We start from the raw sequence: 144179 nt of genomic DNA, 5'->3' as shown, positions 1-144179 counted from the left end.
GGGCTGGGAGAAAAAAATCTAAAACAGAATACAACAAAAAACAATCCTCACTTTTTCAAATGAATAATATAACCATGCTAAAGGAAAACAAAGAGAACTAACCAAAGCAATTTTGGAACACAGTATTTTGATTTTATGCCCTGATTTACTCATAAGGCAAATATGAGCTGCAAAAAAAGACTGAACTATACTTAACAGTATCTTCTTCCTTCCCGCCTTCATTCCTTCCTTTCCTCTCTTTCTTATCCTTTCTTTCTCTTTCCTTCCTTCTTTCTTTAATCCTCAGTCTTTTATTCTCATTCTTCTTTCCTTCCTTTCATCCATTCTTGCTTCATTCCTTTCTTCCTATTTCTTTCTTTCATTTGAGGAAATCTAACACTACTCTTGCCTAGAAAATCCAATGGATGGAGGAGCCTGGTAGGCTGCAGTCCGTGGGGTCGCTAAGGGTCGGACACGACTGAGCGACTTCACTTTCACTTTTCGCTTTCACACATTGGAGAAGGAAATGGCAACCCACTCCAGTGTTCTTGCCTGCAGAATCCCAGGGACCGGGGAGCCTGGTGGGCTTCCGTCTATGGGGTCACACAGAGTCGGATACGACTGAAGTGACTTAGCAGCAGCAGCAGCAGCAGCAGCAGCAACACTCATCCTTGATAAAAAAAAATTCTCAGTAAATTAGGAATAGATAGAAATGTCTCCAGCTTGATAAAGATGATCTAGAAAAAACCTAGCGCTATTAGAGCATTGTACTTCATGGTGAAATACTCAAAGTGTTTCCACCAATATTGGGTACAAGGCAAAGATATCCTCTCTCACCACTCCTTATCAGCATGTACTGGAAATTCCAGCTAATGCAATAAAATAATAAAGAGAAATAAAAGGTATACAGGTTGGGAAGGAAAAAATGAAACTACTTTTGTTTGCAGTTGAGATGATCATCTAAGTAGGAAATCAGAAGTATGAAAAACCCCTGAAACTAATAAGCTATAGCAAGGTAACAAGATACAAAGTTAAGATGCAAAAGTCAATTGCTTTCTTATACATCAGTAATAAGCATGCAGAATTTGAAATTTAAAACAACACTATTTACATTAGCATCCAAAAAATGAAATACTTGATTATAAATATAACAAGTGCAAGATCAATATGAGGAAAACTATAAAACTCCAGTAAACGAAAATGAAGAAGAGCTAAATATATGTAACAATAGTCCATGTTTATGGATAAAAAGGCTCTATTCAAAATGACAGTTCTTTCCAACTTGATCTATAGATTCAGTGCAATCCCAATATCTCAGCATGTCATGTTGTTGATAATGGCAAACTAATTCTAAAGTTTATATGAAGAGCTAAAAGACTCAGAATAGCCATCACAATATTGACAGGGAAGAACAAAAAGAACTGACACTACTTGATATCAACTTACTATTAATCTAAAAGTGTAGTAACTAAGACAGTGCAGTATTCACACAAAAAATAAATAGATAAATGGAACAGAATAAAGAGCCCATGAATAGACCCACATACATATGGTCAATTGATCTTCAACAAAAAAACAAAGGCAATACAGTGGAGCACAGACAATCTTTTCAACAAGCAGCGTTGGAACAACTGGACATCCACACGCCAAAAAAAGAGAAAAGCAATGAATTTAGACACATACCTTACACCATTCACAAACTTTCACTCAATATGGACCATAGACCTAAATGTAACAGTAGAACCATACAACTCTTAGAAGACAACATAGGGAGAAAAAAAAACACAGATGATCTTGGGAATGGCAAGGACTTTTTAGATAAAATACCAAAGGCAAAATTCATGAAATAACTTTGTGACCCCATGGACTGCAGCTTTCTAGGTGCCTCTGTGCATGAAATTTTCCAGGTAGGAATACTGGAGTGGGTTGCCATTCCCTTCTCCAGGGGATCTTCCCTACCCAGAGATCAAACTTGGGTTTCCTGCATTGCAGGCAGATTTTTTACCTTCTGAGACACCAGAGAAGAATCAACTGATGTTCAGTCAGTTCAGTTCAGTCGCTCAGTCGTGTCCGACTCTTCGCGACCCCATGAATCACAGCATGCCAGGCCTCCCTGTCCATCACCAACTCCCGGAGTACACTCAAACTCATGTCCACAGAGTCGGTGATGCCATCCAGCCATCTCATTCTCTGTCGTCCCCTTCTCCTCCCGCCCCCAACCTTTCCCAGCATCAGAGTCTTTTCCAGTGAGTCAACTCGTCGCATGAGGTGGCCAAAGTATTGCAGTTTCAGCTTTAGCATCAGTCCCTCCAATGAACGTCCAGGATTGATCTCCTTTAGAATGGACTGGTTGGATCTCCTTGCAGTTGATGTTAGACTTCATTAATACACAAAATTTCTGTTTTGCAGAAGACAAACCACAGACTGGGAGAAAATATTTGCAAAACATGTATCTGATAAACGATTGGTGTTCAAAGCATAAAATGAATGCCTAATACTCAAAAAGTAGGAGAAATGCAGTTTAGAACTGGACCAAAGATTTTAACATATACCCCACCAAAGAAGATATACATGTGTCAAATCATGATATTCTATTGGTAGCTGGTCCCTGAGTCAAGTGTAGAATAAGGTCTTGAAAGATTTTAGTATGCTGAAATGAAGGATTTAATATCCTTGGTTTAAATTAGAGTTCCCTGTCTGCAACAGGACACAAGTAAGAAAACAGACCCAGTTGCCATTGGCTACTATCTCATAACCCAAAAGAGAAGAGCCCTATGGAAGAAGGCCCTAAGATCAACACAATAGAGAAGTAAATAACCTGAGTCCTTGGTCATGACTGACAAGTCTCTCCTTGCGATGCCTAGGTAAATGAGATAATTTCCTTATAATTTACACCAGTTTGAGACAAGATTTTTTTTTTTTTATAGTCCAAAGCTTCCTGACTAATATATCTTCCTAAAATACTGCTAATATGTACATATTTCCAGGAACAGGCTCATGCTGCATATGATAGAGCCTAATGTTTCATATCACCTTAGGAATATTAGCAATTAATAAGTAATTTCTCCATTTAGGGAAATTTCACTCAGTATATAAGAAAATATTACCTTTTCCAATGATTTAGCACCCTAACTTCATTCAATATAGAAAGTAAGTAGTAAAACATCTAATTTCTTTAAGTTATGTAGCTTTAATAACTATTTCTATGTTGTTGTTCATTTGCTAAGTCGAGTTCAAGTCTTTGTGACCTCATGGACTGCAGCACACCAGGATTCCCTGTCCTTCATCACCTCCCAGAGTTTGCTCAAACTCATGTCTATTGAGTTGGTGATGCCATCCAACCATCTCACCCTCTGTCATCCCCTTCTCCTCCTGCCTTCAATCTTTCCCAGCATCAGGATCTTTTCCAATGAGTTGGCTCTTCCCATCAAGTGGCTGAAGTATCAGAGCTTCAGCATCAGTCCTTCCAATGAATATTCAGGGTTGATCTCCTTTAGAATGGACTGGTTGGATCTCCTTGTTGTCCAAGGGACTCTCAAGAGTCTTCTCCAACACCAGAGTTCTAAAGCATCAATTCTTCAGTGCTCAGGCTTCTTTATGGTCCAGTTCTCACATCCGTACATGACTACTGGCAAAACCGTAACTTTGACTAGACAGACTTTTGTTGGCAAAGAAATGTTTCTGCTTTTTAATACACTGTCTAGGTTTGTCATCACTTTTTTTTTCTTTTTTTTAGGAGCAAGCGTCTTTTAATTTCATGGCTGCAGCTCATTTCACACACTTGCAAGGTAATGCTCAAAATCCTCCAAGCTGGGCTTCACCAGTACGTGAACCAAGAACTTCCAGATGTACAAGTTGGATTTAGAAAAGACAAAGGAATAAGAGATCAAATCGCCAACATCCACTGGATCATAGAAAAAAAACAAGAGAGTTCCAGAAAAATACCTACTCTGCTTCATGGACTACGCTAAAGCCGTTGACTGTATGGATCACAACAAACTGGAAAATTCTTACAGATGGGAATACCAGACCACCTTACCTGCCTCCTGAGAAACCTGTATGCAGGTCAGGAAGCAACAGTCAGAACTATTTCTATAATTTATATTTATTTATTTGAATATTTTCATTTTTGGTTAAAAGACCATTTTATTTTATAGTCTTTTACAAAGCCCTTAGGTTTTCTCTATTCTCTTTTCGGAGAAAACTTATTTCTAGTGTCACCACACAAAGTGAGATGCAAATGTCACATACTAGCATAAAGAGAATTTCCATTTCACCAGGAACAAAACTTTCATGCAAAGTAGATAGCACTTTCATGGTAAAAATAAATCTCAGGCATCAGAAAACTACTTTGGAAGGGAAAATTTTTAAGTAACTATTGAAAAGTATTCCAGAGAGTCCTGATCTGTGCAGAAACTTGGAAATCACCTAAAAAGCTTTTAAGAAGAACCATTGTCAATATATTGTTATTTAAATTTTAACTTTTACATGCTTTGTAGAAATACAAGCAATATGTTGTTCAGTAATATTTTCCCCACTAAGAAACAGCTATCACTTATCACATTAATAATACTATTCTCTATCATGTTTATCTTAGAGAGTCAATTATTTTTATTGTAATTCTCTAGTAATTCTTCTTCTCTTGAAGTTTAAGCTATTCCCAGTTGTTCACTACAGGGCTTCTCAACCTCAAACATGACATTTTGATCTGGAGAGTTCTCTGCTGTAGGAGACTGTCCTGGAATTGTAGGATCCCTAGCATCATCCCTGGCCTCTAGCCACAGAGGCTGGCATCATCTCCCCAGAAACCAGATTTTTCCCAATGGCCCTACTTCAGTTCAGTCACTCAGTTGTGTCCGACTCTGCAACTCCAGGAACTGCAGTGCACCAGGCCTCCCTGTCCATCACCAACTCCCGGAGTACACCCAAACCCATATCCACTGTGTCACTAATGCCATCCAACCATCTCATCCTCCGTCATCCCCTTCTCCTTCTGCCCTCAATCTTTCCCAGCATCAGGGTCTTTTCCAATGAGTCAGCTCTTCGCATCAGGTGGCCAAATATTGGAGTTTCAGCTTCAACATCAGTCCTTCCAATGAATACCCAAGACTGATCTCCTTTAGGATGGACTGGTTGGATCTCTTTGCAGTTCAAGGGACTCTCAAGATCTTCTCCAACACCACAGTTCAAAAGCATCAATTCTTTGGCGTTCAGCTTTCTTCACAGTCCAACTCTCACATCCATACATGACCACTGGAAAAACCATAGCCTTGACTAGATGGATCTTTGTTGGCAAAGTTAATGTCTCTGCTTTTTAATATGCTATCTAGGTTGGTCATAACTTTCCTTCCAAGGAGTAAGTGTCTTTTAACTTCCTGGCTGCAATCAGCATCTGCAGTGACTTTGGAGCCCAGAAAAATAAAGTCAGCCACTGTTTCCACTGTTTTCCCATCTATTTGCCATGAAGTGATGGGACCAGATGCCATGATCTTAGTTTACTGAATGTTGAGCTTTAAGTCAACTTTTTCTCTCTCCTCTTTCACTTTCATCAAGCCCTAGAGAGTGGTCAAAAATCACATTTGTAGAACACTAATACACTATTTTAACTGCTGTGTTGATAAACAATTGTGTGTAAGTGCATTTACAAATACCTGTGTTGCTTCCCTTACATCAAAGCATGCTCAGAATAGGTTAAAAACCATGACCTTAAAATGTTGGCAGTTGATCAAAAACTAGGCATACCTCAAGCAAATTTAACCCCCCTCGGTTCGGTTCGGTTCGGTTCAGTCGCTCAGTTGTGTCCAACTCTTTGCGACCCCATGAATCACAGCACGCCAGGCCTCCCTGTCCATCACCAACTCCCGGAGTTCACCCAACTCATGTCCATCGAGCCGGTGATGCCATCCAGCCAATATAGTCCTGCTTTCATATCGGGGACCTGCCTCAATATGGCCCAGGGTGTCCTCAGGATGAACGGCGTTGGCGTCAGTGAGAGAGAGAGAGAGAGAAACAGGGGCTGATGATTCCTTGGTTTACTCAGGAAACCAATAAAACCCCAGCACAAGGTTTGCTCTGTTTACGTAGGCCGCAGGCGCCCTCTCGAATCACTGGAGGCACCCCACCAGGGCACCCCCTCGAGTGGGTCTCAGAAGCCCAGGCAGATAAGTAAATGCAGAGGGCCCAGCGCTCCAAGGATCTCAACCAGAATAAAGAGAATAGAGAAAAGGATAGAAAAAGAGAAAGAACAACACGGGGAGACCAAGCTTCAGTGAGCAAGGCCCAAAACTTTATTTTCCAGCGCTGCTTTTATACCCTAAGTTGTGCACATAAAAAATAGAGAAAGGGAGGTATAGAGTCATGCCAAAATCATGCGGGGTCAGCAGTCTTGACCCTTATCGGATCAGGGCTTATTTTTGTATGTCTCATGATATACAAAAGTTTTAGGTGGTTTACATCATCTTCTGGCCAGGAGGCCTGCTAACAGTTTATGGCCCTCTCTCCTAACAAAGGTTAGTTAGCTAGAAAAAGGCTTATATTCTTTCAAGGTGATTTTCCTAAAATCAGGCACTATTCTCCAAAGACACATGACAAGGTTACATTCGTATAAGGCAAGGGTGTAGTGAGCTACAAGAAAAGAATTTATTAACTTAAGATCTGATGTGGTTAAATCAAAGGATACTACTTATTTTCTCTATATGTGATTAATATATTTCCAAGGATACAATAGATAGAGGAAACTTTGCAGCAAGCATTGATTCAACAATGAAATCTTTTTTAGTACTATTCTAATGATTTTAACTTCTTCAACAAATTCCTGTATTTTAGAATATTAGGCTTTCTGTCCTTGCATGGCTGGGAGGCTGTAAACAGTCACATTCGTAGTTGTAAGAGCCTGGACAAACTTGTCATGCAAGTTAGAAAGCTATCAGAGGGGCTTGGATTGAAACACTCCTATTAAGCCGAGGAGAACTTTTAAACTACAGCTCTGAATTAATGTTTTCAGAGAAAGGTGGTTGGGGGGAAGCCCCCGTAAGTATTAGAGGAGTTGGTAAGAGGCGTAAGATAGTAAGGCAGTCAGACTCTGGTTTTCTTTGGGTAGATGCTCAGGTAAGTCCAGGGGGTTCCTCGAGTCCTGATTAGCCTATGACCGTTAGGCGTCTTCCCCAATTGACCTTTGCCACGGGTAGGATTTCCCTCGCTGGCTCCCGGCACTTTAAAAAATGAGAGAATAATTCTGGTACAAGTGGAATAGAAACTAAAGTCGAATGAACATTAGATCACAAAAGAGTCCTGATATTTTTGGAAAGATCCACATGCAGAACATATTCATGCTGCTGAGCAACATGTAATTACATAAGTGAAAAAAATCATTAGCAAAATTCTGACAAATCATATAAAAATAAAATACAACAATTTTTTCTTTATAAATGTGCAAACAAGAGTGAATAATACAGAAAAATATATGCAGATAATTATCCGAGAAATGATTTACTTCAATCAAAAAGACTTAACAGTGTGATAACTAAGTTTTGAATACAAGGACAGAAATGTTTCTTAATCAGAAAACAAAAATTTATTAAAAATGTAAATACATTCTCAAGAATTTCTAGATTTTGTATATTTTCAAAGTGTCTTGAAAGAATTCTAAGTAGAGGTTAAGAAAAGATAGTAGCATTTATTCAACAAAATTTTAATCAATAAAGGTTTTAATCCAGTATTTATTGAAATATTAAATGTGTGCCTATTAAAATATATATGCAAGTGCTCATATGCATATTTTATTTAAGTTCTATAATGTTACTGTCAAAATACATATTTTAAACATTTCTAGGTTTGGGGGGAGGGTGAAAGCTAAGCATTAGGTTTGTTTTATAAGATGGTAACTAATCAATATGTTTTAGTTCTTTTGGATTAAAAAAAAGATCTAGACAGATTCTATGATGCTTAATTGCAGCCCCATGTATAAAAATTCTTTATTAATCTTAGATCAAGTTTCTAGATGACTTTGTTTTCAGAAACTTGAGCTATAATATTAACAATTATATACATAATATATGTGTTTTAAAAATTCTGTTGTCATGTATAATTTCATGAATGTTCTATTTATTCACATCTTTGCTTTTTTTCTCTACGCTGCTGCTGCTGCTAAGTCACTTCAGTCGTGCCACACCAGGTTCTTCTGTCCATGGGATTTTCCAGGCAAGAATACTGTGGAAAAGTTGGTTTAAACTCAACATTCAGCAAACTAAGATCATGGCATCTGGTCCCATCACTTAATGGCAAAAAATGGGGAAATAATGGAAACAGTGACAGACTATTTTTGGGGACTCCAAAATCACTGCAGAAAGTGACTGCAGCCATGAAATTAAAAGACACTTATTCCTTGGAAGAAAAGCTATGACCAACCTAGACAGCATGTTAAAAAGCAGAGACATTACTTTGCCAACCAAGTTCTGACTAGTCAAAGCTATGAGTTTTCCAGTAGTCATGTATGGATGTGAGAGCTGGACTATAAAGAAATCTGAGCACCAAAGAATTGATGCTTTTTGAACTGTGGTGTTGGAGAAGACTCTTGAGAGTCTCTTGGACTGCAAGGAGATCCAACCAGTCCATCCTAAAGGAAATCAGTCCTGAATATCCATTGGAAGGACTGATGCTGAAGCTGCAACTCCAATACTTTGGCCACCTGATGTGAAGAGCTGACTCATTTGAAAAGACCCTGATGCTGGGAAAGACTGAAGGTGGGAGGAGAAGGGGACGACACAGGATGAGGTGGTTGTATGGCATCACCAACACGGTGGACATGAGTTTGAGTAAGCTCGAGAGTTGGTGATAGACAACAACAAGCCTGGCGTGTTACCGTCCATGGTATCACAAAGAGTCGGACACGACTGAGTGACTGATCTGAACTGATTCATCTTATATTTTATCTCTACTTTCATAAAATATTTTTTATTGAATTTGATGGAGAATATTCAGTATTCAATATCAATCCTTGTTTCCTACAGTCACTCATTTTTAAAACTGTTTTCCATTCTTGTGGGTACTAGAGAATGGAAATACTATATATTGTTTTGCTGTTGTTTCAAGCTTTTTTTAAAGTTTTTTACTTTGCTTACTCAATGTTAAACAGTAAGCCTTCAAACAAGTCCTGCAATTTTCCCCTGTAACTGCTAATACATTTTAATTATCTTTTCACTTTACATGAATTTAAGTAATCCCTGTGTTATCAAGGAAGACAGACTGTAACCAACTTGCTGACCAAGCAAACCAGAAGAGCAGGGCAAGTTGGTTCTCTTGGCAATTCCAGTAGGGGAACTTCTTTTTCCATGTTTTCATATCTCTCTGCTTTTCAAGAGCTTCTCAGATATGCATGACAGGAGACAGACTAAATACAATTCAGTTCTCTGGAAATAGTTTTGAGATGCCTTACATCAGTTATTTACACATCAATATAGAGCATTAATTTAGAATAATGCTCCTTTGGGATAACATTTCTTCATCCCATTAAGAATCAACTCTAGTACATTCAAATGATGAGGAACTAAAAAGTTGTGAAAAAGAATGAGAAATAATTTCATGAATGGGTGCAGTGATTTCCTACATGTTGTAAAATGAAAAAAAGAAAAGTGTAAATTATTTTTTATATAAGAAATAGGAAAAATTATATATACATAGTTTATTTTTTTAAATAAAAATAGGAGGAAGAAAGCAGAAATGAATGACACTGATGATCTATAGGGAGTAGGTTAAAGTGAGATGGAAGTTATGGAGGGTGGGGATGATAATATTCTCAGTATGGCTTTTGTATAATTTTGACTCGAAATAATTTTAATGTTTTATATAAAAATAAAATAAAGGCTAGGGGATAAACATAAAACAGAACAAAATAAGAAAAATCCTTACTTTTTCAAATGAAATGTAACTCACCTAGAGCCAGACATCTTGGATCCAAAGTCAAGCGGGTCTTAGGAAGAATCACTATGAACAAAGCTAGTGGAGGTGATGAAATTCCATTTGAGATATTTCAAATTCTAAACGATGATACTGTGAAAGTGCTGCACTCAATATGCCAGCAAATTTGGAAAACTCAGCAGTGGCCACAGGACTGGAAAAGGTCAGTTTTCACTTCATTCCCAAAAAAAGTCAATGCCAAGAACGTTCAAGCTACCACACAATTGCACTCATCTCACACACTAGCAAAGTAATGCTCAAATTTCTCCAAGCCAGGCTTCAACAGTACATGAACCGTGAAGTTCCAGATGTTCAAGCTGGATTTAAAAAAGGCAGAGGAACCAGAGATCAAATTGCCAACTTCCGTTGGATCATCAAAAAAGCAAGAGAGTTCCAGAAAAACATCTACTTCTGCTTTATTGACTACATCAAAGCCTTTGACTGTATGGATCATGGCAAACTGTGGGAAATTTTTCAAGACATGGGAATACCAGACCACCTGACCTGCCTCCTGAGAAATCTGTATGTGGGTCAAGAAGCACCAGTTAGAACTGGACATGGAAAAGCTGACTCATTCCAAATCAGAAAAGGAGTAAACCAAGGCTGTATAATGCCACCCTGCTTATTTAACTTATATGCTGAATCAGTTCAGTTCAGTTCAATTGCTCAGTCGTGTCCGACTCTTTGCAACCCCATAAATTGCAGCACGCCAGGCCTCCCTGTCCATCACCAACTCCCGGAGTTCACTCAAACTCATGTCCGTCGAGTCGGTGATGCCATCCAGCCATCTCATCCTCTGTTGTCCCCTTCTGTTCCTGCCCCCAATCCCTCCCAACATCAGGGTCTTTTCCAGTGAGTCAACTCTTCGCATGAGGTGGCCAAAGTATTGGAGTTTCAGCTTTAGCATCAGTCCTTCCAATGAATACCCAGGACTGATCTCCTTTAGGATGTACTGGTTGGATCTCCTTGCAGTCCAAGGGACTCTCAAGAGTCTTCTCCAACACCACAGTTCAAAAGCATCAATTCTTCGGCGCTCAGTTTCTTTATAGTCCAACTTTCACATCCATACATGACCACTGGAAAAACCATAGCCTTGACTAGATGGACCTTTGTTGGGAAAGTAATGTCTCTGCTTTTTAATACGTTGTCTGCTGCTGCTGCTGCTAAGTTGCTTCAGTCGTGTCCGACTCTGTGCGACCCCATAGATGGCAGCCCATCAGGCTCCCCTGTCCCTAGGATTCTCTAGACAAGAACACTGGAGTGGGTTGCCATTTCCTTCTCCAAAATATGCTGTCTAGGTAGGTCATAACTTTCCTTCCAAGGAGTAAGTGTCTTTTAATTTCATGGCTGCAATCACCATCTGCAGTGATTTTGGAGTCCCCCAAAATAAAGTCAGCCACTGTTTCCCATCTATTTCCCATGAAGTGATGGGACCAGAATACATCATGAGAAATGCTGGGCTGGATGAAGCACAAGCTGGAATCAAGATTGCCGGGAGAAATATCAATAATCTCAGATATGCAGATGACACCACCCTCATGGCAGAAAGTGAAGAGGAACTCAAAGGCCTCTTGATGAAAGTGAAAGAGGAGAGTGAAAAAGTTGGCTTAAAGCTCAACATTCAGAAAACTAAGATCATGGCATCTGGTCCCATCACTTCTTGACAAATAGATGGGGAAACAATGGAAACAGTGAGAGACTTTAGTTTCTTAGGCTCCAAAATCACTGCAGATCACTGCAGACTGCAGACATGAAATTAAAAGATGCTTGCTCCTTGGAAGAAAGCTATGACCAACCTGGAGGACATATTAAAAAGCAGAGACATTACTTTGCTAATAATTACTTTGCTTTGACATTTGGTCAAAGCTATGGTTTTTCCAGTATTCATGTATAGATGAGAGTTGGACTTAAAGAAAGCTGAGAGCCTAAGAATTGATGCTTTGAACTGTGGTGTTGGAGAAGAATCCTGAGAGTCCCTTGGACTGCAAGGAGATCCAACCAGTCCATCCTAAAGGAAATCTGTCCTGAATCGTCATTGGAAGGACTGATGCTGAAGCTGAAATTCCAATACTTTGGCCACCTGATGGGAAGACCTGACTCATTAAAAAATACCCTGATGCTGGGAAATATTGATGGCGGGAGGAGAAGGGAACGACTGAGGGTGAGATGGTTGGATGTCATCACCAACTTGATGGACATGAGTTTGAGTAAACTCCAGGAGTTGGTAAAACAAGGAGGCCTCGCATGCTGCAGTCCACGGGGTCACAAAGAGTCAGACACGACTGAGCAACTGAACTGACTAATTGAAAGGGAAAGAAAAATCACCAAAGTAACTTTTGCACACATTATTTTGATTTTATACCCTATATAGATATAGGAGCTGTAAAGAAAGTACTAAACTGTAGTTAATAGTATTTTCTTTCTCATTTCCTGCCTTCCTTTCCTGCCTCCCTTCTTTCTTTTTCTTTCTCTGTTTCTCTTTGTTTCTTTCTTTCTCATTCTTTCATTTTTTTCTTCTTTCTAGAAGTGATAGGAATTAACAAATCTGAAACTACTCTCAGTATATCTCAAGGCTGAATAGATGAGTAAAAACACTGGGAAAAAATGAGAGCCATGTTTTTCACTCTTTCAGACAATATTTGCAACATGAGAAGAAGGTAGCATGTAGCTTTGAACTGGAATTAGAGAAACAAGCATAGACACATCATATTATACATACAGAGAGAGGATGAGAAAAAGAACTAAGCAGATGTGTGGTTGTGTGTCTGCTGTTGCTTCAGTTGTATCCAACTCTTTGTGACCTCATGGACTGTAGTCTGTCAGGCTCTTCTGTCCATGGGATTCTCCAGGCAAGAATATTGGAATGGATTGCCATGCCCTCCTCCAGGGGATCTTCCCAACCCAGGGGTCTAATCCATGTCTCTTATATCTCTTGCATTGGCAAGCAGATTCTTTACCACTAGCATCACCTGGGAAGTTCATATGGATGTGTTTATACAACCATACCTTGGTTTTCAAATACCCTTGTACACTAAAAGAAATGAGGACTCCTTGGAGAATAGTGAATTCAGGGCTAGAAGAGGAAAAGTACAAAATGAGCCTGAAACATTTGTTGTGCAAAAATGTAAGGAAACATGAAAAGAATTATATGTCCATGCTCAGTCGCTCAGTCATGTCTGACTCTTTGGGACCCCACGGACTATAGCTTACCAGGCTCTTCTGTCCATGGGATTATCCCAACAGGAATTGTGGAGTGGGTTGGCATTTCCTCCTCCAGGGGATCTTTCTGATCCAGAGCTAGAACCCTCATCTCCCGGGCTCTAGGCAGATTCTTTACCACTGAGTCACCTTGGAAGCCCAAAAAGAATCATGGGTTCATGTCAAAAGAACATAGGGTAAAAAAGGACAAAGGAGCCAAGATGAAGTGGCTCTTACTTGACACATCTAGAGGAATATAGGCAACAAAATAAATAAGAATAGTAATATATAATAGCCCATTGATTAAAATGTGAATCTGTAATCCTTATTTACTGATATAAATAAAAAAATGAATAAATGAATGTGTGATTTCCAGTAAGGTTTTTCTTCTTTAATTTTTATTTTATATTGGAATACTGTTGTTTAAGAATGTGATATTAGTTTCAGGTATACAGCAAAATGATTCAGCTATACATATATATGTATCAGTTCTTTTTAATATTCTTTTCCCATTTAAGTTATTATAGAATATTGAGCAGAGTTTCCTGTGCTACACAGTAGGTCCTTGTTATCTAAATATTTTAAATATAGTAGTGTGTAAATGTCAATCTCTCCCCCCAATCTGTCCCTCCCCACCAACCCTAACCTCCTGGTAACCTTAAATTCATTCTCTGAGCTTGTGAAACTGTTTCTGATTGCAAATAAATCCATCTGTACCATTTTTTAGATTCCACATATAAGTGATATCATCTGATATTTGTCTTTCTCTGTCTGACTTACTTCATTTAATATGATAATCTCCAGTCCCATCTATGTTGCTGCAAATAGCATTATTTCATTCTTTTTAATGTCTTAGTAATATTTCATTGTACATATGTACCACACCTCACACCAATCTGAATGGCCATTATCAAAAAATCTAGAAGAATGTTACCAATGAACCTATTTTCAGGGCAAGAATAGAGATGCAGACATAGAGAACAGACTTATGAACATAGTAGGAGAAGGAGGGAGCGAGATGAATTGAGAGAGCAACATTGAAACATTTACAGTACTATATGTAAAATAGAAAGCGAGTGGGAAGTTGCTGTATAACACAGGGAGCTAAACCTGCTGTTCTCTGACAACCTAGAGAGGTGGGATGGGGTGTGGGTTAGAAGGAAGTTTCAAGAGGCAGGGGACATAACATGTAACTTACGTCTGATTAACATTTTGTATGGCAGAAACCAACACAACATTGTAAAGCAATTATCTGCCAACTAAAAATAAATTTCAAAAAAATCTACAAAAAATAAATGCTAAAGAGGGTGTGGAGACAAGGCAACTCTCCTACACTGCTGGTAGAAATGTAAATTGGTACAGCCACTATAGAGAACAATTTGAAAGTGAAATTTGCACAGTCACGTCCACTCTTTGCGACCCCATGGACTATACAATCCATGGGATTCTCTAGGCCAGAATACTGGAGTAGGTAAGTCTTTCCCTTCTCCAGGGGATCTTCCCAACCCAGGTATTGAACCCAGGTCTTGCACATTGCAGGCAGATTCTTTACCAGCTGAGCCACAGGGGAAGCCCAAGAATACTTAAGTGGGAAGCCTATCCCTTCTCCAGTGGATCTTCCTGATCCAGGAATCAAACCGGGGTCTTCTGCATTGCAGGCAGATTCTTTACCAACTGAGCTATCAGGGAAGACCAGAGAACAATTTGGAGGTTCCTTAAAACCAGAATATAAAGCTACCATATGATTTTTCAGTCCCACTTCTGGGCCTGTATCTGGAGAAAAACCTCACTTGAAAGTACCCGTGCACCCCAGTGTTAATTGCAGTGCTCTTTACAATAACCGAGAGGTGGAAGCAACCTAAGTGTTCAGCAGATGAATAGGTGAAGATGTGGTACAAAATGAACTTACTTACAAAATAGAAGTAGAGTTATGAATGCAAAAAAGCAAATTTATGGTCACCAGGGATAAATTGGGAGATTGGCATGGACATATACACACTCCTATACACATTAATAAATAGATAACTAATAAGAACCTGCTGTGTAGCAGAGAGAACTCTACTCAGTGCTTTTAACACCCTATATGGGAAAACAACCTTAAAAAAGAGTGATATAAGTATAACTGATTCACTCTTTGTACACCTGAATCTAACACAACATTGTAAATTAACTATGCCCCAATAATTTTTTTAAGTAAAAAAATGTGGTACATATATACAATGGAAAATTACCTAGGAAGTATTCTTTGTTGGGCGAAGGAGTGCTCTTTTTAACTGAGCATGTGTCGAGAGACTTTCAAATCTAGTAAGTCTCCCTTATACTTATTAATAGTCATTAATATGAAAAACTGACTTAGGAAGTTTTCCACAGTATATTTAAGAGATTTTCCTGTTAAACAGTCTGATTCTGATATATTTTAAGAAACAGTCTCCTCTTACTTTACTGCTGTGCTCTCTCTCTCTTTTTTCTATTTCAAAATCTATCAGCTTTATACATGCAGCCTTGTTTCCCTTCTAATGGAAAGCCTTTATTTTCCAGAGACACATGGTGCATCCTGGAGAGTAAAATCTTCAACAGTGGAAATTCCTACCAAGTGCTACCTTCTGGACTCAGCTTTATATCTCATCTGAAACTAATCAGAGAGTTCACCCCCTTTCCTACAATGTAATTTCTTGGGAGAACAGCATAAGAAAGTGGGAAAGTCTGTGTATAATGCAGTGTATAGTGTTGTCTGTATTAGCAAAGTCGTTCTGATTTTCATTGGAGAATTCCCTCTTAAGAGGAAACTATCAGAGGTTGGGGATTGTGAATATATAGATTTTATACAAACAGTCTAAAGACATTTTCATACTTTTAGCTTCACAGGAATAATTTATAAAAGAAACATTTCCAAGAAATCAATTGCTTTATTGAATGTTTCTTATATTTTTTCTCTTTCATATATAAATTTCATGCCTGCAAAAACCCCAAGAACTAAACAAAAAACTTTTCACTGGTTTTTATTTAATTTTCACTATGAAAAATATTAAACAAAGATAGAGAAAACAGCACAATAAATTTGATGTATCCATCACACACTTTCAGCATTATCAATGTATGTTAGAAATGTAAATTATTACAGCCACTATACCTTAGCCATCCGACTCCCTGATGGATTATTTTGACGTACATTCCAGATATGATAGTGCCATATGCCTTAGATTGCACAATATGCTATTAGTATAATCAAATTTCCAGCAGTAGTAACTAGCTGTTATGAAAATATTTGAACAGCTTCAGTGAATTCCAGACTATTTGATTTCTGCAGTCACATCAGCAGCAAAAATGCTCACAATTTACCATAAAATTTCACCAGAATATGAATTGAATGACTAAATCTGTATTATCACAGGGATAGGTGGTTATTTAGAGGAACTAAATACAAATTTGATGACTTTTAATTTCTAATAACCTCCCTTTTCTGCAGATCTGTGTGAGTGGTATGACTATTCACAGTCTTTTTCTTTTTTAGCAGATATACAAAAGTTCTAACATCTCTAAGAGGCAATACTTCTTCTCTACACTTTTTTCCTCTGGCTATTAGATTAGACATATGAGCCTGGCAATCTACAGTCCACTGGGGTCACAAAGAGTTGGACACGACTGAGTGCACACACACATACATACATACTAGACTAGAGGTCTATCCAGGCCTTGGGAGAACTGCAGTGATACTCATGACACAGTATATATGCAAAAGGAAGAATTCCATGAAGCAAGGCAGATTCCACAAAGACTTGTAGATGACTTTTGTCCCAGGCCTACCGATGCAGCCAACAGTGCCTTCCTTTCAGGCCACACTTCAGGTGCCTAAGAATCACCTAGAAGAATTTCCTCATTTGGCTGTTTCCAAAAATTAAAACATATGAGTGACTTGAAGGATACAGCATTCCTAACATGTAACCAAACATCACAACCAGCTTGTTCTGTAGGAAAAAGTGCCCCCCAAATGTCACTAAAACGCCAAATTGGTACAGGACAAACAGCATGAGAAAGAAAAACACAGTTTTCACGGCTCTGAAATGGGCCTCCACATGGGCGTCTCTGGAATCCCTGACAGTGTGTGCAATGTTCTTCTTGTGTTTCCACAAAGAATGGAGCAACACGAGAAAGGAAATCAGGGAAAGGAAGAAGCGGGGGAGGGACTCCGTAGTGAAGATAATCATAAAATTTAAATTTCAATATTCATTCACATTGCAGAACTCAGTCATATTTCTCTCATGCATCTTTTGGACATGACACCAGAAGACATCAACATTATATGGCCAAGGAAAACATTACTAGGAAGGGCACAGATACAAGTGGAAGCATGAAAACAACCTTGTTACTTCTCCATTTTAGCCAAAGGAAAGGAGGATGGGAGAAATTGGCGATCTTCAGGAAATAAAAGACAGCAAGGCAAGTAGCAAGCCAAATGCTTGAGTGACTGGCCAGTATCCAGATACAAAAAAAAAAAGATATATTTTCTTCCCACAGTACCAAATCCTGCCTGATAGAACATCATTGAAAAAAACATGACAGTGGTTATCCATAATTGACTGATTCTGGCAAAGGCCAAACTAGCAAGAATGAAGTCAACCAAGCTTAACTTCTGGTTTCTAATCCAGGCAATGCAAGCTGTGAGTTCAATAAATCCATTCCCTGAAATTCCTATTATAAATTCCCCACCAGTCACAACCATGAAAACCTTCTCCAATATATTTAACATGACTGCAAAGAGAAAACTCTGATCCATAGTTTGTTGACTAACTTCCAGATGATTTACTAGATAATGATACAGGCTTTATGCTTGTTTGTGCAATAGTTGTTCTTCTTTTTTATATTGTGGCTCTTCTTTTTAGCTAGGAAGCCCAGAAATCTGTAACAAAAGTGTGGAATCACTTTCTGTAACACTCATTGGACATTTCCATACAGCTCTTCCAAGGATTTCCAATCTTGGTCCCGATGGCAGCTACAATAATATTCTATGTACAGAGATGATTGAAAGGCCAAATTTTCATTTGCTACCATGTAAATTAAGGCCTGGATTAATTTTCACTCTTTTGAATAAAAATGTGTTCTCCTCTCCCAAAGAATTATATCATTTGATTTACAAATTTGAATTGTGAAATAGGAACTTCCAACACCAATTTTCACATTAAAATTCTTTATCATGTAGAGGTAACCAGAAAACACTATTCTGTTGATTAATTATGAAGCATTCACAGTAGAGGACACTGCATTACAGGATAAGATACAGAGTCTGAAGCTTTTAGGAAACTTGGCAGGCAACATATGAATCTAATCTCAGTATCATAATTCCCCTCCATTGTGAAAGACAACTTATTGAGCATTGTACCTCTTAACCACTAAAAAGGGTACAATATTTGATAGGCCTTTTGGATTTCAGTTAATAAAAATCTGAGTGTGCTAATTTTACTGTTTGTTTGCCGAATATCATAATGGTGCTAATTGTGAGCAGGGCCTGAACAAGCTAAAGCTATTCAGAAAATCTAGGCTCTTCTACGTGAATTGAGAAAATTCAATGATCTATAAACTATGGATTAAAAGAGACCAGATAATGCAATTGGAATTGACATTAAAGTGGTCTGCATCATCTGATCATGTAATTTACTTGTGATTTTCAGGCCTGTTCATAGAACCATTCAACTTCAGCTTCTTCAGCATTACTGGTCAGGGCATAGACTAAGATTACTGTGATATTGAATGGTTTGCCTTGGAAATGAACAGAAATGATTCTGCTGTCTTTGAGACTGCATCCAAGTACTGCATTTCAGACTCTTTTGTTAACTGTGAGGGCTACTCCATTTCTTCTAAGGGATTCTTGCCCACAGTAGTAGATATAATGGTCATCTGAGTTAAATTCACCCATTCTAGTCCACTTTAGTTCACAGATTCCTAAAATGTCAAGGTTCACTCTTGCCATCTCCTGTTTGACCATTTCCAATTTGCCTTGATTCATGGACCTAACATTCCAGGTTCCTATACAATATTACTCTTTACAGCATCGGACTTTACTTCCATCACCTGTCACATCCACAACTGGGTGTTGTTTTTGCTTTGGCTGCATCTCTTCAGTCTTTCTGGAGTTATTTCTCCACTCTTCTCCAGTATTATATTGGGTGCCTACCGACCTGGGGAGTTCATCTTTCAGTGTCGTACCTTTTTGCCTATTCATACTGCTTATGGGATTCTCAGGCAAGAATACTGAAGTGGTTTGCTGTTTCCTTCTCCAGTGGACCATATTTTGTCAGAATTCTCTGCCATGACCCGTCCACCTTGGGTGGCCCTGCCCAGCGTGGCTCAGGGTTTCACTGAGCTAGACAAGGCTGTGGTCCATGTGATCAGTTTGGTTAGTTTTCTGTGATTGTGGTTTTCATTCTGTCTGCCCTCTGATGGATAAGGGTAAGAAGCTTGTGGAAACTTCCTAATGGGAGAGACTGACTGAGGGGGAAACTGGGTCTTGTTCTGATGGGCAGGGCCATGTTCAGTAAATCTTTCATCCAATTTTCTGTCAATGGGTGGGACGGTGTTCCCTCTCTGTTGCTTGACCTGAGGCCAAACTATGGTGGAGGTAATGAAGATAATGGTGACCTCCTTCAAAAGATCCCATGCCCACACTCCTGCACTCAGTGCCCCCAACCCTGCAGCAGGCCGCTGGCGACTCATGCCTCCGCCGGAGATTCCTGGACACTCATGGGCATGTCTGGGTCAGTTTCTTGTGGGGTCACTTTTCTCCTGTATCCTGGTGCATACAAGGTTTTGTTTGTGCCTTCCAAGAGTCTGTTTCCCCAGTCCTGTGTAAGTTCTGGTGGTTCTATGGTGGGGTTAATGGTGACCTCCTCCAAGAGGGCTTATGCCATACCCAGGTCTGCTGTACCCACAGCCTCTGCAGCAGGCCACTGATGACCCATATCTCCACAGGAAACAGTTCTGGCTCAGTCTCTGTGGATTGGGCATACATTTTGTATGCCCAGATCTTAGCAGCTCAGGCAACCAGGTGCTTGGTGAGTGCACTGTCCCAGGTGGGCTGTGCACCTTAATCACCTCCCCTGTTTCAACTGCTTGGTTTTCTGGGTGCACCACGAGAGCACTGTCTCATATATGCCGTATGTCTCTTCTGGAGAGCTGATCTCAGGCTGCAACCCTTCTGGCGGAAGATGCCATCTCTGGGGCTGAGATTGTAGCAGCCCCTTGCCTTCGGGCTCAGGCTGTCTCAAGCCTGCCTCTCTGCCCCAGGGTGGAGAGGGGCCTGTACACAGCTGGCTAGCTCTCCTCTGGTATTCACTCAATCCTCTGTTTTGTGAGTGGGCCAGGATGCCGGTTAGGTTGTTAGGTTAGAGCCTTTCGTGGGAAAGTTATCTTTTCTGCAGTTGCAGTTAAGCGTGTATTCTGTGGATTTTTTTTCTTCTTTTTTTTCTCCTGGTTATGTTGCCTTCTGAGATTCCAAAATTCCCCACATACCTACCTATGAGAGGGTTTCCTACCATGTGGAAACTTCTCATCCTTCACAACTGTCTCCCAGGAAGGTCTCCACCCTGACTACAGTCAAGAAATTTAAAGATGCTTGTTCTTTGGAGGAAAAGCTATGACCAACCTAAACAGCATATTAAAAAGCAGAGACATTATCTTACCAAGAAAGGTCCGTCCAGTAATCATGTATGGATGTGAGAGTTGGACTATAAAGAAAACTGAGCACCAAAGAATTGATGCTTTTGAAGTGTGGTGTTGGAGAAGACTCATGAGAGTCCCTTGGGCTGCAAAGAGATCCAACCAGTCAATCCTAAAGGAAATCAGTCCTGAATATTCATTGGAAGGACTGATGCTGAAGTTGCAACTCCAATACTTTGGCCACCTGATGTGAAGACCCGACTCATTGGAAAAGACCCTGATGCTGGGAAAGATTGAAGGTGGGAGGAGAAGGGGACGACAGAGGATGAGATGGTTGGATGGCATGTCCAATGTGATGGACATGAGTAGACTCTCGGAGTTGGTGATGGACAGGGAAGCCTGGTGTGCTGCAGTCCATGGGGCCACAAAGAGTCAGACACAACTGAGCAACTGAACTGAACTGAACTTCAGACCTGTTCAAGATGTCTCTATTCTACATAATTTCTACTTAATTATAGATTGCAACTATCCAAGCCCAGATTTGTGGCTTAGTGGCTCATATAACATCCAGTTCATGATGATCACATGAGTAATTAACATCAGTGGCTCAGACGGTGAAAGAATCTGCCTGCAATGCAGGAGACCTGGATTCCATCTCTGAGTTGAGAAGATCCCCTGGAGAAGGGAACAGCTGTCCATCCCAGTATTCTGGCCTGGAGAATTCCGTGGACAGAGGAGGCTGGCAGGATACAGTCCATGGGGTCTCAAAGAGTTGGACATGACTGAGGGACTTTCACACACTTAAATAAAGTCTATATGAAGACATAGTGGCATGATGGTTCTGCATGATATACTGTAGCCTTGTAGATCCACTTGGGCTTTCCCAGGTGGTGCTAGTGGTAAAGAACCCTCCTGCCAATGCAGGAGACATAAGAGAAGCAATTTCAATCCCTGGGTCAGGAAGATCCCTGGGGGCAGGCATGGCAACCACTCCTGTATTCTTGCCTATCAAGGAGGGGCTCTATGTTAGACTCTTCCAATAAAGGATGGTAGAAGGAGACTGTAAGGCCAATGAAGGAAAATGGGGTTTGTTATCTCCAGTTTATTTCTGGCTGGATTCCTACATGGTCCCTGTCTACTCGTTGTTTCTGTGAGCACCACTCCAGCAGTGTTTCTTCATCCTGCCAGCATTTCCTTCCCCTCGGAGCAGCTGAATCCAGTTTTCAGCTTTCCTGGTGCTGTACTGAACCCTCCCTCGGTACACCAGCCTGCTCCCCCTCTTCTGAGTATAATCCCAGCACAACCTCTCCCTCATGCTCAGGCCACTCCCATAGGCTTAGTCACAGTGCCAGTTGAGCGATGTATCTTCCTTAAGGTCTGAAATTCAGTGCCACGGGTTCCTTTTTCTAGGTTTCTAGGTTTCAATCATTTTAACCTCTCCTTTGTTCCTTAACCCTAGGAATGAGAGCTACTTCCTGTGGTTGCTGTCTTCATCACCCTGTAGGGTTCTTTTTCTACTCTTTCAGTTATTTTATTAACAACTCTATACCCAGTTGGAGAAGGCACTGGCGACCCACTCCAGTACTCTTGCCTGGAAAATCCCATGGACGGAGGAGCCTGGTAGGCTGCAGCCCATTGGGTCACATAGAGTCGGACACGACTGACACGACTTAGCAGCAGCAGCAGCTATACCCAGCTGACAAATCTTTATATTAAAATATTCTTTTCAAATTGATATGGTAATTTCTTTCTTCTTTTTTTTTTGTAATTAATTTATTTTTTATTGGTGGCAAATTATTTTACAATATTATATTGGTTGATTTTGCCATACATTGACATGAATTCGCCCCGGGTTCACACAAGCTCCCCCTCCCGAACCTCCCTCCCACTTCCCTCCTCCCTCCATCCTCCCTCTGGGTCATCCCCGCATGCCAGCCCCGAGCATCCTATAACATGCATTGACCCTGAACTAGTGATTCATTTCACATATGACAACATATGTGTTTCAATGACATTCTCCCAAATCATCCCACCCTCACCCTCTCCCACAGAGTCCCAAAGACTGATCTATACATCTGTGTCTCTTTTCCTGTCTCGTATACAGGGTTATCATTTGCATCTTTCTAAATTCCATATATATGCGTTAGTATGCTGTATTGGTGTTTTTCTTTCTGGCTTACTTCACTCTGTATAATAGGCTCCAGTTTCATCCACCTCATTAGAACTGATTCAAATTGAATCAGTTCTAATTTCTTTCTTCTGACCTACTCTGGTTGATACATCCATCCATTTAAATCTTAATTTTAAATAGTATTATTTTAGTTCTCAGATGTCCGTTTGTGATCCTTTCATAGATTCTATTCCCAGGCAGCAGAGTCGTAGGCTAATTGTTAGGATAAAACTTTTTAATTGATTTGCTTCCACTTAATGACTTTTAATACATTTAGTTCCTCTAGAGTTTAGGTTCGGAGAAGCAATGGCACCCTACTCTGGCACTCTTGCCTGGAAAATCCCATGATGGAGGAGCCTGGTAGGCTGCAGTCCATGGGGTCGCTAAGAGTTGGACACGACTGAGCGACTTCACTTTCATGGATTGGAGAAAGAAATGGCAACCCACTCCAGTGTTCTCGCCTGGAGAATCCCAGGGACTGGGGAGCCTGGTGGGCTGCCCTCTATGGGGTCGCACAGAGTCGGACACGACTGAAGTGACTTAGCAGCAGCAGAGTTTAGGTTGGCAAATTATGGTCCACAGGCTGCTGCCTATTTTTGTAAGTAAAGTTGTTGAAATACAACTATGTCCATTCATTTATGTATTGGCAATTGCTGCTTTTGAGCTACAATGGCGGAACTCGGTAGTCACAGCACCACATGACTTGGAAAACCTAAAATATTTACTCTCTGACTCTTTACAGAAAAATGTTCACTAACTTCTATGTTGGAGTCATGCCATCAGGCTAGCACAAGGCCTTGGCTCCCTCTAGTTTCACTTTTGTGCACCGAGGTGTAAGTTCTGCTACAGGATAAAGGGGAGTTTCCCTCGGTGTTTTGGCAGAAACTTTGGAGACTTAATGAAGTGTCCCAGAAAGTCTGTACTAAAGATGATGATACCAGTTTTGTGGTTCTGTTTCCCTTAGCATGTCACCATATGATTAATATGGAGATTTAAGAGAAGAGGCTAAAAGTGATCATTTCTTTGAAGAGAATAATCAGTTTATCTCACCATCTAAATGAAAGGAGAAGCATGTATAGAAATTGACATATATCTCCTAGAGACTCAGGAACAACCAACTGGGATTATAGCTGAAAAAGTCTATAAGACAAAACATGGCTATAGAATGGTTACAGCAGAGAGGACTGCTTGAGAATGGCTGCCCTTACAGAGTTCACTGGGGCAAGTTTCCTGTTTCTCGTGGGCCAGACATGATCTTTATAAGGGAGCTTGACATGGGTCACTTGAAAGAGAACTCCTAAAAATCATCTCATAAAAGAGAAAAGCAATTCAGGCAGATATCGTCCAGGTAAAGTTCAACATCAGAAACCAGGAGCATAATCATTTCTTATGATTCAGTACCTTTAAGGAATCAGCACAGGAACCTCAGATAGGACAGCCCATGCGAAAAGATTCCAATAAAACCCACAAAGATGCTGATGGTAAAGGGTCAATGCTGTTAACTTAGGGTGTTTCAACCCTGCATATTCCAAAGAAAGATTTGACACCTGATTGGCTTCTAGAGAAGAACCTCTAAGTGCTTGGAATATCCTGCCTAGCAAGAGTGTCTCTGTATACCTGGGGTCTTGAGTCACACCAGATAGTTTAGTTTGTGCTAACAAATTCATCTATAGTGAGTTGTTTTTTGTTTGCTTGAGGTTCAGAGCTACACTGTTTCAATTTGAGCTAGAGACCAGGTAGTTATAATCAATCACATGGGTGCTCTATATTTATGTCACTATTCCCTAATAAAACCCCTGGACACCAAAGCTCCAGTGAGTTTTTCTCATTGGCAATACTTTACATGTGTGGTCATACATTCATCATTACTGGGTGAACCATGTACTGTTCATATAACTCCACCAGGAAAGGACAATTTGAAAGTTGTGTCTGTTTTCTCCTGGGCTCCACTCTATGTACCTTTGGCCTTTGCTGATTTTCATCAATATCTTTTTATTTTAATAAAGTATAACAGTGACTGTACTGAGCTCTCTGGGAGTCATTTCTTGGGAGTCATCAAACCTCAGAGTGTCTTGACAGAATGAATCTTCATCAAAATATTCAGGATGACTGATAGCTTTTGACAGCCCAAAAGAGAACTGTAGATAATGCTAGCTATAGATGGAACCATAAAGGAACCAAAGGCAGCACACATGATGGGGAGATGAATAGCAATCTGCAACAAAATCCTCTCCTATGTTAGATTTCCAGGCTTGAATGGGGTCTGAAATTGCTGAGTGGGAGAACTTTTATACTGAATGACAAATTTAAACTTTATCGAAAGAGAAGAATAACTCAGTAAAATAGAATTGAAGGGGCAGTGGCAAGAAAAAATAAATTTGCTTACTGGTTTTTCGGTGCTTGAAAACAAGTTGCTTTTACATCATATGTAGACAAAGTCTTTTTATACTCTACTCTCTAAAAATGCAGGCATCCCATATCTACATTAAATTACCCTAGGAAGGGATCAAAAGCAAAAACCTCTATCAAAACATGGGATTCCTGAGAACAGCAGTGTTAATAAGTACCACTCAGTACACAAATTAACACTCTATCTGGGAAATGAGAAGAATGAAAGACTACTCTGCATTTTAAAGTATTCAATAGTTTCTGTATTTTCTTTCTTCACAATAAACTCTACTATGCCCTATGCTCTGGGCCGTCTATTTTCTAAGTCCTGTGCTTTCACTCTTATACATTTATTTATTTGAGACCACCCATGGTACATGAAATAATCTGGTTCTGATGAGTGTTGCAACTGCACCTCTAGGCATCTGTTAAGGTTGTGTAATAAAAATTTAACATGCCAGTTCATTCTATGCTCGTTATTTCCCCAGCACACTTTTAGGTCATGTTGTTGTTGTTTTTGTTGTTCGGTTGCTAAGTTGTGTCTGATCCCTAGGACCCCATGGACTGCAGAACTCCAGGTTTCTCTGTCCTTCACTATCTCCCTGAGTTTGATCCAACTTCATGTCTATTAAGTTGGTGATGCCATCCAACTATTTCATTCTCTGTTGACCCCTTCTCATCTGCCCTCAATCTTTCCCATCATCAGAACCTTTTCCCATGATTTGGCTCATCCCATCAGGTGGCCAAAGTATTGCAGCTTCCACTTCAGCATCAGTCTTTCCAATGAATATCCAGGATTGATTTCCTTTGGAATAACTGGCTTGATCTCCTTGCTGTCCAAGGGACTCTCAAGAGTCTTCTCCAGGACCACAGTTCAAAAACATCAATTCTTTGGCACTCAGCCTTCTTTATGGTACAACTCTCACAGCTGTACATGACTACTGGAAAAATCATACCTTTGACAATATGGACCTTTGCCAGCAAAGTGATGTCTCTGCTTTTCATTATTTTGCCTAGGTTTGTCATAGCTTTTCTTCCAAGGAGCAAGCGTCTTTTAATTTTGTGGCTGCAGTCACTGTCCACAGTGATTTTGGAGTCTGAGAAAAGAAAATCTGCCACTGTTTCCACTTTTTCCACATCTATTTGCCATGAAGTGATGGGGCTGGATGCCATGATCTTAGTTTTTTTAATATTGAGTTTTAAGCCCGCTTTTTCACTTTCTTCTTTAATCTTCATCAAAAGACTCTTTAGTTCCGCTTCCTTTTCTGTCATTAAAGTGGTATCATCTGCATACCTGACGTTGTTGATATTTCTTGTGGCAGTCTTGATTCCAGCTTGTTCATCATCCAGCCTGGCATTTTGCATGATTACTCTGCATATAAGTTAAATAAGAAGGGTAACAAAATGAAGTCTTGATATACTCCTTTCCCAATTTTGAACAGGTCATGTCCATGTCCATGTCCAGCTCCTTTCCCAATTTTGAACAGGTCATGTCCATGTCCATGTCCATGCTTTTTGACCTGCATACAGATTTTTCAAGAGACAGGAAAGGTGGTGTTTTGGTATTCCTACTTCTTGAAGAATTTTCCATAGTTTGCTATGATTGACACAGTCAAAGGCTTTAGTGTGGTCAATGAAGCAGACTGTTTTTTTTAATGATCCAGCAGATTGTTTTTTAATGATCTTGCTTTTTCTATGATCCAGGAGATGTTGACAATTTGATCTCTGATTCCTCTGCTTTTTCTAAATCCAGTTTGTGCATCTGGACATTCTCAGTTCACATACTGCTGAAACCTTAGTTTGAAGGATTTTGAGCATAATCTTGCTAGCATGTGAAATGAGTTAATTTTTATGGTAATTGGAATATTCTTTGTTACTGCATTTCTTTGAGATTGGAATGAAAACTGACCTTTCCCAGTCCTGTGACCACTGCTGAGTTTTCCAAATTTGCTGGCACGTTGAATGCAGTATTTTCACAGAACCATCTTTTAAGATTTTAAATAACTCAGTTGGAAATCCATCACCTCCACTAGCTTTGTTGGTAGTAATGTTTTCTAAGGCCCACTTGACTTTACATTCTAGGATATTTGACTCTAAGTGAGTTGAACCATGAACCATCATGGTTATCCTGGTCATTAAGACCTTTTCTGTATATGCTTGCCACCTCTTCTGCTTCTGTAAGGTCCTTGCATTTCTGTTCTCTATTGTGCCCATCTTTGAGTGGAATGTTCCCTCGGTATCTCCAATATTCTTGAAGAGATTTCTAGTCTTTCCCATTTATTGTTTTCCTCTATTTATTTGCATTGTTCACTTAAGAAAGTTTTCTGATCTTTCCTTAGTATTCTCAGAAATTCTGTATTCAGTTGAGTAAATCTTTCCCTTTTTCCTTTGCCTTTAGCTTATCTTCTTTTCTCAGCTATTTGTAAGACCTCCTCATACAACCACTTTGCCTTCTTGTATTTCTTTTTCTGGGGGATGGTTTTGGTCACCAGCTCCTGTACAATGTTACAAACCTCTGTCCATAGTTCTTCAGGCACTCTGCCTACCAGATCTAATCTCTTGAGTCTATTTGTCACCTCCACTGTTAATACATTAGCCACAGTAATGAGTTGTTATAATTTCCAAATAGTCATTGCATTGTCTTGGGGTTTTTTATGTCTCTGAGACTTGCTATCAGAGCTTTTATAGTTGTAATCTAGCCACAAATAAATACCTTTCTTTCCAAGCACTGTGGTTCTTATATCTCATCAAAATTCCCAATGTCTTAGTGATATTTGGAACATAGTTTGAATCTGTTCATCTACCCATCCAAAAAATACTTGCTAAATACGAAGAAGGTGAGAAAGATAGTCTTTCTTGGTAAGCAAGTCTGCTTTTTAAGTGTTATGCTCTTGGTTTAAAATCATGCTGGGCAATTGGTGACAGTATCAAAATGATGAGGCATCAGAATATCCTACATTATGAGAGAGAGAGAAGGAAGAGAGGATCACAGAACCAATAAGTAATTGAAGAAAATATTGAAAATTAAGTCTGAGTGCATCAGAAAAACAGAAATAGTTTGGGGTCTACAGAGTCTAGATATTTTTTCTCTATTTTAGTTTTTATTTTACCAATTTGAGTTTTTATATTTTTGCTTTAAAAAGTGTATTGGAATAGTGTTGAAGATTTATCAAGTGATTCTTCAGTATTAATCATTGAAACATTTTCCTGTTTACATGCACTATCCTCCTGCTTGAGAACTTATCCCAGTTGTTTGCAAAGTCAGCTTGATATCCAACGGTTCTCTGGGATGATGCTGTTTTGTCATTTTTCTTTTGCCATGTATTAATTTCTCCCTGATCCTCGGTTGTATTTTTGTTTTTAGTGCACTCATTCTTTACTAAATATAAATCTTTAATCTATATGTGTGTGTGCTCAGTTGCTCGGTCATATCTGGCTATCTGCGACCCCATGGACCATAGCTCACCAGGCTCCTTGGTCCATGGGATTTTCTAGGCAAGAATACTAGAGTGGATTGCCATTTCCTACTCCAGGTGATCTTGCTAATCTAGGGATCAAACCCATATCTCCTGTGTCTCCTGCATTGGTCAGCAGATTTGTTACCACTGAGCCACCTGTGGTCACCTATAATTTTTTTTAGCACTGAGGAATTTGTTTCCTTGTTAACAGATTTTCACGAAATGTAATTTGGAATATTGCCATCCCCTGGATAACCTTGCATTTTCTGACATATATCATTCCTTTTATCTTCTATAGCCTTAGATGATCTCACTAATCATTATATATCATTAATCAAATGATATACATTCCAAATTCGAAGTCTACTAGTTGATCCACTTTTGTATTGTTGAAACACTTAATTGTTCCTTGATGCATTTTATTTGAAATATTAACAAGTCATGGCTTGTATCAAGAAGTAGTCACTAATGACCTGAGGCTTTAAAACAACTTTATTTTTGTGTTCAGATATTCAGCTTTTATTTTTAATTAAAATTTCAACATATTCCTGAACATATTTACTCTCCTTATTTTGGTGTTCCTTTCTATTTTTAAATGAAAACTTAAAATAATTACCTTTCTTTAGGAATTAAATCTCTATATATCTTTACAAGTGCAAATATATCTACATTAATACATATCTATGGCTATTCTTTATATATACATATGTTTTTATGAAATCAATAAAGTGCAAATTAAGTGAGATTAAACTAATATTTTGCCTAACATACAATGCATAATTTTACTATTAGTTATATCATCACCATCTTGATGGAAACAGCAAAATCCTTTTCTTTTGGCATTTTCCAGAAAGATTTTTTTTCCTGTCATTTTTTGTTGTTCAGTCACTCCGTCGTGTCCAACTCTTTGCAACCCCATGGACTGCAGCAGACCAGGCTTCCAGTCACGCTGTGCAGCTTTCAGGATCCAACCCGGGACTGGATCCAGGCCACAGCAGTCAAAGGACAGAATACTAACCACTAAGCTACCAAGGGAACTCCCAAGAAGATATTTTCAATAAGGCTCAATCACCTATCACAGAATAGAATTTAAACAGTCAGGATAAAATACAAACATATATATGAATCCTGTTTGTCGTCTTCATTCTTGAGAAGGTCATCACCGCTTCAGGCTTATTTTTGGAAGAGTAGGTTTTCTTAGATTCATGTAAGCCTTCAGCTTCCTTAGGACACAGAGTGAAGCCTGCTTCAATTTGCTGTTCCATAAAATCAGAAGAAAAGGGTGGCCAGAAGGATAGAAAAATAACAGCATGTTCACAAAAATCTTTGCTACGAAACTACCTAGAATGTGATTGGCCCACACTGTCATAATATTGCTCAAATAGTATATAACGAAGAGGAGTAGGAATGAAATCATAGACTTCAGGGCTCTCACGTGGGCCTCCATGCTACAGTCCGCACCCTTCATACGCCTGAGATGACCACATAAGGAGAGGATTAAAAGGAGAAAGGAGACCAGGGACACTGCAAAGGGGATGAGGAACATTATGGTAAGGAACAAATTGTATTTTATCATTAGTAAGTCTGACGTCACATTTTTCCCCCTGTCTACCTGGTTTTGGAGCAGGATTTCAACTACCATATCCTTCTGAAGAAGGCACAAACAGAAAGAGAAGACAGCCCCCAGTGCAATAAAGAGAAGCACCTTGTGAATTCGCCGTTTCATCCAGAGGAAAAGGACATTAGAAAAGCTGGCTATTCTGAGGAGATAGAAGACACTGATGCAGGTGGTGCAGGCTGTGGAGAAATAATTGGATCCTGTCCAGAGGAACACCAAATTTATCAGGAGATTCTTGTTGCACTGGATTTCCTCAGAGATTACATATAAACCTGTAATTGAAATCATTATGCACAGCACAAATATTCTGGAAGTAGCCAAGCAGGTGAAAATAAAGTCAATCAGGGAGAACTTCCTGCTCCTGATCCAATCAATACAGTTAACCAGAACAATGAATCCATTTCCCAAAATACCCAGTAAGAATTCTCCAGCAGAAATGACCATAAGTATATTGTTCAATGTTCTTTCCATGCCTGCTGATAGGAAATCTCTGCCTTCAGTACTTCACTGACTTATAAATGAGGAGTAACAGATTTATGCATCCAAAGTTCTGATGTTCAAAAAGTTCTTTCCCCTGCACTTTAATATTCACTGGCAAAAAAAGAAAAGCCTTCAAGATGCTCCCAAAGTCTTAGTTATCTTTGAGAAGCCACCTTTATTCCTCTTAAGATCTTAGCTAGAGATTTTCAAGGCAAATATGTATGTGTTGCCACTGCTGTAACACTGCCTATAATTTCCGTGTAAAGCTATGCATTAGAATTTGAATCCTGGTTTGCTAACACACAAGATAGAGATCAATTTTTAAATGTTTTTTTCCTTAGGATTTAGACATTTTTTTGATTCATTCAGTGCAGTAATAAGCCAGAAACACTAAACTCCAATCTAGAAAATGTCTTATCTCGGTCTGGTTGCTCCGAGAGACAGGGCATTACTGAGGAAAGTGCCTGGACAGTAGAAGGTGACTGGAGAACTGTTATACTAGCATGTAAGTGTGACTCTTGGGGAGGGAATGAAAAAAGAAAAGTCTTAGGAAACAATTCTAACAAGTTCTAAGAAAGTTCTAAGAAAGCCAGAGGGCAATGTCAAGGCAATGGTACACATCAGAGGGGTCCTGAGCCTCCTGGGAGCAGGACTGCCATTGAATCTCTGCTCTGTTCAGTCACTGATTGGGAGCAGCTTGTAGGAGGGAGTGGGATTGCAGGGCATGGGACAAAGGCTTATCAACTGCTGGGGAAATATAATTAAAAGCAAAATCTCCTCCCAGCCTGTAAAATCTCTCCCCAAGGTAGTAGAGAAAGAAGACAACTTTGTTATTGAGTAGCAAACTATAAAAATAAAAAAGCTATAACAAACCTAGACAGTGTATTAAAAAGCAGAGATATCACTTTGCCAACAAAGGTCTGTCTGATCAAAGCTATGTTTTTTCCAATATTCATGTATGGATGTGAGAGGCTGGACCATAAAGAAGGCTGAGCACCGAAGAATTGATGTTTTCAAACTGTGGCCCTTGAGAAGACTCTTGAAAGTCCCTTGGACTGCAAGGAAATCAAACCAGTAAATTCCAAAGGAAATCAATCCTGAATATTCACTGGAAGGACTGATGCTGAAGTGGAAGCTGCAATATTTTGGTCACCTGATGAGAAGAGCCAACTCATTGGAAAAGACCCTGTGGTTGGCAAGGACTGAGGGCAAGAGGATTAGAAGGCAACAGAGGATGAGACAGTTTGATAGTATCACTGATTCAATGGACATGAATTTGAGCAAACTCTGGGAGATAGTGAAGGACATGGAAGCATGGCATGCTGCAGCCCACTGGGTCACAAAGAGTCAGGCACAACTTAGTGACTGAATAGCACTGTCATTGTGACTTTTCTTAAACCTATAAAATATTTTTTAATGTATGTTTAAATTTCCATTTACATGGAATTTTTAAACTTTTCATTATTAATTTCTATCAAAATTGAATTAAAATAGAATATTATACTTCATAGGTTGGTAAGTCATGACATCTGTTACAATTTGTTTCACAACATGTAGATGGCCACTTTCAGTAAATGTTTTGTTTTTCCTTAAAATAATGTGTATGTATAGTTTTGGGTAAACTGTTTCATGCATCCATTGAATTGATTTGTTAATCATGTTGTTTAAATCTTATTTATCCTTTTTGAATTTTGTCTTCTTGTTCCATCATTTATTGAGATTTAAAGTTAAATTATTCTACTCTGGGTATGGATTTTTCCATTTCTGTTTGAAATATTGTTAATTATTTCTTTACATATTTGATGTTAAGCTATTTAGTGGTAGAACTGTAGTATCTGCACAGTAAATTTAACCTCTTGCTGTATGAACTGACAAGTGTCTGCTCTAGTGGTTTCTTTTTTTTTTAAGTTTTAAAGTTTACTTTGATATTAAAATAATTATATTAGCTTATTATCACTTGTATTTCATGGCATAATCTTCTAAATTTTGCTTTTAATTTGTTCTATATCATCAGCATTTAGATATATATCTTGTAAGTAGCATAGAGACAGTGAAATAGGAATTAAGGCTCTACTTTTAACCTTACATTTCTTATAGGATTCCAAGAAATGTAATTCTTGTAGGGTTCCCCTCTGCCTTTGATGTTGTATATTGTCATGTGAACTTCTTGACCAATAAAGTATTGTGGAAATGAAGTGTTGTTTCTGAATGAGAGCACTGACTCACCAGTTCAAGACTATGCAGCGGTCCTATGGTATTTTGGGTCAAGAAAGAACTTCTGTTAGCCTGTGACAACTTTGTCACTACTCTGAGCACTGGATATAGAGCAGAATCTAAAAACAAAAGCAAATAAAACTTTTCATGAGGTCTCTGAGATTTGAGAGTTCTGTTATTGCAACATAGCCTAAACTACCTTCACTAGATACCTTAGAATTGGTCTCTTCAGATGGGGTCTGCCAAAACTAAATACCTAAAATAGGTAATATTGGTTTAATATTTGATTAGTTGGAATGAGTGGCAAGAAAACCATGACTGGTTCCTGGAAAACATGCTAAGAAGTGGCAAAATATTTCACAAACCATTCCATGTGAATACTTAGAAAAAGGATTACATATTTGAGGATTTTGTAACTCTAGGCTGAGAGGATTATAAGTGAATCACAGTAGTGGTACATTTGACAACACATTTTAAAAAACTGAGCTCAGACATAGTTATCTTCTTTGAAAGCAGAAACAAAAAGTATTAGAATCTAGGAAATATGGGATCTTACAGAGCCGGAAAAGGTCATAGCTTCTCAATACTGGATAGTACTGGTTAAGAACTGCCTTCAGGCTAAGATGATCTCAAGGGTATAGCTGTCTTATCCATGTTAAAACTTCTAACTGAATTAAATTTACAGGTAAAAATCCAACTAATAGTGATTATATCCAATGCATCCCTTCATTTTGACAAGGTAACTAAAGGCAGAAACACCAGAGATCTGATTTTCCTACTGAAGCTTCATAAACTGAAAATATTTGTTATAAGTTCGAGAAAATAGGCACAGGGTTGAAAAAGCAATCAAGTACAGTAAGAGAAACGCTCAGCTGGTTGAAGCACAAGCTGGAGTCAAGATTGCCGGGAGAAATATCAATAACCTCAGATATGCAGATGACACCACCCTTATGGCAGAAAGTGAAGAACTAAAAAGCCTCTTGATGAAAGTGAAAGAGAGTGAAAAAGTTGGCTTAAAGCTCAACATTCAGAAAACTAAGATCGTGGCAGCCAGTCCCATCACTTCATGGCAAATAAATGAGGAAACAGTGGCTGACTTTATTTTTCTGGGCTCAAAAATCACTGCAGATGGTGATTGCAGCCATGAAATTGAAAGACACTTACTCCTTGGAAGGAAAGTTATGACCAACCTAGATAGCATATTAAAAAGCAGAGACACTACTTTGTCAACAAAAGTCCATTTAGTTAAGGCTATGGTTTTTCCAGTGGTCATGTATGGATGTGAGAGGCGGACGATAAAGAAAGCTGAGTGCTGAAGAAGTGATGCTTTTGAACTGTGGTGTTGGAGAAGATCTTAAGAGTCCCTTGGACTGCAAGGAGATTCAACAAGTCCATCCTAAAGGAGATCGTCCTGGGTGTTCATTGGAAGGACTGATGCTAAAACCGAAACTCCAATACTTTGGCCACCTGATGCAAAGAGCTGACTCAGTGGAAAAGACCCTGATGCTGGGAAAGATTGAGGGCAGGAGGAGAAGGGGACGACAGAGGATGAGATGGTTGGATGGCATCACCGACTCAATGGACATGGGTTTGGGTGGATTCCGGGAGTTGGTGATGGACAGGGAGGCCTGGCGTGCTATGGTTCATGGGGTCACAAAGAGTTGGACACAGTTGAGCGATTGAACTGAACTGAACAGTAAGTATAAGGAGGACAACTAGGAGAAAACTGTGAGTTTGTCTGGTAGCACATAAAGCTGACTGGAATCAAATAGGTAAAGCACTACCTTTTTAAAAGAGCTATGATTCTTTAAAAGAACTGCCAGCCAAGACTAGGCCACATGCTGAGATAAAATTCCTAATCCAGAGTTAAATTTTAACACAGTATAAAGACAAATGGGTGTATATAGAAGATAGGAGCAAATCTCATAACTATTATATTTTGTCTTTTTCTACTTCTGAAAGTGGGCTTTCCTGATGCTTCAGTGGTAAAGAATCTGCCTACCAGTGCAGCAGACTCAGGTCAGGAAAATTCACTGGAGATCCCTGGGTCAGGAAGATCCCCTGGAGAAGGAAATGGCAACCCACTCCAGTGTTCTTGCTGGGAAATATCATGGACAGAGAAGTTTGGCAGGCTACAGTCCATGGGGTGTCAAAAAGTCAGATAAAACTGAGCAAATGAGCATGCACACACTTCTGAAAGTACATCTGTATTTATAAGAAATTTATGTTCTTCTTTCCTTTCAAGACAACTTCAACTATCAACTTCAACTTGTCCTTAACAGAGAACAGTCACAGCCAGAAAATCCTAGAAATGCAACAATAACACCCAGCTTATTTAACTTATATGCAGAATACATTGTGTGAAATGCTGGGCTGGATGAAGCACAATATGGCATCAAGATTGCCAGGAGAAATATCAATAATCTTAGGTATGCAGATGACACCACCCTTATGGCAGAAACTGAAGAGGAACTGAAGAGCCTTTTGATGAAAGTGAAAGAGGAGAGTGAAAAAGTTGACTTAAAACTCAATGTAAAAAAAACTAAAATCATGGCAACTGGTCCCATCACTTCATGGCAAATAGATGGGGAAACAATGAAAACAGTGAGAGACTTTATTTCTTGGGCTCTAAAATCACTGCAGATGGTGACTGCAGCCATGAAATTAAAAGACGCTTGCTCCTTGGAAGAAAAGCTGTGACCAACCTAGACAGCATAATAAAAAGCAGACATTACTTTGCTAACAAAGGTCTGTCTAGTCAAAGCTGTGGCTTTTCCAGTAGTCATATATGAATGCAAAAGTTGGACCATAAAGAAAGCTGAGCGCTGAAGAATTGATGCTTTTGAATTGTGGTGTTGAAGAAGACTCTTGAGAGTCCCTTAGACTGCAAGGAGATCCAACTAGTCAATCCTGAAGGAAATCAACCTGGAATATTAATCAGAAGGAGTGATGCTGAAGCTGAAGTTCCAGTACTCTGGTCACCTGATGCAAAGAACAAACTCATTGGAAAAAGACCCTGATGATAGGAAAGATTGAAGGCAGGAGGAGAATGGGATGTCAGAGGATGAGGTGGTTGGATGGCATCACCAACTCAACAGATATGAGTTTGAGCAAGCTCTGGGAGTTGGTGATGGACAGGGAAGCCTGGCATGCTGCAGTCCATGGGGTATCAAAGAGTCGGACATGACTGAGTGACTGAAATGAAAAAACATATAAATCCTTATGTTAGCTAAGGGAGAGTTTAGTGGAAGGAAGGAGATATCACTGAAAAAAAAAGAAAGCTGAAGCAGGTGAGAAACCTAACAGTTATATACAGGAATCAGTCAGTAATCCAAGCAACCTAGTCATTGAATTAGCTCACCATTCTTTCTCTAATGAGATCATCATGAATTCTACAGTTAATACCACCATGAAGATGCCTTTCTCTAGAGAAAGAAAACCCAAGATTTTTTAGTAGTGTCTCATGAATTAAGGGATTGATAGTCAATATTTGTTGTTTTTGTAGTTCTCTGTTACTATTTCATTTGATCCATAAAAAAGAAAAATCTGTTCTACTGTCGGATAGGGCCACATCCATGTTTATGAAATCATAACACTCATTTTCCAAATGACTCAGCTAGCAATTTGATTCTAGCAAGTAGATCTTCTATTTTCTTTGATGAATCATGGGTTATATTTTTCCATATTCAAAAGAGTATCCAAAAAATTAAGTGCAGTGTTCTCAGATGCAAATATGGGCCCAGATTTCCTTTCACTGTTTTCACCCTCAAATGAACTTATGAACATTTTATAATCCCCAACTAGGTCAGAGACAAATAGCAGATTGAATAAGAGAATTAACAGATTTCTGAATTTAGAGATGGCAATTTGGCATCCCCATCACTACCAGCATCATTATTTGTTCATTCTTGAAGTGCTTAGGGAAAGAGGTAAACTAGCAATGAGGAGTTTGGATTCAAAATCAGGTGTGACATTCCATTAGTTATAAACATCATTGTAAAAATCAAATTTTAAATATTAAAAGAAATACTGGAAAAGGTCAGTTTTCATTCCAATCACAAAGAAGGGCAATGCCAAAGAACATTCAACTATCACACGATTTCACACATTTCACATGTTAGCAAGGTAATATTCAAATTCCTCCAAGGTAGGCTTCAAAAGTACATGAATAGAAAAATTCCAGATGTACAAGCTGGATTTAGAAAAGGCAGGGGAACCAGAGATCAAATTGTCAACATCTGTTGAATCATAGAAAAAGCAAGAGAACTCCAGAAAAACTTCTGCTTCATCGACTACACTAAAGCCTCAGATTGTGTGAATCACACAAATTGTGGAAAATTCTTAAAAAGATGGGAATATCAGACCACCTGCCTCCTGAGAAATCTGTATGCAGGTCAAGAAGCAACAGTTAGAACTGGACATAGAACAACGGACTGATTGAGAGTTGGGAAAGGAATACGTTAAGGCTGTATAATGTTCAGTTCAGTTCAGTCGCTCAGTCATGTCCAACTCTTTGCGACTCCATGAATCACAGCACGCCAGGCCTTCCTGTCTATCACCAACTCCCGGAGTTCACTCAAACTCATGTCCATCGAGTCAGTGATGCCATCCAGCCATCTCATCCTCTGTCGTCCCCTTCTCCTCTTGCCCCCAATCCCTCCCAGCATCAGAATCTTTTCCAGTGAGTCAATTCTTTGCATGAGGTGGCCAAAGTATTGGAGTTTCAGCTTTAGCATCAGTCCTTCCAATGAACACCCAGGTCTGATCTCCTTTAGAATGGACTGGTTGGATCTCCTTGCAGTCCAAGGGATTCTCAGGAGTCTTCTCCAACTCCACAGTTCAAAAGCATCTACTCTGCTTATTTAACTTCTATGCAGAGTACATCATGCGAAATTCTGGGCTGGATGAAGCACAAGCTGGAATCAAGATTGCCAGGAGATATATTACTAACCTCAGATATTCAGATGACACTACCCTTATGGCAGAAACCAAAGAGGAACTAAAGAGCCTCTTGATGAAGGTGAAAAAGGAGAGTGAACTAGCTGGCTTAAAACTCAACATTCAAAAACAAAGATCATGGCATCCAGTCCAATCACTTCATGGCAAATAGAAGGGAAACAATGGAAACAATGAGACTATTTTCTTGCGCTCCAAAATCACTGATGATGGTGACTGCAGCCATGAAATTAAAAGGCGCTTGCTCCTTGAAAGAAAAGCTGTGACCAACCTAGATAGCATATTAAAAAGCAGAAACATCACTTTGCCAACAAAGGTCTGTATAATCAAAGCTATGGTTTTCCAGTAGTCATGTACAGATGTGAGATTTGGACCATAAAGAAGGCTGGGTGCTGAAGAATTGATGCTTTTGAATTGTGATGCTAGAGAAGAGTCTTGAGAGTCCCTTAGACTGCAAGGAGATCAAATCAGTCAATCCCAAAGGAAATCAATCCTGAATATTCATTGGAAGGACTGATGCTGAAGCTGAAGCTCCAACACTTTGGTCACCTGATGCGAAGAGCCAACTCACTGGAAGAAAAGACCATGAGGCTGGGAAAATTTGAAGGCAAAAGGATAAGTGGGCAACAGAGGATGAGATGGCTAGGTAACATCATTGACTTAGTGGACATGAATCTGATCAAACTCTAGGAGACAGTGGAAGACAGGGGAGCCTGGCATGCTGCAGTCCATGGGGTCACAAAGAGTCAGACACAACTTAGCAACTGAACATCAAACTTCTTTACAATTTCATTTCTCATTTTCTCAGTTCTTGAGTTGACTCCAAAGTTCATTATTTTGGCAAATATCTTTTTTCTAATATGTGAAATAGTGGATGTGAATTTTTAGCTTTAGTATATCTTGAGTTTGATTATACAGAGCATTTTTTGTTTTGTTGAGTTCTAAATGCTTATCTCTTACTTACAAACTTAAAAGAGAGAGTTTAATTTCTGAATTTATTTTTAAATTTCTTTGGCATTGTGTTTACATTATAATCTATGTAATATCTCTCCTATAGCATCTGCTGAGACATTTATTGTTAGAGTATCACACATGGTTCATTATTCATAAGTTAACATTACTCCCTGACAACGTTTATCCTTTATTTCTCTTTTGAACTTGATTTTAAGTTGTTGTTCATTTGATAAGTTGTGACCAACACTTCGTGACCCAATGAACTGTAGAATGCCAGACTTCCCTGTCCATCACCATCTCCCAGAGTTTGCTCAAACTCATGTCCATTGGCTTGGTGATGCCTTCCAACCATCTCATCCTCTGTCCCCCAACTCTCTTCCTTCCTTCAGTGTTTCCCAGCAACAAGTCTTTTCCAATGGGTCAGCTCTTCTCATCAGGTAGCCAAAGTATTAGAGCTTCAGCTTCAGCATCAGTCCTTCCAATGAATATTCTGGGTTGATTTCCTTTAGGATTGACTAGTTTGATTGCAAGTAAATTTTGATGTATTACATTAAGTCTAATCTTCTTCACACAATTAAATCAGTCCTAGAAAAGTCCATGGGGTCTCCAAGAGTCGGACATGACTGAGCGACTTCACTTTCACTTTTCACTTTCACGCATCGGAGAAGGAAATGGCAACCCACTCTAGTACTCTTGCCTGGAGAATCCCAGGGACGGGGGAGCCTGGTGGGCTGCCGTCTATGGGGTTGCACAGAGTTGGACACGACTGAAGTGACTTAGCAGCAGCAGCAGCAGAAAAGTCACATCTTAATGTCCTGTTTTCCACTCACCAGTAACCCAGAAGTTCATGATCAGGTAAAATATACATTTAAAAAACAAAACAAGGAATTAAGATTTCAAGCTCAATGACAACTATAAGTGAAAACATTGGAAATTTATGCATCATAGCCTAAATTGTGTATGTATTTAAAGATTACAGTGGGACATATAAATCAATTAATTCCTAAGAAAATTTGCAATTTCCTGATAATTTATAAATATACATTTCATGAATCATTGAATGAAAGGTACTAAAGTGAACAAGTAAGTGAAATACAAGTTGCTCCATGATTCTGAGGAAAATTGAACAAATATTTGTAAATTAATTCTTGTAATTGGAAAACCAATATGCATGAAAATATAACTTTCACATTTTAGTAAATATATGTCTATCATGTATATTTTTGACATTTTAATTGAAACTTCCAAAGAAGTAAAGACTGAAATACTATTTATACCATCTGTTGCTGACAAAATTTCTTATAGATAGTCCATTTAACTTTACACTTGTATGTTAAATACATATATATATATATATACATGTAACTAACATTTAATAAGCATGGAAAAGAGCCTGTTGCAGATAAACATTTAAAAATTTTCACTAACATGCATTACAGAAGAACCTTGAAGAATGGTAAAAAAATATTCTTCAACTTTTTCCTCTTAGAATATATGTTATGCTCTCCAGAATGGTTTATGAATCTGAAGGTTTCCTAGCTTTCAGCCACATCTCAACTGCCACAGCACCAAAAGTGAAGCTTTTCTTAGCTTATCATTTCCCAGAATCAGGGCAAATGAGTGGACTGAAGGATAAATAGTTCCAAGAGCTTCAGCAAGCATAAAGGCCAGTTCACTCTGCATCACATTGTGATGAGAAGTTGTCATGAGATGAGATAGGAAGTGAATGGCCAGTAGTATGAGAAAAGATATCACCATGATCATCGCGTTGACGTGGGCTTTGCCTCTGGGATCTCTGAACCCTGTTGCATGGCTCCTCATCTTCTTGACACGTTTCAGTAAGGAGAACATTAACAGGAGAAAACAACTCAGGGATACAGTAAAGGGTAAGAAAGATCCCACGGTTAATATAATCAATTTGGAAAAGGATTCAGTGTCACTCCTTTTAGAATTCAAAGTCATATTTCTTTCATACGGATGTATCTTGATATTAATATAGATGCTCACCAGAGTAAGACTTAAAGGCAGCAATACTAATGTACACAGAAGCATTACCATAAATACCATTCCAATTCTAAACTTCAGGTGAAGAAAAACAGCATTTGAAAAATTGGCTATCTTGAGGAAATAAAAGAGGCTGAGGCCTGTGGCAAGCCAGACACTAAAATGATTGGCCAAGAGCCCAGCAATACTAAAAAGTATGACTATTTCTCTTTATGTCTAAAGATGAAGATGGATAAGACTCCTTTGTAAATGAACTCACCATTGTTACCAAAATCCAACCAATTCTCGAAATTGCCAAAGCAGTGAGGATTCGATCAGCCAAGGAGATCATTTGCATCTTGATCCAGTCAATGCAGTTCACCAGTGTTATGAATCCATTCCCCAGAATACCAAATATGAATTCTGAATTTATTAAAACGATAAAGATGTTTTCCAAGGAATCTACCATGTCTGCAAAAAGAGATCGTCAGTCTCTAATTGCAATATTGATCATTTCTTGATTTACTATGTTTAAATGGTATATGTATACCCTTATTTATGAAATACGCAGTTAGTTTCTTTCTTTAAAAAATTGTAGGCTAAAGACCAAATCAGAAAGCACCTAAGAGGTATTGATGAATGAGCATATAGCTCTCTTTGTAAGAATTGTTTTCTCCTAGACAGATAGCTGCACTCTGAGTCAGGTACTGTGTGTTCTCAACACAAACTCAAATTCCTTATACTTGATGGTGAAAGAAAAACTGAACTCTCATTTACTAACATGCAAATAAATGTATATTCTGTTCATTTTGCAGTGCTTGCTTTATTTAATCTCCACCCACTTGTTCACCAATTTGAGTTATGACCAATAACTTTAAAAAATGTATATTACTATATGTGAAATAGATGACCAGTCCAAGTTCAACGCATGAAACAGGGCACTCAAAGCCAGTGCACTGGGACAACCCTGAGGGATGGGATGGGAGGGAGGTGGGAGGGGGGTTCAGGATGGGGGACTCATGTACACCCATGGCAGATTCATATCAGTGTATGGCAAAAACCACTACAATTTGTAAAGTAATTAGCCTCCAATTAAAATAAATTAATTATTTTTAAAATGCAATGCAGAGAGCTTCATTTGGATTTAAAACTTACTTTTTTCTCTAATACCTCAGATTTTAATCCCTCGTTAATACTTATGAAGATTTTCTTGATGTTAAAAATCATATTAGATAGCAAAATACTTTAAAACATTATTAATCTTTGTATTATTTAATACTTAAAACCATTTACAGGGCTTTTGAGAAGTGATAGAACTATCTTTATCCCACAACATTCTCTCAGTTAAAGCCAGATATGCACAATAATGAAAAGAGAAGAAACTCATATATGCTCAACAGAGCATATATTGTCCTCACTTTGTGTCTCTTCACCACTCAGCAATCGCACTCACTAACAGTCGTCAGCAAGGTCATACAAGTGAATAAGAAAACAGTGCCCTGCACACAAAGGGTAAGAAGAGTACCTGTCTCTACCGGTAAGATTACATGCTACAGACTGATAGTTGTAGCCTCTTCAAATTTATCGGTTAACTCCTAACTCCCAATGTGGTGGTATTTGGGGTGGGGCCATTGGATGATGAGTTTATGATTGGAGTCTTCATAAATGGAAGTTCAGTTCAGTTCAGTCACTCAGTCGTGTCCAACTCTTTGTGACCCCATGAATCACAGCACGCCAGGCCTCCCTATCCATCACCAACTCCCAGAGTTCACTCAAACTCATGTCCACAGAGTAGGTGATGCCATCCAGCCATCTCATTCTCGATCGTCCCCTTCTCCTCCCGCCCCCAACCTTTCCCAGCATCAGAGTCTTTTCCAGTGAGTCAGCTCGTCGCATGAGGTGGCCAAAGTATTGCAGTTTCAGCTCTAGCATCAGTCCTTCCAATGAACACCCAGGATCGATCTCCCTTAGAATGGACTGGTTGGATCTCCTTGCGGTACAAGGGACTCTCAAGAGTCTTCTCCAACACCACAGTTCAAAATCATCAACAAAGATCATGGCATCTGGTCCCATCACTTCATGGGAAATAGATGGGGAAACAGTGGAAATAGTGTCAGACTTTATTTTTTGGGGCTCCAAAATCACTGCAGATGATGATTGCAGCCATGAAATTAAAAGACGCTTACTCCTTGGAAGGAAAGTTATGACCAACCTTGATAATATATTAAAAAGCAGAAACATTACTTTGCCAACAAAGGTCCGTCTAGTCAAGGCTATGGTTTTTCCCGTGGTCATGTATGGATGTGAGAGTTGGACTGTGAAGAAAGCTGATCACCGAAGAATTGATAAATGGAAGTAGGATCCTTATAAATGAAAAGCTACTCAGTCATAATAAAGAATGAAATTTTGTCACCTGAAACAATGTGAATGGACAAGGAGGGTATTATGCTTAGTGAAAGAAGTCAGATAGACAAGTACTGTATGATATCACTCATAGGTGAAATCTAAAAAACACCACAAACTAGTGAATATAACATAAAAGAAACAGACTCACAGAAATAGAGAACAAAATAAATAAGTTTCAAGGATATATTGTACAGCACAGGGAACTTAGCCAATATTTTATAATGTTAAATAGAGTACATCTATAAAAATTTAGTATCTCTATATTGCACAGCTGAAACTAATAATACTGTAAGTCAAATGTACATCAATTAAGAAAAGCCTCTTCAGAGGGGTCCTTTGCCCCTTCTTCCATGTAAAGATGCAGGAGATGGACATCTGTAAACCAAGAAGTGGGATCTCATCAGATAGCAAAACTGCCAGCTCCTTGAGCTTGAACTTACAGCCTCTATGACTATGAGAAATAGATTTCTGTTATTTATAAACCACCCAGTCTTTGGGTATTTTTGTTATAGCAGGCGAAATGGAATAAGACTCTGGAAAAAAGCACATTTCACTGGGCATTGGATTGAATGACCAGAAAAGTGTTTCCTCAATGGTGGAAAACAATTAGTTTCTTTTAACACTGCTCTTGGCCCTGTCTAACAAATCTTAAAAGCATAACCCAAAAGGATTAATCCCCAGTAATTTAACCGCATCTCAGAACAAAGTTTATGAATAACTACAGTAATATAAAAATGTCCAGCATTTTACTCAACAGGGTCAAATTCATAATTCCTGATATCAAGTTATAGATTATCAGGTCTGCAAAAGCAGTAAAATATGACCCAAAATAAGAAAAATCAAACAAAGGACAATTTGATACTGAAGGCTGATCGCCAATTTGATACTAAAGGCTGATGCTTTTGAACTGTGGTGTTGGAGAAGATCTTGAGTGCCCCTTGAACTGCAAGGAGATCCAACCAGTCCATTCTAAAGGAGATCAATCCTGGGTGTTCATTGGAAGGACTGATGCTAAAGCTGAAACTGCAATACTTTGGCCACCTCATGCGATGAGTTGACTCACTGAAAAAAGACTCTGATGCTGGGAAAGGTTGGGGGCGGGAGGAGAAGGGGACGACAGAGAATGAGATGGCTGGATGGCATCACCGACTCTGTGGACATGAGTTTGGGTGAACTCCGGGAGTTGGTGATGGACAGGGAGGCCTGGCGTGCTGTGATTCATGGGGTTGCACAGAGTCGGACATGACTGAGTGACTGAACTGAACTGAACAGATATTAGAGTTAGCAGAGGAGAACATTACATTGAAACAGTTATTATAACTATATTCCAGGTGTCCAAAAAGTTAAGATACAAAGAGGATATTAAAAGAAAAAACTCAAATTGAGTTTCTAGAGATTAAAACTACAATATCTGAGATGAAAAAGGCACTAAAGGGATTAACAGATTTGACACTATAGGAAAAAAAGTCAGTGAATGTGAAGACATAACAGTAGAAATATCCAAAATCAAACATAAGAAGTAATCGAATTTTGAAAAAAAAAAAAAGAGGCGTCATTGATCTTTGGAGAAGTTCAAGATGTTTGATGGATGTGTGGATGTGTAGCTAGAGTGGCCTAAAATGTGGGGCTGGGGAGAAGAAATAATGACCAAAATTTTTATAAATATGATGAGAACTATAAACCCATAGACCCAAGAATCTCAATACACCCCAAGCACAAGACACAAAACAAAAATACACCAAGACACATCATAATCAAATTTATCAAAAGTAGTTTTAAAGGGAAAATATTAACAGTAGCTAGATAAAAAGATGCTATGTTCAGAGGAACAAATAAGGATAGATTTCCCTTCAAAAATAGTATAACCAAGAATTTGCTGTAGCAACATCTTTAAAATACTTTTAAAAATCTCTCAACCTAGAATACCCAGACAAATATTTTTCAAAACTGAAGGAGAAATATAGACTTCTTCAGACAAAAAACAAAAAGAGCACACAACCAGCAGATCCACACTATAAAGACCTCTTCAAGGCAGAATGAAAATAATGCCTAATGGAAATAAGAATCAATAAAAAGGTTAAATAGCATTATATATGGTAACTATATGGGTAAGTACATAAGATTCTCCTTTTTTAAAACAAAGTTTTTTTAAAGATAGCATTCAAAAACAGTAACAACGGATGGTGGGATTTTTAATATTCAGTCCAGTTCAGTTGCTCAGTCATGTCCGACTCTTTGCGACCCCATGGACTATAGCCCACCAGGCTCCTCTATCCATGCGATCCTCCAGGCAAGAATACTGGAGTGGGTTGCCATTTCCTTCTCCAATCACTCACATGGTGGTATGTAATTATAGCTTATTTTTGTTGTTGAATAGTATTCAACTGAATGAATTTGCCACTTTTTATTGATCCATTCTATTGTCAATGGATTATACTCATAATAATGCTGGTGAACATATTAGCATCACTTTTTAATCTTCATTAAAAGTATTTCATAATTTTATGATTATTTAGGATAAATTTAGGATATCTATTCTTTATGATTCTCCATGAAAATCCAGTGTGCCAGTTTAATCAAGTTATTAAGTAAAATTATTCCCAAACTGAAGGTTAGCATCTGATTTACTTTATTAAAGATGAGCATTATCAATAAGTTATCTCAATATACATGAGAGTATTAACAGATTATAAGGTATATACAATGCTTGTTAAAGAAAAATAATAAATTTTCTGCTTAGTAACTAAATCTTACATAAATGTGTATATATTCATATTTCACACTTTTTTATTTTAATATTTCTGAATAAATGAATCTGAATGGAAGTAAGGCTGGAAAAGCAAATTAAATCACATAAAAAGGTCTACCAATGGAGGTAGTAAGACTCATTTCTTGGATAGTTCCTTGCTGTTATGTGATATTAATGTAAAATTTAATTGAATTCTTGAAGAACACCCTAAGTTTGTTTCTGAAGCTTATCTCACTGATCTATCTTTGGATGAAGATCAGATGCCTCGTGACCTGCAACCAGGACTTAAAAAAAGAAAAAAGGACATAATTTAAAGGACTGTCTCCAACCTGGATGGAAGGACTTTTTTCAGAAGAAACTACACTACACCAGGATGAGAAGACCACGACATCAGAGGTAGACAGCTTGCCCAAGATGCTGGACCTGATTCGTATGATCATTTATAATGTTTTCTTGACTTCTTAGCCCTCTGCATATAAATCAAATGCTTTTCTACCCTAGGCCTGATCCTATGCTAGTTTTAGAAATTAATCCAATTGTCGGGTTTGTAGACATGTAAAAGCTCATTCTGCTTATACAAAAACTCTGTTAGACTTGTGCCATCCTAATGTCCTTAAAACATGGCAACAGTCTTCTTCTAAATTGGAAAATTAAAAACAATAGCTGGAAATCAGAGTCAGGGCTATGGGAAATCCAAGATGGCTGCTTGGCTTTTCCCAGCTCCTTGACAAACCTCATTTTTTATTTAATGGGTTAAAGCCTCCCTGGCTACAGGGCCTCCATAATGAAAAATCACAGAATATTAAGTTTTGTAAATTGTTAAATTAAGTTTCTAGTTTTGTTAATGTCTAGTGTTTACTAAGACTCACTGCTGAGACAGTTCCTTGTTACGTGATACTGCTAAAAGATTTAATTAAGTTATTAAAAAGGACACTCTAGGTTAGTTTCTAAGGCTTATCTCAGTAACCAATCTTCAGATAAAGGTCGGATGCTCCATAATGTACAACCAGGAGATTAACACCAGACTATAATCATCTAACGAATGAAGTCAGGTGACTTGGGGGTATACCAGGCTTTATCTAATGAAAGTACTTGACTTATAATTCTTATTTTACTAACAACTGCTAGCTATGGCTATATTATTTTCTATGTCACTTGTTTCACTGAGCCTGTGATATAATGCTGAACTGACAGTTCCATATGAGATCAATAATTGTAATAATGTGACTCTGGGTATGGGAAAAAGCAACAAGAGGAAATATTTTCCTGGACCAAGAGGCTAGCAAGACAGTGGTCCAGAGACTTTTGCTACTTGCAAGGCCTGGTCCAATTTAGCACACTGAGTGGCCCATTACTTCCCTAGACCTGGGAATGAGCCTTCCCAACACTGCAGGACACAATGGCCATGAAATGGTGTCACATGGTCAGATATGTGGCTATGAAGGGACCCTGCTGACTGGAAGTTGGTCCTTGCCAGCTGCCTCTACAAAGATTACATCATGACCATTGCAAGCTGCTGACCTTCAACACCCCCTGAAAGAAGTTCAGGGTGAAAATCAGGAATGAGGCACTCTGTGCTCTGAAAAAAAAAACAAAACAAAACTGGCAGAACAGGCCTTCAGATAGTCAGATCTTTTCAGAAAAAGGTTTTATGAGTTCCAATTCTTGCATCTTCTCATACCTAGAAAAACACTGACGTCATTAATGGTGAAATTTGCTTTGGCTATTAAAAAAAATTTTTTTTTTTTTAAATTAAAAGTCAAAATAGAGTAGCTATGGTTCAGACATCCTGGGAAATAACTATTTCCCAGATATCCTGAAAAATGATATTATGGGTGTGATTTCAGATTAGACGCTGTGACCTAATGTAGAACTTAATGCTCCTGTAATGCATTTTTGCTTCTGTACTTTGCTTGCTGCTCGTAAAACCAAAGTTACTCCATTTTAAGATAAGTTTGTTTTTAAGTAAAGATTCCTAAAATTGTTTTTGAAAAAAAAAAGCAAAAAAAATAATAAATAAATCACATAAGAAAAAAGCATTTGAGTCATAGAAATTTCTCTATGAAGACTTAGTGAAGTCAAAAGACTCTTCACTTCTGACTGTATATATATTTACCTAATAAGAATCCTAATACAGAAATGTGTAACATCATTAACCCCAGGTCTTGGCTATAGATTTTCTCCTTCATGTTATTTTTCTTCATCCTTTTCTGTATCCTTTCATACAACTTGAATTTAAGTGTTTTACCTACCTGTAGTAAATTTAGTCTTCCTTATTTGTACCAAGTCATTATTAATTATAGTCACACACATACAAAGTTTATAAAGATCATAGTCTGTTTTCTGCTAGAAGACACATTATGCCTACCTATTTCCTTTCTTTTAGCCATCAATTCAGCTGCCACAGAAATGACAGGAAGGATTGTCTTAGCATCCACTTTCCCCCATCAGGATAAGTGAAAGACATATGATTCCAAAAGCCTGGCATGCCATGATAACTAAGTTGTTCCACTTCCTACTAGAACTCCAAGCAGAAAATTAGAGCCAGGAAGTATATGGCAAATAGAAAACTGACAAATAGAAATCCATCTGAATAGAACATCCATCTGCTTTTATATGGACCTTGGTGCTGGGATCTTGGGGTCCATTACCACTGAGCTGCATCTTCCTGAGATGTTTCCATGAGGGAAAGATGAACAGCAGAAAAGATGTCAGGGACATAGCAAAGGGTGTGAAGTTTACTAGCATGAACAGAGTCATATTTCAAAGGTTTAAAAGATCCCTCAGCTGGGTCTTCTGAGTGATGTTTCCTTCATAGTCATTTGTCTGGATAGTCTTATTTATGTTTACACTATGAATTAATAAAACCAAGCAGGACAAAGTGAATAAGAAGAACATTTTTAATTCTCCATTTTAGGTAAAGAAAAATAATGTTGGAGAATTGGCTATCTTGAGCAAATAAAATATGCTGAGGATAGCAGCAAGCCAGATGCCAAAATAGTTGCTTATTATCCAAGCAATAATAATAATTCTTGCTTTTAAATTGTCTAAAGCTGGGATTAAACACATTTACATATCAATTTATTAATGTTACCCAGAGCAAACCAATTCTGGAGACTGCCAGAGCAGTGAGAATCCCATCTGCTGAGGAGATTTTTTGTCTCTTGACCAGTCAATGCAGTTCACCAGTGACATGAAACCACTGGCAAAATTTCTTAGAATAAATTCTATTACTAGGATGGAAAAAATGTAGTAAAGTTATCATCTGTAGAAAAGCAGGTAAGTCCAACACCACTGGTTAAGATTTCTTTAATATTCTGACCACAGACTCTATGTGAGCTAATTTTTCTTGATATACGGTAAAGTCCTTATTTCTTTTAAATTCTGTGACCAGTGTCAGGCAGGAAAGCTTGAGGTACGCTAATGGAAGAGCTCAATGTTGACATGATGAAAATCACTGTTATTCCCTGGTAGCTCAAATTAACTTCTATTTACACACTTTATGACCTTACTGTAACCTGAAATATTCATATTCGTGTTGAAGTTAAAGTTGAATTCTCATTTGCTAACACGCAAATAAAACCATATCCTCTTTCACTGCTTTGCGATTTGTTTCTTGTTTCACATCTCCATAATCTGTGTTCATCAGCTTTGCTTGTCATATAGTAAAATTTTAAAACTGACTACATAGAATATACAGTGACTTTTTTGTTAGATGGAGCTTAGTAATAACTAAGATCTTCACCATTATGAATTTCTTTAATGTCAGAATTATGTAGAAAGAATTCAATCTTTTTCTATCAAAATATGAAAGCTTTTTGGGAATGCTTATAAGTTAAATACTCTTTAAAGGCTAGTTGTTGATAAATAGCATTTATGTATAGTTTATTGTTTACAAGCTCATAAGTGTACACACAGACATACACACCCATATTTCATGGATACAAGTTATTATTGTCCTATAACTTCCAAAATAGAAGATAAGTCTCAGAGAGGCCATCTGCCTTTAAAAAAATCTTTTCTCTCATTCAGGCTTTTCATCCCATTATTAATAGTTATCATATATCTCATGGTTAGGCTTTTGATAAAATTTCTCTCCTGAGTCTATTTACATTTAAGTATCAATTATTTAATTTAAAATGTTCAAGAATTCTATAAATATTTCTCAGAAACTTAAAAAGTACATTTAATTCCCACTGTAAAGTCTAGGCTTCTCTCTGCATAAGTGTTCAGTTTTATTTTCCCTGTTTAGTTATTAGACTATTAAATATTTTAAAGGTTAATAGATGTTAAGATGATCTTCTTCCCTTGGATTTTATTCAGTTCCAGTTTTTATACTATAATTTGTGTGTAGCAGAGAATCTTGGAGCCAGATTGCTAGAAAGGAAAACCCAGATTCTTTACATCACATGATTCCAATCTTGGACTGAATTTTAAAACAACACTTTGCCTCATTACAATCCTCAGTTCAGTTTAGTTCAGTTGTTCAGTCGTGTCCGACTCTTTGTGACCCCATGAATCACAGCACACCAGGCCTCCCTGTCCATCACCAACTCATGTCCATCGAGTCGGTGATGCCATCCAGCCATCTCATTCTCTGTCGTCCCCTTCTCCTCCCACCCCCAATCCTTCCTAGCATCAGAGTCTTTTCCAGTGAGTCAACTCTTCGCATGAGGTGGCCGAAGTATTGAAGTTTCAGCTTTAGCATCAGTCCTTCCAATGAACACCCAGGATTGATCTCCTTTAGAATGGACTGGTTGGATCTCCTTGCAGTCCAAGGGACTCTCAAGAGTCTTCTCCAACACCACAGTTTAAAAGCATCAATTCTTCGGCGATCAGCTTTCTTCACAGTCCAACTCTCATATCCAAGCATGACCACTGGAAAAACCATAGCCTTGACTAGACGGACCTTTGTTGGCAAAGTAATGTCTCTGCTTTTTAATATGCTGTCTAGGTTGGTCATAACTTTCCTTCCAAGGAGTAAGCATCTTTTAATTTCATTGATGTAATCACCATCCACAGTGATTTTGGAGCCTAAAAAAATAAAGTCTGACACTGTTTCCACTGTTTCTCCATCTATTTCCCATGAAGTGATGGGACCAGATGCCATGATCTTAGTTTTCTGAATGTTGAGCTTCAAGCCAACTTTTTCACTCTCCTCTTTCACTTTCATCAAGTTTAGCATTGTTATTTTCCACATTGATGTAAAGAAATCTTTGACACATTGTACTTTTATATTTTGAGAAGACTTGTGTTTTTTACTTTTTTGAAAATTATACTTTGACTCTTTTCACGGTCAGAATATACCCATATGCCCAAGTGGACACATGTGGCACACGTCACACTTGTTAGAGTCAACCAACTAAACTATGTGGCCCCAGAAAAGCCTGTTGTGAGCTATGCAAGCCCAAGCATATCTCTTCCAGGCTCTGAGTATGTCCTGAGTAGCAGCAGAATTTGATTTTCACCAACTCTGTGTTTCTCTTTTCTTCCTGAATCTGTGCTTTTATTTTCAATTCTGAATGTTGGCCAAGTTTGGTTCTGGGTCTAATTTGTGCACAGCCAATATATTATACAAATATCATATGATATTACTTACATGTGAAATCCAAAAGAAGAGATACAAATGAACTTATTTACAAAACAAATATATCCACATGCATAGAACACAAAATTAAGGTTACTGAAGGGAAAAGGGGTTGGAGGGAGGGATAAGTAAGCAGGTTGGGAGTACACATAGAAGCTACTATATATAAAATAGATAACCCACCTGAAACTATCATAACATTATTAATAAGGTATATTTCAATGCAAAATAAAATGATTAAAAAAATAAAAATATTTATTATATGTTGAAATGATAATATGTTGGATAAAATAAATTACATTTAAAATAAATTTTAATGTTGTATGAAAAAAAGATAACCAACAAGGACCTACAGTATGGCACAGGAAATTATATTCAATATTTTATAATAAGTTACAAGAGGAAAGAAATGAAAAAATATGTATATTCAGCAATGTATATTCAATGATATATATATTCAGGGATATATATATCTTCAGTGATACATACATATATATCTTCAGTGATACATATATATATCATTGAATCGCTATGCTGTACATCAGATACTAATACAACATTGTAAATCAACTTCATTTCACTAACATATAAATGAATAAATAATTTTTAAGAAGAGCCAGTGGGCACTTCCGCTGCATTCTCCTTCTGACTTGCTTCAATAATAAGTTCAAATCACCAGCTTCTCCCTGGAAGGAACTTGTCTACACATTTTGTGCACCAACTTTTACAGCTGAGGGATAGCATCTAAAGGATAAGACCTGAAATCAACTAGCTCAGATATCCAATGGGGTTCAGCATTCAGGAGTCTCAGAGGACTGAAGCAAACAAAGAAGCAAAACTTAAATGGGTGTGCAAGCATTTCTTACAGCTATGCTGTCAACCTTGGCACAGAGGGAAAAGGCAAAATGCCAAGGAGTTTGCATACTGGGGACAGCTGCTGCCTGAGGGTCTGGCTTTTTTTTGATCAGACTACAACTAGGTACTCACTGAAATCATCCTGGAGACCAAAAGAGCTGGTGGGCACTTTCCCAGCATTCTCCCCCAGCTCAGGCAATAATACCAAGTTGCCAGCTTTTTCCTGGAAGGAGTTTGTCCACACATCTAGCACCCCAACTTCTGCAACTGCTACCCAAGAAACTAGTCCTTCAAATCACCTAGTTCTTATAACCAAAAGGGCTCAACACTCATGACTCACATAGGATTACATTAAATTAAAAAAAAAAATACACAATTTTCAAACAGCGCTCAAGCACTTTCCACAGAAATCTATCCCCCAAGTTTGGTGAGGAGGGAGTAGGCAAATATATCCACCTTCCAGTTTTTCCTGGAAGGAATTAGAATGCATACTTTTCCAGCTGCTGCCTGTGATTCCAGATTAAAATCAGTCTGTATGGGGGTGGGGGCGGGAAGCTGACTGCAATCCTCCGGAGAGTCTGAAGAGCAGGAGCCAGATCACTCCAATAGAAAAGCCAAACCTCCAGCTTCTCCCTGGAAGAGGCATGTCCACACATCTAGCACCAGAACCACTGCAGCTGCTACCCAAGGGTTTGACTCTCAAATGATATAGCTCTGAGAGCTAAGAGCGCTCAGCATTCAAGACCACACAAAACAAGCAGGCAGTTATACTTGGGCCACAGGCACTGCCAGGGACAGTTCCTTCTGGCTCAGCACAGTGTGAGTGAGCAAAAACACCCAGCTCACAGTTTCTCCCTGATATGGGCTAGACTGTTTAATGTTCTCACTTTCTCAGTTCAGTTCAGTTCAGTCGCTCAGTTGTGTCCGACTCACTTTCTCAGCTGCACCTAAAGGCTGGGTTTCCAATTAGCCTGCATCGGGAGCTGAAGGGGAAGACAGTTAGTACTTACCTGGGAGCCTGACCAGGTAAGTGGGCATTTCCCAAGCCTTTGGGAGGACATTGATAGGACTTGACACACCTTCGTGTACTAGTAGTAATGGAGAACAAAGACAGCAGCTTGGATGATCACAAAACCTTAAGCAGCAACTAGGTTCTCAGTGCAGGAAATGGCAACCCACTCCAGTGTTCTTGCCTGGAGAATCCCAGGGATGGGGGAGCCTGGTGGGCTGCTGTCTATGGGGTCACACAGAGTCGGACACGACTGAAGTGACTTAGCAGCAGCAGCAGCAGGTTCTCAGTGCAGGCTGACTGATAAGGTTCATCTCCTACATGAGACAAGTCAGTCAACACTAGGAGAGGGCTGTTTTGTCTAATGTGTAAAGACCAAAACAGTCAAGGAAAACGAAATAGGGGAGTGTGTTTCAAACAAAAGAACAAGATAAATCACTAGAAACCAATCATAATGAAAGGGAGATAAGTGATTTATTTACTAGATAGGGAGTTCAAAATAAAGGTCATAAAGATGCTCACTGAGGTCTGGAGAGCAGTGTATGAACAAAATAAGAATTTCAGCAAAGAGACAGAAAATATTAAAAGGTACCAAACAGGGAATTCCCCTGCAGCCTAATGGTTAGGACTCCATGCTTCCACTGCTGAGGGCCTAGGTTCAATCCCTGGTCAGGGTATTAAGATCCCACAAGTCTCATGGTGTGAGGAGGGAGGGATGAGAGAAAAAGGGTATGGAGATAAATGTATTATTAAAAATAGAAAAATAACAAAGAGTACCAAACAGAAATCATAGACCTGAAAAATATAATAACTGATCTAAAACAAGTTTAATAGAAAAGTTCAACAGACAAGTCAAGAGGAAAAAAGTCTCCCTGAACTCAAAGACAAAGCAGTAGCATCCAATCAGAGGGCTGAAAAGAAAGGAGAATGAAAGGAGTGAAGATTGTTAAGAGACCTGGGGGTCATGACAAAATCAGATTACAGATCTTTGTCAGGTAGATAACTTGTCTTTTTAGTTTCTTGATTACCAGATGAAGAGAAGACATAGCTAAACAAGATATAGATCATAAGATCCTGGAATTCAAGAATAACGCTTTAACTGAATGAGACTTTGGATATGCTCAGATAGAAATGAGCATGTTTTGTATATAAGAGAAGTGTGAAAAAATCAAGAGGATATACTGAGATAGAGTGCCTCATTTTCATAAAATTCTTTAATCCTCACTGTCCCTATACCTTTGGAAAATAATTTGTTGTATCCTTCACCATGGGTTTCCCAAGTGGCACAGTGGCACAGTAGTAAATACCCCTCCCAATGAAGGAGACGCAGGTTCAATCCCTGGGTTGTGAAGATGCCCCAGAGAAGGAAATGGCTAGGCACTCCAGTATTTTTGCATGGAAATTCCCATGGACAGAGGACCCTGGTGGACTACAGTTCATGGGGTCACAAGGAGTGGGACACGACTGAGCATGCATACACACACATGCACATCCTCCACTACAGGAACATCATATAGGTTTTAAATGGTTTCCACACTGGGGCTGCCCCTGGCTTGCTCATCTTTAATCACCATGAGAACATGCCCAGGAAAGTACACTGCTCCCAAAAGGAGAAAAATGAATCACTGAATCAAGTTTTTCCAGAAAGATTTAACCTAAACTGAAAGTCAGGGTCTTCCCAGGTGATTCAGTGGTAAAGAATTTGCCTGTCAATGCAGGAGCCACAGGAGACATGAGTTTGATCCTGGTCAGGAAGACTACCTGGAGAAGAAAATGGCAACCAGTATTCTTGCTGGGATAATCTGATGGACACAGGAGCTTGGTAGGCTACAGCCCTTGGAGTCACAGAGAGTCAGACACTACTGAATAACTGAGCATGCATGCAAACTGACTATCAGCCAAACTGTAACTTGCTCCCAGATACATACCAATCTTATTTAAAAATAATTTGAACAGCTGTTTCTTTTAATATAATCTATTCTTTCTCTGAGAGTTGGACTGTGAAGAAAGCTGATCGCCGAAGAATTGATGCTTTTGAACTGTGGTGCTGGAGAGGACTCTTGAGAGTCCCTTGGACTGCAAGGAGATCCAACCAGTCCATTCTAAAGGAGATCAATCCTGGGTGTTCATTGGAAGGACTGATGCTAAGGCTGAAACTCCAATACTTTGGCCACCTCATGCGACAAGTTGACTCACTGGAAAAGAGTCTGATGCTAGGAGGGGTTGGGGGTGGGAGAAGAAGGGGACGACAGAGAATGAGATGGCTGGATGGCATCACCGACTTGATGGACATGAGTTTAAGTGAACTCCGGAAGTTGGTGATGGGCAGGGAGGCCTGGCGTGCTGTGGTTCATGGGGTCGCAAAGAGTCGGACATGACTGAGCAACTGAACTGAACTGAACTGATTCTTTCTCTCTGGTTACTTGAGAGATTTTCTCCTGGTTTCTGGTGGTATCGATAAGTTAAATTGTCCCCATTATCTTGTCTGAGATTCAATAATTTTTTTTTTAATTAATGCCTTGAACATTTTGGAAAAATCTCAGCAACGTTGGTTCCACTTCGATTTTTTCTCTCCCACTTCTCAGAAATACAGAAGTATGTTAGAGTTTCTGTCTATAACCTTCATATCCCCTCCCCTCTAGCCTGTATTGTCCATCTCTGTCTCATTATGCCTCATTCCAGGTATTAATCATCTAATTCACTAATTTGTTCTTCAACAATGTCCAATTGGTTATTAAATATGTCTGTTGAGCTCTTAACTTTGAGTATTCATTTTATCAGTCCTATTGTTTCAATGATAAGAACAGTCTCTTGCTGCTGCTGTCTCTTACTCTTCTATAAATCATCTTTGGTGGGGAAACTGAAAAAAACAAAAAAACACAGGATACCAACATCTTAAAGAAAGCCTTTTAATTTTAGTAGTGCTGAGGAAAAACAGGAAGCATTCCCTTCTGTTTCCAAAATTTAGTCACAGAGTAGGTAAAATCATGATCTAGTCATTCTTCACCAAGTCGGATGGCAGCTTGTCTACTGCTCGGTTGTTACCACAGGCTCTCACTCAGGAAAGTCAAGGAGCAGAACTTCATCTCCAAATGCCATTCAAATAAGCAAAATATAACACATCATCACAGAGACACCGTTCTATTCCATGGCTTTTATTTTTCAGTGGTCTTTATTCACTAGAAAGGTTTGGGGCCTTAACTCTGTAATTTTAAGATTACCTATCAGTAATTAGCTCAAGTAACACACAAACGAAAGACTACTCAGTTTCTAATGTATTCAACTTGAGTTGAACTTTACTCTTTTCACTAAGGTTATTATCTACAGTGATCTTTAGAAAATTATTTAGACGTTTTTTAACTTATTATGAAATATTTCAAATATAAATCATTAAATATAATGATGACAGCAACTAAATGGGAGAACTCTAACCGATAGACATGTATTCATCCAGTTTCCTAAGTGTCAGAGAACACTGCCAATCTTCGCTATGGTCTTAGGATACTTACATCATTCTCAGCACCAGGGCTGATTTGAAAGAATACTTTCACTTATGACTTCATCAAGAACATTAAAACTAACATACTTAAAATGATTTACTTGTTATTTTTTCTCTGCTTATTCTAAATTTATGACAAACAAAACAACACTTTTATTGCATTTTCATATGGATATGTCTATATACTCTACTTGATAATACAGTCTGTATACTTCTTTCAAATTTAATAGCACCATTAGCAAGCAAAATTCTCCCATCTGCTTATTTTTGTTCTGCTTATGAATGAATCTGGATTATTTTACTACAGTAGTAAAAGCAGCAATATATAAACACAAATATATTCAAATATTACACAAAATATGTACTACCTTTACAAATTTGCTTCTTTACATCTATGTCTTTTCTTCTCTAACAAAGAACTAAACAATGTTATGGATCTAATTTGTTCCTTTTCATTATTGAATCAGTTGCCACAGTATATTTGTATCAGTATGCCACAATATACTTATTCATTTTATCACTGATGGACTGTTATGAAACTTCTCAATTTCAGCTAAGAAAAAGAGTAATATGTACATTTTTGCATATATATCTTGGTACATATATATCAAAGATTTCCTTGTGTATAAAAATAAGAGTGAAATTACTGTCTTAGGTTTAGCATGTTCACCCTAACTACTTAAAGTCACACTGTTGCATAAAGTTGTTTTACAAATGTGTAACTCTATCAATGGTATATGAAAACTTCAATTGTTTCAGATCCTTTCCAAAATTAGTAACATCAGACTAATACTCATACTTTTATATTTATAATAAGCATTTATTATACTTATTATACTCTAATCTTACAAAACATTTTATTATTCTAATTTCAAATCCCGTGGTCATGTACGGATGTGAGAGTTGGACTGTGAAGAAAGCTGATCACCAAAGAATCGATGCTTTTGAACTGTGGTGCTGGAGAAGACTCTTGAGAGTCCCTTATACTGCAAGGAGATCCAACCAGTCCATTCTAAAGGAGATCAATCCTGGATGTTCATTGGAGGGACTGATGCTGAAGCTGAAACTGCAATACTTTGGCCACCTCATGCGACGAGTTGACTCACTGGAAAAGACTCTGATGCTGGGAAAGGTTGGGGGTGGGAGGAGAAGGGGACGACGGAGAATGAGATGGCTGGATGGCATCACCGACTCTGTGGACATGAGTTTGAGTGTACTCCGGGAGTTGGTGATGGACAGGGAGGCCTGGCGTGCTGTGATTCATGGGGTCGCGGAGAGTCGGACACGACTGAGCAACTGAACTGACTGACTGACTGACTGAATTTCAAATTTACCTTTAGTTTGAAAATTGCATTACTCTTTTCTCTTTCTATGACTGTGATTTCATATACATTTATTCATATATAATTGTGTTGAACATATATGTTTATTAATATTTCATTGTACAGTTTTATAAGCTTTCTTCTTTAGGTTCCAAATAATCCTTTGTTAAGAGCAAATGTTACAGCATAGGCATTTTCCTCAACTGAACATTATGTCAGATGACTTTGAGAAAATATGATTAGGTAACAGCATGTTGTAATGGAAACCAGTGCAATTTAATAACACTTAAAAGGATTAATGAAAGAAAAACTAGGAATTAAAAACGAACATACAAATTCTTCTATTAAGGTATTTCCGCATAGAATACAGAAAGTTTTTTTAATGTCTACTAAGCTAAAGGTTTTGATTAGTTTTTAGAGAATTTAAGACCCCACAGTAGTCTGAAGGCAATCTGCCTTAGCTTGCTGTTTCCCAAAATTATAACAAACGAGTGGCCCGAAGGAAAGAGAGTTGGAATCACCATGACAAACATCATCATCTCATACCACTGTAGCTTAAGGAAGATCCAATTTCCAATTAGAGTGGAAAAAAAGTAAACGATGAAGAGGAGGAGAAATGTTGTCACCATTCTCATGGCCCTTTTATGGGCCTCTGTGCTGAAGTCTCTCGAGTGGTTCAGGTTGACTTGGAAATTCTTGGTATGTCTCACCAGGGAAAGAAATAAAAGCAGCAAAGAGGCCAAAGAGAGAAGAAAAGGGACAACATATGTCAAGCTGAGAAGAATAAGGCTTTTAAGATAGAAAATTTTACTTGCCACTAAATGCAAAGTTATGTTCCTTTCAGGCTCTCTAAAGGTGTTCATCCACATCTCGCCAAGAGCATCCTGTGTTAAGAGGTCAAAAGATAAGAAGAAGAAAGAGGCCAGGAAAAGCACAAGAAGCACCCGGTTCATTCTCCACTTCAGCCACATGAAAAAGAAGTGAGAGAAACTGGCTATCTTAAGGAAGTAGAATATGCTTAGGCAAGTGGCAAACCAGGTAGTTAAGTGATTCATTAGTGCCCAAAGAAGAATAACTACTTTTACAAGTTTACCAGTGGCATACAGATGTGGCGCTAATCCTACTATAAATGAATCCAAAAGCGTTACCCACAGCTGAATGATTCTGGCCACAGCCAAGCAGGTAAGGATGAGATCAGCTGATGAGAACTTTCCATTCTTGACCCACTCGAGGCAGTTTACCAGTCCAATGAACCCATTTCCCAGTACTCCTAAGATGAATTCTCCTGTTGACACTGCTAGAAAGAAGACCCTTATTCCAACTGACATTTGTATAAGCATATTTCTAACGTTATGTGTCACTGAAAACTTTATAAACAGTTGTAGACTGACATCCACTTATGTTTTCTTTAATGTTTTCGTCATTATTCCAGGAAGTAAAGCCAAAATTCTGCTATGTGATTTAGATGCACAGATCTTCACGAAACAGTAGTTTATTCATTTTATATTGTAATTCCAGTGCTACACCAAACAGTTCTGTCAACAGGTAACAAAGCTTCATGAATACCGTTCTTATGACTTACAGTCAGTTGCTATATAATTTTCAGAATAAACACTAACAGTGTCCGCTTATCCTTGACACCAGCTGCAGTTTCTCATTTCTGCTAATGACTAAAAGAATAAGGTCAGGTATGTGAACATGCAAATATGAGAGAGACTGGTTTCCACTAATTTGTATTTTCACCTTCCCCAAGTCATATATTTGAATGCAAATACGTTAAATTTTGAATAGGAAGTTCTAGAAAAAATATGTAATTCTGTTTATATTTCTTACTCATCAATAAGATCCTTCTAACTCTCAAGAATTTTGTTGAATCAATATGATTTATAGGAATAAGAAAATTATTTATATTTCAAATTGGGCACACAGGTATAAGGACAAATATATTAGTACATATATATAGTATGTAGTACTAATTATATTAGTACAGGATACTGTAGAAGTTAAGTCAGAAATTATAACCAAAAATAGACTGGCAAAATACATGAGGATGGTACAAGTGCTACAGTGCAGAATCAATTATGATTTTATGAAGAAATGAACTTGAAGTGTAAACTTGACTGCTTTGAAATTTAGGAAGAAATAAAGAAAAACAAAAAGAACTCAAGCCTGATGTAAAGACATGTTAGTATTATCAAAACGATATGAACAAGCTAAACTATGCTCTGAACAGAGACACTTGTTTCCTTTTACAGTAACTTGCTATTTTCCTTGGAATGTGACTAAGTGCTGTCCTACTTCCAAGTCTTCAATTCCGTGTTCTCTTATTTCTGGGCTAGAGGTAACCACATTCCCAACTTTCATTACAGATGGTTGTGGCAATGTGATCAAAATCTGAGCAATGTCATGTAAGTGAAAATTATGAGAACAATTTTAGGCCCATCCCCTCTAAATATACCCATGCACAGTCTTCCCTATGCATTTTTCTTCCAGTTTTCTTGAAAGGGAGATAACTCTAAGCATTCTTGGAAGCAGCATGTTAAGGATGGCAAACTTCTGATTAGCCTGATTCATGGATAACTGCCTAGAGAAGGCTGCTCTGACATATCACTACTCTTAAAAGAGCAATATTAATTGTGCATTGTGTTGGAGTCACGTGATGCTTGGGAGCTTATTTGGGGCAGTTTGTCTACCCAATCTAATGCAGAAATTGGAATAGAGACTGTGTAGACTTGTGTAGAAGCAATTGAATGGTGAGGAAACAAAATTAGGAAAGTTCGTGCAGAGTATGTGATGAGTTTCATTTCCATTGGTTTCCAGCCCTCATAGTTTATTCATCCATTTAATGACTAGAATATCATTTGGAGGAACTCTTCTATAGACTGACTTTTACATCCAGGAATGGAGCAGGACGCAGGATAAACATGACCCACCCATTGTAGGGTTTACATTGTCCTGGGACAGAGAGATAATTAAAAGCAATAAATAAGTCAGATGTGGAAATTATTTACCTTAAGGTAAATAATGATGTTACAATTTCATAACTAAGAATTAATATAGACATGTAAATAAAGTTGTAGAACAAGGTTATATGTTTCTTTCCTGTAGTGAAAATTGCTATCAATACTATGTCAACACACTTTCTATTTCATCATTTTCCCCAAGATTGTCATAAAACAGGTTTTGAAGACATTTCTTATAATTATTATATAGACATCATAGATACCACTTTAATACACGCAGAAAATCCACTGATTCATGTAGCATAATGTTTTACTATTCTTATATTGAATGTGTTTTTAAGATAGGGAAGATCTGAGTCTTCTCGCCTCAAGATTAAAAGGAAATTTTAGGCAGCAAAATGGAGGAGATGCTTAGCATTTCAGAGGAAGCCTCAAGATGGTTTAGGGGAAAAATGAATAATTTGACATCAGATGTCAACTTCAACACATATCTTCTTAGTTAAAAAGTCTAAAAAGTTATTTTCATAACTTCATGTGGAAATATAGCAGCACTGAAAACAAGTCATGATTAATATTTTATTTTTCATCCATAGAACAGAACTTGATTTTTTTCTAAGTTTTTGTAAAAGTGATAGTTGCTTGTCATTTCTAACTCTTTGCAACTCTATGGACCATAGCCCATCAGGCCGCTGTCCATGGAATTCTCCAAGCAAGAATACTAGGGTAGGTTGCCATTCCCTTCTCCAGGGGATCTTCCCTACCAGGAATTGAATCTGGGTCTCCCATGTTGCAAGCAAATTCTTTACTGTCTGAGACACAAGGGAAGTTCATAAATCTAACATTCCTCCGTAGGAGAAATTTACATTGTACACATATGTAAAATTTATCTGAATATGATTGCTATTCTTAAATTTTATTGTGAGCATATTTGCCTAAGAATATTGCTAATTATTCTCCGATAATCATGAAGTAAGTGATCATGATGGATAAAATCTATCTCAAATATACATCCTCATGTTGATTCAGAATTGAAAGTCATTACATTCCAAATCATTGGAGCCTCAAACAGTAAAATGTAAACACATTGTGGTACCAATTAGAGTGAAAAATAGCCATAATTTCCTGAGATAAGTTGTCAGTTCTATAAAATTCATAAATATACATAATTTTTTCAGCAGAAAAGTGGTAGTATAGACTATGTAAGTGAAATACGCGTCGCTACATAATCCTGAGGCATTTCACATAATATTTGTAAAATTAGATTGCTTATCTGAAATATATTGGTTAATGGTATGGTAAACTTAGATCTGTCTTACATCTTTCATAAACACATGCATACACACTTTTTAAAAAAGATTAGGTAAAGGACTTTTCTAAGTAAACCTTTAGACATTACTCACTTATATACATACTTAAAACAGCAATAGAAGGTATAAAACATTATAGACTTCATCCCTTAATTTTATGCTAAAAGACATACGTTTCCACCTATTTCTTCTTCAGCCAGCATCTTGGGTGCCACAGAAATGACAGAAAGGCTTGGGTTAATTTTCTGTTTCCCCAGATCAAGATATATGAATGGATTGAAGGACACATGATTAAAAGAACATCATAAAACATTTGGACCAATTCTTTCTGCAGCTCATTAGAATTCCAAACTGATAAAATTAGAGCCAGAATGTAAATAGCAAACAGGAAAAGAAAGGAGATGACAGTTTGCATGGCTTTTATGTGGACCTTGGTGCTGGGATCTTGGGATCCTTTACCGTTGAGCTGCATCTTCCTGAGATGTTTCCACAGGGAAAAGATTAGCAGCAGAAAAGATGTCAGAGACATAGTGAAGGGTATGAAGTTTGTTAGTGTGAACAGAGTCACATTTGAAAGGTGTAAAATGTCCCTTAGTTTGGTCTTCTGAGTGATATTTCCTTCATATTCATTTGTCTGAAAAGCCTCATGTATGCTTAACACTGCAACTTGAAAAAACAAGAATAATGAAGTCCCCAACATCATCATGAGAACTACACTTTTAACTCTCCACTTCAGGTGAAGAAAAATTAGGCTGGAGAAATTGGCTATCTTCAACAAATAAAATATACTGAGGCTAGTAGCAAGCCAGTTACTAAAATGGTTGCTTACTATCCAGGCAACATGAATAAAAAGTTTTACTTTTGAATTATATAGAGTTGAATTATACAAAAGTACATACCAATGTATTAACATTGCCCAGAGCATAACAATTCTGCAGAATGCCAGAGCAGTGAGAATCCCATCAGCTAAGGAGATCTTCAGTCTCTTGATCCAGTCATTGCAGTTCACCAGTGCTATGAGGCCACTGGCAAAATTTCCCAGAACAAATTCTGTCATTAATAGAATGGAAACAATGTTTGATATAAACATTATCATATCTTAAAAAAATCCAAGTCTAATGTCACTTTTGTGATTCCTTCAATATTCTGACCTTAAATTCTTTGTGCAGCTGGTTTGGATGTGCAGTGAAGTTCCTGTTTCTTATAAATTCTTTGATGAATATCAAGCAGGAAAGTATCAGGAAATAATATTGGAAGAGCTCATTGCTGTCTGGATGAAAAACATTGCTATTTCCTAATATTTCAAATTGACTCTATTCATACTCTCTGTGGCCTTGCAATGGGATGGATTACTTCTTAACTGATGTTGAAGTAAAATATGAATTCTGATTTGCTAGCATGCAAATAAGGACTTATCATTGTGCAAATTTCTCCTGTCTAACCTCTCCATAATTTGTATTCATCAACTTTGGTTGTTAGTGAGGAAAATTTTAAAACCCAGTATGTAGTATATTCAATGAAAGCCTAAACCATTAGATGAAGCTCGGTCATAACTACATTCAACATCACTAGGATCTTGAGGTTATGTGTAATGCAAAACAGACACCTAATATAGTGAAAGAAACTGTCTTTTCCTAGATGGAATCAGGTACGTTTTGTAAATTTTAAATGGGGAGTTAAGGGTGAACATGGGAAGCTGAATAAGTGGGCAATATTGGACAACTGCTATTACTTTCAGTCACCCGGGGACTGAATCCTATTCCTGAAGCCATGCACTATGAGATCTATCTCTCATTTTAGGAAACTAAACTGAAATACTTGCCCAGTATGCCTGGAAATTACAAAAGCCGCCACTTCAAACAAAGAAAAATAGGATGGGAAAAGTAGCTATCTTCAAGAAACAGAAGATGTTGAGGCAGATTTCAAACCAGACACTCAAGTGGTTGACCACAATGCAAAACAAAATTTTAAGTTTTCCAGCTTGACCAAAGTTATATAGATCTGAACACTATAGAAATTAATCCATCAGTACTATGAGAGTCCCTTGGACTGCAAGGAGATCCAACCAGTCCATTCTAAAGGAGATCAGTCCTGGGTGTTCATTGGAAGGACTGATGTTGAAGCTGAAACTCCAATACTTTGGCCACCTCATGCGACGAATTGACTCACTGGAAAATACTCTGACGCTCGGAGAGATTGGGGGCGGTAGGAGACGGGGATGACAGAGAATGAGATGGCTGGGTGGCATCACCGACTCGATGAACATGAGTTTGAGTGAACTCCAGGAGATGGACAGGGAGGCCTGGCGTGCTGTGATTCATGGGGTCACAAAGAGTTGGACACGACTGAGTGACTGAACTGAACACATTTTAAACTAAAATAAATTTAATTGATAAATATGCTCATTTTGACTTAAATTTTTCTTTTGATTAGGCTAAGACAATGTTAATCTTTAGGAAATTACTTAGATATTGTCCAAAATACATTTATCAGTTCAGTTCAGTCTCTCAGTCGTGTCCGTACCTTGTGACCCCATGAATCGCAGCATGCTAGTGTCCATCACCAAATCCTGGAATTCACTCAAACTCATGTCCATCGAGTCGGTGATGCCATCCAACCATCTCATCCTCTGTCATCCCCTTCTCCTCCTGTCCCCAATCCCTCCCAGCATCAGGGTCTTTTCCAGTGAGTCAACTCTTCGCATCAGGTGGCCAAAGTATTGGAGTTTTAGTTTTAGCATCAGTCCTTCCAATGAACACCCAGGACTGATCTCTTTTAGGATGGACTGGTTGGATCTCCTTGCAGTCCAAGGGACTCTCAAGAGTCTTCTCCAGCACCACAGTTCAAAAGCATCAATTCTTCGGTGATCAGCTTTCTTCACAGTCCAACTCTCACATCCATACATTACCATTGGAAAAACCATAGCCTTAACTAGATGGAACTTTGATGGCAAAATAATATCTCTGTTTTTAACATGCTATCTAGGTTGGTGATAACTTTCCTTCCAAGGAGTAAGCGTCTTTTAATTTCATGGCTGCAGTCAGCATCCACAGTGATTTTGGAGCCCCTCAAAATAAAGTCTTATAAGCATCACTAAATGACATAGTTCATGATGATGAGGATGACAGCAGTGAAATGAAAGTACTCTGATAGATGTGATATCCAGTTTTCAAAGTGGCAAAACTCACTGTCACAGATGAACACTAGCCAATCTTCCCTATTAGGTACTTAAATCATTCTCAGCATCAGAGCTAGCATGAAAGAGCATCTTTACCCACTACGTCATCAAGAACAATGTCAAACTGACATTCTCTAATGATTTACTTGCTGTTTTTTTCCTTTACTTACATTCTGACTATTATGGCTAAATTACCTCAAACAGTACTTTGCTTTTATTGAATTTTCATATGGAAATGAAGATACATATACAATAATACACTATATAATCGTCTTTCATATTTTAATACCATCATTAGCAAGCTAAGTTCTCTCACCTGCTTATTTATATTTTTAGCTACTGTGATTAAATCTAGGCAATTTATTAAGCAGTCAAAGTACAACAACATATTCACAAACATTTTCAAACATTCCACTGAATGTGTATTGAGTTTTAACAAACTTACCTTCCTATGTATTTTTTCTCTAACAAGGAACTAAAAACTTTGTAACAACAAAATTGTTATTTAATTTTAAGATAAACTATCATATTTTTTATATCTAGTTTTAGTTCATAGGATATTCACTAGTTGTGCTATCAAAATGTGTGTGTGTGTCTGTGTGTGTTCAGTCATGTCCAACGTTTTGCAACACATAGGCTGTAGCCCATCAGGCTCCTCTGTCCATGGGATTTTCCAGGCAAGAATATGGGAGTGGGTTGCCATTCCTTACTCCAGGGGATCTTCCCAACCCAGGGATTGAACCCATGTCTCTTGTGTCTCCTTCATTGGCAGGCAGATTCTTTACCACTAGCACCATCTGGGAGTGAGTGGATATTTGAAAATAAAAGTGTTGAGGAAAACTAAGATATTTTGAATTTGAGATTTTAGTGGGAGGTGGAAGGAAGTTTCAAGAAGGAGAGAACACATATATACCTATGGCTGATTCATGCTGATGCATGGCAGAAACCAACACAATATTGTAGAGCAATTATGCTTCAATTAAAAATAAATAATTTTTTTAAAAAGCACAAATGATGTGGATTTATAATTCTTGTATCGTGTCTTCTTTTTTTCTATTAATTAAAATTATTTTTAAATTTTAACTCGGGCTTCATACTACCATAACCCTGTATTTCTCTTTATTCAACATGAACTCTAATTACAGTGGTATCTATGAGCATGTGTGGTTTCAGGTTAATATTATTTTTAATAATTTCTTTTTCTGCTTTCTACACATATTCATTATTGTAAAACATAATACCTATAGAAATGAAAAGAAAACACAAATGCATAGGAATCAAAAAATTATAGTGTTAATACCCCTTTTACATTTGACTCATAATACAGAATTTTGCCAGATATCTAGAACCTCCCCCATACATTCCTTTCTATCGATACCATTTCTCTTCTCGCTCACTCCATCCTCCCTACCCTCCCAATTGTTACAATAATCACTAATTTGTTTTACTTCAGAGTTTTGGCACTAATGTAATGCTCCAAAAACTATACAGTCGATTTATCTTTTAATTTTGTATGTCTGGAATTCCAGCGAATTTTTTAATCTTGATATTTCTCCTCAATTTCTAATCTATATAACACTAATTTGTTGATTTTTTGTTATATAAATTCTATTAACATCATGTAGCTCTACTTTTTATTTCATTGCTGTATAGCATTCTTTTATACCAGTATTCTATTATATCCATCTTACCAATGATGGACATCCAGGTGACATCTTAATTCTAGTTACTCAGAGCAATAGTGACAGGGACATGCCTATATATGTATCCTGATACACAGTACAAACATTCTCTAAGGTACAAAATTTCTATTATATATTACATGTATTAATATTTCATTATATAGTTTTTTCCTAACTGAGTATAGTAACGCTACAGCATTAAAAACAAGTCATGATTATTTTTTTCTTCTTCACCCCTATCATGGAAGTGTTAGTCACTCAGTCGTATCTGACTCTTTGTGACCCCATGGGTCACATGGCGACTGGGGCCACCAGGCTTCTCTGTCCATGGAATTCTCCAGCCAAGAATACTGGAGTGGGTTGCCATTTCCTTCTCCAGGTGATTTTCTGGACCCAGGAATCAAACGTGGGTCTCTCTGCATTGCAGATAGATTCTTTACTGTCTGAGTTACCAGGGAAGCTCACCCCTATCACAGCACTTTATTTTCCCCTAAGGTTTTAGCTTACTTATAAAAATCTAATATTCTTCAGTGAAATTTATTACACACATATGTAATATACAAAAAATCTGTTTATTACTTTTGAATTTAAGGTGGTTCTCCTTTCCTAACAACATTTCTAATTATTCTCTATTGACTATGAAGTAAAAATTCATGATGAAATAATATCTATCCCAAACATACATCAGTTCAGTTCACTTCAATCGCTCAGTCGTGTCCGACTCTTTGTGACTCCAAGGACTGCAGCACACCAGGCTTCCCTGTTTGTCACCAACTCCCAGAGCTTACTCAGACTTATATCCATTGAGTTGGTGATGCCATTCAACCATCTCATCCTCTGTCATCCCCTTCTCCTCCTGCCTTCAATCTTTCCCAACATCAGGGTCTTTTCAAATGAGTCAGCTCTTCCCATTAGGTGACCAAACTATTAGTTTCAGCTTCAGCATCAGTCCTTCCAGTGAATATTCAGGACTTATTTTCTTTAGGATGGACTGGTTGGATATCCTTGAAGTCCAAGGGACTCTCAAGAGTCTTCAACACCACAGTTCAAAAACATCAATTCTTCAGTGCTCAGCTTTCTTCACAGTCCAACTCTCACATCCATACATTCTCAGTGTGTAATTTAAAATTCAGAGTTATCACCATCCAAACAACGGATATATGTGAAAAACACAATGCTTCATCATCCTGATAAATTGCACAATATTTTATAAAATTATATTGCTTACCTGAAAAATCTTAGTTAATGGTAAAGTAATCACCATTTTCTTAAACACACACACATATACACTTTTTGTGATAAGCTTAGGTGAAAAACTTTTCTAGGTAAACCTGTGGGCATTACTCAGTGACATACAGAATTAAGAAATGAGTAGAAAGTATAAAAACGTTACAGACTCCATCCATTCATTTTTTGCTAGAAGACACATGATGCCCACCTATTTCCTATCTTTCAGCCAGCATCCCAGCTGCCACAGAAACAACAGAAAGGCCTGTGTTAACTTTCTGTTTCCCCAAATCAGGATAAATGAGTGGACTGAAGGATAGATGACTTCAACTGTTGGGAAAAGCAAAATAAATGGTTCCTCATGTAACTTTTTAGGACTCCAGATTGATATGATAAGAACCAGGAAGTAAAAGGCAAATAGCAAGAGAAAGGAGACGACAGCATGCATGGCTTTTATATGGACCTTGCTACTGGGATCTTGGAATCCTTTGCCGTTGAGCTGCATCTTCCTGACATGTTTCTGCAGGGAAAAGATTAGTAGCAGAAAAGATGTCAAGGACATAGTAAAGGGTATAAGGTTTCCTAGAATGAACAGAGTCACATGTGTAAGCCATAAAATATCCCTCAGTTTGGTCTTCTGTGTGAAGTTTCCTTCATATTCACTTCTCTGTATAGTCCCACTTATGCTTATAACTGCAACTTGTGAAACCAAAATGAGTGAAGTTCCCAGAAGCATCATGAGAACTACACTTTTGACTCTCAACTTCAGGTGAAGAAAAGTTAGGCTGGAGAAATTGGCTATCTTCAACAAATAAAATATACTGAGGCTAGTAGCAAGCCAGGTGCTATAATGATTGCTTATTGTCCAGGCAACTTGAACAATAGTTCTTACTTTCAAACTATATAAAGCTGGATTAAACAAAATTAAATACCAATGTATTAACATTACACAGAGCAAAACAATTCTAGAGACTGCCATAGCAGTGACAATCCCATCAGTTGAGGAGATCTTTTGTCTCTTGACCCAGTCAATGCAGTTCACCAGTGCTATGAAGCCATTGGCAAAATTTCCCAGAACAAATTGTATTATTCCTAGGATGGAAAAAATGGTCGATAGTAGAGTTATCATGTCTAGGGAAAAAAAGCCAAGTCTAATATCACTGTACTGATTCCTTCAATATTCTGACCTTAAATTCTTTGTGCAGCTGATTTCGGGATGTGCAGTGAAGTTCTTGGTTCTTTTAACTTCGGTGACCAATGTCAAGCAGGAAAGTACCAGCATTGGTAAATGAAAGAGCTCAGTGCTGTCTTGATGTAATAATTGCTATTACGAACTGAACTGAACTGAACAGCTCATATTGACTCCTCTTCATGCACTCTGTATCCTTGCACTCACATTTGTGGGATGGGTTATCTCTTACCTGATGTTGAAATGAAATAAGAATTCTCATTTGCCAGCATGCAAATAAGGACATATTGCATTGCAACTTTTCCCTGTTTAACCTCCCCATAATTTGTGTTCAACAAATTTAGTTCTTGGTGAGTAAAAGTTTAAAATCCAATACACATGCCAGATTTACAAAGAAAGACTTCATGATTTCCTTATCAAAAACATCTAAGATTTTCTTGCGGACCCCAGGAAAACCAATACACCATAAAAATTGATTGCTGATAACCAATGCAAAAACAAGACCAGGAGCTGCCTGTGGCTCAGATAATGAACTACTTATTGCCAAATTCAGACTTAAATTGAAGAAAGTAGGGAAAACCACTAGACCATTCAGGTATGACCTAAATCAAATCCCTACCAGTTATACAGCGAAAGTGAGAATAGATTCAAGGGATTAGATCAGGTAGACAGTGCCTGAAGAACTAAGGACGGAGGTTCATGCCATTGTACAAGAGGTAGTGATCAAGAAAAGAAAAAGAAATGCAAAAAGGCAAAATGGTTGTCTGAGAAGGCCTTACAAATAACTGAGAAAAGAAAGGACACAAAAGACAAAAGAGAAAAGGAAAGATATACCCATTTGAATGCAGAATTCCAAGGAATAGCAAGGAGAAATAAAAAAGCCTTCATCAGTGATCAATACAAAGAATTAGAGGAAAACAATAGAATGGGAAGGACTAGAGATCTCTTCAAGAAAATAAGAGATACCAGGGAAAAATTTCATGCAAAGATGGGCTCAATAAAGGATAGAAATGGTGTGGACCTAACAGAAGCAGAAGATACTAAAAAGAGGTGGCAACAATACACAGGAGAACTATACAAAAAAGATCTTCATGACCCAGATAATCACGATGGTGTGACCACTCACCTGGAGCCAGACATCCTGGAAAGTGAAGTCAAGTGGGCCTCAGGAAGTATTACTATGAACAAAGCTAGTGGAGGTGATGGAATTTTAGTTGAGCTATTTCAAATCCTGAAAGATGATGCTGTGAAAGTGCTACACTCAATATGACAGCAAATTTGGAAAACTCAGCAGTGGCCACAGGACTGGAAAAAGTCAGTTTTCATTTCATTCCCAAAGAAAGGCAATGCCAAAGAATGCTCAAACTACTTCACAATTGCACTCATCTCACACGCTAGCAAAATGATGCTCAAGATTCTCCAAGCCAGGCTTCAACAGTAAGTGAACCGTGAACTTCCAGATGTTCAAACTAGATTTAGAAAAGGCAGAGGAACCACAGATCAAATTGTCAACATCCACTGGATCATCAAAAAAGTGAAAGTGTTCTAGAAAAACATCTATTTCTGCTTTATTGACTATGCCATAGCCTTTGAATATATGGATCACAACAAACTGTGGAAAATTCTTCAAGAGATTGGAATACCAGATAACCTGACCTGCCTCCTGAGAAATCTGTATGGAGGTCAGGAAGCAACAGTTAGAACTGGACATGGAACAACAGACTGATTCCAAATTGGGAAAGCAGTACGTCAAGGTTGTATATCGTCACCCTGCTTATTTAACTTATATGCAGAGCATATCATGAGAAATGCTAGGCTGGATGAAGCACAAGCTGGAATCAAGATTGCCAGGAGAAATATCAATAACCTCGGATATGCAGATGACACCACCATTATGGCAGAAAGCGAAGAAGAACTAAAGAGCCTCTTGATGAAAGTGTAAGAGAAGAGTGAAAAAGTTGGCTTAAGCTCAACATTCAGAAAGCTAAGATCAGCTCTTGGTCTTGTTTTTGCTGACCATATACAGCTTCTCCATCTTTGGCTGCAAGGAATATAATCAATCTGATTTTGATGTTGAGTATCTGGTGATCTCCACGTGTAGAGTCGTCTCTTGTGTTGTTGGAAGAGGGTGTTTGCTATGACCAATGGGTTCTCTTTGTAAAACTCTGTTAGCCTTTGCCCTGCTTCATTTTGTACTCTGAGTCCAAACTTGCCCATTACTCCAGGTATCTCTTAGCTTCCTACTTTTGCATTCTAGTCCCCTATGATGCAAAGGATATTTTTTTTTTTTTATGTGTTAATTCTAGAAGGTCTTGTAGGTCTTCATAGAACCGTTCAACTTCAGCTTCTTTGGCATTAATGGTTGGGGCATAGATTTGGATTACTCTGCTATTGAATGGTTTGCCTTGGAAACAAAGAGATCATTTTCTTGCTTTTGAGATTGCACCCAAGTACTGCATTTCAGACTCTTCTGTTGACTATGAAGGATACTTAATTTTTCCTAAGGAATTCTTATCCATATTAATATATATAATTGTCATCTGAATTAAATTCACCAGATCTGGTCCATTTTTGTTCATTGATTTCTAAAATGTCGATGATCACTCTTGCCACCTCCTGTTTAACCACTTGCAATTTACCTTGATTTATGGACCTAACATTCCAGGTTCCTATATAATCTTGTTCTTTACAGCATTGGACTTTAGTTTCATCACCAGACATATCCACAACTGGGTATTGTTTTTGCTTTTCTCAGCCTCTTCATTCCTTCTGGAGCTATTTCTCCACTCTGGTAGCACACAGATGTGGAAAAATCTCCACAGTAAATTACCCACAGTTGAATGAATCTGGCCACAGCCAAGCAGAAAAGGATGAAATCCACTGATGAGACACTCCCATTCTTGACCCACCTGATACAGTTTACAGTTTACCAGCCCAGTGAGCCCATTTCTCAGCACTCCTAAGACAAATTGCCATTGCCAGAAAGATCCTTAATTCCAATTGACTTTTTGATGAAATTGTGATATTGTGCTTCACTGAAAACTTTATGATCAAACAACTGCAGACTGAAATCCATTTGTGATGCCTTCTTTAAAGTGTTCATCATAATTCCAGAAAGTACAGCCAAAATTCTGCTTTGATATAGTTTCAGATCTTCACTAAAACAGTAGCTTATTCTACTTATATTGAAATTTCAGTGTTAAACCAAATAATTCTGTTAACAGATATAAAGCTTCATGAATATCTTTCTTATGACTTACACTCAGTTACGATATAATTTCCAGAGTAAACATTAATGATATCCACTTATCCTTGACACCAGTGCAGTTTTCCATATCTGAAAATGACTAAAAAAATGAAGTCAGTATGTAAACATGCAAAAATAAGACAAACTGGTTTCCACTAATTTGTATTTTTGTCTCCTCTGAGCCATATGGGCTGTGTGCGTGCTAAGTCACCTCAGTTGTGTCCAACTCTTTGCAAACTAATGGACTGTGGACCACCAGGTTCCTCTGTTCATGGGATTCTCCAGGCAAGAATACTGGAGTGGGATGCCATCTCCTCCTCCAGGGGATTTTTCTGACTCAGGGATTGAACCCGCATCTCTTATGTCTCCTGCATTGGCAGATGGATTCTTTACCACTAGCACCACCTGGGAAGCCCTGTGAATGGCATATTTGAATGCAAATATTTTAGATTTTGAATAATAATTGCTAGAAAAAATTATATAACTCAGTCTTTATTTGTCACTCATCAGTAAGATCCTTCTACCTAAAAAGTATTTTGTTGATTTAAGTTCATTTACAGAAATAATGTGGTGGTTCAAACAGTAAAGAAACCACCTGCAATGTGGGAGACCTGGATTCAGTTCCTGGGTCAGGAAGATTCCCTGGAGAAGGAAATGGCAACCTACTCCAATATTCTTGCCTGGGAAGTCCCACTGACAGAGGAGGCTGGTGAGCTACAGTCCATGGGGTCACAAAGAGTCAGACACAACTGAGTGATAACATACACACACACACACATAGAAATAATGTAAGGAAGTTATTTATAGTTCAAATTTCACACCCAAGTGCCAGGAAATATAGCTAGAAATATTAGTACAGAATATCATAGTAGTTAACTCAAAAACTGTAAGCAAGTTAGGCTGGAAATATACATTAGGAGGCTACAAGTACTATAGTGCAGAGTCAATTATGACTTTATGAAGATATAAATATGAAGTGTGAACTTGAATCCTTTGGAATTTATGAAGAAATAGAAAAAACTCAAGATTGATGTAAGGGTGTGTGCATGTTATCAAAATGATATGAAGAAGATACATCATGTTTCTAAAGGGAGGAACTTCTTTTACAAGCAATTTGTTGCTATTTCAAGGGAAATGTGACTAAAATGCTCTCCCTCTTCCATGTCCTCAATTCCATGTTCTCTTATTTGTGGGGCTAGAGAGTGAGCACATTTCTCAGCCTCCCTTACATTTGGTTGTGGCAAGGTGATCAAAACCTGAACAATGTTATTTAAGTGAAAATTGTGCAATATTTTAGGCCCATCCCCAATACTCTCCTCAGGGACGGTCCTCCCTATGTCTTTTTCTCCCAGTTTTCTTGAATGGAGAAAACTCCAAGCAATCATCCAAATCCACATGTTAAAGATGACCAACTTCTGGTCAGCCTGATTCCTTGTATAACTACCTAGAGAAGTGTGCTCAGACATATCAGTACCCTTAAAGAACAATATTAAATGTACACTGAATTTGAGTCACTTTATGCTTTGGAACCTATTTGTCTACTCTGTCTAATGCAGAAACTGGAATTGAGATTGTGTAGATTTGTGTATAAGGAAATGAATGTTGAGGAAACAGAACTAGGAAATCCATGTGACCTGCAGAGTTTGTGAAGAGTTTCATTTTCACTGGTTTCCAGATTTCATGTAGTTTTTTTCATCCAATTAATCATTAGAATATCTTTCATATAAACTCTCCTGTAGATTGATTTTTATGTCCTGGAAAGTTAGCATAGAACAGGATAAGCATGATCCTCACATGATGAGGCTTATGTTCCACGAAGCAGAGAGATGATTAAAAATAGTGAGTAATTCAGATGTGGAAATGATTTATCTTAACATTTAGATAATGTTGTTACAATATCATAATACCAAGAATTAATAGAGTCATAGAAATTCGTTGTTGAAGAAGGTTATACATTTATTTCCTATAGTGAAACTTGCTGTCAATCCTACTATATGTCAACACACTTTCTATTTCATCATTTTCCACAATATTATAATAAAACAGATCTTCAAGACATTTCCTATAATTATGACACAGACATCACAGATACCATTCTTATACATGCAGAAATATCATTAAATTAAGCACCCTAATTTTTTTTTACTATTCTTAGATTGAATGTATTTTTAAGATTGGGAAGACCTAAGTCTTTTGTCTGAAGTTTAAAATGAATTTTTAGGTAGCAAAATGGAGGAGAAGATTGACAATTCAGAGGCCCAATTTTGGTTTAGGGGAGAACTGAGCAATTTTTAAAAAATATTTATTTGGCTGCACCAGGTGTTCGTTGCAGCATACGGGATCTTCAGATCTTCCTTGAGCCATGTGAAATCTTTAGCTGTGGCTTGAGTGCTCTTAGTTGTGACAGGCTAGATGCAGTTCACTGACCAGGGATGGAACCCAGGCCCTCTGCTTCGGGATCACAGAGTCCTAGCCACTGGACCACTAGGGAAGTCCTGAAAACTGAGTAATTTGACACCAGATCTCAACTTGAAAAGAGGTCTTTTTAATTTGAAACCTCTAAGAAATAATTTTCCTAACTGCGTGTGAAATACAGCAGCTATGAAGACATCACGATTAATTTTTTCTTCTTCATCCTTACTGTAGTATTTTATTTTTTCTAAGTTATTTGACTACTAGTAAAAATCACATATTCTTCAGTACAGTTAATTATACACATATATAAAATTTAATCTAAAAATATTTGTTACATTTGAATTTTATTGCGGGTATCTTTGCTAAGCACATTGTGGTACTAATTTCAGTGGAAAATAGCAATAATGTCCTGAGATAAGCTCAATTCTTAAAAAGACATAAATAAAGGCTATAAATACTTCATTTGAAGATAATAGCGTAGAATATACTTGTGAAATACACATTGCTTCATAACTCTGAAATTATACATCATTTTGTAAAATTAGATTGTTTATCTGAAAAATATTGGTTAGTGGTATCATAATCATCAGTTTTATAGCATTCATAAACACACATATACTTTCCATCATAAGACTGAGTAAAAGATTTTGCATGTTAACCTTCGGAAATTACTCTGTTATATTCACATTAGAAAAAGCAGCAGAAAGTATAAAATTTTACAAACACCATCAGCTATATTTTGCTGGAAGACACATGATGTCCACCTATTTCTTTTCTCTCAGTCAGTACCTCAGTACCTGAGTCAGCTGCCACAGAAATGACAGAAATGCTTTTGTTAACTTCCAGTTTCCCCAAATCAAGATACATGAGCGGTTTGAAGGATAGAGGAATCCAAGAGCCTCAAAGAACAAAAAGACAGGTTCCTTCTGCTGCCTTTTAAAGCTCCAAATGGATCCCATTAGAGCCAGGAAATGAATGGCAAACAGCAAGAGAAAGGATATCACAGTTTGCATGGCTTTTATATGGACTTTGGTGCTAGGATCTGGGGATCCTTTACCACTGAGCTGCATCTTCTTGAGATATTTCCACAGGGAAACAATTAATAGCAGAAAACATGTCAGGGACATAGTAAAGGATATGAGGTTTCCTAGCATAAGCAGAGTCACACATGGAAGTCATAAACTGCCCCTCAGTATGGTCTTCTGAGGAGTGTTTCCTTGGTATTCATTTGTCTGGATAGCCTCATCGTCGCATATCACTGCAACATGAAAAACCAAGAAGAATGAAGTTCCCAGAAGTATTATGTGCACTACACTTTTAACTCTCCACTTCAAGTGAAGAAAAATTAGGCTGGTGAAGAAAAGTGGCTATCTTAGTATATACCGAGACTAGCAGCAAGCTAGGTGCTATAATGGTTGCTTACTATCCAGGCAATATGAACAATAATTCTTACTTTCTAAACTATATAGAACCAGATTCAACAGAACTAAATACCAATTCATTAACATTACCCAGAGCAAATCAGTTCTGCAGACTGCCAGAGCAGTGAGAATCCCATCAGCTGAGGAGATCTTTTGTCTCTTGACCCAGTCAATGCAGTTCACCAGTGCTATGAGGCCACTGGCAAAATTTCCCAGGACAAATTCTGTTAATACTGGGATGGCAAAAATGGTCAAGAGTAAAGTTATCATGTCTATAAAAAAAAACCCTAGTCTAATATCACGGCTGTTATTCCTTCAGTAATCTGACCTTAAATTCTTTAATTTAAATTCTTAAATCCAGCTGATTTCTGGATGGGCAGTGAAGTGCTTCTTTCTTTTAACTTCTGTGACCAATGTCAAGCAAGAAAGTACTAGCATATGCTAATGGAAGAGCTCGCTGCTATCTTGATGAAATAACTGCTGTTCCCTAACAGCCCAAACTGACTCCACTTTACGCACTCTGTGTTCTTGCCATGGGATAGATTACTTCATAATTTTCTTTAACAGAGAGGTGAAATGTCATTTGCCAGTATGCAAATAAGGACATATTGTGTTGCAACTTTTCCCTGTTTAACCTCTCCATAATCTGTACTTTACAAATTTAGTTGTTAGTGAGTAAAATTTTTAAAACCAACACATAGAATGTACAGAGAAAGCCTAAACTATTAGATGGAGCTCGATCATAACTAGAATCATCATCACAATGGATTTTTTTTCTAATACTGGATTTATGTAGAAAGAATTCAAGCTTTTCTTATCAAAACTATTCAAGAGTTTCTTGGGAACCCAAAGAAGACCAAAACACCCTATAGCTGGTTGCTGATAACTAGCACTTATATATAACTTTATTGCTTATAAGCCTATGAACACATTAACTCAACTAAACACACATCCATCTCACTGATGAAATTATTTTCCTATAATTTCCAAAACTGAAGTGAGTCGTGGGGAGGTCATCTGATTGTAATCCTTTTTCCCAGTAGGCTTTTCCTCCCACCATTTAAAGCTATTAAAAACAACTCTCATGCTTAGGTCTTTAATAAAGTTAATATATTAACTATTTAATATAGCTAATAAATAAACAATAAAAATATTTTATTTTTAATAAAATATTAATTTTGTCAATATTTCTTGGGCACTTCAAAAGAACGTGTGTTTTCCATTGAACATTCCAAACTTTTCCATATATGAATAATCAGTATCATTTTTCTCATTTAATTCATTTTTGACTGCTGAAATTTTTTAAAGAACAGATGTTGAAATCAGTTGTACTTTTGGATTCTCTTGTTTCAGTTTTATAGTAGAAGTTTTTAAGGAGAGGATCCTGGAGTCGGACAGACAGGATGGAAAATCCAGATTCCCTGCTACCAGTCTCTGATCTTTTACTCTGTTTTAAAACTACTGTCTGCTTCAGTATGCTGCTGCTGCTGCTAAGTCACTTCAGTCGTGTCCAACTCTGTGTGACCCCATAGATGGAAGGCCACCAGGCTTCCCCTTCCCTGGGATTCTCCAGGCAAGAACACTGGAGTGGGTTGCCATTTCCTTCTCCAATGTGTGAAAGTGAAAAGGGAAAGTGAAGTCGCTCAGTCGTGTCTGACCCTTAGCGACCCCACGGACTGCAGCCTACCAGGCTCCTCCATCCATGGGATTTTCTAGGCAAGAGTACTGGAGTATACTCATCAGCAAAACGCAGAAAATAATGATATCCTCTTCTAGAGATATTACTTATTCATTTGATCCTGTGTCATTTGATACTTCACACTTAACTTGTTAGAATTTCCCCTTATGAGTTGAAGATAGCAAGTGCAAAAAGGCACGATTCTCTCCTATGATGATCAGAATAAGGGGAATAAATTGCCAAATTACATTTTAAATTGATAAGAGAGCTGTGCAAGGAAAGAGGACAACTGAACTAAAATCTGGAGTGAGGAGACTTTCCAGGTAAAGAGATTATCTATATATTCAGGACAACCTCTATCAAATCCCACAAATCCTTGCAGAAAGCTGAAAAACTATTCTTAAAATGTATATGGAAATATAAAGCTCCCAGAAGAGACAAAGCAATTTTTTTTAAAAAAAGGAACATAATTAGACGATTGCAGTTCCTGATATCAAAGCTAACCACTAAAGGAAATCAATGAATATAATAGAGTGGTACTTTCATGAAAACAGACATATATAATAGTGAAGCACAATTGAGAATCCATCTTAACAATTACATTCACGGGCAATTGATTTCAAAAAAGGTGTCAAGGCAATCAAGGGAGAAATAGCCTTTATTTTTCCAATAAATGAAGCTAGGATTTCATTAGATACTCACATTCATAAAGATGCATTCATACCATTATTTCTTACCACATAAAGATTAAGCCTAAATTGATCTTAGACCTAACTACAAATGCTAAAACTACAAACTTTAGCAAAAAAAAAAAAAAAAAAATAGCAGAGAACTTTTGTAAACTTGAGTTAGACCTTTAGATATAACACCAAGAACATGATTCAGAAGATTCTAACCGATCAATTAGAATGCAACGAACTTGAAAACATACTCCCCATGTTTACTGCTTCCTGATTGTCATACCCTATATAATTCCCTCCACCTCTTACCATCAGTGTGGTGGCTCAGATGGTAAAGAATCTGCCTGCAGTGTGGGAGACCTGGGTTCAATCCCTGGGTTGGGAAGATCCCTTGGAGAAAGAACTGGCAACCCATTCCAGTATTCTTGAATGGAGAATCCCATGACAGAGGAGCCTGGCAGGATTGAGTTCATGGGATCACACTTAGTGACAAAACACACACACACACAATGTGAAACAGACCTGAGTCTTATAATTCTCTCCCCTTCAGTGTGACAAACACCTTCTAACCTGCAGTATTTGGCAAGCATGAAGGGATGTTGCACTTAACTTCAGCCGCTCGGTGGTGCCCGACTCTTTGCCACCACATAGACTGCAGCACGCCAGCCCTCCCTGCCCATCACCAACTCCCAGAGTTTGAGTCAGTGATGCCATGCAACCATCTCATCCTCTGTCAGCCCTTCTCCTCCTGCCCTTCAATCTTTCCCAGCATCAGGGTCTTTTCCAATGAGTCAGCTCTTCACATCAGGTGGTCAAAGTATTGGAGCTTCAGCTTCAACACCAGTACTTCCAATGAATAATCAGGACTGATTTTCTTTAGGATGGACTGGTTGGACCTCCTGGCAGTCAAAGAAACTCTCAAGAGTCTTTTCCAATCAGTTCAGTTCAGTTCAGTCGCTCAGTCGTGTCCGACTCTCCGCGACCCCATGAATCACAGCACGCCAGGCCTCCCTGTCCATCACCAACTCCCGGAGTTCACTCAAACTCATGTCCACAGAGTCGGTGATGCCATCCAGCCATCTCATTCTCGGTCTTCCCCTTCTCAACCCTTCCCAGCATCAGAGTCTTTTCCAGTGAGTCAACTCGTCGCATGAGGTGGCCAAAGTATTGCAGTTTCAGCTTTAGCATCAGTCCCTCCAATGAACATCCAGGATTGATCTCCTTTAGAATGGACTGGTTGGATCTCCTTGCAGTATAAGGGACTCTCAAGAGTCTTCTCCAACACCACAGTTCAAAAGCATCGATTCTTCGGCAATCAGCCTTCTTCACAGTCCAACTCTCACATCCATACATGACCACAGGAAAAACCATTGCCTTGACTAGACAGACCTTGGTTGGCAAAGTAATGTCTCTGCTTTTTAATATACTATCAAGGTTGGTCATAACTTTCCTTCCAAGGAGCAAGCGTCTTTTAATTTCATGTCTGCAATCAGCATCTGCAGTGATTTTGGAGCCCCAAAAAATAAAGTCTGACACTGTTTCCACTGTTTTTCCATCTGTTTCCCATACCACCGTTCAAAAGCATCAGTTCTTTGGTGCTCAGTTTTCTTTATAGTCCAACTCTCACATCCATGCATCACTAGTGGAAAAACCATAGTCTTGACTAGCTGGACCTTTGTTGACAAAGTAATGTCTCTGCTTTTTATTATGCTGTCTAGGTTGCTTATAACTTTTATTCCAAGAAGTAAGTGTCACTGCAGTCACCATCTGCAGTGATTTTGGAGCCCAAAAAAATAAATTCTGACACTGTTTCCACAATTTCTCCATCTATTTGCCATGAAGTGATGGGACCAGATGTCATGATCTTAGCTTTCTGAATGTTGAGCTTTAAGCCAACTTTTTTACTCTCCTCTTTCATTTTCATCAGAGACTCTTTAGTTCTTCTTCACTTTGTGCCATACGAGTGTTGTCATCTGCATATATGAGGTTATTGATATTTCTCCCGGCAATCTTGATTCCAGCTTGTGCTTCATCCAGCCCAGCATTTCTCATGATGTACTGTGCATATAAGTTAAATAAGCAAGGTGACAATATGCAGCCTTGATGTACTCCTTTTCCTATTTGGAAGCAGTCTGTTGTTCCATGTCCAGTTCTAACTGTTGCTTCCTGACCTGCATACAGGTTTCTCAAGAGGCAGGTCAGTTGGTCTGGTATTCCCACCTCTTTCAGAATTTTCCACAGTTTATTGTGATCCACACAGTCAAAGGCTTTGGCATAGTCAATGAAGCATAAATAGATGTTTTTCTGGAACTCTCTGGCTTTCTCCATGATCCAGCGGATGTTGGCAATTTGATCTCTCGTTCCTCTGCCTATCTAAAACCAGCTTGAACATCTGGAAGCTCACGGTTCACATATTGCTGAAGCCTGGCTTGGAGAATTTTGAACATTACTTTACTAGTGTGTGAGATGAGTACATTTGTGTGGTAGTTTGAGCATTCTTTGCCATTGCCTTTTTGGGATTAGAATGAAAACTGACCTTTTCCAGTCCTGTGGCCACTGCTGAGTTTTCCAAATTTGTTGACATATTGAATGCAGCACTTTCACAGCATCATCTTTCAAGATTTGAAATAGCTCAACTGGAATTCCATCACCTCCACTAGCTTTGTTCATAGTGATGCTTCCTAAGGCCCACTTGACTTCACATTCCAGGATGTCTGGCTCTAGGTTTGTGATCACACCGTTGTGATTATCTGGGTTGTGATCTTTTTTGTACAGTTCTGTGTATTCTTGCCACCTCTTCTTAATATCTTCTGCTTCTGTTAGGTCCATACCATTTCTGTCCTTTTTTGAGCCCATCTTTGCATGAAATGTTCCCTTAGTACCTCTTTCTTGAAGCGATCTCTAGTCTTTCCCATTCTGTTGTTTTCCTCTATTCCTTTGCATTGATCATTGAGGAAGGCTTTCTTATCTCTCCTTGCTAGTCTTTGGAACTCTGCATTCAAATGGGCATATCTTTCCTTTTCTCCTTTGCTTTTCACTTCTGTTCTTTCCACAGCTATTTGTAAGGCCTCCTCAGACAGACATTTTGCTTTTTTTTTCATTTCCTTTTCTTGGGGATGGTCTTGGTCCCTGTCTCCTGTACAATGTCATGAACCTCCGTCAATAGCTCATCAGGCACTCTATCTATCAGATCTAGTCCCTTAAATCTATTTCTCACTTCCACTGTATAATCATAAGGGATTTGATTGAGGTAATACCTGAATGGTCTGGTGGTTTTCCCCACTTTCTTCAATTAAGTCCTTTTATTGGCAATAAGGAGTTCATGATCTGAGCCACAGTCAGCTCCTGGTCTTGTTTTTGCTAACTGTATACAGCTTCTTCATCTTTGGCTGCAAAGTATATAATCAGTCTGATTTTGGTGTTGGCCATCTGGTGATATCCATGTGTAAAGTCTTCTCTTGTGTTGTTTGAAGAGGGTGTTTGTGCTGACCAGTGCATTCTGGTCAACTGCTATAATCAGTTGGCAAAACTCTATTAGCCTTTGCCCTGCTTCATTCTGTACTCCAAGGCCAAATTTGCCTGTTACTCCAGGTGTTTCTTGATTTCCTACTTTTGCATTAAAGTCCCCTATAAAGAAAAGGACATCTTTTTGGGTGTTCTAAAAGGTCTTGTAGGTCTTCATAGAACCATTCAACTTCAGCTTCTTCAGCATTACTGGTCGGGGCATAGCCTTGGATTATGGTGATGTTGAATGGTTTGCCTTGGAAAGGAACAAAGATCATTCTGTCATTTTTGAGATTGCATCCAAGTACTGCATTTCAGACTCTTTTGTTGACTACGGTAGCTAATCCATTTCTCCTAAGGGATTCCTGCCCACAGTAGTAGATATAATGGTCATCTGAGTTAAATTCACCCATTCCAGTCCATTTTAGTTCACTGATTCCTAGAATATAGACATTCACTCTTGCCATCTCCTATTTGACCACTTCCAATTTGCCTTGATTCATGGACCTAATATTTCAGGTTCTTAGGCAATATTGGTCTTTACAGCATTGGGCCTTGCTTCTATCACCAGTCACATCCACAACCAGGTGTTGTTTTTGCTTTGGTTCCATCCCTTCATTCTTTCTGAAGTTGTTTCTCCACTGATCTCCAGTAGCATATTGGGCACCCACTGACCTGAGGAGGTCATCTTTCAGTGTCCTATCTTTTTGCCTTTTCACACCACCCTTATGGCAGAAAGTGAAGAAGAACTAAAGAGTCTCTTGATGAAAGTGAAAAAGGAGAGTGAAAAAGTTGGCTTAAAGCTCAACATTCAGAAAACTAAGATCATGGCATCCAGTCCCATCACTTCATGGCAAATAGATGGGGAAACAGTTGCTTATTTTTTCTGGGCTCCAAAATCACTGCAGATGGTGATTGCAGCCATAAAATTAAAAGACATTTACTCCTTGGAAGGAAATTTATGACCAACCTAGACAGCATATTAAAAAGCAGAGACATTACTTTGCCAACAAATATCTGTCTAGTCAAAGTTACGGTTTTTCCAGTGGTCACATAGTTATGGTTTTCCAGTGAATGAGAGAGTTGGACTTTGAAGAAAGCTGAGCACTGAAGAATTGATGCTTTTGAACCGTGGTGTTCGAGAAGACTCTTGAGAGTCCCTTGGACTGCAAGGAGATCCAACCAGTCCATCCTAAAGGAGATCAGGCCTGGGTGTTCATTGGAAGGACTGATGTTGAAGCTGAAACTCCAATACTTTGGCCACCTGATGCGAAGAACTGACTCATCTGAAAAGACCCTGATGCTGGGAAAGATTGAGGGCAGGAGGAGAAGGGAACGACAGAGGATGAGATGGTTGGATGGCATCAACGACTCGATGGACGTGGGTTTGGGTGGACTCTGGGAGTTGGTGATGGACAGGGAGGCCTGGCATGCTGTGGTTCATGGGGTCACAAAGAGTTGGACACGACTGAGCAACTGAACTGAACTGAAGTGAATTGACTGTTCATGGTTTACTCAACATAGTGTAGAAAGTCCTAGCCGTAGCAATTAGGCAAGATAAATATAAAAAGTGCCCAAATATAAAAGGAAGTGGCAAAACTGTCTTTATTTGCAAATGGTATATGTTAAAAAAAAATCTAAAAACTCCACATACAAAGCCAAAACTGCTAGAACCAATAAATTCAGAAAACTTACAAGATACAAAATCAATATCCAAAATTCAGTTGCATTTCTATACAACAACAATGAAATATCAGAAAGAAAGATTAGAAAAACAATCTCATTTATAACTGCATCAAAAATAATAAAACACCTCAGAATAAATTTAACTAATCAGGTGAAAGATCTGTACACTGAAACCTGCAAGACATACAAAGAAACTGAAGAAGGTAAGAAAATAATAAGTAGAAAGCTATTCCATACTCATGGATTGGAAGAATTAATATTGTTAAAATATCCACACCACCCCAAGAGAGCTATAGATTGAATGTAAGCTCCATAAATATTATAATAGTTTAATTAAAATATTAACTACTGGTATAGAAATATTATTATAAATTCATAATTTAAAAATTATAAAATAATTCTTATGTATTTTTCACATAATAGAAAAACCACCAAAGACCGTGAACAGCTAAAGTAATCCTGAGAAAGAACAAAGCTGGGACCATCACACATCCTGGTTTCAAACTATAGTTCAAGCTTTAATAATCAGAACAGATGGTATTGACATAAAAATCAGACACATAGTTCAATGGAACAAAACAGACAGCCCCCAAAAAAACATAATTTGATGTTGCAGCTAATGATTTCCTTCTGTATGACATATATTTGATGCTTGAATGTACAGGCTTGATTCAGAAATTGCAGTTTTACTATGGGATCTAATCATTGGTATCAGCTATTACAATTGTTTTTCTTTTAACAAGTTTACTACCTACATAACAGTTTCTACTAAACTTCATTTCCTGATGTGATGCCTGCAGAAAGACTAAACTCAATTTGTTAGCCTGCAAACGTGAGACTTTCATCGAGTTGTAATTTTTCTCTCGTGTTTAGGTTTCGATCATTTGGATTCAATCCTTGCATACTAAATGTATTTCTTACATAATAGAACACTTACACGAGCAAATTCTTTAAAAAGGGAGTTGAGAATTTTCCAATGTGGTAATTTTCAGACCCGTTACAGCTTACCTTTAAACTTTCAAAGCAGCATGAAACTTAACAAGCCATTAAAAAGTAGAAAGTTGGCAATTTTAGGGTCAACAATAGGAATATAAGATTTAGAAAGGAAGGCCAAGTTAAAGGGTCAATGAAATATTGTCTTCAGAAATGGATTAATACATGTTCTTGTTGATAACTTACTTTTATGTGCTTACTTGGCAACAAGTGTGGATCAATCATTCAAGTCTAAGTATCAAGGGACAGAATAAAAACCACAATCACGTAAAATATTGATCCTATCGCACTCTCCACTGTCACTTTCATGTGACAGAAATCTTTCATCAGTTCTACAGTAATAAGGATAAGAGTTGGAGCTTAGTCACTACTCTTTTTTGCCTGTGTGTGCTTAATTGCTCAGTCCTGACTGCGACTCCATGGACTGTAGCCTGCCAGGCTCCTCCGTCCATGGGGATTCTCCAGACAAGAATACTGGAGTGGATTGCCATGCCCTTCTCCTGGGGATTTTCCCAACCCAGGGACTGAAACCAGTTCTCCCACATTGCAGATTCTTTACCATCTGAGCCACCAGGGAATCCCTATTCCTTTCCAGGACATCTGTTACTTATAATAGCCATTATAAGTAAATGGCTGTTATTTTCCTGGGGGTTTCAAATGGAAGACCTGGTTTATGGAATTAATCAAAGCTAGGGGTGAAGGGAATCACCACATCCTGGAATGTGAAGTCAAGTGGGCCTTAGAAAGCATCACTATGAACAAAGCTAGTGGAGGTGATGGAATTCCAGTTAAGCTATTTCAAATCCTGAAAGATGATGCTGTGATAGTGCTGCACTCAATATGCCAGCAAATTTGGAAAACTCAGCAGTGGCCACAGGACTGGAAAAGGTCAGTTTTCATTCCAATCCCAGAGAAAGGCAATGCCGAAGAATGCTCAAACTACTGCACAATTGCACTCATCTCACACGCTAATAAAGTAATGTTCAAAATTCTCCAAGCCAGGCTTCAGCAACATGTCAACCGTGAACTTCCAGATGTTCAAGTTGGTTTTAGAAAAGGCAGAGGAACCAGAGATCAAATTGTCAACATCCGCTGGATCATAAAAAAAGCAACAGAATTCCAGACAAACATCTATTTCTGCTTTATTGACTATGCAAAAGCCTTTGACTTTGTGGATCACAATAAACTGTGGAAAATTCTGAAAGAGATGGGAATACCAGACCACCTGACCTGCCTCCTGAGAAACCTGTATGCAGGTCAGGAAGCAACAGTTAGAACTGGACATGGAACAACAGACTGGTTCCAAATAGGAGAAGGAGTATGTCAAGGCTGTATATTGTCACCCTGCTTATTTAACTTATATGCAGAGTACATCATGAGAAACGCTGGGCTGGAGGAAGCACAAGCTGGAATCAAGATTGCCAGGAGAAATATCAATAGCCTCAAGGATGCAGATGGCACGACCCTTATGGCAGAAAGTGAAGAGGAACTAAAAAAACCTCTTGATGAAAGTGAAAGAGGAGAGTGAAAAAGTTGGCTTAAAGCTCAACATTCAGAAAACTAAGATCATGGCATCTGGTCCCATCACTTCATGGGAAATAGATGGGGAAACAGTGGAAACAGTGTCAGACTTTATTTTTTTGGGCTCCAAAATCACTGCAGATGGTGATTGCAGCCATGAAATTAAAAGATGCTTTCTCCTTGGAAGGAAAGTTATGAGCAACCTAGACAGCATATTAAAAAGCAGAGAAGTTACTTTGCCAACAAAGGTTCGTCTAGTCAAGGCTCTGGTTTTTCCAGTGGTCATGTAAGGATGTGAGAGTTGGACTGTGAAGAAAGCTGAGTGCCGAAGAATTGATGCTTTTAAACTGTGGTGTTGGAGAAGACTCTTGAGAGTCCCTTAGACTGCAAGGAAGTCCAACTAGTCCATCCTAAAGGAGTTCAGTCCTGGGTGTTCACTGGAAGGACTGATGCTGAAATACTTTGGCCACCTGATGCAAAGAGTTGACTCATTGGAAAAGACCCTGATGCTGGGAGGGACTGGGGGCTGGAGGAGAAGGGGACAACAGAGAATGAGATGGCTGGATGGCATCACCGACTCGATAAACATAAGTTTGAGTGAACTCCGGGAGTTGGTGATGGACAGAGAGGCCTGGCGTGCTGCGATTCATGGGGTCTCAAAGACTTGGCCACAACTGAGCGACTGAACTGAACTGATACCATAAATTTACATCTTCTCTTGGTTCTGAATTGTCATTTTTTTACACTTCTCTTCAGTCTCCAAATCAGTATTTTATAAGTTGACCTAAGTGAGCAGTAATCAGTTCCTTTAGGTGCTGTCTAGTTGATGGGTTGGTACTGGTCTAGCAAAGTAGAAAAAGAAACTAGTTGGGGGATACAGAATTCAGCTTTACAAATTGCACAGTGGCATGTTATTTGTACCAATCTTATCGTCAGTAGGCTGTACAAAAAAAACAGAGGTCCTTCAGGATACTTAAATTGTGCTTTGAACAGTTGCTACAATTATTCAGCGCAGGGCGAATTCTGAGACATTGAAAGAACGCTTTTCAGAACTAGACCATAACCTGAGTTATAATCAGTCACATGTCTGAATAACTCACGAATGTAGAGGTTGTCTATGAGGAAAAATACAGTGCTTACTAGTTAAAATAGATTACAGAAATTAATGAAATGGGCATCACTTAAACACCAGACGAATACAGACGATCCGTTAAGATGTTAAGGGTATTCGGGGCGTGGAAGTAAATGTTAGTAATATTCCAAGCCTTCCCCGCCTAATCACGTATTTCACAGATGCCCATGAAGAAATGATAGAAGCCTTCATACCTAATCAGAACGTTTCATGGGTTTACATGAGGGAGAATTTGATATTTCCATATAGTATGTACCTCCAAAAACAATAAATAATCTGTGTTTGCTTTACGTTTGTTAATTTCCGGCACTTGCAATTGAAATAGTCCTAATACATAGGAAATTCATTGCCTGAGATTGTGACCCTTTAAGTTTTAGTAGTATGTTGTGAATACAGAGACTCTGTGCCCTAACTGGTTTATTTCAAGAGATCAATGTTATGAAATCGGACAGGAACAGTCCAGAGCAGACTAATCCGAGTTTTAACGCGAGCTTTGGACGGGGCTCTAGGGCAAATTAGAGAATTTCACTTAGTTTCCTTTCTTCATTTTAAAGTGAAACGAGTATCTGGAAGGCTGTTTGTAATTGCTATATAAAATAACTGTGTGGCATATATGTAAATAAGTAACCCATTCCGGACCTACCAAGAGTTAAACTCGAAACGCTCAATGTCAGTTTAAGCAGCAGACAGGAAGGGGCGGAGCGCCAGCCGCAGACCCAGAAAGAAGCGGCGGCTGCGTGAGGCGGGAGTGTGAGCCCGGCGGCCGCTAAGTCCCCGGCTCCTCCAGGTCATCGCCATCAGCTGGGGGTCCGGGGGCTCTTCTGTCACCCTCGGTTCCAGGCACCGCACCGGGCGAGCGGCAACATCGCGTCCATGGCCACCACGGCGGCTCCGTCATCTTTGGCCCTCAGGGCCTCGAGCCCGGCCGCGACCCCCAGCTCGTACGGGATCTTCTGCAAGGGGCTTTCCCGCACCCTGCTCGCCTTCTTCGAGCTGGCCTGGCAGCTGCGCATGAACTTCCCGTATTTCTACATCGCGGGCTCCGTCGTTCTCAACATCCGCTTGCAGGTACATTTTTAGAGCCCCGCGGATGCCGCCGGCGTTCCGGGCCTGCATTATGGCCGACTCCCAGGAGGCGCCGCGCCGTCGTGGAGCTCGGGGCGAGGAGTCACGCTGTCTCGCGAGAGTGCTTCATCTCCCTTCTCCGCTGCGCCCTCGCCTCTCCGCCGTCTGCTCTCCTCCGAGCCCCTGAATTGGCACCGAGACCTCCCGAGTTTAGGAAGAGGAAATACGCGATTCCGGGAACCGAGAACTTCAGTTAAGACCCACGACAATGTTTCAGAAGCTGTGTGTCCTTAAAAACGGGACGAACAGGATGTATTATAACAAGGGAAGGCTGTCAAAACTTTCAGGACAGAAATATACAAGCTCATGGTCCGTGTTCATAAATAGTAAATTTCGGGAAGTTGAGACTCGGTTATAAACAGGATGAGACAGAAGCTGAAGATTTTAAGGATATGCAGTGGAAGGCAAATATCTCTTCATTCCACAAGAGAAAACTATGACGATCAGAAACTTTTTAAGTGGGAAAAAAAAAAAAAAACTTTGTAAGAGAGACACATCCTTCAGATAACCAAACAGTGTAAAATACTTCTGGGTTTTAACAGAGGGTTGGAGTGTAAGAAGGTGGACTCGATTTCAGTGTCGCTATAATTAGCATGTGGTTCAGAATCTTGGAGCCAAAGAAAAGGAAATCCAATCATACCACAAAGCTTGGTGGTTTATTGAATAACATTTAAATAATCATAATGTAAATGCTGTTTATGGTTTTCATCTTTTTAAGAGAATGCTTAATTACGGTTACAGAGTTGAGTGCCAATATTATCAGCCTTGATGGCGTAAAAGTGCAATTTACACGGTAGGATGGCGGGGCAGGTGCCTGGAAAAGTAATGGTGTCTTTTAAAGTGGGAGGTTGACAGGTAGAATCTATTGTCAGTGGGGGAAGAGGTCATTTTATTTTAAGAGTGATGATAAAGTTGCTAAAATATAGCCATATGAAAGAAGGGAAAATAGCATGAGGTCAACAAGAAATGCCTAAAGATGATAGTTCAGGTGGAATGTCTCAGAAAGAAAAACGGATACATTATCATGTGTTTGTAAATATAGGGTCAAGAGGTTTTGACGTTTCAGAGAGTCTGGAGACGAATTAGTGGTCTGCATATTTTTTCTAATCAAAATTGAGGCAATTATGAACTGCAGGAAAAAGTTCAGAAATTACACTGCATTAACTCACCTATGATTAATGTTAGTCATCATATAAAGTCAGTCATATTTATGTAAACACTAAATACAAATAATAAATTATTAGGTAACCCTAGGAGAATTGGAAATGAGTGTATATGTAATGGAGAATACATCAAGATCTGATACAGAAATGTCGGTTTTAAAAAAAGCAGTATAACTTGTCACTTAGAAAGAAGTACAGTAACAAATAGCTAGAGTTAAAATTGGTAGTCTCCGGTGAACGAAAATCAGGGGTGGGCAGAGAAAAAGTGAATTGCTGTTTTTTACTACTGGTCTAACAGTAACGGTGTTTTTTCCTAGCCCTGTGTGTATGTGTATATCAGACAAACCTCTGTTAAAATACAAACTAATTTTGTGGTCCAGGTGAACCCAACAGTCTGCCTGATCCCTGTTTTCTCAAACCTATTAAATGAGAGTAAACATACCCAATGGATAGATCATTCTGAGAGTTAAAATAAGCCTGCCTTAGTGCTTGATATATACACAATAAAAGTATTTGTTTTTATAGAATATCTCATTACTTGTGAATAAACCTTAAAACTCTGGAGTGCTTGCTTTACCAGTGGAAGGTTTTAGTGCTGAAAGATGTTTGTAGATTACTGACAGTAAGGGTAGAGGGAAGCCCTTCCAGAAAGATATTAGGTGAGACATTTGAGTGGAAAGGGACAGTCATTCATCAAGATAAAGATTGAAACTGTGATGTTCTGTATTCCACATTTCACTAGTTGTATCCAACAAACAAGTGTACTCCAGAGTTTCCGTTCAGCAGCATGTCTGGCTTTGAGTAATTGTTCTTAACACCCTTCCATTCTTGTCTCCAGCTGAGCTGGAGCAGGAGCCCAGCTTCCTCTTTCTTCTTACACTTTCTTTGCCTTCTGTACCTGTTTGGTTTTTTTTTTTTTTGGTCTATGGTTACTGTGTGTTTCAAGGTCAAACTTTGACATCACTTTTTCCACTAAGTTCTTCCCAGATGCTCTTGATCAAATTAGAGTTCATTTCTTTTAGTCCATCTAAAAGGCTATGTTAATATCAACCTATGCCAGTATCTTAGGCTTCTTTATTCATTCTTAATCGTGCATTAATTAGTGTATGTAGTTTTTGTTTTTGTTTTTAAATATTCAAGAAGACAGGCTTTCTATACTATAGTCTCTTCCCTTGGTAATTATATCTTGGTGTGAAAGTCAGGGACTAAAACATAAATTAGTCTAAACTATCAGAAATGTAATTAGATCAATGAAATAATTCAGTAATGCCAATGGGCTGGCAAATGGTGGCATCACTATTTCATGGAGGCACTATTATCCCAGTTTGTAACATAAAAGAATGTGGCTGCCATTAGCCCTGGAATGGTGACATACGGGAATACTCCATTTGGGTGGCTCATGAACATATGCTTTCCTCAGCCTTTTCTGTTAGTCTTTTGCTACAGTGAAGAAGGACTTCCCAGGTGGTTCAGTGGTAAAGAATCCGCCTGGCAATGGAGACACAAGTTCAATCCCTGGGACTGTCCCCTGAAAGAGGAAATGGCAACTCACTCCAGTATCCTTGCCTGGGAAATCCCATGGACAGAGGAGCCTTTCAGTAGTGAAAGAGTTGGACACGACTTAGTGACTAAACAACACTGAAAACAGTAAGGCACTTTAGCAGATTTATTAGTATGTCTTCCAACTAGATTAGAAGCTCTGGGAGGGAAGATACTATATCCTATCAAATTTTACAGCTTATACTTTCAGCAGGCGTATAGTAGAACTGAATGAAAGCTCTGTGATTTACCACTTTTAAAATTTATTTTTAATTGAAGGATAATTGCTTTACAGTATTGTGTTCATTTCTACCAAACATCAACATGAATCAGTCATAGGTCTCCACTTATTCTTAACAATTGCTCTTAAAATCAGATGTCTATTTTTCTTCCTACATATTACAGCTCAGTGAAGTTTCCCACAGGAGAAAACAAGATTTTTGCCCTCACTGCTTCTTATTAACCACTTACTATTTCACTTTACAAATAATTTTATTCCTCCCAGCATCCATGAACCCAAAGATTTTATCTGTTGCTCTGTCTCCATCTTAGAGCTTTGCCTAATGTGAGTAGATAAGTATTGTTGAATGAACGCCAAATTTGTTGATTTTCCTACACCTAGTCAGCAGTCAATAAAACAAATAAGGATATATGTGTCCCTGATAATAAAGGAATCTACTTTATTGCCCATAAATCAAGTTTTTATAGGCCATGATGAATATTATTTTGCTCAGAGAGCTCTCAAACTTGAAGAAGCAGAAAGGTGGCATAATTCTAATCATTAAAGGAAAAAACTTGTTTATGCAGTGTAACTGAAAAAAATTCTAGGGACTGGAGACTGTTAAAATTTAATTATAAAGGGGGACATAATGATCATAGTAAACACATAACCTAATTGATTACTTGGCTAAAAAAGCATAGCATCACTAATCAATATTTTTTTAATTTATTAACAGTTTTTAAAATTTTATTGAGCTTTTACCCGGGGCAGATTCATGTCAATGTATGGCAAAACCAATACAGTAATGTAATTAGCCTCCAATTAAAATAAATAAATTAAAAAAAAAATTTTATTGAGCTTTTAATACTAGTAACTATGAAAAACTTATTTACTTATATGGTCGTAATCCTTGTGTGTACCCTATGAGGAAGATACTCTCACCATCATTTTCCAGATAAGGAAACTAGGATTTAGTGAGGTTGAGTTTGTTTCCAAGGTCATAGTAACTGGCCAAACCACGAGAGAATCTCAAGTTTATCCCTAAAGATAAATTTGATAAGGAATTCAATTTTTTTAAAACTATAAGTAATTATTTTCATTGGAAAAGACCCTAATGCTGGGAAAGATTGAGGTAAGGAGAAGGGATAGCAGATAATGAGGTGGTTGGATTGCATTACTGACTCAGTGGACATGAGTTTGAGCAAACTGGTAAATTGTGAAAGATAGGGAAGCCTGGTGTGCTGCAGTCCACGGGGTGGCCAGGAGTTGGACATGACTTACTGACTGAACAGCAACAGCAATTCTGAATAATCCCATTGCTTTTCTCAGATTCTTACAAGTATTACCTAAGTAATACTTCAGGACATCTTTTTAAAAATGTAATTATTGAGGGCCTTTTGTATTAGAATATATTTAACATTATTTGAGAGCTTCCCTTATGGCTCAACTGGTAAAGAATCTGCCTGCAATTCAAGAGACCTTGGTTCGATCCCTGGGTTGGGAAGATACCCTGGAAAAGGGAAAGGTTACCCACTCCAGTATTCTGGCCTGGAGAATTTCATGGACTGTAGTTCATGGTATCACAAAAATTGGACACAGCTGAGTGACATTCATGAACAATATTTGATTGGCTCAGATGGTAAAGAATATGCCTGCAATGTGGGAGACCTAGGTTCGATCCCTGCTTGGGAAGATCCCCTGGAGAAGGGAATGGCAACCCACTTCAGTATCCTTACCTGGAAAAATGGGGTCACAAATAGTTGGACACAACTTAGCAACTGAACAATAACAATTCTGAATAATCCCATTGCTTTTCTCAGATTCTCAAACAAAAGTATAACCTAAATAATATTTGAGGATATCTTTTTAAAATATAATTGTTGAGGGTCTTTTGTATTAGAATATATTTAACATTATTTGATAGTGCTTCCGTGCTGGCTGCAGTGTGGGAGACCCGGGTTTGATCCCTGGGTCAGGAAAATCCCCTAGAGAAGGAAATGGCAACACACGCCAGTATTCTTGCCTGGGAAGTCCCGTGGAGAGAGGAGCCTGGTGGGCTGCAGTCCAAGACTGAAGGACTAACACTTTGACTTTGAAACATTATTTGATATGTAAATTCAAGTGTTTTATATTCTGATGCCTCAAGCCATCTGGCCTATTTGTGGAGAAGAGGGGTGAAGATGATGAAAGAGACAGAGTAAAAGACATTTCCCCTAGGATGGAAAGAAAACACTTTCCTTCCCATGATGTAGTAGCTGCTGCTGCTGCTTAAGTTGCTTCAGGCATGTCCGACTCTGTGCAACCCCATAGCAACCCCATAGTCAGCAGCCTACCAGGCTCCCCCATCCCTGGGATTCTCCAGGCAAGAACACTGGAGTGGGTTGCCATTTCCTTCTCCAATGCATGAAAGTGAAAAGTGAAAGTGAAGTCGCTCAGTCGTGTCCTACTCTTGGCGACCCCATGGACTGCAGCCTACCAGGCTCCTCCATCATGGGATTTTCTAGGCAAGAGTACTGGAGTGGCTTGCCATTGCCTTCTCTGTGATGTAGTAGAGATCAGTTAAAAACATAAATTTTGAAGCTGAATCATCAATGTCCTAAGGAGACCTAACTAAATTTCCTGTTAAAATTTCTGCAGTCCTGTTTTTTTTTTTTTTTAATGGGGACTTTTCCTGGTGCATCAGTAGTATTTGCTAGAGTCAAGAAAAAAATAGGACTTACACATGGAGACATACAGGAGTGGCAGAATAGAAAGCTTATGAATATAGGGACAAAAGAAGGAGAAGGAAGTCCTAATGCCTGGAAGGTAGTCTGAGGAGTAGATTTGAAATGTTCTAAACTGGACCAAGAAAAGAACCCCTGCAAGAACTGTCAGAATTTTCAACACTTGGGCTGGATTGAGTCACATCAAGTCTACTTTTTGAATTACTCTGAGTGTGGGAACTACCTGGAAATTTCAACAAGAGCCCTTGATGTTTCCCAGCAGGGTTTCTACCAGGTCAGGTCATGAATCTTTTAGCAGCTGAGGCCAACTCCTCCCCACTTCTCACTAATATGGAGCTCAGCATTGCTCTCAGAGGAGCTGAAAGGCCTAAGGACATTGCTGAGTGCCTACAACTAATGACAAAACAATGGAATTCTTAGTAAAGTACATCAGAGGGCACTCCTGCCAGTTTCTGTCCTAATTAGGGATCTACAAAGAGCATTAGAAATTCCTGGTCATCCTTAACGGCTTTCAAGCACCAAGTGGATTTATTCACAGCAAGGTGGGTGAAGTGCCATCAGTGAACAATAAGAAGGAATAGAGACCTTTCATATATTGAGTGAGGGAGAGTGGGTATACTTTTTCATGCAAATAAAAATGAGGAAAAATAAATCATCACACCACCAAAAAGCAAAAACCACTAAGGAAATGCTATGCTATACTTACAACGTCTGACTCTGAAATCATTGGCACGGTAGTGTAGATTGTGTCCAGCAGATAAAGAAACAAGATGTTTTAAAAAATCTTTTTTAAAAGTCTATTTTAGCTTTTTAACTGGTAAGAAAAAACATCTCAAACAGCAAAGAGGAATACAATTAATAGAAGCCTTAAAATTTAGAGGTTAGGCTAAATCTATATAGAAGGAAAAGATGATATTTTAGAACTCATTTAAACATGGGACTAAGAAATAGAGGTACTAATATACAAGTTAAGATAGTGCCTTAGTCTTCTGAAACAGTATCTATGTTGGTATCCCTCCAAAATTGAAAATAATCCATCTATCACCTGTGCTTTTTTTCCCTCCAAAAAATATATATTGTCTAACTTTTTTTAAATTGACCAAACTAACCCCCTGATCCATTTTTTAAATGAAGGTTTGTTACTGGCAATCGAGCCCAAAGCATAGATCTCTATACACAGCGCTAACCAAGGTCAAAGTGGGTGAACTGTGGAAGAATGGGTTTTTCAGGTGTCCCTCTGATTTCTGTATTTCAGTTTGAAAGTTATAGAAGTCTCTGGCTCAAAGGGCCTGAGGTTTGACCAACAGCAGCAGACCAACAGCAGCAGACAAAATACCTGAACAATCAGAGATTCAGCATTGTCACATTCTGTATTAATCTGTGCAGATTTCTGCTGGGATCTCTCAATAAAGTTAAAGACAGCATGGCTTGAACACTAAAATATCTTTACAGATTAAGTTCTAGCCTTTTTTGACATTGGAGGCTTCCCTGGTAACTCAGCTGGTAAAGAATCTGCTTGCCATGCAGGAGACCCTGTTCAATTCCTGGGTCAGGGAGATCCTCTGGAGAAGGCGTCGGCTACCCACTCCAGTATTCTTGGACTTCCCTGGTGGCTCAGCTGGTAAAGAATCTACCTGCAGTGTGGGAGACCTGGGTTTGATCCCTGGGTTGGGAAGATCCGCTGGAGAAGGGAACAGCTACCCACTCCAGTATTCTAGCCTAGAGAATTCTTGGACTGTATAGTCCATGGGGTCGCAAGAGTTGCGACACCACTGAGCGACTTTCACTTTCACTTGACATCAGAAACAGCTTATTTGCAACACTCCTGATCTTAGGTGTGGGCAAACTGAGGGAAAAAACAAACAAAAAACCAAAATTATCTACACCAAGACTATAAAAAGTTTATTTTGGAGGGAAGTAATCAGCAGGCAAACATTGACAATCATTTTATATGATTGTCATTTAAACCATTGACAATCCCAATAATGTGGTTCCAGTAGAGGATCCAGCACTCTCCAGATTGCATGAGACCAGCTATGAATGAAACTAGTAGCTTTTCTTGGGTCAAGGCTGGGGTCTCTAATGCAGGCTGTGCTATGGAAAGGAGAGGCACAGAGTTGTGTTTTGTTTTTAATTTTTTGGACTATAATTGGTTTACAGCATTGTGTTAGTTTCTGCTGTACAACAAAGTGAATCAGCTATATGTTTATAATATATTCCCTCTTTTTTAAATTTCCTTCCCCTTTTTTGATTTCCTTTCCTTCACTGATATATAGGTTGCCACAGAGCATTTACTAGAGTTCCCTGTGATATCCCATAGGTTCTTGTTATCTGTTTTATAAGTGTGTGTGTACTAGTCTCTCAGTCGTGTCTGACTCTTTGTGACTGCATGGACTGTAGCCCGCCAGGCTCCTCTGTCCTTGAAATTCTTCAAATAAGAATACTGGAGTGGGTTGCCATTCCCTTCTCCAAAGGATCTTTCCGACCCAGGGATGGAACTCAGGTCTCCTGCATTGCAGGTGGATTCTTTTACCATCTGAACCATCAGAGAAGTCCGTTTCATACATAGCAGTGTGTGTATGTCAATCCCAATCTTCCAGTTCATCCCACCCTGCTCCCCCACTTGATATCCATTTGTTGTTCTCTACACTGAGAGGCACAGAGTTTAATCTCTGAATGCCAGTTTAATAGGGAGAAGAAACAAAATACATTGGTAGCCACTGTTTGACCTATTCTCCAGGCTCCATCTTTATAGTCATTTTTCTGTGCGCCTATTATTTGAAATAGGCTCCTACTTCTTACAACTTATCTCTCCAAGATTAGTACATGAGAAGGGAGGATTTAATCTTAATGAGACATTTGCTGCTAAATCACCAAGGGCTATGCATAGTTGCTTGAATCTATTTTTTAATCTTAGTCATTAAAGAAAAGTTTAGTAATACTGAAATGCAAATCTAAAAATCTAAACCTGTGCTTCTCATAAGTACAAAGGAATTTTTAGCTTTTTTACTGAAAAGGATTCTAAATCAAATTATCCTCCATATTGAACTTAAATATAACCAGTATAATTAGAATTTCACCTTTCCTAAAACAAAGAAATCCCAGTGACAATCATTAGGAAATTTAAGTTTTCTTTCACTTTTATTGAAATATAATTGACACAGCACTCGGTAAGTTTAAGGTATACACGTAACAATCTAACTTACATATATTGCAAAATGATTACCACAATAAGTTTAGTTAACATTCATCATCTAGTAAGAATACAAAAAAGGAAAAGATATATTTTCTCCTGCGATTAAAACTTTTGTAATCTACTCTCTAAGCAACTTTCAAATTTACCATACAACAGTATTAATTATAGTCATCATTTTATATTACTTTCTACTTATTTATCTTACAACTGTTAAGTTTGTATGTTTCATCTACTTCCCCCACCCAGTAAACTTCTTATATAGTATCCAACATAATGAATGCAGCTTAGAAATCTAAATCTTTATAGACCTGCATATACATGTATCATCTTCTCATCATCCTTAACATCAGAGCACACCATAGCTCAGTTCCCTGGAGTAAGGGTACACTTAACAAAGCCTTTATGGTTCTTCCACTCTTCCTAGTGTCAGACCAGACCTACTGCTACATCAAAATTAACTTATAACTATATATTTTCATATAATTCATAAACATTTTCAACATTTATTTTCTAGTTTGCTGGGGGAGTGTTTGGTTTTTTTTGATTCTACCATTGAAAAATTATGGCAATTCTAGCAAACGTTTCTTCATTTTTTTATGTTTTTTTCCGGGGTGGGGGGCTTCCCAGGTGGCCCAGTGGTAAAGAATCTGCCAGACAATGCAGCAGATGCAGGAGACCTGGCTTCAGTCCTTGAGTCAGGAAGATTCTATGGAGTAGGAAATGGCAGCCCACTCCAGTATTCTTGCCTGGAAAATTCCATGGACAGAGGGAACTGGTAGGTTATAGTCCATAGAGCTGCAGAGTCAGACATCACTGAGCAACTGAGCACCACCACCAATGTCATTAGCAAGCATGAATTTGCCACCGGCTGGTCTTAAGATGAATATACATTTTCAGCTACTTTTATTTTATTTTAATTATTATAAACATCAACTCAGCACTATATATATATATGCACACATACACACACACCCCATAAACATGTCTGAAAATTCTACAAATAGCTGACATTCTCTTGTAAATTTCCCTTTCTTCTTTTACCCCTGGTGAATTGTTTTTATTCTCTTTGACAAGGGACATTATTTTTCATACAGTTCTTACACACATACACACACACACACACCACACATACACAAATTTGATATCAAAGTATGATTTTGATCCATGTAAAGTAGATGTAAAAATATTAAGTAGACATAAAAGTATTATTATACACTTAGGATAATTATACAGTCTCTTTTTATAGGTTCAGTTACTTTTTTTCCTTATTCTACAAAGAACTGGCTAGTCTAGCTTGGATTCCTAATAATAGTCTGCTCCTTTTTCTAAAAGCTATGTTGGCCAAGTCAGCTACAAAATGACACTTGCCACCTGTCTCTATAAGGATTAAATCATCTACTGTTGCAGCTGCTGATTTTCGAGACTCCCTAAAGGAGTTCAGGGCAGAGAACAGAAATCAGGTACTCTGAGGTCAGGGAAAAACTGGCAGAACAGGTCTTCAGATAGATATTTTCAGGAGACAGCTTTATGAGATCCTAGTTCTTGTGTCTCCTAGTATCTAAAAAGCACTTAAGTCCTTCATGGTGATGACTGCTCTTTGTGACCAGCTGAAATGTTCTGCAAAAAAGCCTGCTTGATTGCATATATTCCCCCTTCACCAAAATCACCTCTATACTGACCTTCTCCCCTGCCTCTTTGGAGCAGTCTCTCAGAGCTACCTGAGATGCTGAATCCAGGGCTGCTGTCCTCATTTTGCTCTAAGAAAAACTTAACTTGGAAAATTCACACTGTGCATTTTTTTTAAGTCAACAGCCATTTTAAGGTTCTGTGCTTCGAACATTTTTAGCCCTTCATTTATCTATTTTTTATAATTTAACTTCTTTATTTTTAATTTGGGGCTTTCTTGGTCTTCATTGCTGTGCAGGCTTTGCACTAGGTGCAGAAACTAGGCTTCTCATTGTGGTGTCTTCTCTTATTGCAGAACACGGGCTCTAGGGTGCACAGGCTTCAGCAGTTGCAGCACATGGGTTCAGTAATTGTGGCTTCCAGGATCCAGGGCACAGACTCAGTCTGGGCAAGGGCCCAGTTACTCCATGACATGTGGGACCTTCCCAAGTCAGAGACTAAACCTGTGTCTCCTGCATTGGCAAGCAGACCCTCCACCACTGAGTCACCAGGAGAGCCCCTTTGATTTGTTTTTAGCTTAATTTTATAAAAATATTTCACCTGTTCTACCTTGGAAAGGATGGGCATGTCCAAATGATCGTGTATTTGTCCTTATATATTCTGTGGTAAACATATACCAACATATATAAAATTAGTACATAGTGCATTATATATTTTATATTTATATTGCTCCAATATTTTTCACTAGTAGAAAGTCTTATGATGCCAATGATGCTTGCTTTTTAAAAAGATCGATTCACCTCTGTGAGTAGATTGTTAGATTATAGGCCATTCTAGGGAAAGTTTCTGATGCTCAGTGGAATCTAAAGGAATCCATTGAGAAAAGCGAAGTTAAAATGCATCTTTATTGTATCTTGATTAATTCAATGCTCTTGAAATATAGAAAATTCTGGATAAATCTATGAAGCTAAAGATTTCACTCTTTTCAGGTGGCAATTAAGATACCACAGCAGTCCTACAGCATTTTCTCTCAGCTTGCTATTTCCCAAAATTAGGATAAAGGAGTGGCTTGAAGGAAAAACAGTTGAAGTTAACACAACCACCAATTTGGCCAGATGGCCCTGCCGTTTAAGGAAAACCCAATCTGTTAATAGGATGGAATAAACATGAATGATGAAGAGGAAGAGGAAAGACATCACCATTTTCATGGCTCTTTTATGGGCCTCTGTGCTGATATCCTTCGAGCTGGGGTTGAGCTGCCAATTCCTGATGTGTCTCATCAAGGAGAGAAATAAGAGGAGCAGTGAGGTCAGGGCCAGAAGAAAGGGGATTAAGTTGATGACGTTGAAAACAATCAACTGGTGAAGATAATGAGTTTCACTTACATCTGAGGACCACGTTGAGTTTCTTGCATATATTTTGTAGCTGTTATTTGAGATATGATTAAACACATATATTGATTCAAAGTTCAAAGATAGCAAGGACCAAGACCCCAAGAGAAGCACCAGTACCACACCACGAATTCGCCACCGCAGCCAAGTGAAGCAGGGGTGGGAGAAGCTGGCTATTTTGAAGAAGTAGAAAACACTCAGACATGTGGCAAACCAGGTAGCTAGGTGATTGGACAGTATCCAAAAAATACTAGCAACTTTTGTTAGTTTATCAATGGCATAGAGGTGTGGCCACAGTACCAATGAAAATGAATCACATAGTATTACCCAAAGTTGACTGATTCTGGAGATAGCCAGGCCTGTGAGGATGCAGTCAGCTGATGAGAGCTTTTGTTTCTTCACCAGGTCGATGCAGTTAACTAGTACAATGAACCCATTTCCCAACATTCCAATCACAAATCCTCCTGTTGTTGCAACCAGGAAAGTACTTTCAATTCCAGATGGCATTTCTGTAGAAAGAATCCAGAAAGCTAATACTATTTGTCACTGATTTTTTCTTGCTGTTGTTGTCCAAGTGTTGTAGAATGATACTCAGTTTGATTCTTTTCAAAAATGCTTAATGAAACTCAGATACCATCTCACATATCTTTAAAGACCTTTCTCTTTTATTCCAGCAATAGTTCTGAAATTTATGCAAGGAGATTCACTCCCATAGCTCTAAATGAAAAACTTGAACATTACTTTTAAACAACTATTGATTTCCAGATAATGCAGTGAATGTTCACACTCATCATTAGTGTTGGCAGTAATTTTCCACTTGTGGAGACATCTGCAAAGGAAAGGCAGATATGCAAACATGCAAATGTGAGACAGATTTCTTTACACTCGTTTGTACTTCCTTTCTCAACCGAAACTCGATCCCATTTGGATTCAAGTTTCTTAATTTTCGTAGTATTCTCAGAAAATAACCTCTGAAATAGAAGCATTATTCGTCGATTTCATTTAATAAAATCCATAACATTTCAGATATTGTTACAGATGAAAGAAACATAATAAAGAGAAGCAATATCTAGGACCTCACAGAGTCATGGAAAAAGTCACTTTAAATAAACTATTATTGTTGAATATGACAAAAATTTGAGCAAAATGCAGTTGCAACACCGAGGATGGTGCTACAAAATCTATAGTCGATAGTTAATTCTCGCTTCCTCAGGACAAAGACAACTGGCTTAGGGTTTGAAGCATTTTAAGATTTCTTGAAGATAGATTAAAATGGAAGTGATTGTCCAGAATAATGTGCAAAGGTGTGAAAATCATACCTCTATCTGAGCTCCTACTATGAATTTTTGGACTTTGTTTCCAATGAGCTACTGCCTATTTGATTCTGAATTAACAATTATCACCTGAGAGGTAAAAATACTAAGAAAAAAGCCAAAAGAAAAAAAAAGCAGGCAATGGATGAATAAGAGGGAGGTTCTCCTTCCATTAATTCTGCTTTTGATAAAATTCTTATCAGTTTATAAGTAAAATGTATTTTCACTTCAACAAAGAGGTAACTAATACAATGGTTTTCAAACTTAACTGTAAACTGCAGTTACCTCGGGAGTCATATATATATATATATGCGTATGAGCTAGTCCCTTAGACTGCAAGAATATCAGTCAATACTAAAGGAAATCAACCCTGAGTATTCGTTGAAAGAACTGATGCTGAAGCTGAAGCTCCAATGCTATGGCCACCTGATGTGAAGAGCAACTCATAGGAATGGCCCTGATCTGGAACGGATTGAAGGAAAAAGAGAAGAGAGTGGTAGAGGATGAGATGGTTAGATAGCATCACAAACTCAATGGACATGTACTTGAGCAAATTCTGGGAATTAAGGAGGACAGAGGGGCCTGGCTTGCTGCAGTCCATGGGGTGGCAAAGAGTGAGACATGACTGAGCAACTGAGCATCATCAGTGAAGTCATTCAGTTCAGTTCAGTTCAGTTGCTCGCTCGTATCTGACTTCTTCTGACTCTATGGACTGTAGCCAACAGGCTTCCCTGTCAATCGTCAACTCCCAGAGCTTGTTGAAACTCCTGTTCATTGAGTCGGTGATGCCGTCCAACCATCTCATCCTCTGTCGTCCCCTTCTCCTCCTGCCTTCAATCTTTCCCAGTATCAGTTCAGTTCAGTTCAGTTCAGTCGCTCAGTCGTGTCCGACTCTTTGCGACCCCATGAATCACAGCACGCCAGGCCTCCCTGTCCATCACCAACTCCCGGAGTTCACTCAAACTCATGTCCATCGAGTCGGTGATGCCATCCAGCCATCTCATTCTTTGTTGTCCCCATCTCCTCCCATCCCCAATCCTTCCTAGCATCAGAGTCTTTTCCAGTGAGTCAGCTCGTTGCATGAGGTGGCCAAAGTATTGGAGTTTCAGCTTTAGCATCAGTCCTTCCAATGAACACCCAGGATTGATCTCCTTTAGAATGGACTGGTTGGATCTCCTTGCAGTCCAAGGGTCTCTCAAGAGTCTTCTCCAGCACCACAGTTCAAAAGCATCAATTCTTCGGCGATCAGCTTTCTTCACAGTCCAACTCTCACATCCATACATCAGGGTCTTTCTAAAAGAGTCAGTTCTTCAATTCAGGTGGCCAAAGGATTGGAGCTTCAGCATGAGTCCATTGAATATTCAGGACTGATTTCCTTTCTGAGGGACTGGTTGGATGTCCTTGCTTATCAAGGGACTCTCAAGAGTCTTCTCCAACACCACAGTTCAAAAGCATCAATTCTTTGGTGCCCAGCTTTCTTTATAGTCCAACTCTCACATCCATACTTGACTACTGGAAAAACCATAGCTTTGACTAGATGATCCTTAGTTGGCAAAGTAATGTCCCTGCTTTTTAATATTATGCCTAGGTTGGTCATAACTACTCTTCCAAGGAGCAATTGTCTTTCAATTTCATGGTTGCAGTCACCATCTGCAGTGATTTTGGAGCCCAAATAATAAAGTCTGTCACTGTTCCCATTGTTTCCCCATTTATTTGCCAGGCAGTGATGGGACCAGATGCCATGATCTTAGTTTTCTGAATGTTTAGCTTTAAGCCAACTTTTTCACTATCCTCTTTCACTTTCATCAAGAGTTAGTTCCTCTTCATTTTCTGCCATAAGGGTGGTGTCATCTGCATATCTTAGGTAATTGATATTTCTCCCAGAAATATTGATTCCAACTTGTACTTCATCCAGCCCTGCATTTCTCATGATGTACTCTGCATATAAGTTAAATAAGCAGGCTGAAAATATACAGCCTTGATGTACTCCTTTCCCAATTTGGAACCAGTATGCTGTTCCATGTCAGGTTGTAACTGTTGCTTCTTGACCTGCATACATTTTCTCAGGAGGCAGAGCAGGTGGTCTGGTATTCCCATTTCTTGAAGAATTTTCCACAGTTTGTTGGGATCCACACAGTCAAAGGCTTTGGCATAGTCAATAGAGCAGAAGTAGATGTTTTTCTGGAGCTCTCTTGCTTTTTGGATGATTGCTGCTGCTGCTGAGTCACTTCAGTCGTGTCCGACTCTGTGCGACCCCATAGATGGCAGCCCAGCAGGCTCCCCCATCCCCGGGATTCTCCAGGCAAGAACACTGGAGTGGGTTGCCATTTCCTTCTCCAATGTGTAAAAGTGAAAAGTGAAAGTGAAGTCGCTCAGTCATGTCTGACTCGTAGCGACCCCATGGACTGCAGCCTACCAGGCTCCTCTGTCCATGGGATTTTCTAGGCAAGAGTACTGGAGTGGCTTGCCATTGCCTTCTCCGTTTGGATGATTGAGCATTAACAATTTGATCTCTGGTTCCTCTGCCTTTTCTAAATCCAGCTTGAACATCTGGAAGTTCACGTTTCACATACTGTTGAAGCCTAGCTTGAAGAATTTTGAGCATTACTTTGCTAGCATGTAAGGTGAGTTCAACAGTGCCGTAGTTTGAACATTCCTTGGCATTGCCTTTCTGTGGGATTGGAGTGAACACTGACCTTTTCCAGTCCTGTGGCCACTGATGAGTTTTTCAATTTAGCACTTTCACAGCATCATCTCTTAGGATTTGAAATAGCTCAACTGGAATTCCATGACCTCCACTAGCTTTGTTCATAGTGATGCTTCCTAAGGCCCACTTAATTGATTATATTCTTTGCAGCCCAAGATGAAGAAGCTCTATACCGTCAGCAAAAATAAGACTGGGAGTGGACTGTGGCTCAGATCGTGAACTCCTTATTGCCAAATTCAGACTTAAATTGAAGAAACTAGGGAAAACCACTAGACCATTCAGATATGACCTAAATTATACAGTGGACCTGAAAAATAGATTCAAGGGATTATATGGGGGTTTATGACATTGCACAGGGGGCAAATATCAAGAACATTCCCTAGAAAAAGAAAATCAAAAAGACTGTCTGAGGAGGTCTTCCAAATAACTGAGAGAAAAAGAGAAGCTAAACGCAAAGGAGAAAAGGAAGGATATACCCATTTGAAGAGTTCCAAAGAATAGCAAGGAGAGAAAAAAAAGCCTTCCTCAGTGATCAGTGCAAAGAAATAGAGGAAAACAATAGAACAGGAAGGACTACAGATCTTTTCAAGAAAATTAGAGATACCAAGGGAACATTTCATGCAAAGATGGGCACAATAAAGGACATAAATGGTATGGACCTAACAGAAGCAGAAGATATTAAGAAAAGGTCGCAAGAATGCACAGAGGAACTATACAAAAAAAAAAATCATCATGACCCATTTAACCATGATGGTATGATCACTCACCTAGAGCAGACATGCTGAAATGTGAAGTTAAGTGGGTCTTAGGAAGAATCACTATGAACAAAGCTAATGGAGAGGATGGAATTCCAGTTGAGCTATTTCAAATCCTGAAAGATGATGCTGTTAAGTACTGCACTCAATTTGTCAGCAAATTTGGAAAACTCAGCAGGACTGGTAGAGGTCAGTTTTCATTCTAATCCCAACACAGGCAATGCCAAAGAATGTTCAAAGTACCACCCAGTTGCACTCATCTCACATGCTAGCAATATAATGATCAAAATTCTCCAAGCCAGGCTTCAACAGTATGTGAACCATTAACTTCCAGGTGGATTTACAAAAGGCAGAGGAACCAGAGATCAAATTACCAACATCTGTCGGATCATCAAAAAAGCACGAAATTTCCATAGGCTTTATTGACTTTGTCAAAGACTTTGACTGTGTGGATCACAACAAATTGTGGGGAAAAGGTATACTGGACACCTTACCTACCTCCTGAGAAATTTGTACACAGGTCAAGAAGCAACAGTTAGAACTGGACATGGAACAGCAGCCTGATTCCAAATTGGGAAAGGAGTACGTAAAGGCTGTATATTGTCACCCGACTTATTTAACTTATATGCAGAGTACATCATGCGAAATCCGGGGGAAATATCAATAACCTTAGACATGCAGATGACATCATCCTTATGGCAGAAAGTGAAGAAGAACTAAAGAGCTTCCTGGTAAAAGTGAAAGACAAGAGTGAAAAAGCTGGCTTAAAAGTCAACATTCAAAAAACTAAGATTATGGATTCTGGTCCCATCACTTCATCGCAAATAGATGGGAAAACAATGGTAGCAGTGAGAGACTTTATTTTTTGGGCTCCAAATCACTGCAAATGGTGGCTCCAGCCGTGAAATTAAAACACTCTTGCTCCTTGAAAGAAAAGTTATGACCACCATGGACAACATATTAAAAGGCAGAGATATTTCTTTGAAGACAAAGTTCCATCTAGTCAAACCTGTGGTTTTTGCAGTAGTCATGTATGGATGTCAGAGTTGGACTATAAAGAAAGCTGAGTGCTGAAAAACTGATGCTTTTGAACTGAAAACTGATACTTTTGAACTGTGATGCTGAAGAAGATGCTTGAGAGTCCCTTGGACTGCAAGGAAATCAAACCAGTCAATGCTAATATTCATTGGAAGACTGAGGCTAAAGCTGAAGTTCCAATATTCTGGCCACCTGAAGGGAAAACTGACTCATTGTAAAAGACCCTGTTGCTAGGAAAGTTTGAAGGCAGGAGGAGAAGGGGACAACAGAGGATGAGATGGTTGGATGGCATCACCGACTCGATGGACATGAGTTTGAGCAGGCTCTGGGAGTTGGTGATGATAGGAAAGCCTGGCATGCTTCATTCCAGGGGGTCACATGTAGAACATGACAGCCACTGAACTGAAATGACTGGCCTTAAGATAGAAACCTGTATGCAGATCAGGAAGCAACAGTTAGAACTGGACATGGAACAACAGACTGGTTCCAAATAGGAAAAGGAGTACGTCAAGGCTATATATTGTCACCCTGCTTATTTAACTTATATACAAAGTACATCATGAGAAACGCTGGGCTGGAAGAAGCACAAGCTGGAATCAAGATTGCCGGGAGAAATATCAATAACCTCAGATATGCAAATGACACCACCCTTATGGCAGAAAGGGAAGAAGATCTAAAGGGTCTCCTGATGAAAGTGAAAGAGGAGAGTTAAAAAGCTGGTATAAGATCAACATTCAGAAAACTAAGATCATGGCATCTGGTCCCATCACTTCATGGCAAATAGATAGGTAAACAGTGAAAACAGTGTCTGACTTAATTTGGGGGGCTCCAAAATCACTACAGATGGTGATTGCAGTCATGAAATTAAAAGACGCTTACTCCTTGGAAAGAACATTATGACCAACCTAGACAGCATATTAAAAAGCAGAGACGTTACTTTGCCAACAAAGGTCCATCTAGTCAAGGCTATGGTTTTTCCAGTGGTATGTATGGATGTGAGAGTTGGACTGTAAAGAAAGCTGAGTGTTGAAGAATTGATGCTTTTGAACTGTGGTGTTGGAGAAGACTCTTGAGAGTCTCTTGGACTGCAAGGAAATCCAACCAGTCCATTCTAAAGGAGATCAGGCCTGGGTGTTCATTGGAGAGACTGATGTTGAAGCTGAAACTCCAATACTTTGGCCACCTGATGCGAAGAGCTGACTAATTTGAAAAGACCCTGATGCTGGGAAAGATTGAAGGCAGGAGGAGAAGGGTACGACAGAGGATGAGATGGTTGGATGGCATCACCGACTCGATGGACATGGGTTTGGGTGGACTCCGGGAGTTGGTGATGGACAGGGAGGCCTGATGTGCTGCGGCTCATGGGTTCGCAAAGAGTTGGACATGACTGAGCGACTGAACTGAACTGAACTGAAGATATATATACATTTTTCAGCTGCTTTTTTGAAGGTAAACGAAGTGAAGGTCCCTCAGTCCTGTCTGACTCTGCAACCCCATGGACTATACAGTCCCTGGAATTCTCCAGGCCAGAATACTGGAGTGGGTAGCCGTTCCCTTCTCCAGGGGATCTTCCCAACCCAGGGATCAAACCCAGGTCTCCCACATTACTGGCAGATTCTTTACCAGCTGAGCCACCAGGGAAACCCTGCTTTTTAAATTTTTAATTATTTTAAGCATCAACTCAGCACTAAACATAAACATATCCACACTCACACACACACACACACATTTATAAAGAAGTCCGAAAATTCTACAAATAGGTGATATTCTCTTGTAAACTTTCCTTTCTGTTTTTGTCCCTGGTGAATTGTTTTTGTTCTCTCTGACAAAGGACATTAGTGTTCATACAATTCTTACACACACCACACACATATACCTTTGATATCAAAGTGTGATTTTGATCAATATAAAGGAGACAGAAAAATATTAATTAGACATAAAAGTATTATTATACACTTAGGGAATAATTATTCAGAATCTTTTTATAAGTTCACTTGATTTTTTTCTTATTCTGCAAAGTAGTGGCTAGTCTAGCTTGGACTCCTAATAATAGTCTGCTTCTTTGTTTTAAACCTCTTTTGGCCATGTCAGCTACATAATGACAGTTGCCGTCTACCTCTATAAGGATTACATCACCTACTGTTGCAGTGGCTGATTTTCAACACTGCCTATAGGAGTTCAGGGTAGAGAGCAGAAATAATGCACAGGGAAATAATGCACAGGGATAAAACTAGCACAACAGGTCCTCAGATGGTTAGATATTTTTAGGAGAGAACTTTATGAGCTCAGTTCTTGTATCTCCTAAAAAGCACTAAAGTCCTTCATGGTGATGACAACTCTTCATGACTTGCAGAAACCTTCTGCAAAATAATGTGCTTGATTGCATATACTCCCCCATCACCAAAATCACCTCTATTCTGACCTTCTCCCATGCCTCTTTGGAGCAGTCTCTTGGAGTTATCTGAGGTGCTGAATTCACGGCTGCTGTCCTCATTTTGCCCTAAGAAAAATTAATTCACAATGTTCACATTGGGCACTTTAAGTCAACAGTCATTTTAAGGTTCTGTGTTTACAACATTTTTATTCCTTGATTCTTTTGTTTTTTATAATTTAATTTATATATATATATTTTTCATTTTTAGCTTTGCTTGTCTACATTGCTGTGCAGGTTTTTCTCTAGTTGCAGAGGGTTGCCTTCTCCTTGTGGTGACTTCTCTTGCTGCAGAGCATGGGCTGTAGGGCACACAGGCTTCAGCAGTTGCAGCACATGAGTTCAGTAGTTGCAGCTTCCAGGCTCCAGGGCACAGGCTCACAGGTTGTGTGCAAGGGCCCAGTTGCTCCAAAACATGTGGGATCTTCCCAGATCAGAGATTGAACCCGAGTTTCCTGCATTTGCAAGCAGACTGTCCACCACTGAGCCACAAGGGAATCCCCCTTGATTTATTTTTAGCTTAATGTTATACAAATATTTCACCTGCTCTACCTTGGAAAGGATTTGCATGTCTAAATATTCATGGTTTTTTCCTTACATATGACTATAGTACATATTTTCCAATGTATATAAAATAAATACATATTGCATTATATATTTTATATTTATATTGCTCAATTTTTTTTTCACTAGTAGAAAGTCTTATGATGCTTGCTTTTTAAAATATCGGTTCACCTCTGTGAGTAGATTGTTAGTTTATAGGCCATTCTAGGGAAAGTTTCTGATGCTCAGTAGAATCTAAAGGAATCAGTGAGAAAAACAGAAGTGAAAATGCATCTTCAATGTCTCTTGATTAATACAATGCTCTTAGAATATAGAAAATTCTGGATAAATTTATGAAGCTAAAGATTTCACTCTTTTCAGGTGGCAGTTAAGATACCACAGCAGTCCTACGGCATTTTGTCTCAGCTTGCTATTTCCCAAAATTAGGACAAAGGAGTGGCTTGAAGGAAAAACAGTCGAGGTTAACACAACCACCAATTTGGCCAGATGGCCCTGCAGTTTAAGGAAAACCCAACCTGTTAATAAGATGGAAGAAACATGAATGACGAAGAGGAAGAGAAAAGACATCACCATTTTCATGGCTCTTTTATGGGCCTCTGTGCTGAGATCCTTCGAGCTGGGGTTGAGCTGCCAATTCCTGATGTGTCTCATCAAGGAGAGAAATAAGAGGAGCAGTGAGGTCAGGGCCAGAAGAAAGGGGATTAAGTTGATGACGTTGAAAACAATCAACTGGTGAAGATAATGAGTTTCACTTACATCTGAGGACCACGTTGAGTTTCTTGCATATATTTTGTAGCCACTAGTCCAGACACTATTAAACATATGTATTAATTCAAAGTTCAGAAACAGTAAGGACCAAGACCCCAAGAGAAGCACCAGTACCACACCACGAATTCGCCACCGCAGCCAAGTGAAGCAGGGGTGGGGGAAGCTGGCTACTTTGAAGAAGTAGAAAACACTCAGACAGGTGGCAAACCAGGTAGCTAGGTGATTGGACAACGTCCAAAAAATACTAACAACATTTGTTAGTTTATCAATGGCATAGAGGTGTGGCCATAGTACCAATAAAAATGAATCACATAGTATTACCCAATGTTGACTGATTCTGGAGATAGCCAGGCCTGTGAGGATGCAGTCAGCTGATGAGAGCTTTTGTTTCTTCACCAGGTCGATGCAGTTAACTAGTACAATGAACCCATTTCCCAACATTCCAATCACAAATCCTCCTGTTGTTGCAACCAGGAAAGTACTTTCAATTCCAGATGGCATTTCGGTAGAAAGAATCCAGAAAGCTAATACTATTTGTCAATGATTTCTTTTTGTTGTTGTTGCTGTCCAAGTGTTGTAGAATGATATCCAGTTTGATCCTTTTCAAAAATGCTTAATGAAACTCAGATACCATCTCACATATCTTCATAAAGACCTTTCTCTTTTATTCCAGCAATAGTTCTGAAATTTATGCAAGGAGATCCACTCCCATAGCTCTAAAGGTAAAACTTGAACATTGCTTTCAATTGGCTACTTATTTCCAGATTAAGCAGTGAATGTGCCCACTCATCATTGGTGCTGGCAGGAATTTTCCATTTGTGGAGTCTTCTGGAAAAGGAAAGTCAGGTATGCAAACATGCAAATGTGAGACAGATTTCTTTACACTCATTTGCACTTCCTTTCTCAACAGAAACTCGATCCCATTTGGATTCAAGTTTCTTAATTTTCATAGTATTCTCAGAAAGTAACCTCTGAAATAGAAGCATTATTCATCGATTTCATTTAATGAAATTCATAACATTTCAGACACCATTACAGATGAAAAAACCTAATAAAGAGAAGTAAGGACCTCACAGAGTCATGGGAAAAGTAACTTTAAATAAATTATTGCTGTTGAATATGACAAAAGTTTGACCAAAATGCAGTTGCAACACTGAGGTTGGTGTTATAAAATCTATAATGCTGCTGCTAAGTCACGTCAGTCGTGTCCGACTCTGTGTGACCCCATAGAAGGAAGCCCACCAGGCTCCCGTCCCTGGGACTCTCCAGGCAAGAGTACTGGAGTGGGTTGCCATTGCCTTCTCCGCTGATACTTTCCTGCTGCTAAACTGCTAAGTCACTTCAGTCGTGTCCAACTCTGTGTGACCCCATAGACGGCAGCCCACCAGGCTCCCCCATCCCTGGGATTCTCCAGGCAAGAACACTGGAGTGGGTTGCCATTTCCTTCTCCAATGTGTGAAAATGAAAAGTGAAAGTGAAGTCGCTCAGTCATGTCCGACCCGTAGCGACCCCACTGATTGCAGCCCACCAGACTCCGCCATCCATGGGATTTTCCAGGCAAGAGTACTGGAGTGGCTTGCCATTGCCTTCTCCGAAAATCTATAATAGTTAATTCTTATTTCTTAAAGACAAAGACAACCGACTTAGGGTTTGAAGCTTTTTAAGATTTCTTGAAGAAATAGATTAAAAGGGAAGTGATCTTCCAGAATAATGTGCAAAGGTACCAAAATCATATCTCTATCTGAGCTCCTACTGTTAATTTTTGAACTTTGTTTCCAGTGAGCTAGGGTCTATTTGATTCTGAAATAACAATTATCAACTGAGAGGTAAAAATACTAAGAAAAAAGCACGCAAAGAAAAAAATAAGCAGGAGTGGATGAATAGGAGGGAGGTTCTTCTTTACGTTAATTCTTCTTTTGAAAAAATTCTTCATCATAATAAATTTATTTACAAGTAAAATGTATTTTCACTTCAACAAACAGGTAACTAATACAATGGTTTTCGAACTTCACTGTAAACTGCAGTTACTTCAGGAATCATATATATATATATATATATATATATATACACACATATATATGCCTATGACTATGGACATATATATATACTATGGACGTATATCACATATACATATATGCCTATGTACTGCAAGAACATCAGTCAATCCTAAAGGAAATCAACCCTGTATCATTGGAAGGACTGATGCTGAAGCTGAAGCTCCAGTACTTTGGCCACCTGATGTGAAGAGCAACTCATTGGAAAGACCCTGATCTGGAACAGGTTGAAGAAAAAAGAGAAGAAGGTGGTAGAGGATGAGATGATTAGGTAGCATCACCAACTCAATGGACATGAATTTAAGCAAACTCCGGGAATTAAGGAGGACAGAGGAGCCTGGCTTGCTGCAGTCCCTGGGGTCGCAAATAGTCAGACATGCAAATGCTCAGACTGAGCAACTGAGCACCATCACCAGTGTCATTCAGTTCAGTTCAGTCACTCAGTCATGTCTGACTCAGCAACCCCATGGACTGCAACATGCCAGGATTCCCTGTCCATCACCAACTCCTGGAGCTTACTCAAACTCATATCCATTGATGCCATCCAACCATCTCATCCTCTGTCCTCCCCTTCACCTCCCACCTTCAATTTTTCCCAGCATCAGGGTCTTTTCCAATGAGTCAGCTCTTCACATCAGGGTGCCAAAGCATTGGAGTTTCAGCTTCAGCATCAGTCCTTCCAATGAATATTCAGGACTGATTTTGTTTAGGATGAACTGGTGGATGTCCTTGCTGTCCAAGGGACTCTCAAGAGTCTTCTCTAACACAACAGCTCAAAAGCATCAATTCTTTGGTGCTCAGCTTTCTTTATACTCCAACTCAAACATCCATCCATGAGTACTGCAAATACCATAGCTTTGGCTAGACGGACCATTCTTGGTAAAGGAATGTCTCTGCTTTTTAATATGTTGTCTATGTTGGTTATAGCTTTTCTTCCAAGGAGCAAGCATCTTTCAATTTCATGGCTGCAGTCACCATCTGCAGTGCTTTTGGAGCCCAAATAATAAAGTCTGTCATGGTTTCCTTTTTCACCCATCTATTTGCCATGAAGTGATGGAACCAGATGCCACGATCTTAGTTTTCTGAGCGTTGAGCTTTAAGCCACCTTTTTCACTCTCCACTTTCACTTTCATCAAGAGGCTCTTTAGTTCTTCACTTTCTGCCATAAGGGTGGTGTCATTTGTATATCTGAGATTATTGATATTTCTCCCAGCAATCTTGATGCCAGCTTGTGCTTCATCCAACCCAGCGTTTCTGATGATGTCCTCTGAATATAAGTTAAATAACCAGGGTGGCAGTATAGAGATTTGATGTACTCCTTTGCCAATTTGGAACCAGTCTGTTGTTCCATGTTTGGTTCTAACTGTTGCTTATTGACCTGCATACAGATTTCTCAGGACCCAGGTCAGGTTGGGTATTCATATCTCTTAAAGAATTTTTCACAGTTTGTTGTGATCCACACAGTCAATGGTTTAGGCATAGTCAATAAAGCAGAAGTAGATATTTTTCTGGAAGTCTCTTGCTTTTTTTGATGATGCAACGTGTGTTGGCAATTTGATCTCTGGTTCCTCTGCCTTTTCTAAATGCAGCTTGAACATCTGGAAGTTCGCAGTTCATGTTCTTGAAGGCTGGCTTGGAGAATTTTGAGCATAACTTTAATAGTGTGTGAGATGAGTGCAATTGTGAGGTAGTTTGAGCATTCTTTGGCATTGCCTTTCTTTGGGATTGGAATAAAAACTGACCTTTTCCAATCCTGTGGCCACTGCTGAGTTTTCCAAATTTGCTGGCATATTGAGTGCAGCACTTTAACAGCATCACCTTTTAGGATTTGAATTAGCTCAACTGGAATTCCATCCCATCCACTAGCTTTGTTCATAGTGATGCTTTGTAAAGTCCACTTGATTGATTATGTTCTTTGCAGCCAAAGATGGAGAAGCTCTTTACAGTCAGCAAAAACAAGACCAGGAGCTGACTATGGCTCAGATCATGGACTCCTTATTGCCAAATTCAGACTTAAATTGGAAAAAGTAGGGAAAGCCACTAGATCACTCAGGTATGACCTAAATCAAATCCCTTATAATTATACAGTGAAAGTGACAAGTAGATTCAAGGGATTAGATGTGCTAGAGAGAGTGCCTGAAGAACTATGGCCAAAGGTCCGTGACATTGTATAAGAGGCAGTGATCAAGACCATCCCCAAGACAAAGAAACACAAAAAGGCAAAATGGTTGTCTGAGGAGGGCTTCCAAATAGGTGTGATAAAAAGAGAAGTGAAAGGTAAAGCAAAATATATACCCATTTGAATGCAGAGTTCCAAGGAATAGCAAGGAGAGATAAGAAAGTCTTCCTCAGTGATTAGTGCAAAGAAATAGAGGAAAACAATAGAAAGGGAAAGACTAGAGATCTCTTCAGGAAAATTAGAGATACCAAGGGAACATTTTATGCAAAGATGGGCTCAATAAAGGACAGAAATGCTATGGACCTAACAGAAGCAGAAGATATTAAGAAGTGGCAAGAATACACAGAAGAACTATACAAAAAAGATCTTCACAACCCAGATAATCATGATGGTGTGATCACTGACCTAGAACCAGACATGCTAAAATGCAAAGTCAAGTGGTCCTTAGGAAGAATCACTATGAACAAAGCTAGTGGAGGTGATGGAATTCCAGTTGAGCTATTTCAAATCCTGAAAGATGTTGCTGTTAAGTACTGCACTCAATATGCCAGCAAATTTGGAAAACACAGCAGTGGCCACACGACTGGAAAAGGTCAGTGTTCATTCCAATCCCAAAGAAAGGCAATGCCAAAGAGTCTTCAAACTACCATACATTTTCACTCACCTCACACACTAGCAATGTAATGCTCAAAGTTCTCCAAGCCAGGCTTCAACAGTACGTGAACCGTGAACTTCCAGATGTTCAAACTGGATTTAGAAAAGGCAGAGGAACCAGAGATCAAATTGCCAACATCTGTTGGATCATCGAAAAAGCAGGGGAGTTCCAGAAAAACATCTATTTCTACTTTATTGACTACGCCAAAGCCTTTGACTATGTGGATCACAATAAACTGTGGAAAATTCTGAAAGAGATGGGAATACCAGACCACCTGACCTGCCTCTTGAGAAACCTGTATGCAGGGCAAGAAGCAATAGTTAGAACCAGACATGGAACAGTAGACTGGTTCCAAATTGGGAAAGGAGTTCATAGAGGCTGTATATTGTCACCCTGCTTATTTAACTTCTATGCTGAGTACCTCATGTGAAATGCAGGACTGGATGAAGCACAAGCTGGAATCAAGATTGCTGGGAGAAATATCGATAACTTCAGATATTCAGATGACACCAACCTTATGGCAGAAAGTGAAGAGGAACCAAAGAGCCTCTTGATAAAAGTGAGAGAAGAGTGAAAAACTTGGCTTAAAAGTCAACATTAAAAAAACCGATTATGACATCTGGTCCCATCACTTTATGGCAAATAGATGGGGAAACAATGGAAGCAGTGAGAGACTTTATTTTTGGGGGCTCCAAAATCACTGTAAATGGTGACTGCAGCCATGAAATTAAAAGACACTTGCTCCTTGAAAGGATAGCTATGATCAACATAGACAGCATATTTAAAGGCAGAGATATTTCTTTGCCGACAATGGTTTGTCTGGTCAAAGCTATGGTTTTTGCAATAGTCATATGTGAATGTGAGAGTTGGAGTATAAGGAAAGCTGTGCGCCAAAAAACTGTGATGTTTTTGAACTGTGTTACCAGAGAAGACTCTTGAGAGTCCCTCGGACAGCAAGGAGATCAAACCAGTCAATCCTAAAGGAAATCAGTCCTGAATATTCACTGGAAGGACTGATGCTGAAGCTGAAGCTCCAACACTCTGACCACCTGATGACTGTCAGGTCACCTCTGACTGACTCATTGGAAAAGACCCTGTTTGCTGGGAAAGTTTGAAGGCAGGAGGTGAAGGGATCAACAGAGGATGAGATGGTTGGATGGCATCACCGACTCAACCGACATGAATTTGAGTAAGCTCCAGAAGTTGGGGATGGACAGAGAATCCTGGTGTGCTTCAGTCCATGGGGTCGCAAAGTCAGACATGACTGAGTGACTAAACTGAACTGACTGGCCTTAAAATGTATATTTTCAGCTTCTTTTGTGAAGTGAAATGAAAGTCATTCAATCCTGTCTGACTCCTTGCAACCCTGTGGACTATACTGTCCCTGGAATTCTCCGGGCCAAAATACTGGAGTGGGTAGCCCTTCCCTTCTCCATGGGATCTTCCCAACCCAGGGATCAAACCCAGGTCTCCTGCATTGCCAGCAGATTTTTTACCAGCTGAGCCACCAGGGAAGCCCAGCTTTTTAAAATTTTAATTATTATAAGCATCAACTCAGCACTAAACATAAACGGGTACACACACACACACACACACACAGAGACACACACACATATAAAGAAGTCCAAAAAATCTACAAATAGGTGATATTCTCTTGTAAAGTTTCCTTTCTGTTTTTGTCCCTGGTGAATTGTTTTTGTTTTCTCTGACAAAGGACATTAGTGTTCATACAATTCTTACACACACACAAACACACACCACACATACACACCTTTGATATCAAAGTGTGATTTTGATCGATATAAAGGAGACAGGAAAATATTAAGTAGACATAAAAGTATTATTATACACTTAGGGAATAATTATGCAGAATCATTTTATAAGTTTAGTTAATTTTTGCTTATTCTGCAAAGTAGTGGCTAGTCTAGCTTGGATTCCTAATAATAGTCTGCTTCTTTGTTTTAAAGCTCTTTTGGCCATGTCAGCTACAAAATGACAGTTGCTATCTACCTCTATAAGGATTAAGTCATCTACTGTTGCAGCTGCTGATTTTCGGCACTCCCTTTAGGAGCTCAGGGTAGAGAGCAGAAACAGGGCACTCTGAGCTCAGGGAAAACCTGGCAGAACAGGTTTTCAGATAGTTAGATATTTTCAAGAAACAACTTTATGAGCTCAGTTCTTGTATCTCCTCACATCAAAAAAAGCACTACAGTCCTTCATGGTGATGACAACTCTTTGTGACTAGCAGAAAACTTCTGCAAAAATATGTGCTTGACTGCATATATTCCCCCTTCACCAAAATCACCTCTGTACTGACCTTCTCCCCTGCCTCTTTGGAGCAGTCTCTCAGAGCTATCTGAGGTGCTGAATCCAGGGCTGCTGTCCTCATTTTGCCCTAAGAAAAATTAACTCGTAAAGTCGACAGCCATTTTAAGGTTCTGTCCTTCCAACAGTTTTAGTCCTTGATTTATCTATTTGTTATAATTGAACTTCTTTATTTTTCATTTTGGGCTTTCCTGGTCTTCATTGCTGTGCAGGCTTTTCTCTAGTTGCAGAGAGTGGCCTTATTGTGGTGGCTTCTCTTGTTGCAGAGCACAGGCTGTAGGGCATACAAGCTTCAGCAGTTGCAGCTCATGGGTTCAGTAGTTGTGGCTTCCAGGCTGCAGGGCACAGCCCCAATAGTTGTGTGCAAGGGCCCAGTTGCTCTGCGATATATAGGACCTTCCTGTGTCAGAGATTGATTCCATGTCTTCTCCATGGAAGGCAGACTCTCCACTGAGCCACCAGGGAAGCCCCCTTGATTTATTTTTAGCTTAATGTTATACAAATATTCACCTGCTCTACATTGGAAAGGATTTGCATGTCTAAATATTCATGGTTTTTTCCTTACATATGACTATAGTAGATATTTTCCAATGTATATAAAATAAATACATATTGCATTATATATTTTATATTTATATTGCTCAATTTTTTTTTCACTAGTAGAAAGTCTTATGATGCTTGCTTTTTAAAATATTGGTTCACCTCTGTGAGTAGATTGTTAGTTATAGGCCATTCTAGGGAAAGTTTCTGATGCTCAGTAGAATCTAAAGGAATCCAGTGAGAAAAACAGAAGTGAAAATGCATCTTCAATGTCTCTTGATTAATTCAATGCTCTTAGAATATAGAAAATTCTAGATAAATTTATGAGGCTACAGATTTCACTCTTTTCAGGTGGCAGTTAAGATACCACAGCAGTCCTACGGCATTTTGTCTCAGCTTGCTATTTCCCAAAATTAGGACAAAGGAGTGGCTTGAAGGAAAAACAGTCGAGGTTAACACAACCACCAATTTGGCCAGATGGCCCTGCAGTTTAAGGAAAACCCAACCTGTTAATAAGATGGAAGAAACATGAATGACGAAGAGGAAGAGAAAAGACATCACCATTTTCATGGCTCTTTTATGGGCCTCTGTGCTGAGATCCTTCGAGCTGGGGTTGAGCTGCCAATTCCTGATGTGTCTCATTAAGGAGAGAAATAAGAGGAGCAGTGAGGTCAGGGCCAGAAGAAAGGGGATTAAGTTGATGACGTTGAAAACAATCAACTGGTGAAGATAATGAGTTTCACTTACATCTGAGGACCACGTTGAGTTTCTTGCATATATTTTGTAGCTGTTATTTGAGATATGATTAAACACATATATTGATTCAGAGTTCAAAGATAGCAAGGACCAAGACCCCAAGAGAAGCACCAGTACCACACCACGAATTCGCCACCGCAGCCAAGTGAAGCAGGGGTGGGAGAAGCTGGCTACTTTTAAGAAGTAGAAAACACTCAGACACGTGGCAAACCAGGTAGCTAGGTGATTGGACAGTATCCAAAAAATATTAACAACTTTGGTTAGTTTATCAATGGCATAGAGGTGTGGCCATAGTACCAATAAAAATGAATCACATAGTATTACCCAAAGTTGACTGATTCTGGAGATAGCCAGGCCTGTGAGGATGCAGTCAGCTGATGAGAGCTTTTGTTTCTTCACCAGGTCGATGCAGTTAACTAGTACAATGAACCCATTTCCCAACATTCCAATCACAAATCCTCCTGTTGTTGCAACCAGGAAAGTACTTTCAATTCCAGATGGCATTTCTGTAGAAAGAATCCAGAAAGCTAATACTATTTGTCACTGATTTTTTCTTGCTGTTGTTGTCCAAGTGTTGTAGAATGATACTCAGTTTGATCCTTTTCAAAAATGCTTAATGAAACTCAGATACCATCTCACATATCTTCATAAAGATCTTTCTCTTTTATTCCAGCAATAGTTCTGAAATTTATGCAAGGAGATCCACCCCCACAGCTCTAAATGAAAAACCTGAAAATTCCTTTCAAACGACTACTGATTTCCAGATAAAACAATGAATGTTCACATTCATCATTTGTGCTGGCAGTAATTTTCCACTTGTGGAGACATCTGTAAAGGAAAATCAGGTATGCAAACAAGCAATGTGAGACAGATTTCTTTACACTCATTTGTACTTCCTTTCTCAACAGAAACTCGATCCCATTTGGATTCAAGTTTCTTAATTTTCATAGTATTCTCAGAAAATATCCTCTGAAATAAAAGCATTATTCATCAATTTCATTTAATAAAATCCATAATATTTCAGATATTGTTACAGATGAAAGAAACATAATAAAGAGAAGCAATATCTAGGACCTCACAGAGTCATGGAAAAAGTCACTTTAAATAAACTATTATTGTTGAATATGACAAAAATTTGAGCAAAATGCAGTTGCAACACCGAGGATGGTGCTACAAAATCTATAGTCTATAGTTAATTCTTGCTTCCTCAGGACAAAGACAACTGGCTTAGGGTTTGAAGCATTTTAAGATTTCTTGAAGATAGATTAAAATGGAAGTGATTGTCCAGAATAATGTGCAAAGGTGTGAAAATCATACCTCTATCTGAGCTCCTACTATGAATTTTTGGACTTTGTTTCCAATGAGCTACTGCCTATTTGATTCTGAATTAGCTATCATCAACTGAGAGGAAAAAATACTAATAAAAAAGCCAAAAAAAATGCAGATGATGGATGAGTAGAACATAGGTTCTCCTTTTCATTAATTCTGCTTTTGATAGAATTCTTCATCTCATAAAAAATTGATATTGATATAAGTAAAATGTATTTTCACTTCAACAGACAGCTAACTTTAATGTAATGGTTTACAACCTTGACTCCCTCCCACCGCCCACCCCCATCTCATCCCTCTAGTTCATCACAGAACCCCGAGCTCATTGAGCCAACTCTGACTGTGGTTGACAAACAACCTACTTCATGTCCATCTCAGCCTCTCTGTGTGATGCTAAGGCACCCATCTGGGCTGAAACTACCTGTGGGAGTCCTCACAGACATTTCCCCACCAGCCAGTGTTGTCTCTGAACTGGCTGTTTTGGTTCTTATTATGATTGCAAGACCCACCTCAGTAGCAACCATCAGGAAAAAAGCAAAGTTTATTACTCACAGATCCAGAAGGTACATGACATACCCAGGGCCATACAGTGAAGTCATGAGGGGAGAGGGAGAAATCACCTGGGACTCTGCCTTTTAAGGGTTGAGGGTAGGGTGCCTAGGGTTTCACAAGTTCACTCTTTAATGGTGAAATTAAAATGTGAGAGGGGGAATTAGGTCTCTTGAGGGGAGAAATGGAGTCACTTGAGTGAACAGTCAGTTATGTAGTTTACCTGGCATTTTCTAAAGGGGAAACTTCATGGGTTGGGGGCAACCTGACATCTTATCTAGGTGTTTATTGGTAGTCGTAGACAGCTGGCAATATGCCCTGTCAAGATGGAGGCTTTTAGGACCTCCTTGGTGGTCCAACAGTTTCACTGCTGAGGGAGTGGTTTCAATCCTTGGTTGTAGAGCCAAGATCCCACAAACCACATAGCCCAGCCAATAACAGTAAAAGACAGAGGTCCTAGAGATGGATGCCTCGGCAATCAAAAGCTTATTGTCAGGCACTTATATTATATGACCTTAGCCACCTTGGCAGTCACCTACACTCCACAAGGAAAGGAAATATTTTTTATCATCCACTGATCTCTTTCCAATTCCTAGAATAAGGAGGACCTGGCAAATAGAAGGCCCTCGATAACTATTTGTCAAGTGAATGAGTGCTAACTCGATTGGTAATCTTATTGAGAACACAGAAAAAGAGAAAATGAGTTAAGGCTTGATGGTGAAACTAGTATTAGAGCAAGAAAAGATGGAAACCCTTTAAAGCTAGAGACAGTTTTATAACATATGAACTCATGAGAGATTTCTGTACTCACCTGAAATAACCAACACTGCTGTCTAGTCTTCTGGTTCAAATCAGAAGTCACATTGAATCATCAAGATCATTGTACACATCTGGCAACCAAGATGAGGGAGTCTTTGAAAGAGAACTACTTTAAGCCCAGGGAATTGAAAATGGGTAGAAAACTCTAGATTTTGTGACAGGGGAGCAAGAAGGCCTAGAGATCACTGATGTTTTCAGAAATGCTCTGACCTGGTATAGAAGGCTACCTAAGAAACAGACTTCACTGATAGGTGTGGCTTAGCAGTGACAAAAAGCAGACAGCAAATCAGTCAATAGATGCTCAGTCATTAAAAAACAATTGAGTTCATAGTTATACACTTTACACTAAAGGAGAAACACAGTCTAAAGGATATAATAACAAATTTAAAATCACACGTGCCATATGATATAAGTTAAATTCAAAGTCCAAGTTAACAATCACAGTTTTGAAAAATCTACATAACTGCAGACCTATCTCAGTTCCTGGGGAACTGCCTTTATATCCTTTATTCTTATAATGATTGATTTATACTTGGAAGAGAAAGTGCTATTGTATGTTTAAATGAAAAGCATATTGTTGCAAAAATTTTAGGTAGATAACGATTCATTAAAATTATCTATATGCTATAATAACAGTCCAAACTTATCAGTCTAAACTTACCATAATGACTATAATTGAAGTCAGAAAATTTGTGAACATTGATTTTATAATTGTCAGTAGGAAGAATCACATTTTCTGCAAGAAATAGTGAGAAAACACATTGAGAGAAGTTCACTTTGACCTAATTTAAACAAAATCCTAAATCTGGAGTGATACTGAATAATACTAATGTAGTAACAAGCTACTGCTTATGTGAATGTAAATAAAGGTGACTCAACTGAAGATCTTAATCATTAAAATTTAAACCTTCTATCATTAATATTATCTTTCTTTTGACTTGAATTCTTCCTATCTCCTCCTTCTGTCTGTTGCATCATCGTAGACCTTTCTATCTACCTCTTTCTGTTGCCTTTCTGTTAATTCAAGTTCCTGTGCCCTAGGCCAGGGAAACTGGAATGTCGGAGTTTAGGGCAAAGAAACGTTTATTGCAGGGAGACAGGTGGCTCCTACCCTAAAATGTTCTGAACTCCCAGGGTTGCAGCAGAGCATTTTTAAAACCTAAGTGAGGGGAATGTCCCAGCTTGTGCACAGTTCTCTGATTAACTGATAGTGAGGTAACTAGGTGATGGCGCAGGGGTTAACATTATTAGTCCTCAGCTCTAGGAGGCCTGCGGCTATGTGCTCACCAATCATCAAGTAGATACCACCTTCCATTTGATGGGGGTTTTCACACCAGCAAAGCAGCTCAGGAAATGTGCATCAAGTACTATTATCTCGGTACTTCAGAGAGGAGCTAAGGCAGAAGATAGGAGGGAAAGCCTGTAGGGAAAGTCCCGTGGGGGCCTGCTCAGTTACATTTCCCTTCCCTGAACCCACAGTTTTAGATTTCCCAATAGTCTTAGACATGAGGCAGAATTAGAAGAGAACAAACTTTATTAGAGTGGGAGACGCTGTTAGAACAGTGGGCCAACTCAAGGGAGAACCAACAGAGTTGGACAGTTGCAAAAAGTTGGATGTGCCTGAGCGACTGAACTGAATAGTCTCAGAGAAGCCAGCAACAAATGCTCCCCTAATTGTGATGCTCTTTGATACTGTTAGTAGAAAGATGTACCATTTATTTTCAAGCAAAGAAATAGCCTCCTAGTTCTTTTTGAATCACAACTTAGAGCTTCCACACATTGACCTTAACAACAACTTTTTTCTAGTCACTAAATGAAAGCACTAGCCTTTGTGTTTTTCAGGTAAAAGGGATCTTCAGTGTTTCTTTGGCTTCAGTGTTTCTAGGCCAAGAAGCAGTCAACAATGACCAGGACCACAGCTTGAAGGTACAAAGATTTAATCATTCATACCTAAAGGATATTTGCTCAGCTTAATCACTGCTATGGGGCTTCCAAGGTGGCACAGTGGTAAAGCATCCACCTGCCAATGCAGAAGAATCAGGAGATGCAGGTTCAGTCCCTGGGTTGGGAAGATCCCCTAGAGAAGGAAATGGCAACTCACTTCAGTATTCTTGTCTGAGAAATTCCATGGACAGAGGAACCTGGAGGTCTACCGCCCATAGGGTCGCCAAGAGTCAGACACAACTGAGTATATGGCTCAACCACACAGTCCATGCTGTCTGTGAACATTTCTTGTTTCATGGTACATTTTTGTTTCACTTAGAATTCTTTTCATTTTTGTAACTGAGGGCTATTTGGTTTATTTTCTCCCCAAAATCCTTAAAGGGCAAATATATCCCCTGGTTCTTCCTCATGACAAAACTAAGACAATCTAACTTACCAACATAAATTCCCACACTGGTAAGCATTAGTGTCTCAAACTCAAAGTAAAAATAGTTGTGCTTTTTTTTTTTATTTAGTTTTCTGAGGTTGCATTTATATTGGTGTTCAAGGAGATAAAAAAGGCTCCCCCACATATGTTCCTCAAATAAATAAATTAAAAAAAACTTTCAAATCAATTTGTTTTTATAATGATTGGTCTTAATAGAGCATAGATTACTCTAGACAACATATCCAGTGTTTTATATGACAGAATTGAGAATGACTGTGTGATAAGCAAGCACCCCTTCAAAGGATGTCCCTGGCTCAGAGGACATGGGGTCTAATCAGGATCTTGCTAGGAGAAGCCACCTATTGAGAGAGAACAGATAAATGACATGAGACATTAGGAAGTCTGCACACCTCTTTCTCAGACATCAGTGAAGTTATGTGTTTCTATCTGATCAGTACATTCAGCAGGATTCAAGAAAACATGCCCTGATGTGCTTGATTTATATCTTATCAGATGGGCTTCCCAGGTGGTGCTAGTGGTGAAGAATCCACCTGCATGCAGAAGACTTTGGAGATATGGGTTGGATCACTGGGTGGGGAAGATCCTCTGGAGAAGAAGATGGTAACCCACACCAGTATTCTTGCCTGGAGAATCCCCATGGACAGAGGAGCCTAGGGGACTACAGTCTATGGGGTTGCAAAGAGTCAGACACGACTAAAGTGACTAAAAACGAACTGACTTCAGCACTAGTCTTACAGATCCATGATGACACTCTTCCATCCATAAAAAGTTTATTTTTCCCCCTCCTACAAGTTGTCTGAGTGAACAAACTGAAATGAAAATGATTACACCCAGATTCTTAAAATGAACATTTATTTGGTGGATGAGAAAAGGGTGGTTAGTGAGAAATCAGTGTTAATCTCCCTCTTACCCCAACAATTTTTGTCCCATGGTAGGTTATTATCTGGAGAAGGAAATGGCAACCCACTCCAGTATTCTTGCCTGGAGAATCCCGTGGACAGAAGAGACTGGTGGGCTGCCGTCTATGGGGCTGCACAGACTCGGACACAATTGAAGCGACTTAGCAGCAGCAGCAACAGGTTATTATCATTCAGTCTTTTTTCTCCAGATTGCGTGGGACCGGCAACATACATGTTGGGAGAGGCTCTTCTTGTATTGTGACTTATCTGCCACTGAGTCACCCACAGAGGCTCTTTTTATAGGGCTGCCGAGCTTGATCTCATCTGCCATTCAAGCATACAGCTTATAATATCTGTACATCAATTGTAATTACTCTAGCCGATGGCCTGGTCTTTTATTAGTCCTTTGGTATACTTCTTTGACAAGAATAGGGCTCTGTTCCTTATAATTCCATCTCCCTAAGGTTGCTGCAAGAGTATGGACTTCCTCCTAGTTAGACATTTACACTGAAGGTTCACTTATTAGAAGCAAAGTTTGCTTATTACTTTATATACTTTACCAAAGAGAAATTTAGTAACTAAGAAAAACTAAGGTAAAACTTTAGTGTTACTTTTGGTTATTAGCTTATAAAGAGTACAAGATTATCTTTAAGTCATTTATATGAAAGACTAGCCAAGACAAAACAAACTCAGTAAAATATATTCAGCTTGATTTGCACATTACTTTTAACCAATCCAAGATAACTACAATGATAATCTTTGATAAAATACTAAGTTAGTGTCCAAAACAATATATGTACATTTTATTTTGTAAAATGAAAGTTACTTTTTATAAGATACTCTTTTTTTTAAACTTTTTATTTTGTTAGAGTATAGCCAATTAATGTTGTGATAGTTTCAGGCAGACAGCAAAGCAACTCAGCCATACATATACATGTATCCATTCTCCCCCAAACTCTCTTCCTATCCAGTCTGCTACATAGCATTGAGTAGGACACTCTATTTCTTATCATTAAAACTGTCATCAGAATCATTATTGTAACTGATACAGAAAAGCACCACAGAGTCTAGATGTGCTAGCCCTTTCAGTTCAGTTCAATTCAGTCGCTCAGTCACGTCCGACTCTTTGCAACCCCATGGACCGCAGCATGCCAGGCCTCCCTGTCCATCACCAACTCCTGGAGTTTACCCAAACTCATGTCGGTGATGCCATCCAATCATCTCATCTTCTGTCGTCCCCTTCTCCTCCTGCCCTCAATCTCTCCCAGCATCAGGGTCTTTTCAAATGAATCAGGTCTTCGCGTGAGGTGGCCAAAGTATTGGAGTTTCAGCTTCAACATCAGTCCTTCCAATGAACACTCAGGACTGATCTCCTTTAGAATGGACTGGTTGGATCTCCTTGCAGTCCAAGGAACTCTCAAGAGTTTTCTCCAACACCACAGTTCAAAAGCATCAATTCTTCAGTGCTCAGCTTTCTTTATAGTCCAACTCTCACATTCATACATGACTACTGGAAAAACCGCAACCTTGACTAGACAGACCTTTGTTGGCAAATTAATGTCACTGCTAGCCATTTTAGTTTCCTACATATAGTGTTTCAGGGAACAGCCCTAAAGTAGTGCCTTTACCTATAGCTTTATTAAGGTTAACTTATAGGTCACATATTTATCACCATCTAATTGCAGCTCTTTGTTTCTTTACTCTAATATGATATAAAGATTATATCAAAGGTAAACCCTAGAAAGGATTATTTCTAATAATTTCCATTACATATACAAGTATAGCATCTGTGCAATATTATAATTCATACCACCATTTTGAAATTTTATAGTAAACTTTCTTATCATTAACCTTATTTACAAATTGTAGTCACTTTATCTAAATTCAGATTATTTTAGTCAAAACAACACTATATATACACACGCACAACCCAAATTTACACTAAACATATAATGTTCTATTAAAAAATTTCTGTGTCTTTACTTTTGACCTGTTTCCATTTGTTTCTCTAAGAATTCTACTGATCAGATTACAAGAAAATATATCTGCACAGACAAAAATATATTCTCAAACTGTAATTATGATATTTTTGTAAGAGTGGTAGTGTGATTTTGAATTAAGGATAATTCTTCAATATATGTTTACTTCAATAAAAGTAATAACATAACATGATAGAAATATTGACTTCTACCACTCTGAAAATACATACCCCATATCCTGTAATTTAACAAAATTAGTAAGCGCCCAGATTCATCATTTATGATTTGGTGTTTCAAATTAAGATTAATATTATAAACATGTTTTGAACTTCTACTTTAAAATTTTTATTTTATTTTGTACTATGAATATAATTCTTTTTTCCAAAGGAAATAAAAGCAATTTATTTGGATAGATGTCAAAAAGACTTCTGATAAAATTTCACCCTCAATCTAGATAAAACCATTAATAGGCTTGGTCTAGGAAAACACTCCTTTAACATGATAAAAACTATTGAAACCTCAAGATGGAGATGTCTAGTAACCTTGATGTTTTTCAGTAGTGTTCTTATAACACTGATTGATGTAGGCATAAAGGATAAAGAAATATGGTAATTGATGTAACATTGTAATATAAAAACAAACAAATATTGGAAAGGAAGAGGTCTTTTTCATTTTTTGCAAATAATGTCTATATTGGCAATGGCACTCTGAATATCACTCTTATTCTGAAACATCTCATTCCTTTGTTATCAGTAAGACTCCCAATAACAATGCAAAGCCTTTTTGTTTGTTTGGTTTTTTTGAGCTATGAGGTTATGTTTTTCCCACCTGTGACTTTAGCTGCTTAGTTAACTTTTCTATCAATATTTTAAAAATCTTCTACTTAGTCAAGTTTAGGATTTATCTTAATTTCTAGAGAGTTACAAGCCTCTTCTCCCATGTACAAGTTGAAATTATACACATCTTTTTCAGAGATCTAATTTGATTCTCTTTAAAAGAATACAGTGACCATGTGTGAATTATAATCAAAAGCAACCTGTTCTAGGGAAAATTTCAGTTATGCTCAATAATACCTAAAGGAACCCAAGAGGAAAAACAAAACAGTATAAGTGAAAATTAACCCTCAAAATCTCCTCATAAAGTTTTCATCTTTGAAAAGACTCTGAAAAGTGTTTCTGTAAAGCCAATGGATTTTGTCTTTTCAAGGAGTTTTTAAGATGCTTCAGTACCTTCAAGGCTTTCTGTCTTAACTGGCTGTTTCCCAGAATCAACATGAACGAGTGGCCTGAAGGAAAGACATATAGTGCTAACAAGATGAACTTTGTGAACTTATTGTCCAAAAACCTGTGAAACATCCAATTTGCCAATTGTATAAAAAGAAAATTAACCATGATAAGGAGGAGGAATGATGTCACCATTTTCATGGCTCTTTTATGGACCTTTGTGCTGAAGTCCCTGGAACCCACAAAATTGAGCTGCAAATTCCTGGTGTGTTTCACCAAGGACCGAAATAAAAAAAGCAATGAGAGCAGGGACAGAAAAATAGGAATGAAATAGGAGAAACTAAGAAGACTCTCACTTTTAATATAATGAGTTTTACTTTCAACTAAAGTCCAATTGCCTTCATTTATTAAATTCCAGAAGAGATCATTAAATGTTTCTAGCAAAAGAATGTCCAAAATCAGAAAGACCAAAGAAAACGCAAGTATTACAAGAATGACTCTGTTCATTCTACACTTCAGCCAGAAAAAAAGAGAGTGGGAGAAATGAGCTATCTTAAGGAGATAGAAAATACTTAGGCAGGTGACAAGCCAAGTAGTCAAATGATTAGATATTCTCCAAAGTAAAGTAATGGGTTTTGCTAGTTTTAAAATGGCAAATACCTGTGGATCTAGTCCCATTATAAGTGATTCCACAAAAAACACCAACAGTTGACTGATTCTGGAGATAGCCAAGCCAGTGAGGATGAAGTCAAATAAAGATGTCTTTTGGTTCTTAACGCATTCAGAGCAGAGTACCAGTCCAATGAACACATTGCCTAGAATTCCAATTAAGAATTCCACTCCTGACAGTATCAGAAAGACTATACTCAACCCAGGAAACATTTCCACTGGACGAAATCCAGATTTCTAATACTACGTCTCAATGAAAAAATTAGAATGAAGCTATAGCAGAATAGGATCCATTTCTGATCCTTATCTTCAGTGCTTTTATTGCAGTTCCAGTCTGAAGAAGAATTCTTGCTGTTGGATACAGTCTCATACCTAGAAAACCTTTCTGTTTTGATTATAATGCCAATATCAATCCAGAAAGATCTGCTAAGTTTTACAGTCTTAAGTACTTTCACGGAAATGGTTTTATTTCTTTGAGAGAGCTACTAATTTTCAAGCCAAATAGTTTGTGTGTCCACTTATCATGGGCAGAGACTGAAATTTTCCACTTGTGGTAATGAAAATGTTAAAGGCAAATATGCATGCAAATATGGAGAGGTTCTTTTTCACTGATTATACTTTCCTCCTCACCAGAAGTCCTATACCACTTGGATCAAAATATCTTAGCTTGCTTTAGAAATAAGCTAAGTAATTTAGGTAGTATTCAATGATTATATTTTATGAGTGCCTACTTTGTGTCAGAGTTTTTTCCAAATGCAGAATAGGTTAATACAAAAAAGAATAAAGAAAGCATTAGGAAATCTATAAAATAGTCAATACACAGAAAGAAATAACAATATAGAAGTAAAAATAAAATATAATGTGAACATGGAAAAGGTAACTACAAATATTGTCAGGAGAGAAAAGAAGGTGATATTTGCCTTGGATTTTTAAGATATTTAGAATTTCATGAGGAAGCTGGTAAATAATTTGGACTGGTTGAACAATTACAAAAAGACACCAAAACCCACACTTTTCTGAAATAAAAGTTTAACTGAAAGTTTACTTTTAGTAACGTGCACAATTGAATAGTAGGCAGAGAATAGGTAAAAAACCATTTTAGTTTAAATAAGAAAATAGTGAACAAATGTATCTGTTCTATCTTCTAGGAACAGTAATTTTGACCAAAGCCATTAATGCATCAGAATTGAGCTTTACAGACTTTGTATCTTGGTGTGTTTGCAGGTATTCTATTGTTAGTGTTAATTATTCAAGCATTTAAGTGTTACCTGATAACATCCTCCCAGAATGAATAAAATCATTAAAAATTCAACCTTTTCAATGCTGCTGTCACACTCCTCAGTTAAATTCTACTAATTTTTAAAGTGTATTTTTCAAGGACAATGATGTGTAATGAACTGTTGGTAGGTTATTTTGTATAAAAATATTTTTATTTAGGACAAATATTTAAAATTATAAGAAGAAAGAATGGAAGAAAAGGGGAAGGAAAGAACAGGAAGGAAGAAGGGAAGGATAAAAGAGAGGAAGGAATTTATTGGCTAGAGCAAGAAATTTGGTTCTGTTTTCAAGAGGAGAATGGTACATATAACTATTAATAAATTAATGTCTAGAGATAGAAATTCACAACAATGAGAAGCATCCAGGAAGTAGAATCAGTAAGGCTTGGTGATGGATTTGGGGGTTATAAAAAGGAAGAAAAGCCAACAATGACAGCATGTTTGTTTTGCACCTGGATACATGGAGTACAGTGACCTGAGGGAATCATTGGAGAAATAACAGGTTTAAAAGCCATTAGGGTAGGAAAAAGAAGAAAAGGTGGGAGATGACAAGTTCTGTTTTGAACATTTTGGACTATCTGTAAGTCATCCAAGAGGAAACATGGGTAGGCACTTGGGTATTTATTACTGCAGCTCAGAAAAGGAATTTGGGCTCCAAGCAGACTGCAAAGTGTCATCAGTGTATACTTCATTCATAAGAGGTGATGAGCTCCCAGGTCCATGAGGAACACTAGAGTATGAAAACACCAAAGAAAGATGAAAATATAGGCAAATGGAAGATGGAAACCAAGAGACTACAGTTTCAAAACAATCAAGAGCAAGGAGTATCACAAGGAAAAGTGTGTGGTGTGTGCTTAGTTATGTTTGACTCTTTGCAACCACATGGACTATAGCCCTCCAGGCTCCTCTGTCCATGGGATTTATCCAGGTAAGAATACTGGAGTAGGTTTCCATTTCCCACTCCAGGGGATATTCCTGACTAATGGACGTTTCTCACATCTCCTATATTGGTAGATGTATTCTTTATTACTGCACCAACAGGGAAGTCATTACAAGGAAAGCGTAACCAATATTTCCTGATATTAATAAAAAGCCACTTACAAGGAAGCACCAAGAGGATCCTTAGTTAACATAGTAAGAACAGATTAACTAAATAGAAACCAAACTGCCATCAATTACATAGTCAATGAGATCTGAATAATGAAGCATTAGGAAACCAATTAATATTATCAATAAATTAACATATTAAAAGAGAAACACCAAGAGGGAAAAATGTTTGGTAGAGTTCTACGTCTATTGACAATAAACATTCTCAGAAAGCTGGAAACAATATGAAATATTCCTTTTTCTGATAAAATGTTGTCTATAAAACCTAGAGTAAATACTATACCTATTAATGGTACATAGAAATCATTCCTTTTGAGTTTGAGACCAAATCAGCAATAAACATCTAAGCTTATTTTTTGGAAGTTTTCACCAATATCAGTGAGATCAGAAAATTATATAAAAGATAAAAATTATAAAGCTTGAAATAAAACTATCTTTATTCATACATTATGACTGATAGTACATGAAAATCCAAACATATTCTTTATTTTTTTAATTAATTATTTATTTTTTAATTTATTTTATTGGAGGCAAATTACCTTACATTAATATATTGGTTGGTTTTCCATGCATTGACACGAATCTGTCCTGGGTGTACATGTGTTCCCTTTCTTGAACCCCCCTCCCACCTCCCTCTTCCCCATAACCTCCCTCCAGGTCATCCTCGTGCACCAGCCCCAAGCATCCTGTATCATGCGTCGAACCTGGACTGGTGATTCATTTCACATATGATAATATACATGCTACAATGCCATTCTCCCCAATCATCCCACCTTCACAATCTCCCACAGAGTCCCAAAGACTGTTCTATATACCTATGTCTCTTTTGCAGTCTCGTATACAGGGTTAAGGTTACCATCTTTATAAATTCCGTATATATGCGTTAGTATACTGTATTGATGTTTTTCTTTCTGGCTCACTTCACTCTGCACAATAGGCTCCAATTTCATCCACCTCATTAGAACTGATTCAAATGCATTCTTTTTAATGGCTGAAAAATACTCCATTGTGTATATGTATCAAAGCTTTCTTATCCATTCATCTGCAGATGGACATCTAGGTTGCTTCCATGTCCTGGCTATTACAAACAGTGCTGCAATGAACATTGGAGTACATGTGTCTCTTGCAATTCTGGTTTCCTCGGTGTGTATGCCCAGGAGTGCGATTGCTGGACCATATGGTAGTTCTATTTCCAGTTTTTTGAGGAATCTCTACACTGTTCTCCATAGTGGCTGTACTAGTTTGCATTCCCACCAACAGTGCAAGAAGGTTCCCTTCTCTCCACACCCTCTCCAGCATTTATTGCATGTAGACTTTTGGATAGCAGCCATTCTGACTGGTGTGAAATGGTATCTCATTGTGGTTTTGATTTGCATTTGTCTGATTCTGAGGGATGTTGAGCATTTTTTCATGTGTTTGTTAGCCATCTTTATGTCTTCTTTGGAGAAATGTCTGTTTAGTTCTTTGGCCCATTTTTTGATTGGGTCACTTATTTTTCTGGAATTGAACTGCAGGAGCTGCTTGTATATTTTGGAGATTAATCCTTTATCAGTTGCTTCATTTGCTATTATTTTCTCCCATTCTGAAGGCTGTCTTTTCACCTTGCTTATAGTTTCCTTTGTTGTGCATAAGCTTTTGATTTTAATTAGGTCCCATTTGTTTATTTTTGCTTTTATTTCCAATATTCTGGGAGGTGGGTCTTGGAGGATCCTGCTGTGATTTATGTCAGAGAGTGTTTTGCCTACGTTCTCCTCTAGGAGTTTTATAGAATCTGGTCTTACATTTAGCTCTCTTATCCATTTTGAGTTTATTTTGGTGTATGGTGTTAGAAAGTGTTCTAGTTTCATTCTTTTACAAGGGGCTGACCAGTTTTCCCAGCACCACTTGTTAAAGAGACTGTCTTTTCTCCATTTTATATTCTTGCCTCCTTTGTCAAAGATAAGGTGTCCACAGGTGAGTGGATTTATCTCTGGGCTTTCTATTTTGTTCCATTGTTCTATATTTCTGTCTTTATGCCAGTACCTTACTGTCTTGATGACTGTGGCTTTGTAGTAGAGCCTGAAGTCCGGCAGGTTAATTCCTCCAGTTCCATTCTTCTTCTTCAAGATTGCTTGGGCTATTCAAGGTTTGTTGTATTTCCATACAAATTGTGAGATTATTTGTTCTAGTTCTGTGAAAAATATCTTTGGTAGCTTGATACGGATTGCATTGAATGTATAAATTACTTTGGGTAGTATATTCATTTTGACAATATTTATTCTTCCAATCCATGAACACGGTATATTTTTCCATCTATTAGTGTCCTCTTTGATTACTTTCACTAGTGTTTTATAGTTTTCTATGTACAATTCTTTTGTTTCCTTAGGTAGATATATTCCTAAGTATTTAATTCTTTTCGTTGCAACAGTGAATGGAATAGTTTCCTTAATTTCTCTTTCTATTTTATCATTATTAGTGTGTAGGAATGCAAGGGATTTCTGTGTCTTGATTTTATATCCTGCAACTTTACTGTATTCATTGATTAGCTCTAGTAGTTTTCTGGTAGAGTCTCTAGGGTTTTCTGTGTAGAGGATCATGTCATCCGCAAATAGTGAAAGGTTTACTTCTTCTTTTCCAATTTGTATTTCTTTTATGTCTTTTTCTGCTCTGATTGCTGTGGCCAAAACTTCCAGAACTATGTTGAATAGTAGTGGTGAGAGTGGGCACCCTTGTCTTGTTCTTGACTTTAGGGGAAATGCTTTCAGTTTTTCACCATTGAGGATAATGTTTGCTGTGGGTTTGTCATATATAGCTTTTATTATGTTGAGATATGTCCCTTCTATTCCCACTTTCTGGAGGGTTTTTATCATAAATGGATATTGTATTTTGTCAAAGGCTTTCTCTGCATCTATTGAGATAATCATATGATTTTTATCTTTCAGTTTGTTAATGTGGTGTATTACGTTGATTGATTTGCGGATATTGAAGAATCCTTGCATTCCTGGGATAAAGCCCACTTGGTCATTATGTATGATCTTCTTAATGTGTTGTTGGATTCTGATTGCTAGAATTTTGTTAAGGATTTTTGCATCTACGTTCATCAGTGATATTGGCCTGTAGTTTTCTTTTTTTGTGGGATTTTTACCAGGTTTGGGGATTAGGGTGATGGTGGCCTCATAGAATGAGTTTGTAAATTTCCCTTCCTCAGCAATTTTCTGGAAGAGTTTGAGTAGAATAGGTGTTAGCTCTTCTCTAAATTTTTGGTAGAATTCAGCTGTGAAGCCGTCTGGACCTGGGCTTTTGTTTGCTGGAAGATTTCTGATTACTTCCTCTAGTTCTGTGCTTGTGATGGGTCTGTTCAGATTTTCTATTTCTTCCTGGTTCAGTTTTGGAAAGGTGTACTTTTCTAGGAATTTGTCCATTTCTTCCAAGTTATTCATTTTATTGCCATATAATTGCTGATAGCATTCTCTAATAATCCTTTGTATTTCTGTGTTGTCAGTTGTGATCTCTCCATTTTCATTTCTAATTTTATTGATTTGGGTCTTCTCCCTTTGTTTCTTGATGAGTTTGGCTAGTGGTTTGTCAATTTTATTTACCTTCTCAAAGAACCAGCTTTTGGCTTTGTTGATTTTTGCTATGGTCTCTTTTGTTTCTTTTGCACTTATCTCTGCCCTAATTTTTATGATTTCTTTCCTTCTACTCACCCTGGGATTCTTCATTTCTTCTTTTTCTAGTTTCTTTAGATGTAGAGTTAGGTTATTTAGTTGACTTTTTTCTTGTTTCTTGAGGTGTGCCTGTATTGCTATGAACTTCCCCCTTAGCACTGCTTTTACAGTGTCCCAGAGGTTTTGGGTTGTTGTGTTTTCATTTTCATTCATTTCTATGCATATTTTGATTTCTCTTTTGATTTCTTCTATGATTTGTTCATTATTCAGCAGCGTGTTGTTCAGCCTCCACATGTTGGCATTTTTAATAGTTTTTCTCCTCTAATTGAGATCTAATCTTACTGCATTGTGGTCAGAAAAGATGCTTGGAATGATTTCAATTTTTTTGAATTTACCAAGGCTAGATTTATGGCCCAGGATGTGATCTATCCTGGAAAAGGTTCCGTGTGTGCTTGAGAAAAAGTTGAAATTCATTGTTTTGGGGTGAAATGTCCTATAGAGATCTATTAGGTCTAACTGGTCTATTGGATCATTTAAAGTTTGTGTTTCCTTGTTAATTTTCTGTTTAGTTGATCTATCCATAGGTGTGAGTGGGGGTATTAAAGTCTCCCACTATTATTGTGTTATTGTTAATTTCCCCTTTCATACTTGTTAGTAATTGTCTTACATATTGCAGTGCTCCTATGTTGGGTGCATAAATATTTATAATTGTTATATCTTCTTGGATTGATCTTTTGATCATTATGTAGTTTCCTTCTTTGTCTCTTTTCACAGCCTTTGTTTTAAAGTCTATTTTATCTGATATGAGTATTGCTACTCCTGCTTTCTTTTGGTCTCTATTTGCATGGAATATCTGTTTCCAGCCCTTCACTTTCAGTCTATATGTGTCCCTCATTTTGAGGTGGGTCTCTTGAAGACAACATATATGGGGGTCTTGTTTTTATATCCATTCAGCCAGCCTTTGTCTTTTGGTTGGGGCATTCAACCCATTTACGTTTAAGGTGATTATTGATAAGTATGATCCCGTTGCCATTTTCTTTATTGTTTTGGGTTCGAGTTTATATACACTTTCTGTGTTTCCTGTCTAGAGAAGATCCTTTAGTACTTGTTGGAGAGCTGGTTTGATGATGCTGAATTCTCTCAGCTTTTGCTTGTCTGTAAAGCTTTTGATTTCTCCTTCATATTTGAATGAGATCCTTGATGGGTATAGTAATCTGGGCTGTAGGTTATTTTCTTTCATCACTTTAAGTATGTCTTGCCATTCCCTCCTGGCCTGAAGAGTTTCTGCTGAAAGATTAGCTGTTATCCTTATGGGGATCCCCTTGTGTGTTATTTGTTGTTTTTCCCTTGCTGCTTTTAATATTTGTTCTTTGTGTTTGATCTTTGTTAATTTGATTAATATGTGCTTTGGAGTATTTCGCCTTGGGTTTATTCTGTTAGGAACTCTGTGTTTCTTCGACTTGGGTGATTATTTCCTTCCCCATTTTAGGGAAATTTTCAACTATTACCTCCTCAAGTATTCTCTCATGGTCTTTCTTTTTGTCTTCTTCTTCTGGGACTCCTAGGATTCGAATGTTGGGGCATTTAATATTGTCCCAGAGGTCTCTAATATTGTCCTCATTTCTTTTAATTGGCTTTTCTTTTTTCCTGTTTCATTTATTTCTACAATTCTATCTTCTAGCTCGCTTATCCTGTCTTCTGCCTCCGTTATTCTACTGTTTGTTCCCTCGAGAGTGTTTCTGATCTCACCTATTGCATTATTCATTGTATATTGACTCTTTTTTATTTCCTCTAATTCCTTATTAAACATTTCTTGCATCTTCTCGATCCTTTTCTCCAGTTTATTTATCTGTAACTCCATATTGCTTTCCAGATTTTGAATCATTTTCACAGTTAAAATTCGAAATTCTTTATCGGATAGGTTCCCAATATCTGCCTCTTTTGTTTGTGTTGGTGGGCATTTATCCTGTTCCTTTACTTGTTGGGTATTTCTCTGCCTCTTCATCTTGCTTATATTGCTGTGTTCGGGGTGGCCTTTCCATCTTCTGGCAGTTTGTGGAGTTCTCTTTATTATGTAGTTACCTTGTTGTGTGTGGGGTTGGATGGGTGACTTGTCAAGATTCCCTGGTTAGGGAAGCTTGTGTCGGTGTTCTGGTGGGTGGAGCTGGATATCTTCTCTCTGGAGTGCAATGAAGTGTCCAGTAATGAGTTTGAGATGTCAGTGGGTTTGGAGTGGCTTTGGGCAGCCTGTATATTGAAGCTCAGTGCTATTCTCCTGTGTTGCTGTATAGTTTGCGTAGTATGTCGTCACTGAAACTTGTTGACCCTTGGGCGGTGCCTGGTTTCAGTGTATGTATGGAGGCATTTGATGAGTACCTATCAATTAATGTTCTCTGGAACAGGAGATCTCTGGTGTTTTCAGGATTTGGCCTTAAGCCTCTGCCTCTGGTTTTCAGTCTTATTCTTGCAGTAGGCTCAAGGCTTCTCCCTCTGTTACTTCCAAAGCAGTTCCTTCTGTTGAAAAAGCTCTTCTGTTTTCTGGTCTCCTCAGTGTCTAATTCCCGTCCTGACACCAGGATGTGGTGGTGGACACTTTTTTTTTTTTCCCGGCTCACCTGTTCAGTCCTGCTATGGGGAGGGAAGAACAGCTAACAAATATCCCTGGCGTCTGTGGGGAGTGCTCGCATTGTCTCAGCTACACTGGGAATGCTCCCGCTCGAGGCGTGTATGCTTTCCCTGTTTATGCTGCTTAGGCACTAGGTTGCTCTGCTGGGAGCTGTCCGCGGCTGGCGCTGGGTTGCATGCACTTCCCAGGTCTGAGCGGCTCAGGTTCAGGTCCTCGGGTACTCCACAAAGGCGCAGACTTGGCTGGGCCTGCGTTTTGTGTCTTCCCTGGTCCAAGCAGCTCAGGTGACCAGGCGTTTGGCGAGCGTGGTCGCTGCAACTTATCGCCTTCCCAGTCCCTGCCGCTCGGTTTCCTGGGAGTACAACCGGTGCACTTTCTCAGGCGGATATCAACTGGCCCGAACCCAAGAAGTCCTGGCCAGCAAGGAAGCCTGCCTGCAGCTTGGCACGGGAAGCCTCTCTGGGGCCTCAGCTGCCCCCACCCCGGTGCTGGCTGCCCTCCCCACCCGCGTCTGCGGGGGCTGGGGGATGGACCACCCGCTGCCGGCTTGCTCCGCTCAGCACCCTCTTCTGTGGGTGGGGCTCGCGGAGTACTGGGTTGGCGTTTTTTGCAGGCTTTTCGTAGCCTTTTCGCCTTTTAGCTGCAGCCTCTGCTCGCTGTCTTAAGTTCGAGCCCTCAGTTTGCCCTGGGGCGTTCAAGCCCGGTTCTTCCTCTAAGCACCCCCGCCCAGCCCCACCTGCTAGTGGGGGTCGTGGGCGTCTGCGCCGCTTCTCCACTGAGAGTTTCCTCTGGGCACTTAGTCTGTGAGTTTTAATTATTTATGTCTTTTGTCTCCCAGTTATGCGGCCCTCTGAGGTTCCACTCGCCAGTGTTTCCAGGTGTTTGGAAACTTCTCTCTCTCTCTTTTTTTTTTTTTTTAAGCCTCCCTTCCCGGGACGGAGCTCTATCCTTCCCTCTTTTGTCTCTCTTTTTATCTTTTATACTATTTCCTACCTCCTTTGGACAACTAGGGGCTGCTTTTTGAGTGCCTGATGTCCTCTGCCGGTATTTTAGAAGTTGTTTTGTGGGATTTACTCAGCGTTCAAATGTTCTTTTGCTGATTCTGTTGGGGAGAAAGTGGTCGCCCCATCCTATTCCTCCGCCATCTTCCCGTGCTCCCCAAATATATTCTTTAATATGTTGTTAAAATAAGATCAAGAGACACAAAACAAACATCTAAAAATCCATTCCATTTCTTCGTACCATCAAGAGTTAAAATAAATTATTCTTTTAAAAGAATTATCTGAGGAAAAATCAGGTATCTAAGAAAAATTCATATGCAAAACCTTTATGGGGAATACTAATGGATGTAATCAAACCTAAATTATTTTTGTATAAATCATTATCATACTCATTTTCTTGTTTTCAGTATGTGATCTAAGGACATTAAATTCTCTGTGTTGCTGAATATATTAAATTTTCCTGCTTGATATCTAGATCATGGATCTGGTCCAGGTCTAAAAGTAACCACTGCTAATAATATAGTAATGGCCATTCCTTCTCCATGAATACCAGCCTTATTCCTTTCTTCTAGTCCAGTCACTTGCTATATATATTCAGTTCAGTTCAGTTCAGTTCAGTTCAGTCGCTCAGTCGTGTCCGAGTCTCCGCGACCCCATGAATCACAGCACGCCAGGCCTCCCTGTCCATCACCAACTCCCAGAGTACACTCAAACTCATGTCCACAGAGTCAGTGATGCCATCCAGCCATCTCATTCTCCATCGTCCCCTTCTCCTCCTGCCCCCAACCTTTCCCAACATCAGAGTCTTTTCCAGTGAGTCAACTCGTCGCATGAGGTGGCCAAAGTATTGCAGTTTCAGCTTTAGCATCAGTCCCTCCAATGAACACCCAGGATTGATCTCCTTTAGAATGGACTGGTTGGATCTCCTTGCAGTCCAAGGGACTCTCAATAGTCTTCTCCAGCACCACAGTTCAAAAGCATCGATTCTTCGGCGATCAGCTTTCTTCACAGTCCAACTCTCACATCCATACATGACCACGGGAAAAACCATTGCCTTGACTAGACGGACCTTGGTTGGCAAAGTAATGTCTCTGCTTTTTAATATACTATCAAGGTTGGTCACAACTTTCCTTCCAAGGAGCAAGCGTCTTTTAATTTCATGGCTGCAATCAGCATCTGCAGTGATTTTGGAGCCCAAAAAAAGAAAGTCTGACACTGTTTCCACTGTTTTTTCATCTATTTCCCATGAAGTGAGGGGACCAGATGCCATGATCTTTGTTTTCTGAATGTTGAGCTTCAAGCCAACCTTTTCACTCTCCTCTTTCACTTTCATCAAGAGGCTTTTGAGTTCCTCTTCACTTTCTGCCATAAGGGTAGTGTCATCTGCATATCTGAGGTTATTGATATTTCTCCCAGCAATCTTGATTCCAGCTTGTGCTTCTTCCAGCCCAGCATTCCTCGTGATGTACTCTGCATATAAGTTAAATAAGCAAGGTGACAATATACAACCTTGACGTACACCTTTTCCTATTTGGAGCCAGTCTGTTGTTCCATGTCCAGTTCTAACTGTTGCTTCCTGACCTGCATACAGGTTTCTCAAGAGGAAGGTCAGGTGGTCTGGGATTCCCATCTCTTTCAGAATATTCCACAGTTTATTGTGATCGACACAGTCAAAGTCAAAGATCATGAACTCCTTATTGCGAAATTCAGACTTAAATTGAAGAAAGTAGGGAAAACCACTAGACCATTCAGATATGACCTCAATCAAATCCCTTATGATTATACAGTGGAAGTGAGAAATAGATAAGGGACTAGATCTGATAGATAGAGTGCCTGATGAACTCTGGACGGAGGTTCGTGACATTGTACAGGAGACAGGGACCAAGACCATCCCCATGGAAAAGAAATGCAAAAGAGCGAAATGTCTGTCTGAGGAGGCCTTACAAATAGCTGTGAAAAGAAGAGAGGCGAAAAGCAAAGGAGAAAAGAAAAGATACAAGCATTTGAATGCAGAGTTCCAAAGAATAGCAAGGAGAGATAAGAAAGACTTCCTCAGTGATCAATGCAAAGAAATAGAAGAAAACAACAGAATAGGAAAAATAAGAGACCTCTTCAAGAAAATTAGAGATTCCAAGGGAACATTTCATGCAAAGATGGGCTCGATAAAGGACAGAAATGTTATGGACCTAACAGAAGCAGAAGATTTTAAGAAGAGGTGGCAGGAATACACAGAAGAACTGTACAAAAAAGATCTTCACGACCAAGATAGTCACGATAACGTGATCACTGACCTAGAGCCAGACATCTTGGAATGTGAAGTCAAATGGGCCTTAGAAAGCATCACTACAAACAAAGCTAGTGGAGGTGATGGAATTCCAGTTGAGCTATTTCAAGTCTTGAAAGATGATGCTGTGAAAGTGCTGCACTCAATATGCCAGCAGATTTGGAAAACTCAGCAGTGGCCACAGGACTGGAAAAGTCAGTCTTCATTCCAATCCCAAAGAAAGGCAGTGTCAAAGAATGCTCAAACTACCTCACAATTGTACTCATCTCACACGCTAGTAAAGTCATGCTCAAAATTCTCCAAGCCAGGCTTCAGCAGTATGTAAACCGTGAACTCCCAGATGTTCAAGCAGGTTTTAGAAAAGGCAGAGGCACCAGAGATCAAATTGCCAACATCCACTGGATCATGGAGAAAGCAAGAGAGTTTCAGAAAAACATCTATTTCTGCTATATATATTATTTTATATATATATATATAATACATATATTACCGTAGCTATAGGCTGCAATTTTCCATGTGAGGTGATTTATGGGTGTCAAGATAATCTCTTGTTTGCTAACATGAAAATACGATTACTGATATTCCATCACTCCTTTTGTATTTTCATTGCCTACCAAATTTGTGTCTGTACCTTTAACTGTGGAAGATAATCTAAGGTAAGAATCTATAGACTGTAAGTTTTGGAAATCAACCAAAGTGTATCCTCATCCAAGAATGTGAGAAAAACATCGATCAGAACATTGTCCACCATAGAGAATGGACTTGTGGACACAGAGGGAAGGAAAGGTTGGGATGAATGGAAAGTAGCACTGACATATATACACCACCATGTGTAAAATAGATAGCTAGTGGGAACCTGTTGTACAGCACAGGGAGCGTGGCTCAGTGCTCTGTGATGACCTAAGGTGTAGTGGGAACCTGTTGTACAGCACAGGGAGCGTGGCTCAGTGCTCTGTGATGACCTAAGGTGTGGGATTGGGGGTGGGGGTAGGAGGGAGGCTTACAAGAGAGGGGATATATGTGTCCATATAGCTGATTCACACTGAAATATAGCAGACACTAATAAAACATTGTAAAGTAATTATCCTTCAACTAAAAAAGAAATAAAAATTTTAAAATTACCAATTAACAGTTTCATTAAAAAAAAAAAAAGAACACTGTGCAGAATGGGAAGAACAGAGTTTGTGGCATGCCCTATAGCCTTCAGTTCAGTTCAGTTCAGTCACTCAGTCATGTCCGACTCTTTGTGACCCCATGAATCACAGCACACCAGGCCTCCCTGTCCATCACCAACTCCCAGAGTCCACCCAAACCCATGTTCATCGAGTTGATGATGCCATACAACCATCTCATCCTCTGTCGTCCCCTTCTCCTCCTGTCCTCAATCTTTCCCAGCACCAGGGTCTTTTCCAATGAGTCAGCTCTTCGCATGAGGTGGCCAAAGTATTGGAGTTTCAGCTTCAGCATCAGTTCTTCCAATGAACACTCAGGACTGATCTCCTTTAGGATGGACTGTTTGGAACTCCTTGCAGTCCAAGGAACTCTCAAGAGTCTTCTCCAACACCACAATTCAAAAGCATCAATTCTTCAGCAATTAGCTTTCTTTATAGTCCAACTCTCACATCCATACATGACCACTGGAAAAACCATAGCCTTGACTAGACGGACCTTTGTTGGCAAAGCAATGTGTCTGCTTTTTAATGTGCTGTCTAGGTTGGTCATAACTTTCCTTCTAAAGAATAAGCATCTGTTAATTTCATTGATGCAGTCACCATCTACAGTGATTTTGGAGCACAGAAAAATAAAGTCAGTCACTGTTTCCACTGTTTTCCCATCTATCTGCCATTAAGTGATGGGACCAGATGCCATGATCTTAGTTTTCTGAATGTTGAGCTTTAAGCCAACTTTTCCACTCTCCTTTTTCACTTTCATCAAGAGGCTTTTTAGTTCCTCTTCACTTTCTGCCATAAGGGTGGTGTCAACTGCATATCTGTTCCGTTCCGTTCCGTCGCTCAGTCGTGTCCGACTCTTTGTGACCCCGTGGACTGTAGCCTACCAGGCTTCTCCGTCCATGGGATTATCCAGGCAAGAATACTGGAGTGGGTTACCGTTTCCTTCTCCAGGGGATCTTCCCGACCCAGGGATTGAACCCGGGTCTCCCGCATTGGAGGCAGACGCTTTAACCTCTGAGCCACCATATCTGAGGTTATTGATATTTCTCCCTCAAATCTTGATTCCAGCTTTTCCTTCCTCCAGCCCAGCATTTCTCATGATGTACTCATGGCATCTGGTCCCATCACTTCACGGGAAATAGATGGAAAAACAGTGGAAACAGTGTCAGACTTTATTTTTTTGGGCTCCAAAATCACTGTAGATGCTGATTGCAGCCATGAAATTAAAAGACGCTTGCTCCTTGGAAGGAAAGTTGTGACCAACCTTGATAGTATATTAAAAAGCAGAGACATTACTTTGCCAACCAAGGTCCGTCTAGTCAAGGCAATGGTTTTTCCCGTGGTCATGTATGGATGTGAGAGTTGGACTGTGAAGAAAGCTGATCGCCGAAGAATCGATGCTTTTGAACTGTGGTGTTGGAGAAGACTCTTGAGAGTCCCTTATACTGCAAGGAGATCCTACCAGTCCATTCTAAAGGAGATCAGTCCTCGGTGTTCATTGGAGGGACTGATGCTAAAGCTGAAACTGCAATACTTTGGCCACCTCATGCAACGAGTTGACTCACTGGAAAAGACTCTGATGCTGGGAAAGGTTGGGGGCGGGAGGAGAAGGGGACGACGGAGAATGAGATGGCTGGATGGCATCACCGACTCTGTGGACATGAGTTTGAGTGTACTCCGGGAGTTGGTGATGGACAGGGAGGCCTGGCGTGTTGTGATTCATGGGGTCGCGGCGTGCTGTGATTCATGGGGTCGCGGAGACTAGGACACGACTGAGTGACTGAACTGAACTGAACTGAACTGACTCTGCATATAAGTTGAATAAGCAGGGTGACCATATACAACTTTGACGGACTCCTTTTCCTATTTGGAACCAGTCTGTTGTT

At 38.8% G+C, this 144179-nt stretch overlaps 9 protein-coding genes and 2 pseudogenes across 9 annotated transcripts; 1 reads left to right on the top strand and 10 right to left on the bottom strand.

The window, feature by feature from the left end:
* Nucleotides 1-29956: 29956 nt before the first annotated feature.
* On the bottom strand, nt 29957-30886 carry LOC129537181 (taste receptor type 2 member 7-like). The gene has a single exon (XM_055396605.2). It carries the CDS (start codon nt 30884-30886, stop codon nt 29957-29959), a length of 930 nt encoding a protein of 309 aa, XP_055252580.2.
* A 17809-nt stretch (nt 30887-48695) lies between these two features.
* On the bottom strand, nt 48696-53637 carry LOC129536131 (putative taste receptor type 2 member 33; annotated as a pseudogene).
* A 5199-nt stretch (nt 53638-58836) lies between these two features.
* On the bottom strand, nt 58837-59757 carry LOC129536130 (taste receptor type 2 member 42-like). The gene has a single exon (XM_055394859.2). It carries the CDS (start codon nt 59755-59757, stop codon nt 58837-58839), a length of 921 nt encoding a protein of 306 aa, XP_055250834.2.
* A 3123-nt stretch (nt 59758-62880) lies between these two features.
* Nucleotides 62881-63795, bottom strand: LOC129536274 (taste receptor type 2 member 30-like). Its single transcript, XM_055395096.2, has one exon. It carries the CDS (start codon nt 63793-63795, stop codon nt 62881-62883), a length of 915 nt encoding a protein of 304 aa, XP_055251071.2.
* A 4980-nt stretch (nt 63796-68775) lies between these two features.
* LOC129536273 (taste receptor type 2 member 31-like) lies at nt 68776-70804 on the bottom strand. The gene has a single exon (XM_055395094.2). The coding sequence runs from the start codon at nt 69913-69915 to the stop codon at nt 68998-69000; it is 918 nt and encodes a 305-aa protein (XP_055251069.2). The 5' UTR covers nt 69916-70804; the 3' UTR covers nt 68776-68997.
* A 4178-nt stretch (nt 70805-74982) lies between these two features.
* On the bottom strand, nt 74983-77810 carry LOC129536275 (putative taste receptor type 2 member 33; annotated as a pseudogene).
* An 11149-nt stretch (nt 77811-88959) lies between these two features.
* SMIM10L1 (small integral membrane protein 10 like 1) lies at nt 88960-91067 on the top strand. Its single transcript, XM_088837321.1, has one exon. It carries the CDS (start codon nt 89126-89128, stop codon nt 89330-89332), a length of 207 nt encoding a protein of 68 aa, XP_088693447.1. The 5' UTR covers nt 88960-89125; the 3' UTR covers nt 89333-91067.
* A 9736-nt stretch (nt 91068-100803) lies between these two features.
* Nucleotides 100804-101742, bottom strand: LOC129536272 (taste receptor type 2 member 42-like). The gene has a single exon (XM_055395093.2). It carries the CDS (start codon nt 101740-101742, stop codon nt 100804-100806), a length of 939 nt encoding a protein of 312 aa, XP_055251068.2.
* Nucleotides 101743-110373: 8631 nt separating this feature from the next.
* Nucleotides 110374-111312, bottom strand: LOC129536269 (taste receptor type 2 member 42-like). Its single transcript, XM_055395091.2, has one exon. The coding sequence runs from the start codon at nt 111310-111312 to the stop codon at nt 110374-110376; it is 939 nt and encodes a 312-aa protein (XP_055251066.2).
* Nucleotides 111313-118885: 7573 nt separating this feature from the next.
* LOC129536271 (taste receptor type 2 member 42-like) lies at nt 118886-119824 on the bottom strand. The gene has a single exon (XM_055395092.2). The coding sequence runs from the start codon at nt 119822-119824 to the stop codon at nt 118886-118888; it is 939 nt and encodes a 312-aa protein (XP_055251067.2).
* An 8608-nt stretch (nt 119825-128432) lies between these two features.
* On the bottom strand, nt 128433-129392 carry LOC129536128 (taste receptor type 2 member 42-like). Its single transcript, XM_055394858.2, has one exon. The coding sequence runs from the start codon at nt 129390-129392 to the stop codon at nt 128433-128435; it is 960 nt and encodes a 319-aa protein (XP_055250833.2).
* Between the last annotated feature and the right edge of the window lie 14787 nt (nt 129393-144179).

The sequence above is a fragment of the Moschus berezovskii genome, chromosome 6, assembly GCF_049115385.1.
Source record: "Moschus berezovskii isolate FMDL1 chromosome 6, NW_MosBer_1.0, whole genome shotgun sequence".
Classification (NCBI taxonomy): domain Eukaryota; kingdom Metazoa; phylum Chordata; class Mammalia; order Artiodactyla; family Moschidae; genus Moschus; species Moschus berezovskii.
This window is presented reverse-complemented; position numbering and strand designations above follow the sequence as displayed.

Coding starts and splice junctions, on each gene's coding strand:
- LOC129537181 (XM_055396605.2), bottom strand. CDS start 30,886: ATGGAAAGAACATTGAACAATATACTTATGGTCATTTCTGCTGGAGAA.
- LOC129536130 (XM_055394859.2), bottom strand. CDS start 59,757: ATGTCAGTTGGAATAAGGGTCTTCTTTCTAGCAGTGTCAACAGGAGAA.
- LOC129536274 (XM_055395096.2), bottom strand. CDS start 63,795: ATGATAATGTTTATATCAAACATTGTTTCCATTCTATTAATGACAGAA.
- LOC129536273 (XM_055395094.2), bottom strand. CDS start 69,915: ATGATAACTCTACTATCGACCATTTTTTCCATCCTAGGAATAATACAA.
- SMIM10L1 (XM_088837321.1), top strand. CDS start 89,126: ATGGCCACCACGGCGGCTCCGTCATCTTTGGCCCTCAGGGCCTCGAGC.
- LOC129536272 (XM_055395093.2), bottom strand. CDS start 101,742: ATGCCATCTGGAATTGAAAGTACTTTCCTGGTTGCAACAACAGGAGGA.
- LOC129536269 (XM_055395091.2), bottom strand. CDS start 111,312: ATGCCATCTGGAATTGAAAGTACTTTCCTGGTTGCAACAACAGGAGGA.
- LOC129536271 (XM_055395092.2), bottom strand. CDS start 119,824: ATGCCATCTGGAATTGAAAGTACTTTCCTGGTTGCAACAACAGGAGGA.
- LOC129536128 (XM_055394858.2), bottom strand. CDS start 129,392: ATGTTTCCTGGGTTGAGTATAGTCTTTCTGATACTGTCAGGAGTGGAA.